The sequence below is a fragment of the Lissotriton helveticus genome, chromosome 2_1, assembly GCF_964261635.1.
Source record: "Lissotriton helveticus chromosome 2_1, aLisHel1.1, whole genome shotgun sequence".
Taxonomy (NCBI): domain Eukaryota; kingdom Metazoa; phylum Chordata; class Amphibia; order Caudata; family Salamandridae; genus Lissotriton; species Lissotriton helveticus.
In genome coordinates, this window is record NC_136059.1 from 52012036 (window position 1) to 52156214 (window position 144179).

At 43.0% G+C, this 144179-nt stretch overlaps 1 protein-coding gene across 4 annotated transcripts; it reads right to left on the bottom strand.

Annotated features, from left to right (window-relative positions):
- Positions 1-389: 389 nt before the first annotated feature.
- LOC144817702 (vomeronasal type-2 receptor 26-like) lies at positions 390-101240 on the bottom strand. Of its 4 annotated transcripts, none has more exons than XM_078674460.1 (4): positions 101113-101240; positions 94763-95020; positions 7736-7859; positions 390-1722 (listed from the first exon to the last, which is right to left on the bottom strand). In XM_078674460.1, the coding sequence occupies exons 3-4, from the start codon at positions 7803-7805 to the stop codon at positions 839-841; spliced, it is 954 nt and encodes a 317-aa protein (XP_078530586.1). In that variant the 5' UTR covers positions 7806-7859; positions 94763-95020; positions 101113-101240; the 3' UTR covers positions 390-838. The 4 variants fall into 4 exon arrangements, with proteins under 4 accessions (XP_078530586.1, XP_078530589.1, XP_078530587.1 ...); XM_078674463.1 differs by lacking the exon at positions 101113-101240 and adding an exon at positions 98721-98773 and having other exon boundaries at positions 504-1722; XM_078674461.1 differs by lacking the exon at positions 101113-101240 and having other exon boundaries at positions 599-1722; positions 7716-7859; positions 94763-94787.
- Between the last annotated feature and the right edge of the window lie 42939 nt (positions 101241-144179).

Consider the following 144179-nt stretch of genomic DNA (forward strand, 5'->3'; position numbering starts at 1 on the left):
TCCTTGTTTTTATTTTTTACTTGATTAAGTAAATTTGGGGCAGCATAAAAACACTTGGATGTTGAGTGGGAAACCCCACTGCAACACCCACGGAATGCCTCCATGGCACAGAATAAGGCAACACAGCGACGTGCACTGCCTTACCTTACTCCATATCCATTAGGCCATCCAAGGCCCTGCAAAGTAGCTTTGCGTGGCCTCATAAGTATGGTTGAGAGTTTTGTGCTGCCAGAGCGTCAGAAAAAGTGACGCTCCTGCTGCGGAAGCCTCTGATAAATAAGACCCACTATGTACACACCACCAGGGGTTGACGTGCACAGAATTGCAGTCTATTTGGTTCCTTTCAGTCTTATCGCCGACAAATAATAAGCCATTAGTAATGAACCATCTTCTCCTGGAATGATTTACTCAATAACACTCATCCGAAATTTAGGCAGATGAGCTATACCTGGGAAAATATTACACATTCCAGAAACAGAGATAAATGAAAATCACAGCTAATACATGTTTAACAGGTATTGTAAAGAAGGATACATGTACAGGAAGGGATTGTACTTAGCAAGTGTAGAAGCCACAGATGGACTGTAACAGATTTACACAGTAATTTCGTTTATTGGTACATAATTACTCGACAACGCTTGAAACCTTTGTTAATAACATTTACATTATGGGCCTTTGTGCTGACCCCTTTTCTATGCTTGGTATAGGACTGAATGATTCCTTTTAAAACACTTATACATTTTCTAATGGAAAAGATTAAAGAGCAGATGGTCTTCACCACATCCCATGTTGATCAGGGTTTACAGCTGATATTGTGACTATAAATGACTTCTGTCTTCTAAATGCATCTTTTGTTGATATCTGGCCTGAACAGAATGATGTAACACTTGGGAATGAATATACAGCCCAGCAGTCCAGCACTGGAAGCCAAGATGGCAAAGATCTCCACAGCCACCATGTACCTGCCCTTAGTACTGAGGTAGGCTGGGAGGAAGGAAACCCAAACGCTACAGAACACCAGCATGCTGAAAGTGATGAGCTTGGCCTCATTGAATCTATCAGGAAGGTTCCTGGCTAGGAAGGCAACTACAAAGCTAGTAAATGCCAGCAGACCCAGGTAAGCAAGCATCCCATAAAAAGCAGTAATAGAACCATTGTCACACTGTAGGATCACCTTTCCAGTTTCAGACTGAGTGTCAGTGGCTGGATGAGGAGGATAAGTGAGCAGCCAAGTGAGGCAAATTACTACTGCTCCCAGTGTACACATGAGGACCATAGCAGCAGACACCTGAGATCCCAGCCATCTGCTTAACCTGCTACCTGGTTTGATGGCCTTGAAGGCAATTACAACAGTGATGGTTTTCACTAATACACAAGACACGGCAACAGTGAAAATAATCCCAAATGCAGCTTGTTGAATCAAACATGTCAATAATGCAGGGCGTCCAATGAATAGAAGAGAGGTAAGGAAGGCCAGCAGCAGAGATACAAGGAGAGTGTAGCTGAGATCCTTGTTATTGGCCTTCACTATTGGGGTATCCCGATATCTGAGAAAGATTCCCAACACACCAGCTGTGGCCATGGATAGTACAATAGATACCAATGCCAACATTGCTCCCAGAAAATCACCATAAGAGAGATAAACAGTGGCTTTCTTGATACAGCCATCCTTTCTATCCATTGGCCACTGGCCCTCCGGGCATCTTAAACAATTTTCCATGTCTAAAATATAAAACATAAAAATAAAATGTTAAACATATAAATATTGCTAAATCGTTTATCATCAGAAAGCACACATGAAACTGAACCTGACATTTGACAAGAAATGCTCCAAAAGTTTCCCCTGAAACAGCTATAGCTACGGTATACAACGTTTACAACGCAACTTTTACAACGCACTACCATTACAACAAAACGTTTACAACGCAACATCCATTACAACGCATGCATTTACAACGCAGTCATTACAACGCATGACACTACAACGCACACCACTACAATGCATACCATTACAACGCAGTCATTACAACGCATACCATTACAACGCAAAACTTACCATCCAATACTTACCCTACTGTTGCACCCCCTGGAGTTAGAATAGTAATTTTAACCCCTACACTATCCAATATTTTCCCTACTGTTGCACCCCTTGGAGTTAGAATAGTAATTTTAACCCCCACACTATCCAACACTTACCTAATTTGCAATGTAATGTAATGCGTTGTAATGCTATGCGTTGTAAATGTGTATGCGTTGTAGTGGAATGCGTTCTAAAGGTATTTTTTAAGAATTTGTTGTAATGGTATGCGTTGTAAAGGTGTGCGTTGTAATGGATGTTGCGGTGTAAAAAATGCGTTGTAAAGGTATGCGTTGTAAAAGTGTGCGTTGTAACGTCATACATCCATAGCTACTCTTGGACTGTAAAGCATGTTAATACTATAATGATGGTTCGCCGTATAGGATGGGTGGGAAATCCAATAAACCATTCCGGGGACATTGCATCGTTCTGACTTTCAGATCTTCAGGTTTGGTAAAGACCATATTGGATAGAATGGAGAGCTGCTTTGAAGGTGCGAGGGGGAAGTCTGTTTTGCCCTTGGGGTTTTTCTATCAGCCTCCTAGAGCCAGTAGATATATCGAAGACGAGGACAGATTTGTAGGGCAAATACAGCCTCCCTCTCTCCCATCCTGGTTTCATTCTAATCGCTTTGAGGCACTAAGTAATCTTGCAGACGTAGATTGACTTAACCCAGCTCAAAACAATATTGAGGATACTGTTGTCCCGGTTAACGTCCCGGATATTAATATTGAGGAATTGGGTGGTATAGTGGCTACACTGCCTTTAAACAGCAATAATAATAGCCTACATTACCCTGGGCTTTCGAATCATGATCACAGAGAAGCTATAGGATCGGGTACAAATATTGAGATAGATGATCCAACTTTTAATGATAGTGTCGATGAGGCATGCGGGGCACAGAATGTTAATGTTGTTGTCCACGAAGTACTTAGGACTCAGCACACCAATGTACAGCCTTTTAGGTTTATATTTTGGAACATCGCAGGTATTTTTGCAAAATTAACAGATGAGGTTTAGCAACAATATATGAAGTCTTTTGATATTATTTGTCTCAAGGAGACGTGGAGCTGGGTTGACGTCACTTTAGATGCATACCGCTCATTAAATACACACACAAATCCATCATCTTCAGGGAGAGCCAAGGGAGGTCTAGTGACGTTTATTTCACTTATGTATGACTCAATTAAGACAGACATTTAATAGATTCCCATTGGTACCAGCTTATATTAATTTTTAATCTAACCAATTCCATTTATTTAATATTTAATTGGTACTACAACATCTTCGACCCAAATAATACTGCGCTTATTAATAAAATTAAAGAGGAGATCGATAATATTGCCGTGGAATTCCAACCACTGTGTATAAATGGGCAGGAGATTTTAATTGTACCATCTGCCCATATAGCTCACACAGAGTATGTGGGGTAGCTGAAACAGAAAATCATACTGTCCCTCATTTTAAGCATATACCCCAGGGTGATGCCCTTAATACTATTACACTGGTGAATGATCTCTGTATGGCGAACACCCTGATTAATAATCCCTCAGTACAGTTTCCAACTTTTCAGGGGGGAGCCAGTGTGAGCACAATTGATTTTATATTATTTACTAGTAAATATACATGGTTGGTTGATAGTTTTGCAGTTAAACCAAACCCTGTAAGTGACCATAATCCTCTGATTCTCTCTATGAATGTTATTGCACAGAAAGCTATGGGGGATGCATGCCCGATAAAATATAATCACAATCAAGGAGTTCAGCTTAAATGGAATCTAGTGGTCTCAAAGCAATTTGAGGAAGCCATTGTTAAAGAATATTTAGGTAAATTTATGACTTGCTTAACTGTCGACTCCCCACCGACATAGTAATACAGTCCCTTGAATTTATCTGTGTTGATGAGGCTAAAAAACGAAATAAGTCAATTAGGAAACAGGATATCCCCAAAATTAGGTGGTTTAATGCAGAGTGCTCTAGGGCGCAAAGAAATCTTAGGAAAGCTGCGCAAGTAGTCCCTCGAAAGAAGGCTGAGATAAAAATAGTGAGACAGTCTCATAAACAAGCTATTAACAGTAGGAAAAGTGAATTAAGAAGTATAGCATGGGAGTACTTTGAGAAAGCTAGCACCCTCAAGGACTCAAAGAGTTCTGGGAGATTATAAACCACCCGCTTTTTTCTAATGATGCAAGGGCCATTGATACAACCATAACAAGCGAGGTTTGGGAAGCCCATTTCTTAAAAATATTTTATCCACGGGGAATACCAATACAAGAGCAAAGGAATGAGACAGTTATTATTTTAAAACTCCTTATGAACTAAGCCAAAGTATTTCCGTGAGTGAGGTGGAAGATGCAATATATAAGGGTATATCTCTGAAAGCACCAGGTCCAGATGGGGTACCATTAGATCTGATCAAAAGTAATCTTCACCTGTGGGCACCCTTGCTGTCGAATGTTTTTGAGGCAGCAATACTCGGTCAAATTCCATCTTCATGGAAGGAAGCAGTTGTGGTGCCGATTTTTTAAAAAAGGAAATAGGAATGATCCCACATGTTTCCTGTCAATTTCCCTATTAGATGCAACATGTAAGGATGATTCTAGCACGTCTGGAGTCATGGGCTAATACGTATAGATTAATAGCTGAACCCCAATATGGTTTTAGAAAGGGGATGGGCACAAATGAACAGTGTCTTTACCTGTCCCTGATTATGGGCAAGTACACGAAGGCCAGGGGGGTCTCGATTCACCTGGCCTTCATGGACCTGTCCAGCGGTTTTGACACTGTCTGTAGGGGAAAGCTATGGACAATGATGGGGCAATGGGCTTTGAGGAGACCCTTATCACCCTGTTACGCAGGCTACATCAATCCACCACTGTGGCTGTGCGCTTTGGACGAGGAGGTGAGAAGACCAGGCCCCTTGCCTCTATGGAAGGGGTGCGCAAGGGTTGTATCCTGGCCCCCTTCCTATTTCTTGTATATACTAATGGTCTAGAGTCATTCTTGACTAAACAGCAACTGGATTTTCCAAGAGTAGGAGGTAGACTGGTCCCTCTATTAGCCTATATCGATGATACAGTATTAATGACCCTGATGGCCAATAGTTTACAAAAGACCCTGATCACCTTCACTGATTTTATGTTAGGACTGGACCTCAAAGTAAATTATGGCAAATCATTTATTATGGTTTGTGGTCCGTAAAAAACTAAGACTAGGAAGTTCATTGTGAACGGAAAAATCATTGAGAAGGTGCTCACTTTTACCTATTTAGGTAATGTTTTTAACAACAAATTGAGTTGGGACAAACTAATTATGATAAGGGCGCAACAGACCAGTAGAATAACGGAGGGGCTGTTTCATTATGCATGTAAATTGGGACATAAACCGGTTATAGAAATGATAATTTTATATAAATCCAAATATTTATCTGTAGCTACTTTTCGGGCCGGAGTATGGGGTTATCACAAGAGTTATGAGATTCAGGATTTAGAGAACACATTTTTAAAATGGTTTTAAATGATTCCGAGTAGTACTTCAACCTCATTTTTACACTCAGAGGTGGGTCTGGAATACATGAAAGATAGGATAAACATTGCACCCCTTATCCTATGGGCAAAAATCTGGGCTTCAGAGACTTTGACATTCACTAGGAGTATCCTTAAAGATTGTATGAACCTGGATAATGCAATGCCAATCCCTTGGCTGCGTTATGTTAAGGATACTTTTCATAATATTGGCCTAGAGGAATGTTATAATAACCCAGATACTATTGAGTCGAACATGAAAATGATTATAAAAAATGCATACCACACTGAATTAAGGATGTCGACCAGGACAGGGGAACGTTAGATGATGGGGCATTATGTCCCCAGCAATTTTATTTCTGTTTTACTTCGCATATACAAAAGCGTTTTCTGTTGACTAGATTTCGATTGGGAACACTGCATTTTTTAGTGGCATATCCCAAACAGGCTGGCTGGTGTGAGAGACTAGCCCACTGTCCTTGTAATAACCCGACCAAACAGAGTACAATGCATTTTATGTTGTTCTGTTCCCTATACAAATACCCTAGAGCACGTTTTATAAAACCCATATTGAACGTTATTAGGCCCTGCTCTTAACAAGAGGGCTATGCCTATTTAAGGACACTATCTACGGCTGTAATTTCTAGTGCAGTACTTAGTTTAATTAGAACTGCATTTATAAGCAGGAAACTTTATGAAGTGTGTAAATGAATCTAATTTTATTAATTTTATTCAGAATTGTCTATGTAGTCAATGGTACAAACTTAGGTTGGGATGGATATGATGATTTTAAAATTGATTAATTTTGCTGGTTTATTAAGATCTATGGTAGGGAACATGTGCGAATTTTTTACAATTGTTTTTAGATGTTTTATTGTGTAAACTTTTATGATTCCAATGAATCACATAAAGTTATTTGAATGAACGAACGAATACTATAGGATCAATACATCATAAATGTATGTTGCTGTGGACAAGGTAGCACTTTCACAACACAATCAATTACTGCAGTTCGCTTTCTCTAAATGTATACAATATGTAGGTCAGTTTAGACAGTCGAGTTTAAGGTACAATCCGATGTGCTAATGTTTAGCAATGTGTTGCTGTAAAAAAGGGATAAATCATTTAATGCTGTGGTGTTACCTCAAGTCGGAATGCACCATTACATTTTCAGTGAAGAACTAAGGGCAGGATGTACGAATCATCTTTGAGGTCACAAATTACCCAGATTGTAGAATCAGGCCATTTGTGACTATAAAATAGGTTTTTTATGTACAAACACCAAACTGGAATTCTACAGAATCACAATTTGGGTTTGTGATTCAGTATTTAGAAGGAGCTAATACTGATACTAAATGTCAGTGGTATGTGTTAAGGTTTTGCAACTGACTTACAGTCTCAAAACATGAATGTTTTACCACCTACTCAAAGGAGGTAATAACCTATTTAAAAATGCAAAGGGGGACAGAGTGTATACCATCCCCTTTGAGAAAGTTTAAAAATATATTTTTTAAGAGCAGCCAGTGGTCTTGTAGACCACTACTGACATTTAATAAATGAAAGGTAAATGTTTCATTATTTTCTTTTGAAACACATTCTACGTTTTTTTTAAAAAGGTTGTTTTATTTGAAATCAAACACCAATATGGTGAATGCTGGCCTCAGCAGACTAATTAAGCCTGTGATGGATATCATTTCTAATGAGTCTCAACGGCGACCGACCCTATAAATATTCATGAGGAAGGCCGATTTGTGACCCACTAAGAATTACTATTCTAAAAATACATTTTCAAACATTAGGAATGGCAATTTCCTAATGGCGGTTCTGGAAACAATCACTGCAGATATAGCACTCTTCTGCTCCCTCCTTTTTCTCCCACAATGCAGGGCAGTATTTTTGGCTGCTGCGCTGCGTTGCATGACAATTTGTTAAATAGACCCTACGTCTCTTAATTCTCAAATGTTTATAGGAAGGGTGTGCTGTAGAAAATAACAGTGATATTACACATTTTTACCAGGTATGCTACTTAAGTTATCATATTTGTCTTACACTCTTTAGCTTAATATAACATCAGTGCTATTTTAGGAATCAGACATAAAACAGAAAGTTGCATACATTTTAGTTGCTTCTTTCACCTGTGCTATTTGAATACTCCCCTTCTGCACATGGCACACAGTAAAAGCAACAGATGGGTCTCCCTTCCATAGGAGCTTTACGGTACCCTGGAAGGCAACTCTCACTGCAGACTGAGCGGGGAATCTGTAACAAAACAAGTGAAGGTAAAGAAACATACCTTTTAGAAAGAGAGTGCTCTGTAACCCAAATTACTCCAATGGAGAAAAGAGGGAAAAACATTCACCAACTGATCAAATAGATTGTTGTTACAATCATCAGCTCACAGAGTAGATCAAACAGGATATGCTCAGGACCTAAGACAGTATCGGTGCATCTACGTTCAAGAAGATGCTGTATGGTGGGTTTTAAATGAGGCTGGAGGTTCCTTTCACCCAGAGGAGCGAACACTAAACATAAAGTAGGCTACATGAGGGTAACGCACACAAACATAACTACTTACTTAAAAGAATACGTTTTGTATGAAACTCATGGGCAACATAACTTTGCATTAGTTTGGTTTTTTGCAGCATTGATTTTCCAACAGCAGGAGTGTTCCAAGACCTAGATGCTAAGTTATGCACTCAACAATTGTTTGGGAACTCATCAGATTTTTACTAGGGGTCAATTCTGATGGGAAACATCCTTCACAACGCAACTTTTACCACGCAGTGCCTTTATGACGCAACTATTACAACGCATGTCATTACAACGCATTGCGCTGGGGGTCGCTCTAGGATAGGGAATAGATTTAATTTACTATCCAACACCTTCCCTACTATCCACGGGGACTGGCGTTGGAATAGTAAATTAAACTATTCACTATCCAGCACCCCTAAGCGCTATGCGTTGTAACACCATGCGTTGTAAAAACTGTGTTGTAAAGGCATGCGTGGTAAAAGCATGCGTTGTAATGTCATACATCCAATTCCTGATGGTTGTTCTTAGGGTAAAGATAACTTTATTTGAAAAATAATTTGGCAAAGAAATAAAACTGATTCAACGTTGAGTCAACCATTAGATTAGCTGTGAGCAATCAACAGTATCTAACAGCTTCATGTTTATAGATTCCAAGCGAGAAATTGTAGATTGCGACAAATAATGGTTTGCAATTTATGATTTCTTATTGGTAATGTAGTAAAATGGATGCAGTAAAGGTGGTTGTAATTTGCGCTCGGACTTTTACTCGATACTTTGGTATTTTGAGAACCAGCGATATGTACCGATAGGTCAGTTCGCAAAATACAGAATCATAGTGGGTCATAATTTGACCTCCCTCATCAAAATTCATGAGTTAGATTGCATATTTTAGCCCACTAAAATGGCCACAATCTTAGAGATGGTGATCTGCTGGAGTCAGCAGACTACCAGGTCTGTGATTGGTTTTAAATAAAGCAATATTATTTTTTCAAATGTAATCCACTTTCATCAAATGAAAAGAGGATGCATTGAATTAAATGAAAAGTTACACATACATTTCTTGTAAAAAGGTTTTGTTCATATTCATAATCGAGTAGGAGGTTCACCCTGAATGGTTGAACAACTCCTTTGAGTTAGTCTCTCCGGGGCGTTTCCTCAAAAAAGACAAGATGTCTGCCTTCCATGACTATCCCATGTTCAACTGTTAGTGAAGATGTAAAGAAGTGAACCATAGGAAATGATGGACTTTTGCGTGGTGCACACCCATATTTTTGCCCCATATATTTTTGCTGGCTGCAGCTCTATGTGCAATTTACTTTCACTAACCAGCGATACGGTGCATGTGCTCCTCCTTTCAACATGATAAAATTGGTATACCCCTAATTGGTATACTTAACTTACATATAAATCAACATATATAATATATAGGACAAAAGGGTTTATAAGTTAAATGTCCGTAAAGGGTTGCAACACTCAATTTGTCATCTACTACAGTGACAGTGTAAAACATGGCTTTAGGCCTATCATTGTAGCCTGACCTAGGCAACTTTTAAACTGTAATTTAGCCTGTCAAAATAAACCCTCTGACAGGTCACAATATTCTTTTTAACTATTAATAAGTCACTCCTAGGAAAGTGTTACTGTTTTGTAAGGCAGGGTACAGAGTATTTAAAAGTATGACATGTAGAAATGTATTTTTACATATCTCCTTGGAGTGAAAAGGACCCAAGAGCTATTTTCACTGTAGGTCGACTGGCTGTCCCATAGGAAAACACTGAGATATAATTTGACATTTGATAATCTAATCTTCAGATAAGCAACAAATAGACATTTAATTCTTGGACTCTTTGGAATAATAATTAAAATCCCAATTCACTGGTGGAGTTGGATATTCAATAAATATTGAGGACAAAGCTACTTTAAGAACGTTAACTTTTCTCTGCCTAAGCCCCATATAAGCTAATTTGCATTAGCTTCCAGTCGCAGTCCTGTGAGAGCTTAGCCCTGAATGAGGTATGTTCTAGAGAAAGATTCAAAGGCTTTAGTGGGAGGATGTGTTTCTGATCCTCCAGCAGAATGGCCATTTGGGCAGTGCCAAGAAAATTAATTGTCTTCAAAGGGACATTCCCCATTCAAAGGCAGATGACAGATGACACCGTCACAGCCCCTTTCCTTGTTTGCGCAGTCAGCCAGACTACAATCATAGTCGACATGAAGCTGCCTTCAGAACTGGGTTGAGGAACCTACAGAGGAAGGATTGCTCATTTCTCTCACCCACATCTCTGAGGTCGACAGATAGGCTCTATATTAGGAGAGAAGGGTTTGACCATTTTGCATTTAGGCAAGGAGGAGCACTGTGGGATTGTTGGCAAAAAAGGCACACAAAAATGCTGCAAACATGGGTAGGGTAAAACCTGGGTATTTTTATCCCATTAATTGGGGAGGAACCAGGAGTACCCCCCACTTACAGGCTAATGGCAGGCATAAATGTAGCATGTCCATTTTCCTCCTCAGAATACTACTAGACCTATGGAAGATCAGAAGAAGACTGAACCTGCAGTCTGAAACCTAGGAAGAGCCCTAAAGGATTGGACCTGATCTCCCTCTTGTACTCATCATCCAGAAATTGACTCAATGATCATACGGCTAGACTCATGTTCAAGCTACAGGGACACAGCAAGCTACAAGAGGCCTTTGCTGCAGCTGTCTAGCTGAACAGTTCCAACTGGAAGTGGCCTGGACTCTGCTGGTGACTTCTGTTGATGAGGATCTTGACCCACAAGTTTTGTGTCTGAGGTCCTGGAACCCTGGGCTGTGTCAATATGTATGCCTCCTAACATCCTGAGAAACCTGGGTCTTAGAAATATTTTGGCACCAAAGACACCAAAGCCAATCCAAAGAAGATGGCTTGCTGCTGAGATGAGAATTCTGGGTTTCCTTCTCCCCCAGAACATTTTCTCTATTGAATCTAATTTTGCCTTGTGGATACGATATCTGTCCATGTGAAGCCCACACCAGTTACATCATTTCCCTGCTGGAGGAGTCTGAGCTCCAAAACGTGAGTAAGCATAAACATGGAAATCTCCATCATTTAACCTTGTGGTACCTTTTTGGCTGCTCCCTTGTCCAGCTGAAGTCTCTAGACCTCCATCGAAAAGACTATGACCAAAGGTAAAACTTCCCACCTGGTCGATCGACCTATGCTCTATCACAGTCTGCCTCAAAATGACCAGTTCATCACAGTTGTCACAGTTGCCTTTTGTTGCTATTTTCATTAGTTAACTTTTAGTGACTTTAGTGATTCAACCTAACAAGGACTGTGGTTATTGCTTAAGATGAGTCTCCATCCCGATAACCTTATTATCTCAAGTTCCTATAATGTCACTTCCATGGGGAAAAAAGAGCAGCATATATAGGTAGATGGACATTTCACTAGCCACAGGTAACTTGAATTGATGAATATCACATTATGATTTATGTGATAAATATGGTGGGCTTCGCTTAGATAAAAAATTTAGAAATTTGCATTCCACAAACTCTTGATTCTTCCCAAACATCTCTTTTTACCTAGACTAGCCACATGATGAAGTAGGGCCTATGCCTATCAACTTCTATGGGAAATTAGAGTACTCAAAGAGGCCTTCCCTTGTGGACTGGAAATGCAAAAGAGTAAGTTATTTTTTTAAATATTCACACCAATGGCTCCCATGTCAAAAAAGGTGGTTGTTATCTTGTGCTGGATTTGACTACGAAGGGCACAGTTAAGCTTTTTTATTGTTTGGGTAATCAATCATTCTGTGTATTAGCAGCTAAGTGTCAGGAATCAGTGCTACTAGATTGACCTTAAGTTATTAGTTTGCTTGCCTGTGCTCTGCACTCACACTTTATGTTTACCATGTTTACCGTGATTCTATAGTGTTGTTAATTTCTTGTCTCATTCTAGATATCTTCTCATCTTCAAAGAAATAGAACCACTATGGGGTCATACTATGATGCTCACCTCTGACCCCAAAATGGTCACTGGCATAAGAAGGCAGCAGCACCATTTGTGTTCAGTATAATTTTAAGATTGCACTGATATCGATATACAGGCTTATATGGAGTGAAGCATTACAGATGGTAAAAAGCTTGTAAATCAATGGATATAGTTGGGGAGGAAATACATATATATATATATATACAGAAAGTAATGGCACCCAAGATCGTGACCAAGGCTGTTGGCTGCAGCTGAAACGCACAGAGGTTCTTAATCTTCAGCCACTGCTCCAAGTGTCAATCTAATGGTAATTTCAACAAGGTTTTTGAAAATTTTTAACCATGTATATCATTGCCTTTTTGGACTTAAGCCTAGATAACCACAGCTAACTTGAGAGACTGTTGCCTGCTAAACACTGTGTAGGTTACCTTAGTGGTCTTCTCTCTTCTATGACAAATGTGCCATGTTCATGGGCTTGCTGAATGCTGTGTCTGATTCTCTAAAGTGTTATCTCATTCACCCACCCATCAAATAATCGATCGATACACTAACCCTCTTCCTCCGAGTTGCGCGATTCATTTGTCAACATTAACAGATCTCAAGCTTGGTTGAGAGAATATGGTGTGAGCAATGTTAAACTGTTACTGTGTTTTTTTTTAAATTTATCAAATTTGCCCATGCAACAAAAACATTTATTGCAATGGTGGTTTAGTGTGTACTTTTTTAGGCCTTGATGGGATTATTCACACCACTGGCAGAGTCAGAGGAATTTGGTAATTGCAGCTTACTGCTTTAATGCAGAACTACTCATACATTATGCCACTCTGATGGCAGAATCAATCTGCAGTAAATTGTTTCTAAAGAGGGTTGGAAGAGAGAACAGCCCCTCGCTGTTCAAAAATCACTATAGATTGAAGTTTAATCTTCAGACTATTTTGAAAACACTGTAGTTACATCTAATCCCCACAACAGGGTTCTTCTTCTTTCTTTAGTTGAAATGGAATGACTCTGCATGAGGAGCAAACAGCTAAGAAGAAAAATAAAACAAGATGAAGGGTCAGAAGCATAAAGTAGACAGCACAATGGTCCAAACATCTTCCAGGAGGATTTAACTAAGGTCTATAGCCAAAGTCATGGGAAATTGGACATAGGTGATGCCACTTTAAAATTGACAAACAATTCTAGGAGTAACTGTGGTGAGAAAAACGGGGAACAACCTTTACAACGAAGGTTTTACAACGCGATACTGTTACCACGCAACTTTTACAACGCAAGTCGTTACAACGACTTGCGCTGGGGGGCGCTCCGGAATAGTAAATAGTTTAATCTACTATCAATCTCCTTCCCTACTATCCACGGGGACTGGAGTTGGAATAGTAAATTAAAATATTTACTATCCAGCGCCTTGCGTTGTAAAAGTTGCGTAGTAACGGCACGCGTTGTAAAAGTACGCGTTGTAATGTCGTACATCCGACAAACCCTCATATGTCAAGGAGAAAACCGATCGATGATAAAACCAGGGTTATTGAATAGCCAGTGCAGGGATGGTGGCCCATCGAGGTCAGCAGAACACCACGTTTGCGATTGCTTCAAAGATTTTGTTTTTAATGGAGGCTGTATTCTTTAATGGAAATGGGATGTGTTTAAAACAAAAAAGAGAAACGCTCATCATAATATTTTTAACAGACTACAGCCTTCCCTGAAAAAAAATATTTTCTTTAACATTCTCAAAAGGGAAGGAGTCCCTGGGTGCCCCTTCTCATTAGAGAATACCTTACCACCACCGTTCAGTAGTGTGAAAAGAATGAATGGTTTGCAACTGTGATTCAATCACAAAACATTAATACATACTACTGTGAATCGGGATCTGGAAGGAATGCCAGAAAACACATCCTTTCTTAATACCGATTCGCAAACCCAAATTGTGATTTTTTCAAATTGTAATTAGGTGTTTGTATATACAAAATCATCATGAAGGTCGGAAACAGCCCGAGTTCCATGAGTCAGGCCGTTTGCAGCCTCAAAAAGGCTTTGTAGTGCTGGCTTCAGATATAATCAGTCTATATATAATGAAAACCAGCTGCAAACATCTGGAGAGAAGATGGCGCACAAGCAGAGAGGATACGGATGGAGCCACTTTCACGTCAGTGCTCAACAAATACCATCAATGACTCAAAGATGAGAAAAAAAGACACCCTTGCAGATCGCATTGAGACTAGCGCCAACCACACCAAGAAACACTCCACCATCATCAGAGAGTTCTCCTGCCTAACAGCCACAGAGGACATTATCCTTTCCTCACAGGAACTCTAGGAAAATCTAGCGAATCACTTCCACAACAAACTATCCACCATCTACAGTACCTTGGAGCCCCAACCCACTGACCTACTCAGCCTCCTCACTCCAACAGAAGCCTTCCCCAAACAACATCTAACTGCATGGGAACAGCTCACCACACCGTACACCACAGACATCATAAACATCATCCACTCAGGAGCAACCACAGACCACTGCTCACTGCCTCTTCAACATAGGAAGCAATGAGATTAGCCACCAAATCACCACCATCCTCAATGCATCCGCTGTAACAGCCACCTTTCCCGAGACATATAAACACGCAGAGGTCAGACATCTCCTAAAGAAACCCTAGGCAGCCCCAGTGATCCCCAGAACTATGAGCCATCTCGCTGCTCCTGTGTCCAGCCAAAGTCCTGGAGAAAGCCATCGACCAAAGGCACACCGAACACCTGGAGAGAAACAACCTGCTTGATGCCTCCCAATCACGTTTCTGGTCCAATCACAGCACAGAGACTGCCCTGATCGCTGACATGGACAACATCTGAACCCTACTCAACAGAGGAGAATCAGTGGCCCTGATCCTCCTCTACATCTCTGCAGCCTTGAACACTGTATCCCACCACACACTCATCAAGAGACTGCACTAGATTGGAATCAAGTGAGACACACTCTGAAGGATTGCATCATTCCTCACTGGACACACAGAGAGTCTCTGTCTACACCCTTCACTTTCAGCCCTACCCTCTTCACCACCTACATGAAGCCTCTAGCTGACATTGTTAGAACTCACAATATCAATATCATATCCTATGCTGGTTACACCCAGTTCATCCTCTCACTTTCTGCAGACTCCTCCAACACCAAGACCAACTTCCACAATTACATGAAGAATTAAGCAAGCTGTATGTAGGACAACTGTCTGAAGCTCAACACAGAAAAGACACAGGGCTAATACTTGGCATGCACACCTCCCTCTGGAATAACACCTGGTGGCCAGCAGAACTCTGACCCACATACACATCAAAGGTCCATGCCCACAACCTTGCTATCATCCTGGATAGCAAGCTTACCATAAAATGACAGATCAACACAGTTTCCTCTGCCTACCTCCTCACTCTTCACATGCTCTGAAGAACTTTCAATTGGCTCACAAAAAGAACAAAAAAACAGTTACGCGATCCCTAATCATCAGGCACATAGACTACGGCAACTTACTGAATGCTGGAACCACCACTGAACTCATCAAAAGCCGCCAGACGATCCATAACCCTTCAGTCAGATTGATCCTTAACCTGCTCAAATGGACCCAGATAATCCTGCACCTGAGGAACCTCCACTGACACCCTGTCCAGAACCGTTTACAATTAAAATTACTGACAGGCACCTAGAAAGCCCTCTAAATCCAAGGACCAGCATACGTGAACCACCGCCTAAACTTCCACCAACCATCCAGAAACCTTCGCGCTGCCTCCCCCACTCTTGCACAGACACCGTGCATCTGCTGTAGCCAATGCAGAATATGCTCCTTTTTCCACCTTAACGCCAAGTCCTAGAATGCCCTCCCTCTCGACCTCCGAACATCACCCTCGCTGATGACTTGAGGCAGGGAGTTCCAAAGTATTGCAGTCAATACTGTGAAGGATCTACCACCCTGTAGGACTTTTATAAAACCTGGGGATTTGTTGGTACCGGCAAGTCTATTTCTCAGGTATTGAGGGCCCTTGTCTGTCTGCCCTGAATGCCAAGTAAGCTTAGCCTATTCAACAAGGTGAAGTGGCCCACTGTGACGAATGCTGCCAATAGGTCTAACAAAACCACCGTAGCAGAGAAAACGCTGTCCACAGTTTCTCTGATGAACTTCAACACTTTCAGTGATTTTTCAACTTCTCCAGGATTTAAGCAACTTACAGATGAACCCCCAGCTATGAGGATGAACTCTACATTCTGGAACACAGAAAGTAACAAAACACATGAGAAATGTTTGCTTCAAAAAAGAAAAGAAAAACAATGTGTTTCATCGTATACTTGGTGGGGTAACTTGAATAAACTTAAATGTAATAAACTTAAATGGACCATAGTGAAGGGCACAGATGGCTAATCAAAGAGGGTGCATCCATTTTGACCTTGGAAGATGTGACAAAGAAAAGTAATTAATTAAACATTAGGGTCAACCAATAAACTTTGTCATTGAAAATGGTCTTTTTTTTTTTTTTGTGTCCTCATTTGCCTTGCCCTCAATATAGGAGATACTAGCCACCTAGCGAGTCCTTTACTTTGGAGCTAGGCCAAAGTGCTTTTCGTGCCCTCTCTCCTGTGCCAGGACTCGAGTTGTTTTAAGGGTGGCAGAGAAATCCCAAAAACTTGAGGACGATGAGCTGACTCCATCTAGGTATATTTCAACCTGTAGGACCAATATCGTGTCAAGGCCAGACCCAGTCCAAGGAGTATTTACGGCATAATCATAGGACCCGGGGAAAAAAAAAACCCCGGGAAAACAAATCCCAAAATGCCAGATTACGTTTACTACATGATCTGTTGAGGTCTGCTTTGGATGTTTCATATAGAGATGTGAGCCATCCAGAGTGTGAAGGGGCTGTTTTCTCTATCCAATGCAAGCAGATTTGCCTTCTTACCAACGAAATGGCATAGAAGAGGAATGACCTTGCTTTACCAGTAATGTCTTCCAACCCAAAGATAATAAGTGGTAGTGTTATTAAGAGTGATGTATTCAGGATGGAGTTTAGAGTGGCCTTCACCTCTTCCCAAAACCGACTTATTTCAGGACAGTCCATAAACATGTGGACGTCAGATGGTCCCATAAGATTACATTTGTTACATTTTTTGTCAGGGAGAAATTTGGATCGTTTTAGTGGCGTGATATATGCACGGTGTACTGAGAAGAGATGATTTCTTCTTAGCCATGATGGTTTTACAATCTTATGTAGAAGAGCAAAATAATTTAACCACCTCTCCTCACAGTGAAGGCCAGTTGCCGTCCCCCATAACTGATCTGGGAGGGTGAAGTCTCCATCAATTTCTTCAAGGATCTGCCAATACCATGAGGCTACCTCCTTTCTTCCTGCTGGTTTTTCCACTAGCTGTTGTTCCAAAGAGCTTGCTTTCCCAAGATGTTTGTCTTTACTGCGCTGGGCACTCGTCCAACTATCCAGTTGAATGTACTTAAATCTGGATAGTCCGGGACCGGTGTGATCGTATAACTCGTCCCATGTTATTAATGATCCCTCCTTCAGCAGTTGACCCCATCTTGAAATCCCAGCTTGTTCTAGTGTGGATGACAAACTATCTCTCATACATGGTGGAAGCCCAGGGGATTCCCAAATTGGGGCAAAATTTGAGTAGTAGGACAGCTCCAGTCTTTTTCTGATGATAAGCCAAGTCTTAGACCATGATTGTAGTATGTTAAGTTTGATTTTTAAAAAAAAATTCTGGCTTGCAAATTTAAACATAAACCCGTCCACTGGTAGGTTTGCCCCAATTAACATGGCTCTATACATTGACATTGACACATTAGAAAGGTTGGTTGGTGTTTTTAGAAGCATCCTAGAGTGTGTCATCTGGAGAAGTGTGGCTCACTGGTTAGAGGCGGCAGACCCGTGAGCAGAGAACGGCCCGGGACCAGGGTTTGATTCCCGACGCGGCAGGGTCGTGGACCAAGGTCAGCGGACTCGATAATTCTCGCCTCGGTGCCTACTCTAGTCAGAGACCACACGCGGCAACTCTGGGCATCAGCTTGCCTCATCTTCACAACGGCCCCCCCAGATCACCGGGGATGCTTGGTCGCACCTTAGAGATACCCATCTGGGACCATCTCTCAGGGTGAGCCAGGACGGGTTCCCCAGCGGTCGAAGCGTGGAGATACTCCTCCGGGAGTCGATTCCTAGCGCTATATAAACCCACAATTAAATTAAATTAAATGGAGAAGTGTGGCTCAATGGTTAGAGCGGCAGACCCTGATGCAGAGGTCTAGCCCGGAACCAGGGTTCAATTCCCCGCCTCGGCGGGTCTTGGGCTCAAAAATTCTACGGACCTGATAATTCTCGCCTCGGTGCCTATTCCAATCATGGAGTCCCACTCTGCAACTCTGGGCAATAGCTTGCTTAATCTCCACAACGGCCCCCACAACGCTAAGGATGCCTGGCCTCCACCTTGGGGGTGCCCAGGAGTGGACACCTCACAGGGAAAGCCAGGATGGGTTCCACAGCGGTATTCTTACAAGCGCCTTGAGACCCTTGCGGGTGAGTAGTGCGCTATACAAGTATCAATTTACAATTTACATCTGGAAGGCCCAGGCATAGTATAGTAGGTCAGGCAAAGCGAGACCTCCCTTCTCTCTTCTCCTCCTCAGCTTTTTCCACGCGAGTCTGGTGGATTTATAGTTCCAAATAAAGGAGTTAATTTCTCGTTGGCTTTTTTCAATCGTTTTAAGGTCAAATGCCTAGGGAATAGCGCTGAAGGCGAAGATAAATTTTGGGAGGATACACAAAACAATCTGGTTCATAGTATACTTGGTGGGGTAATTTGAATAAACTTAAATGTAATAAACTTAAATGGACCATAGTAAAGGGCACAGATGGATAATCAAAGAGGGTGCATCCATTTTGACCTTGGAAGATGTGACAAAGAAAAGTAATTAATTAAACAATAGGGTCAACCAATAAACTTTGTCATTGAAAATGGTCTTGCCATGTTGTCTTAAATGGATTGTCAGTAGGTCATGGAATGCAGCAATGTCATGAAAGTCTGCATTCCATGTTTGTCAGTTATCCTTGTGGCCCTGATGTATGGACGTATCTCAGTATCTTTAATAAACTACTATATCAGTCAGTCAGTCAAAATGACTTTATTCAGCTTCAAAGACCATAAAAGTTTAACAAACATACATTACAGTCTAAATAATTTCTACATGACATGTTTGTGCAATAGCAAGAAACAAATCAGTACAAACAATAATTTCCGGTGATTGCAGCAGTTAAAAAAAATATACATCTAATTAGTGGCAAATACTCAATATGACTTCCGACGGCATCGATCCTAAAATGTAATTTATACTTAAATATGAAGTCTAAAAGGTTGCAACATATGAGGCCATCTATTGTGATTCATAACATTTCTTACTGATCATTCCAACTTTAATAAAATTAGTCACAGCAGTGCAAATGGCAATAGTAGTCAAAGAGTGCAAAACATTAAAACCTTCAATATAGGTACAAGGTTGATTTTCCGTTAAGATGGGGGCCAGAAATGTACTCCTCGGCTCTGCATTAAGGGGACAAACAATATAAAGTGCAGGGTGCTCTGAGCTGCAATGTTATCACAAGGGCATGGTATACGTTTGTCAGCCCACCCTGACTGTTTAAGTTAATACTGGCAGGGTTGTCGTAGTAATGCCCAAACCTATCTTGTGAAGTCTATCTCTCACAAATCGAAGCCAGATGATCAACAAAGCAACATCTAAGTGAATACAATCCTTGATAACATCCCTCGTAAACATTAGTTCCTCAGGCAGCCAAATGTTAACCCACAAAAACAGAAAGGCAGTATCTATTCGATCCTGTAAAAATTCCAGCCCCAGCTTGCAATGACAGAAGAGTGTGGGGGCACTATTAGGGGTCATCAGTAACCTTTTAATACATGAATTTTCCACAACCTGTAGATGGTGGTTCTTGTGGTATCCCCAAACTGCTGCCCCATAAGAATCAATTGATATATGGTGACGGGCTCTGTCACCGGTTTGGGACCTAGTTTACAGGGGAAGCAAAATAGCCCCTCCATGACCTGGCTATTGTGTTGTACCCAAGAGGTGACTAGAGGACCCCAATTCATAGTATTGTTAAAATTATTCTCCAGGTTTGTAAAATGAGTCACCTTGTCAATTGACTTTCCACTTGCAGCAAACTTTCATGTTTTGGTCGATTTGGGGCCGCACACCATGGAAAAAGATTCATTAAAATTGACTTTTAAGTCAAGAGCCAACAGAAAATCTGTAAAGGTATTCAATGACTTTTGAAAGCTAGTTGCTGTCAAAGCCATTAGCACGGTATCATCTGCATATGATAATAGCGGGTCCGCATTGCCACCTATTCCTGGAAAGTTGGTTTCCTTGTCTGATAAAAATGCCTCTACACCGTTGGTATTAATTACAAAAAGGGATGGAGCTAAAATACACCCCTGCGGTACACCTTCTGTAGAGACAATAGGCCTAGTCTTTTCCCCCTGGGAACCATATCTTATAGCAACAGTGGGAGATGCATGAATCCGGCGGGGAAAGAGAGATGAGGGCATCCTCAATACCCATTGTCCCCATTAGTGCCCACAACTTCTCCCGATTAACAGTATCAAAAGTGCTGGACAAGTCCATGAAGGCCAGGTGGATAGAGCCACCCCTGGCCCTCAAGTACTTTCCAGGGACAGGTTGAGGCACTGCTCAGTGGTGCCCAACCCCCTCCTGAAGCCATATTGTGTCCTTGACATGAACTCGGTGTTGGTCGCCAGGTTTTGAGTCTTGCGAGGACGACCCTCCCCAAAACCTTAGCGATAGCGTCAATGAGGGAAATTGGCCTGTAACACTCCCATTACACTATTTAAACACAGGGACCACGATGGCCTACTTCCATATCACTATTGAGGCTCAGTGGAGAATTCACTTCAATATTTATTTGATGAGCGGAGAACAAGATGCACAGGAGGAACATAACAATGAAAATAGGGGCCAGAGTGTAACAAGCAAAGTTTCTTAAGTACTACATCTTTCAAGTCAAGTCAAGTCAAAAACCACTTTATTCGATTTAGTTAAAAATCTTAAAAGCATTCTACATTCACAGAAAAGGGGCAATACAAATTTCTGAGAAGTTGACATAATCAATAGGTCAATAAAATTTACATATTTTACAATATTAAGAACAGTTAAAAACATCATAAATAATTCATATATTCACAATATAAAAATAAAACTGAAAGGAAAAAAGGTTTTTTTTTTCTTTTTTTTTTTTTCCTAAAACCAAGGATTTTTTCCATTTTAACCTTCCATGCAGAACCCTTATGTTACATTTTAAGTCTTCTCCTCCTGATCCTAACAGCAGCAACAAGGAAATTGGCCACACTAAACATAGCAAACGCAGAGTCCAATAATTGAAGATACAGGAGGGCAGGTTTTGCCTGGTGGAAGGCTTTATCCTTCAGTAATGGAACCAAGTATTTCTGATGGGCTCATTAAAAAAATGACAAAACAGCATAAAGTGCATGTTATCTTGCTTTGAAGAGTTGTCGCAGTTACAAACAGGAGCGTCCTCCTCCTTATACCAGCCTTGGCTATCACAAAGAACCGTATAAATCTGGTTAAACCGAAGTTTAACCAGAAGCCACCTATGAAAAGGGATGTTAACAATGGAGAGGTACGGTTGTATAGAAAGGCTGGTGATGGTCAGGTAGTGGGCTCTGACCGTGGATTTAATCAATTGGCGTTCCTCCCTCTCCACATGTTTCAGTTTGATAAAATTAAGCTTGACCCAATCTAAATCAGATTTCTTCAGACCTTGAGGGACTGAAAAAATATCAGGACGACCCAGGTCCGAAGAACACTTGTAAATATATGATAGCCAAGCAATATTTTTCCAATTATCCAGTTTTAGACAGTCCACCAGTATTTTGTGATTCAGGCCTAGATTATTATTGGTCCAGGTCCTTATCCATAACAGGATGGGGGCCATTTGAAGGGTGTCAGAGATATACCCAAGGCCAAGTTCCTGGTGGACTGAGAACGTGGCTGTAGATTGGGGAAGCCCTAAGATGGAGCGCAGGAACTTGTTTTCTTCCCTTTGAACAGACTCACCATTTACATAGCCCCACAAACCTGAACCATACCTGGCTATCTTTAAAAATATAAATGGAGGTGCAAAGTTAGGCTGACTAGTTTCTGTGCGAAAAAAGGGTCATGCACAGACTAAACTCAAATTTTTCTATTATGTGGCATAATTGTAAAATGAACAGCTGCAGGCACACCGCATGTGCAAGCCACGTGTCTCCATAGTAGCCACAAGCAGAGGGAGCACATACTGAATTGCGGAGTGCAAGCGCATCTAATCGAGCCACAGCGGTCTGCTTTCAGAAAAAAATAAAGGCTATCGATTTTGGACACGGGTGCTTGCACTATTTTGTTTTGATATTTAACCTGTCAGTCAGGGGACTTTTTGGCTGCCTTCTTTTACCCTACTTTGCGTCCAGAAGAGAAACTGAAGTAAAACTATTTTGTATCACACGACAGGTAGGAATAGAAACAAGACTCAAACAAGGTTCAGTACGTACATATTTTTTCGACAGCATTTTCAACATTGTTATACAAATTGGCAATCAGAGATTCGCATGCTCAATCAATCAATCAATCAATACATTTATAGAGCGCACTACTCACCCGTAGGGTCTCAAGGCGCTAGGAGGGGGGGTGCCTTTACTGCTCGAACAGCCAGGTCTTAAGCTTCTTCCTGAAGGAGAGGTGGTTCTGGGTCAGGCGTAGGTCGGTCGGGAGGGAGTTCCAGGTCTTGGCAGCCAGGTAGGAGAAGGACCTTCCTCCTGTTGTCGCTCTTCGGATGCGGGGGACGGCGGCGAGGGCGTGGCTGGTTGATCTGAGGTGTCGCTTGGGGGTGTAGAAGTTGATTCGGTTGTTGAGGTAGCTCGGTCCTTGGTCGTGTAGGGCTTTGTGTGCGTGGGTGAGGAGGCGGAAGGTGATTCTTTTGTTGACGGGGAGCCAGTGCAGGTCTCTCAGGTGCCCGGAGATGTGGCTGTTTCGTGGGATGTCGAGGATGAGTCTGGCTGAGGCGTTCTGGATCCGCTGGAGTCTCTTCTGGAGCTTGGCAGTGGTTCCGGCGTAGAGGGCGTTGCCGTAGTCCAGTCGGCTGGTGACGAGGGCCTGGGTGACAGTCTTCCTGGTCTCGGTGGGGATCCACCAGAAGATCTTCCGTAGCATGCGCAGGATGTTGAAGCATGACGAGGAGACGGCGTTGACTTGTCTGGTCATGGAGAGGGAGGAGTCCAGGATGAAGCCCAGGTTGTGTGCGTGGTCCGTCGGTTTGGGTGCGGTGCCCAGGGCGGGGGGCCACCAGGAGTCGTCCCAGGCGGAGGGCGAGGAGCCCAGGATGAGGACCTCTTTCTTGTCTGAGTTCAGTTTCAGGCGGCTGGTCGTCATCCACTCGGCTACGTCCTTCATCCCTTCGTGCAGGTTGGCTCTGGCGGCGGCGGGGTCGTTGGTCAGGGAGAGGATCAGTTGGGTGTCGTCGGCGTAGGAGATTATGTTGAGGTTATGTTGGCGTGCGATGGCCGCGAGGGGGCTCATGTAGACGATGAAGAGGGTGGGACTCAACGAGGATCCTTGAGGGAGGCCGCAGATGACTTCGGTGGCCTCTGACTTGTACGGTGGTAGGCGGACTCTCTGTGGTCTTCCGTCGAGGAAGGAGGTGATCCATTCCAGTGCCTTCTCCTGGATTCCGATGTTGCCAAGGCGCTGTACTAGGGTGCGGTGGCAGACAGTGTCGAATGCCGCGGAGAGGTCCAGGAGGATGAGGGCCGCTGTTTCTCCGTTGTCCATCAGGGTTCGAATGTCATCGGTGGCGGCGATGAGGGCGGTCTCCGTGCTCTGGTTGGCTCGGAAGCCAGACTGTGAGGGGTCGAGGGATCCATTCGTCTCGAGGAAGGCGGCCAGCTGTTTGTTGACGGTCTTTTCGATGACTTTGGCCGGGAACGGGAGGAGCGAGATGGGACGGTAATTCTTGAGTTCGGTGGGGTCCGCTGTAGGTTTCTTGAGTAGAGCTCTGAGTTCGGCGTGCTTCCAGCTCTCCGGGAAGGTGGCGGTGTCGAAGGAGGTGTTGATAATGTCCCGCAGGTGGGGTGCGATGACGACGTCGGCCTTGTTGAAGACGTGGTGAGGGCAGGGGTCGGTTGGAGATCCGGAGTGGATGGAGTTCATCGTGCAGATGGTGTCTTCGGTGTTGATCGGGGTCCAGGCGCGGAGGGTGGTGGTGGGTGGCGTTGCTGCGGTTGTGACGTGCGTCGGTTGGATGCTGAAGCTGTTGTGTATGTCCGCGATCTTGTTGTGGAAGTAGGAGGCGAGGGAGTTGCAGAGGTCTTGCGATGGGGTGATGTCGTTGTTTCCGGCGTTGGGGTTGGAGAGCTCTTTCACGATGTTGAAGAGTTCCTTGCAGTTGTGTGCGTTGTTGTCCAGACGGTCCTTGTATGCAGTTTTCTTGGTGGCGCGGATCAGTTGGTGGTGTTTCCGGGTGGCGAGCTTGAGGGTGGACATGTTGTTCATTGTTGGTTCCCTTCTCCATACTTTCTCGAGGGCTCGGCAGTTCTTCTTGGAGCTCTTGAGTTCGTCGGTGAACCATGGGGTTTTTCTGCTGCCGGGTCTGCTGGGCGGGGTCCTCAGAGGGGCGAGTTCGTCCGCGCAGTTGCTGATCCACTTCGTGAGGTTGTCGGCGGCCCGGCTGGGGTTCGTTGAGCCGGCCGGAGGGTGCTGGCTCAGGGAGGCGGTGAGCTGGTCGGCTGTGATCTTGTTCCAGCTTCTTCGGGCAACCTGTTGCTGGTGGTGGTGGGTCGTCGTTCTTTTGAAGTTGAAGTGGATGCAGCTGTGGTCCGTCCAGTGGAGTCCTGTTGTGTGGCTGAAGGCGATGTCTTTGCTGGATGAGAAGACGGCGTCGAGTGTGTGTCCGGCGAGGTGGGTGGGGGTGGACACCAGCTGCTTGAGTCCGAGGTTGGCAAGGTTGTCGAGCAGGGTGATGGTGTTGCGGTCGCTGTTGTTCTCCAGGTGGAAGTTGAGGTCCCCGAGGAGGATGTAGTCGGCGGAGGGGAGGGCATGCGGGCTGATGAAGTCGGCGATGTCCTCGCTGAATCGTGTGCGTGGTCCCGGGGGTCGGTAGATCAGGGTGCCTCTGAGGGTGGTCTTCGGGTCGGTGTGGATCTGGAAGTGCAGGTGTTCGGCGGTGGTTAGGGTGTCGTCGGTGTTGGTCGTGATGCGGATGGTGTCCCTGTGGATGATGGCGATGCCTCCTCCCGTCTGGTTGGCGGTGCGGTCCCTCCGGATGATCTTGTAGCCTTCTGGGATGGCGATGGCGATGTCGGGCGCTGAGGAGGCGTTCATCCAGGTCTCCGTGAGGAAGGCGATGTCAGGGGCTGTGGTGTCGAGGAGGTTCCAGAGTTCGATGGCGTGTCTGTGGACGGAGCGGGTGTTGAGCAGGATGCACTTGAGGTGGTTGCTGCTGGTGTTCGGCCTGGCGGGTGCTGGTGCAGGGCAGGTCCGGACGCAGGAGAACTTGCAGGCATGGCAGCTGAAGGGTCCGTGGGTGTGCTTCGGGGTGGCTCGGTGGCATCCCGGGATGCCGCTGGTGTTGAGTGCGAAGAGTTCGGCGGCGTTGTAGGTTCGTCGGGTCGGTCTTCGTCGGTGGGGGACAGGGTTCCTGGCACTGGGCGCGGTCCAGGCGCAGACAGGCTTACCTTTGGCGCGCCTTCGGCGCACAATCGGCGCGCCCGCTGCGCGTCAACGCTGCGCGTTCGCACGGTCGCCATATATGGCGAAGTGCGCGGGGGGCGGAGCAGCTGGGAGGCGGGAGCGGGGAGGGTACAGAATGAAGAAAGGGGCGGGGTAAGCGGTGGAGGCGGGAAGCGGGGAGCGGGGAGGGATGAGACGGGGGCGGCTGAAGGAACAGGCAACCAGGCAACAATGGGGGAGAAAATCACAGAATAACAGCAAATATTACAAAACAAAGCACAATATTAACAGGCACAGAAACAGAGGGAAGGAAGCGAGCGGAGACCACCCCGCTCGATGTCAGGGGGCGTGGTCACGCGGCGGAGCCGGGGCAGCGAGGCAGAAGGCGGGAAAGGCACTCGCAGCAGCTGGTGGCCGTGCGGCGCGGGGGTGTCCTAGAATTAGGTCACCCCCGCGCGACAAAATACAGTAAGTGCGCAGATCAACATTCAGTGTTCCTTATAAAGACACTAAGCTTGATCAAAGACAGTAATGGTGTAAATATACAGCCAGCAATTTACACCCTTAAGACTCTGAAAGACAACATTGTGCACATTTTTTATCAGAGATTTAGATAAAAGCAGTGGTGCGGCAAACTTATATTCAGCGATGTGCATGCTTATTAAAAGACACAAAATTGTGCTATTTGTAAATTTTTGCCAGTTGTTTCTGTGATCGGCACGCCAGCTACACTTTGGTGCCACATTTTGTACTTTCTATACTTTTGGTCTATTATATTCCAACATTCTCAAGAGAAATGCAAAATGTACCTCCTTCATGCTTCTTTTCTGCAAGAACCCAGTGATCCACCATTAGAGTGGAATTTGTGGCTAAGGTCTTTTAAAGCATACTTAGGTGCAATTGATGCACACAGATTTAGACCAGAAAGTAAAAATATCTAATGTGCTACTATTTTGGAGTTGAGGATCAGAGCGTGTATGATGATTTACTTAAGTATAAACCCACGGGAGATGAGGATCTTGATGAGTTTGACAGTGTCTCAATTGGACAACTATTTTCTAAAACAAAAAATATAGTAGTAAACAGGTATATATTTTTCACTAGAGTGCAAAAACCCAATGTGCATTGATACTTATATTACATCGTTGAAAATTCTGGTGTCCAAATGCAAATGTTATACCTTCACTTCATAACTAATTAGAGATCAGTTGGTGGTGAAGTGTAGTTCAAAGAAGATACAGGAGCATTTATTAATGTGTCAAAGCCCTTCTTTAGATGAAGCTACAGACATAGCTGAAAACATCGCAGGATGCAAAACTGTTATGGGAATCTTTATCCAATACCACAATTTCAGGAGATATAGTTAAAAAAATCAGTATCCAATTTTCCATTAGAAAATAAAAGACATGGAAGGTTGATTAGGCCAAACGTATTAATACAACAATCACAAAAAATGTGTTGTTTTAGATGTGATTCTATAGCATGTTTCCTCATTCAAGAATTGCCCAGACCAGGGCCAACAGTGTGAGTATTGTAAAAACATTGCCCATTTCTTCAGAGTGTCATGTCTTTTAGGCTAGTCATGCATACCCCTTTTTACATGCATTTTCCAATCCACACGACAATAATGAGTAAAAACAGGTGACCTTTTACCTAGTAGCTTGCTCCTGTCTTTTTAACACCAGGCTCTTACTAGTCTATCATAATCCCTGTATCTGACATAGATAAACATGTCCCCAGGCACCGCAGAAATATTCTGTATATGGGTCACCACTTTTTTATCCTTTGCCAACCACCAGCTGTGCATGATTGCATTTGTTTAGAAAAACATTGGTGATTGTTTTCAAAACATTTATGAATGTTTTCAAAGCATCTTTACAAATCAGAGGAGAATTACTCCCAAGCTGAGTTGGGGTCCTGCATGCCAAATCTTCAACACACAGCGGTCTGACATCCCTTGCTCTCGAGACAGAGATGGGGTCCTTCATTCTCAACCACCAGGTGAGGGTGCTGGGTCATCCCATGGGATTTCTTGGCTATAGGTACCTACACATACGGATATACATGCTACATTCACAGGTCTAGGTGTTTTACATTTAGGCAAATTATTTTAAGTCGCACATTTTAGGAATATGCAAGTGCTACTGTTTTTATCTGACCTGCTCATGTTCATCTTATGAGCACTATTGGGGAAATGTATCTACTATTTACTATATTGGTACTCACAATCGTCCTAATTGACATCCTGTGTTTTTTCTGAGTAAGCAAGCACGAGTATCTGAGTGAAAAGTACTGTACTGTTTTCCATGATCCCTGAGGCATCAGGGTTGTCATGTTCAGTGGTTGCCAGAAACTACCTACACCACTGTAGAACACAGAGGGGTGGTAGTGGCACTATAGAGCTAGCTGGTCTAATGGCTGACATATCCAGTGGGGGTGTCCAGAGTCTGTTTATACACCAATCCCTCAGTTTAGGTCATCCAAAATGCGCAAGTCCTGGAGGGATTCCTAGGAACTACACGACAAGAGTGTTTTAGAGAAGGAAAGAACAGTAGTGTTCATTGCATACTCAGTTAGAAGTATGAGGACAATGAGGATAGCAAACGTGAAGAACATACAGGATTAGTTTTGGGATCTAGATAAATTTGGTAAGATATGGGCAGCTAAAAGAAATTCTCATCGGATAACCTAATGGTGGCATTTAGGGTAGCATAATGATTTAATTGGTTACTTTTAGGGCTACTATTGAAGTGTTGGAGGAGTCAATTGGCAAAATGTATGTGGCAAAAAAGATTTTAATGTGTTGGGATGGGTATATTAGGCTAAGTTTTAGATCATTATAAGGCCAGGTTTGAACAAACCCATTACAATTGAGAAAAGTACATTTGGGTCAGTGTGTGACACAAAAGAGTTTTGTGAATAAAAACGTGATTGAGGAAAAGTTAGGGAAGATAACAGATTTTACATATACTATTAGAATGAAGCAAGGTGTACCTCCAGTGAAACAAAGGTTACACAACATTCTCCTAAGTGTAAGGAAATACCTCTCTGAAATATTAAAAGATGTGTGCATTAGGTATTAACGAAAAAGTGAAAGCAGTCTTTTGGGTATCTCCAAGTGTATCGCAGTAAAGACAAAGTTGGGCAAATTCAGAATGTGCATGGATTTAAGAAGTGTTAATGAAGCCAAATGGCTGGACAATTTTCCGTTACCAAGAATCGAAGATTTAATCAAAAAGATAGGAAAATCTAGTTGGTTCACTAAGCTGGACTTAAGGGTACCATACCATCAAGTGCAACTTGATAAAGAGTCCCAGTATTTAACAGTTTCATTACACCAAAGAAGTATTTCAATTTTGTGGAATTTTGTTTGGCTTAGCATCTGCCGCAGCAGTATTTCACAGACTAATTTCAAGTATGTTTACTGATTTTCCATAAGTCATGTTTTTTCAGGATGACATTCTAATATTTTAAGATAGTGAGAATGAGCATGACCATGTGTTGAGGGACGTTAGAGCATTAGAGAAAAGAGGCGCTACACTTCAAAAGGATAATTAGTTTTCTTTTTAAGAAAAGAGTGATGGAGTGCTTAGGTTAGTTTTTGCTGGACAAGGAATGAAGCCCAACCCTAGTCTGATCAGAAGTATACTTGAGGCCCAGCACTTAAGAACAAGCCTCAATTGTTATCATTTCTAGGGCTTTGCAAGTTCTATGCTAAATTTATGAAAAACTTTGCAAATGTGACTGAATGCTTCAGAGTATTTTTTTTTTAAAGGCATTGAGTTTGTGTGGTCTGAGGAATGTGAAAATATTTTTAGGACAGTTAAGAAGGAAATCATTAAGGCACCTCCGTTAATATCATGTGTGGAAGGAAGAAGAACAAATGTCACAGAAGTAATGTTTGAGTATGCAGTTCATCCCAATTGGAGGGCAAACATGAAAACACTATATTTGTGCTTCTAGAACAAGGGCAGACAGAATGAAAATACTCAGTAACTGGCATGTGTGTGGAGTTTGGAGAAGTTATAGCCATATCTCTGGAAAAGGCCATTTGTATTACAGGCTGCTCATCAGACTTTAGTAGGCATTTTGTCAGTAAGGAAAATTGAAACGCTCGACTGCTAGAATCACCAGATAATCAGCTAGATTGTTAGAGTTCATGTTCACAGTAGAGTATATTCCAGGCGGAAAAAAACTCCAGGGCAGACTGACTTTTGAGGTTACCCATTGAAGACCTTGAGGATTATGAATGGGAGTCTGAAGTAGAGGAGTGTTTTTTAGCTCCTAATAGTAATATAAGCATTTGTAAGAAAGAAGATTGGATGAGGGCCATTAATGAAGATGAAATATTGAAAGAACAAGATCCAAAACTACAAGTTTTTTCTCTTGAGTTGCAAATGTTTTACAACATATCGAGTGAATTGCGTGTGGAAGATGGAAAATTAGGGGCATATGTACAAGCCCCTATCGCCAAGGGAATGCCACTTTTTCCCATGTTCCTGTGGTGATAGGGGCTTCATCTTATTTACAAGTCAGCGTTAAGCCACTAAATGTGGCTTAATGCTGCCTTATAAACACGGCCTCCGGGGTGGGCAGTGGGTGTTATGGTGGGCAGTCCACCGCAACACCCTTTGCTTTTGAGGCAGCCTCCTATTTACAAAGGTTGAGTAAATAGGAGGCAGTACCAAAATTAAGACCAGGGAAAACCTGGTCTTAAGTTGGTGATATGAGGAGAAATGCTTTATTTCTCCTTGTTTTTGCTTTTTACATGTGTGCTGCCTTGTGCTGCAAACATGGAAAAAGCAAAATGCCGTGGATTGTTTATGTGTAGGAAGGTGTCCCTTTCTGCTCCTAAACAATCTTTTTTTTAAAATGACATTTTATTACTTCTATGTGTACTGTATTAAGCAGCACACATAGAAATAACAAAACAGCATTTAAAGATTGTTTATGTGCAGGAAGGGACACCTTCCTACACATAAACAATCTTCCCTTGCACGCAGATACCCTTGCACCATGGTATCTAGGTATTTGAGTGCGTGTGTGGGCATGAGGTCCCTACAGGGTTATTCGAAGAGCTAGGTCTTCAGCTACTTCAGTGATGTGGAGATTCTGCTATGTTGTGGGACATCTTTGCATGTTTATTGTTCGATATAGGAGAACAAGCAGCCTCCTATTCTGCTTATGTAAATGTGTAAATATTAAACTTAAATGTGTGTGTGCCAGCTAACTCAGAGGTCACTAGAAATTTTCTTGAATGAACAAGAAGGGATTAGTCTCTGACAACCGCATAAACATGACAACTTTGTTCCCCTTAGAGTCGGAACAATATCTTCAGAGTCGTGGAAACAATAGATAACTATTTCACTCAGTCAATCGTGCATGCTTCGTTTCTACAGAGTTGCAGAGAAATCGATAGACGGGCGTTTCAATAAAAACGGGTTTATTGAACAGTCTTATTTCTCATGCAAGAGATATGAACTGCTACAATCGTTAGACAGAATGCGAAGTAAAATGCGTACAGCGCAAACAGTAATATAAAATAATACTGTAATAGCATGGTCAGTAGCTATGACATATATAAAAATACATACATAAATAACACAGGCTAAAAAACTCAACTGGTGCGTCTAAAATAATCCTACCCCAGTGTACCTAACCTAAGTCTAGTACGAGGGAAAAAGTAGGTGCTGTTTTAGAGTAAGTTTAGTTTAGTTTCGCCAAGAATTGCCAAAGGTTTCTCTAGGTTCTAATCAGCTCCATATCTCAGAATGAGAGAAGTTGGTATCTCTTTCCCGAGACTCGCTTTCCCAACACCCTGCAAGGGGAGTCAGAAACACTGGAGCTGGATTCTTGTCAGGGAGGATGACAGCGTCTAGTCAGTGTGTCTGTTGGGGAGATGACTTCCTTCGGGTCTTGCTATGGCGAGCCGTGTCGTGCAAGTATGTAGCCAAACCGCACCGTGCCTTGCCATAGCAAGTGAACATATATTTATACCTTGAAGGTGTTTAGGAATGCCAGTATGGATGTAAAAGTCAGGCACATGAACATCATGAATGAACCCCTAAGGAATAGATGTTCATGCATAATAAATGAGTTCTTGGAGAAATCAATATCTAAGCAAGGGGAAGTCCTGAAGGCTTAAGAGCCTGGTTTTCCAGGAACTCGTTGTGACGTAAATGAATGGATGTAAGTAACCATGCCTGTATTTAGGTAGCATGGACTATGCCTAAATAAGGACTGGATTTCTATGCATTTATAAGGGCAATGTGAATTGTACCTATATAAGGGCATGAATCGGGAAAATTCATATGGAATCTAAATCGATACACAACACTTTGTCATGTATGCACCATATGTATCATTTGTTAAATATATGTGAAACTTTGCTATATGAACACTTAAAATATAAAGCCACACTTACCAAACTTTCCTGCAATGCATGGCAGCAAGCAAAGTTATTGTGGTCAGTTGCGTGAGAAGGAGAGAGCAGAAATTATTCATATTTGCAAAGATATAGCTCATCTTTGATCTCTCCTTGCTGTGGTGCATTGTGTCCTGCCTAGTTGCAAATCTTGCATACTTCAAGCAAATTTGGAAGGATGTCTGCACTGCAGTGTGTCTGCAGGATAATGTTTTACCTTCCCAAAAGCCACATGTAGAAAAGAGACACAGAGCCCATGATACTAACATCTAATAGTTGGCTTGCCATAACCTCGCACTTGAAGCAAGGGTGCCTACGTTGCAGGTAGGATATCTTTTTGTTCAGGAAAGGACACAGTTCTGCACCTAAAAATTATTTACATGTGTTTTCCCCGTTCTAAGTGTCCTGCAGAATGCAGGACACATTAGAAAAAAGAAATGAAAAGGAGAAAAATAGATATTCCTTCTTGTTGGAGCTTTATTGGGAAGAGGTAACAATTTGATTAATGGTTAACATGTCTTGGTAAATCCAGGAATGCACTAAAAAGCATGAGTGAAACCTTGGAATACACATGCTCCACACATTTAATGAGTTCCTGGCAAAGAGTCACACAAACCGGCAACTTGTGCTGGCTTGTGTTACTCAGGATTTTCCAAGCTGTGCAAGCCCACGCAAGGTGGGCTTGCACATTTGCAAGGCTTGGCTTGATGCATGGCTTGATAAATGTGACTAAAGTATTACTGTGCCCTTGTATCACCAAGCGTGAAGCAAGGGCAACACAATAATTTGGTAAACCTGGACCCTAGTTTGAATAAAAATAGATCTCTATGAATTTGGGATTAGAGTGTTGTTCATTCCAGAACCTATCCTTGACCCTTTCCATGTTACAAAACCCATGAATGAAGATTCCTCCAATCAACTCTTGGACACTTTTGACACTGCTCCAAGTTTGCAAAAAAAGAATACGTTGTTGTGGCTCTAATTGAACCAACCCAGACTGTTCACGAAACATCTATTTGCCATATTGACAGTGAGGACTCTGACAACCCCCAAGTCACATATCATCGGATAGTGGTAGGGGTCCAGCAGCGTATGTTAGAAGAAGACAAGTTGGGGATGATCACCATAGTGGGCTTTCTTGAAGGAGTATGGAGGTATTGCCTCCATGGACTACATACTCATCGGAGACCTCAAATTCCACCTCGACAACATCAGCAACCCAGACTCTGCCACCCTCCTGGACAACCTCGCCTACCTCAGAGTGAAATAACTAGTCACCACTCCCACCCACAAGGCAGGACACACCCTCAACCCCACCTGAGCAGGAGGTAATAACATGCACTTCAGCCATACCACGCAACCCCGCTGGACAGACCACCACTGCGTACACTTCCAAGTCGACAAACCCAGCGCTCTCAAACCTGCACCCAGCCCTCCACAAAGGAACTGGAGCAAGGTCACTGGGGAGCAGCCCAATATCACCCTCAACCACGATACCCCCCTACCGTGATGGACTCCAACCTCACAGCCAAAGAACTTCACAGATGGATCACCAACTGCACAGATGAGCTCGCACCCCTACATAACCCTGACAGACTGCGCCTCAGAAAGGCCACCTGGTTCACCACCAACATCCAAGAATACAGATGCACCAGCAGAAGTCTCGTGAAGAACAGGATAAACAGCAAATCCTCAGAAGACTGTACCACCTACAAGAACGCCATGACAGAATACCACCAACGCTTCAGATGCCCCAAAAGGACCTTCATCTAGAAAAAGAACCTCACCAAATCCAGCAACTCAAAGGAACTCTTCAGCATCATCCAATATTTCATCAAACCCCCCCCCCCCCCAGCAAAACCATGGACATCACCCCCTCTCAGGACCCCAGCAACAAGCTAGGCTCCTACTTTCGTCTGAAAATCAAGTGCCCCTACGACAACTTCATTGACCAGACACCTGACCCCGGAACCAATCCAATTCAATCTTTATTTCGACGCTTAAGCATCATAAAAGAAACATAACAATTCATTAACATTACAACTGCTGCACATACAAGAGAATATTTTTAAAAAATCAGAAGGACAAGTTTCACAACATATTTCAGGGCTCATTATCTCAAAATTCAAGGCTGTTGTTTATGTACACTTTCATGTCAAACAATATTCTAGGAGCGGAGATTATACGCACAAGTTAAAATAATAAATAAATACGGATTAAAACAACAGAACTAAAAAATGTAATTAAACAGATAACCGCTAGTTCATAATTTAAAAATGAATCCCTTTTTTAAAAAACAAATCAATTTAATGTCAATTGATTTGTTCACATGGATGGGCGAATCAGCGTGCAATATAAATACGTACCCTACAACTTATTTTAACATGTTAATTTTTGCGTATCCACCTTGTATTCGATATAATAGTTTTTCATTAAAAATGGAGACCCAATTTGAACCTAATAAAGTTAACAGCAAGGAGAAATCTACTAACGCCAAAGACTACAACCTGACTCGTGTCAGACTTTAGGATTCTTCCTGCCTCCTTATAGGATCTTGAGCCAATCCTATGACAGAGTGGCAATATCCACTTTCTCCGTGGTGTCGCATAACTAGGGCAAAACAGTAATACATGTAGATCATCTTCCCTCACCTGATTAGTACATACAGTGCAAAGATTACATCTCGATTTTGACCAGCTCTTTTCGTTCACATTGGTCCTAAGTGTGCCATATCTAAATTTCATATACAGAGTTTTTGCCAATGGCGGGTTGATCTCATCTAGGAACAATTCAAAAAATGCGATATCTTTGAACATTATGAAATTTGTTGTTAGAGGGCCCTGGGCTTTTACATACACAGACTCATAGCTCACAAATGTCCATAAGGAAACATTAACAATTTTCTTTGCGCTAGAGTTCATGGCCACTGGGTCCTTCCAAAAATGGGATAAGCCAATCTTGGCCATCCAGGTTCTAATGTGTTTGAGCCAGTAGACTTTGTTGCAACAATCAAAAGCCATTACTTCTTGCAAGTCTTCCTTATAGTTAGAGAGTCGTCCACAGTCTAACCCACAACATTTGGGGTCTCAGTATTGCGTAGTGATCTATACGCTTCATATTAAGATCCAGAATGAGCGGGGTTAGAGGGGTATTTACAGGTAGTTTTAACAACCCCCTGAAGAACTTGTTCTCTGCTGTTTCAAATGTACTTCTACATGAGGGACCCCACAATTCCGCCCCATACAATGATGCTGATTAAACCTTATATTTAAAGATCTCTAGGGCTGGGGTTACTGCTTTGCTCAGGCATTTAGCATGTCTTTTAAGGATTGGAAGACAGTTTTGTTTAAAAACTATCTTACGCTTTTCTAGCTGTGATCTCCATGATAAGGTAGAATCAAGGGATACGCCTAAGTAGGTAAAATTCTGCACGTAATCAAGCTTCTGTTCATTTAATGTAAGAATCTTCCTAAAGTTTTTATGCGGGTTCAGCGCCATGTATTTGTTTTTTTTACCATTAATTTCTAGGCCTTTGGAATTACAGTAGGACTGGAACCTATGCAACAAGTTCTGGAGACCCCGGGGAAATAAGAATAGTGTCGTCCGCAAAAAGGAGGGACGAAACCCGTTCACCCCCCAATCTTGGGGAATCATTGTCACACTCATCCATGTAGGACGGGATATCGTTTACAAACAAGGAGAATAGGATCGGGCCAATACACACCCCTGACGTACTCCCCTCTGTATTGGAATTGGTTTCGTTAGCTCCCCAGTTGGACCCCATCTGACCCTTGCATAAGTATCCATGTGCAATCTTATAACTAATTTCAGTAAGTCTACCTGAAGGCCCTGGCGTTTGAGAGATTCCCACAGAAGTTTACGTGGGATTAAATCAAACGCCGCCCGTAGGTTGACAAATGCCACATACAAGTGGCCTTTGCGAAGAGTGACATATTTCCAATATAAACAACAAAACCTTAATACTTGGTCAATAGTTCCTGTTTTTGTTCTGAACCCAGCTTGATATTTAGTAAGAACTGACTCATCTTCCATCCATGTATTAATACGATTTAGTATATGCCTAGCGAACAAATTTTGTGTTATAGGGCGATAGTTAGCCGGATTGCTTCTATCACCCTTTTTAAAAATGGTAATAATTTCCGCTCCCTTCCATGTGTCTGGAATTTTCCCCCCAGCCGCGATAACATTGCATAGGTGATTTAGGTATGGTACCCAGACATCCACTTCTTGTTTAAATAAATCACCTGGGATTTTGTCAAGCCCTGGAGCCTTCCCATGTTTAACTAAATTTATAGCTAGTTCTGTTTCCTGCAGATCAAAGGCTAATTGTATGCCTTCATCATCTGTAGGCGACAGAGCATGCTCTTCGTGGACAACACCTTCAAGCTCTGGTGCAGCATACAATTTTGTGAAGTGGACAATCCAGGTTACCTCATCTAGAAAAACCTCTCGTGACCCCTTCTCCTTTTTGTTGCCCTTTGCTACTACTTCCCAAAATACCCTTTGGTCCTTCATTTTAGCCGCCGACAGCATAGATGACCATAATTCATCATCCCATGATGATTGAGCATTGGCCAACACTTTCTTAAAAGCTTTCCTAGATTCTTTAACTGCCACGGCGTTTTTAGTTTTGACTGTCTCAATCAGTGGCGTAACGAAACTTGAGGGGGCCCCCCTGCAAGGCACTTGGAGGGGGCCCCTGCTCCGTATTTAATCAGGAGCTCTCGGGCCAGAGTACTGTGCTGAGGGGGACCCCTAGAGCTTGGGCCCCCCACGAACCGCAAGGGTTGCGGGGGCCTGTGTTACATCACTGGTTAACTGCATCAGTGGCCCAACTGGACTAGCTGTCACTCTGCCACTTTTACAAAATGACAGCAAATTAACTAGAAAGTTTCAATACACTGCCTCAGCACTGTTTGCTGGAGAATCATCAGAAGCACCCATTGTACAATGTTACTCTCTTCTTTGCCCCTCAATGGTGTCTAGTACTGCCACTCTCGCTGCCAAACCCTGCCTGTGTCCTATATGTCTGTTCTGCCTCTGACTGTGAAGGTCCTTGCTCTAAGCTTCTTGCTCTTGTCTCTCACCCCTGCCTGTCTCCTGTTCTGCCCCTGCTTCCTCTGATGTTGCTCAATTTTGTTTGTACCACCTAATTTTGCCTCACAAATGGCTACAGTTGTGGAGTTTTATGACCTCAACATGATCAAAATGCGTGAAAGCAGTTATTAATCTCAAGATACAACTATCAAATTCACAGTAAGAGATAGCAGTTGAAATGCAATCTGGCTACCTCTCTTTGGACCGTTCACCTGATAAGCCCATCAGTATTCATCTATTAGTACTGCCAGCGCATTCCTGTCTTCCTCCCCAACCTCAGAGGTTCCTGTTGAAGCATCCTCAGAACCGTTCATTAAAAGTGCCAGCAAAACTGCTTTGGGAGCAATGCATGGGGAGCATTAGTACATTTAATCTACACATACTGTTCAAGCAGCTGGCACTCCTAATCCATCTAAGAGAATAACTACGCCCACAGGTGTTAGGAAACTGGCAGCCCTAGATACCTCCCAAAAATCTGTAGTGTCACAAGCAAATACAAGAATTTTTGGTTTTCCATTTCCATCTGGAACCTGTAAAGATCTAACTCTCAAATTGTCCTTGATCCAGTGCAGAACATCGCCCTTACCTAGAGCAACACCAGTCCGGTTACAGTGATCAGGCTCGTAAAGGGCCACCCCGTGTATAGGAAATAACAGTTCTCTTTACCCAGTCCTGCATGTCTAAAAGTAACCAAGAATAGGCATCTCAGAATGTACTTTTGTTTGATGATGTCTGTTTGGGTATTTAGACCTATTATGGCATCATTCACAGGATGGCCTCTTTAACATTCTGCCTCTTCAGCCACATTCTATTACCACCTTCAAGGACTGGGCCACTCAAATGACTGCACCAACTCTCAAATATATAAGATCGTTTGGAAGTGATTGAGAACAACCAGTAAATCATGCCTAGATAAAGGTATAATTGTACAACCTTTTACTGAAACATTTGCTTGGATAATTAAGTTGTCCTTGAATCCTGACAGTCACAACATCTGAAACCCGAAACTGAGATAGGGTCAGCAATCTCAAAAAAACAAATATCGCAGAAAAACAAATATTGTGCCATAAGCACTGTAAAACAAATACCATCAATAGCGTTGGGGTGTACAGACATTTTGCTCACTATTTACTTAATACTTGGACTATAAACAGCTGACTGACTACAAGTGAAATGTAAAAGTATTTCTATTCATGTAGTTTGCGAAGTCCGTGGATCAGAATGGGCTGAGGTTGTCACCTACATAGCAGTTGTGAAGAGGACTTCTTGTGATTTCTTGGTGTGGCTGGTCCAAGTGGACATCAAGGTGCCACCTCTATATTATTTTTTAACAGGCAATTAGAGGGCCAGGTGTAGTGCTGACTCAACAGCACAGCCCAGACAATCAGAATTACAGCGAAAAATATGTGTAGTGGTGTCTCCTCTTGGATCTGAGAGCACTAAACAAGTCCTAAAGAAGCAAGGCTTCGAGATGAGCTCTAGCCTGGACATTCTTCTGTCAATTGTTCGTCTGGAATATTTACATCACCAGATCTAGAGGATGCTTTTTTTCTCCTGGCCATACACACATGGCATCAAAAGTACCTGCGATTTATGGTGGGTGGTCGGCACTGCCAATTCAAAGTAGTTGCTTTTGGCTGTGGACAGTAGCAGATACATGAGATGGGACTGCACAGTAAAATTCTCTAACAAGTTGTGAACATTTAACTAGCCCTATCCGAGGTCTGTGAGTCGAGTATATAGAGACAGACACTTGCATAAAGGTGGTGAGCAGCATACAGAGAAGAGGCCTTCGCTGACCAGAATGAGAAGAACCATATTGTTACAAACATTCATGAACGGGATTTGGGAGAGGGGTTTTCATGCACCAATCATGGTTTGTTGATTTCATATTACACCAGGTCAAACTCTCAGATCAAAATGGGTCTGAATGTGAATATAATAATAATTATAATAATAATAATTTTATTATTATTATTAATAATAATAATAATAATAATAATAATAATATATTTGACAGTTTATTAGGGAGAGATTTTGGATGATGTAGGCAAAAGGAGGAGAGGTGAGTGCAGTGTTCCTTGTGGTCCTGCACACCATACATTCAGGGTAACAAGCTATGGTCAGTGCTTTAAATGTGCCAGTACTCACCAGTACTGAGTACTGGCCCTTTTCAATATCCTCTCTTATTGTACAGGAAATACTCCTTGGCCAAAGAGAGTACCGTTACCAATGATGTTTAAGCAAGGGCTTGGCCAGGTTCAAGTGACGGTGTGATGCAATTCTGATGATGAAGATGTCACAGCCGGAGAGTCAGTGAGCTACGCCCCGGCTGAACTATCTAGCAATGGCTCATTTCATATGGTGACAGGATGGGCCTTTCATCACAGTGTGGTCAACGGCCCAGGGACCAATCAAACCCCACGGTGTTAATCACCCAATATAAGTGATGTAGGGTGTGCCGTCTTCTTTGCTCCTGGGCACACAGGATATACTACAAAGGAATGTAAGCTGGCTGAGAGCTTTTGTGCCTCTGTGCTGAATGCTGTGAGCGTGTGGGAGTGTGTGTCTGCCTCTGTGCATGTGGGAGTGCCAGTGTTGGTGTGCAAGTGTGCAAGAGTGTTGTGCTTGCTTTCCACCCCTGGTAATAGTCTGAGAAAGGTCGAGAATATCACAGCACTGAGTACCTGCCTCAGAATACAGAAGCACAGCATCCCAGAGTGCATACACTCACCAAGGTCTGCTGTTAGCATAAGGACTTCATCTGTGGGATCTTGCCATTGACAGCCATTCATAGTGTTAAGGAGTAGGTTAAATATTCCAGTGCCTCCTCCACTCATCAAACCACCATATCAAGGAGGCAGTGGAGGGGAAGGAGAGGGGATGAATGTAGGTGACAAAATCACAGGGGTTTGAGAGTAGAAGCAGAACAGTCATTTCAAACTATCGGGCAGTGGACTCCCTGGGCAGATCGAGAAAAAAACTGCTCAGGGGCCCATCAGCATCCAAGCAGGCTTCATACACTGGACACATCAGCAGGAGCATCGACCCAGGGGAGGGTGAAGTCTACCACTGACGCTAACTGATCTAACAAAGGCTTCACAACCTCATGTATCCACCCCCTGACAATAGCTATCTTACTCCTTGTCAGTGCCTGACTCAGCCACTGCCTCTAGGGGTTACCTGAGCAGTGCACATTCACTGCTGTGATTTAATTCCTAACTGAGTCACTTACTCAGGGTGACCTGAGGAAAGACAGCTCACTATCCTGTGTCAAGCTCTTGGCTCTGACACTGAGACTGTGTTTAACTGTTGAAGATCATTCACCTTCCTGAGTATCCAAATCTTGACTCAAACGCAGACTCCCTGTGTGACCCTATGATTACCTACTCACCACCAATGTGCGCCTGACTCAGCCACTGACTCCTAACGGGTATTACACCCTACCGCTTTCAAAGATCACCAGGCGCTGTGGATGTATACCTAGTAAATCTCAATCCCACTCAATGCCATCATCTTGGCCATGCTCTAAGCCCTGCCCCCAAACCTTGCCTGTGCGCTTCCCCCACATCCTCTCTGTGATGCCCTTGTGTGCTCATACCACTCCATGTTGCCTTTTCACCAATATGCTGCTCCCTACCACCCCGTTGTGTTCTCTCTCATGATGTGCTCCCACATGTTCCTCTTTCTCTCTATTTGCTTCCCCTGCCACTGGTGCTCCTTCTCCACGCTTCAAGCCACCAAGTTGCTTTGCACACCCCTTCCTGTTGCTCCCCCTCAGTGTTGCTCTGTCCTTGTTCCTCCCTGCACCCAGTTAATTCCCTTTTCCCTGTGTAGCTTCCCCTACTCATGCTACTTTTTTTTTGTTTACAGATCCAACTCGGACTGGCAAACAAAAAAAACAAGCATTGGAAATGCAATAGGGCTCGCATTAGGAAAGTTTGAGCTATTGGTCTTATAAATAAAATTCTTTTTATTTATGTGTTATTTTTTAAAATAGCTAAATTAATAGCTTTGTCATTTACAACGCCAATAGTTATAACTTTCGCAAACACCTATAGCATTTGTAATGCAACATGTTTTGTATTTACGTGAATTAGATGTATTGATATTACAAATAACAATGGCTTTTAATTTTTTTAAATAATTAATACTTATATAAAAGTTATTGTAATGTATAAAGGCAATAGCTTAAACATTTGTAAATAACTTTTGTGAAGATTATGTTCAGTGTATTTTATGGTGACGAAAATCCAAGAACAGAAGTGAAATATTAACATCTTTTTGTGACATTTGTAATAAAGTTTGAAACACTGAGAGAACATATTTGAACCAGTTGTTGAATGGCTGCACAGATTGATTCTGTGGTGGCGCTGCGTGATGTGGTTGCGGCGAGTGATGCTGTGGTGTTCAGTGATGCTGTGGTAGTGCATAGTGATGTTGTGATGCCCCTGAGTGATGCTGTGGTGATGCGATAGATAGATAGAAGGAGGGCGATAGATAGATAGAAGGAGGGCGATAGATAGGTAGAAGGAGGGCGATAGATAGATAGAAGGAGGGCGATAGATAGATAGGAGGGCGATAGATAGATAGAAGGAGGGCGATAGATAGATAGAAGGAGGGCGATAGATAGATAGGAGGGCGATAGATAGAGGGAGGGAGGGCGATAGAGGGAGGGAGGGCGATAGATAGAGGGAGGGAGGGCGATAGAGGGAGGGAGGGCGATAGATAGAGGGAGGGAGGGAGGGCGATAGATAGAGGGAGGGAGGGCGATAGATAGATAGACGGAGGGAGGGCGATAGATAGATAGACGGAGGGAGGGTGATAGATAGACGGAGGGAGGGCGATAGATAGAGGGAGGGAGGGAGATAGATAGATAGATAGTGAGGGCGATAGATAGCTAGACAGATAGAGTGAGGGCAATTGATAGATAGATAGAGTGAGGGCAATTGATAGATAGATAGATAGATAGATAGATAGATAGAGATACGGAGATAGATAAAGGGCGATAGATAGAGTGAGGGCGATAGATAGAGTGAAGGCGGTAGATAAAAGGAGGGAGGGCGATAGCTAGATAGAGTGAGGGCGATAGATAGATAGCTAGATAGAGTGATGGCGATAGAGTGAGTGAAATAGATAGACAGATAGAGTGAGTTATAGATTTTCTGCTGTGGGTAGTATTCTCTTTCATTCAATAATACCACTAGAAGAATGATTAAGTGGTAGCTTTAATCAAAGAAGAAAAGCACAACCTAGTACTTCAGTGTCAGGTGGTAGAATGGGCCTAGGTACATTCCAGCATTCTAACAGTGCATTGTAGAACACAGAACACCAGCATTTAAAAGGATACACAGGAAATGCAATAATGCAAGAACGAAACATTTAAAGGGAAACACAGTATACTACAGCAGCGTGCTCCTCAGAAGCATTCCCCAGGTAAAGGGAGGCTTTGTGCGAGCCACATTCCAGGCAATATACAGTGACGGGATGACGAGAGAGGCAGATAATGTGATGAGAATTGGCCGACCGCAGGCCTCCGTTTTTACTGATGCGCATTAATCTCAGTAATTAGTCTGCACACAAAGTGATATATTTATCCCCCCTCAGCCGGAGCCGTTGAACCACTGGCTCTATGTGTTGCATGCATTCGTTAACGTGGCAGTCTATTTTGGCCAGAGCCGCACTTACAACACAATTAAAAGGAACTTCTATTACCCAATGTAACAGTACTCAATTCATCCACCTTAGAAGCTGGAAGTGTGAGTTGGTCCTGCCAGGATGTGAATTGATCACTTTTATTACATAACTGCAGATGTCAGCAGCGAGCATTTAAAAAGCAGAAAAATCTTGCTGTGAATGTATGTGTGCGTGCGTGGGAAAGAGGTAGCAGTAACAAACAATACCAGATGTGGACAAGGCTCGGGTGGGCGCTGACTGCCAGAGAATTATGGATGGTGATGAACACGCACAGGACCATGAGCCTGACGTCACTGGCTCTTCCCAGCTCTAACAACCTGAGATAGTCCTTGGCTAAACTTAACCTGGCCGTTGACTGACCTTACTCCTCCATGCCAGCACTCAGCTCTTCAGTGTAAACTCAAAGCAACCCTAGCAGCAATTAAAACCGAACATAAATATAAACAAGCAACAGTTGCTGCTTATTTATTTTATGCAACTAACAATCACTGACAAAGCCAATAGACCGGACTTGTAGGAATGATGTGACGCACAGGCTCTTCCCCACTGAGCTAACTTACCCAGTTTGAAACTAATGAGCTGCGGGTTACTCGTAAATCACCTTTAGAAACACGTGAGAGCGTGGAGCTTTGTTGCTGGCATTCACACCTGACCGAGCAACAAGCGGCAGTGCTGCGCAACAGACACGATGACCATTAATGCCATCACATACAAACTCCAGCTTGAACCTGCAGATTACAGCACGGGGCTCCGCAGTATTAGAGGGTCCCTCCTACACCTCCCATAATGATGCGCACGGCCTGGGGGCAGACACGGGAGTGTGCAGACAAACACAAGGAAATGTGCACTCCACGCCGCCCCATTGTGAACCTCACACTCCCGCAGGGCGGCAAGCACAGCAGGAAATCCTGCGTCGTGAAATGTGTGGCAGAGCACCCACACCCATTGACGTTTTTTATTGTAACTTTTACTGCGCTCATTTCTTACTTAAGCTATCTTATTTTCCTCCAACCCTGAAACAAAGTTGGAGAAAAGAGCAAAAAGGATTCTATTTACAGATTCATTACAGAAACCTAGCAAGCACGCCTGGTAAATAAAACAAGCAGTGAATAATACACATCCATGCAATAGAAATCATTAAATAACAACAGTGGCACATATCAGAAGGCTGCTGGAGCAGCAAAGAAAGAAAGGGCATAGAGAGGAACACTGGATTATAAGGACATTGGTGGACTGTGATTGGTTTAATTTTTCCGGTTTCCTCTCCTTTAGGTTCATAGGAAAGGTGGTACTTAATGTTGGTTTGCAAGCTGCTGTAATGAATACAGTGAAGAAAGATGAGCATAATTCTCGCTTCCGAGCAGGACACGGAATCACATTTTCTGTTTACCAGGATGTTGCGGGAGAGGATGTGGCCTAACGGCCACAGCAGCAGACGTTGAAGCTAGGGAGCCGGGTTTGATTCTGAGCGTGAGGCTCTGCATCCTCGGATTCCTGGCAAATCTCCATGCCAAAAAATGTACGTGTCCATCTGTAATGCTACTGGCGCTCATGTAAAGCGCTCTGATACCGTAGAGTCGAATTTGCACTATATAAAACTGCAAAAACAAGCCAATTAAAAACGGGATCCCAGACTGATGTTGAGGCTGATAAAAAACCTGACCATGCTTCTCCAGCACCCGCAATCGCTGCATCAAAAGAAAGAATGCACTTGAAAAAAAATACCCTTGTTCTTTTCTAGAATTCTCATGAACAGTGTGTCCAGTGGATTGTGAGATTCATACATGGCCAGCACAGCCCTAAAAGGATCTCCTTTCTCTATGACTGCTTGGCAATGGCCGTTGAGACAGGCCTTTTGCCACCAAGGTATTGTTTATTTCTCATTTATATAGAGAACCATGACAGTACCTGGAATATTTAGGTGTGCATAATTTGGGAGTGCTCGCTGTATGTTTACCGTTCTACCTGTATGCATACCGTGTAATTAGGATTCAAAGACATTCACGCAGATGGTCAAATCTGTTTGGGTCTACTAGTGATCTGCAGTGTCGCATAAAGAATATTTTTGTTATGGCTGCCCTAAATTATCCACTCATCGAGCTTCCGTGTGAGACAAATTAATGCATTTACATACTTTCCCTGGACGTTGGGTTAGCATGTCTGGCCTGAAATGCATATTCATGCGAGTGAAATGAAGACGGAGGGAGGCTGAGATTCCTTTTATAATGAAGGGACGTGGAACGTGACTGCAGAGTTCAGGCAGTCAGTAAATACATTTGGGTCGAAGATCTGTTCCTTGATGAAGGGCAAAGGCATTTGCAAACGAGCATTGGCAGCGCGGCCGGGCCGAAAATAAATAATTAAAACAAGAAAAGGAAGGGGCTGCAGCCTCGTCTCCTGGGCTCCGGGCTGGAGCGCTGGAGTGCCCTGTCTGCTGTTTTGCCCGTGGACTGAAGGATAGGACGGGGATGGGGGGCAGGCGTTGGGGGAAGGTCCTGTAAAACAAGTTTAACAAGTTTTAAAAGGAGACACCAGGCCGTGAAACTGAAAGTACGGCCGGGCGGCCGTGAATAATTAGGGGGTGAGAAATGCGCTGGGGGGGCTGCCTTTGAAGTGGTAATGCGAGGCAGGCAGGCAGGCGGCTGGTGGCATTGTGCACGCGCTTTTTAGGGCTTGCGCTTGCGCAATGACCTAAAAAGCACATGCATGGCAAGGAATCGCCAGTGTTGTTAAATACTGGATAAGCCATAATAGAGCTTCGCCAGCTGTGCGCAGAAGCGCATCAGCAGGCGAGCCCTAAAAAGCAAAAGCAATATTTTGTCGATATGTGCCTACACAACAACATGACTGGGCTGGGAGTTGCTTTTTTTCTCTTTTTAAAAAGACATGCTGCATAACTTCAGGTATTATGTACATCATGGCTAGAACCATTGATGAAGGTTCTCATAGGCAATTCCTATTGGATTTGCTAATGTTTGTTTAGATATTGCCTTTACTGTGCTTCTTGCTGATCACTCACTAATTTCTGCTGTAGGCAAACAAGTCCTGAATGGTCCAGGAAGGCAAGGTCACCCTGGCAGGCTGGCTGAAGGCGTGGTTGGAGTGATGAGCAGGGAATAGTGACAATGATGGCAGGGGAGTGGTTCTGCTCTCCTAAGGCAACTTTCATGGTAGTATACCCAGTGTGAGACCCACTCATCTACATTCATCTGCACATCTGGGTGGGAATCTATATACCTATGCCTGCTCAGTACCACAAACTTTAAATAAAATATCTCAGAATGGACAATCAAGTAAAGTAACCAGCTAAGCGGACTATGATCCTAACAAAATACAATAAAAGGACCTACAGAACTGCCAGATTACTGAAAACCATAAACTGTTTGCCTCTGTCTCACAATTCTTCATCCATCACACTGGTAAGGGCTGCGTCCCATAACACGATAACCGTACCTCATGCACGAGAGGACAACACTTCCTACATAGGATCAAAACAAAGACAACATACGTCCAGCCACACACCCACATGGTGTATCATGCTACTCTTTTAGACAAGTGCTTTAGCACCCGACATAAGGGTAGTAAGCGCTATATAAACATTGCAATACAATACCAAACTCTTCGGAGTGCGCTAATGCAAGTTTCTTCCTATGAAGACTGAATTCAGGTTGCCAGCTGTCATTTGGCCACCCAGGAACCACCAACCACCTGCACCATAAGCAAACATTGACATAATAAAATTCTGCTTTCATGGAACAAGGTTTCTTTTTCTCAAGTCTGAAGAGAAATCAGTAAAAGAGGTGAGAGCAGATTGGCGAAGAGACTTGTGTGTGCCACTGTTGCTATGATGTACCTAGCCTTGCCTACTAGGACTGGTAGATCTACTGGGGATACAGCATTACCTAGCAGTAATAGCCAGGGTGGGTTTAGTGGCAGCCTCCATTTTCTTTGTAAGAATGGGAAATATTATGCCATTTCTGCCCTCCTGGCTGAAAGAAGCACACAGTATGCCACGGTATGCTTTGCTTTTCTGGAACAAATCCCTCAGAGTGCTACCTGAGGGGATTTTTTGCAGAAACCCAAGCACAATCTCTTCTAACTTCAGAAAGTAGAATCAAGTGCCACAAACACCGATTCTGCTCACCTTCCCCTTTGTCGCAGTACTTGGAATGAGACGGCTGGAGTGGGATGATTTTGAGTGAAAGACTTTAGAACTAGCTCTTATGATACATGTTGGAGTGAGTAAAAATGTTAAGTAAAATCAGTATTTATTTATTTTTCTAATAAAAAGGATAGTGAATACACAGCCCACGTGCCGATGACAATCGAGACATGGACTGGACAAGAGCAAGACAGAAAGGTGCAGTTGCGGAAATAAACCTGTGGAATTTTAAACGAGAATTTTATGGCTGTAAGCCTTCAAATATGTGCAAGTGTGTACGTTTAATAAAGTGCCTCAGTCTAATAATCTCTCCACACTTTAAACTTGGAGTTTGCAATTGTGTGTGCAAATGTCTCTGCTCCTGTTTTACATCTAGAACTTAATTGGTCTCTTTCCCCTCCTTTTTACTTGGGCTCTTCTACAATTACTTGCCAGGTCCTGGCCTGTGGCGCTCCTTCCGGAGTCCCAATGTATTCAATGTCTGCCTTCACTGTGACTGTAATGCATATATATTTCGGGCAACTGCAGCATTTAAACAGATATTGCAGATTTAAAAAGTCCACGTTCAGCACGGTGCTACCAGGGAGCCGAATCCCCACTTTATTGTAAGTCCTGAACAGAGCTTCAATAGTGAACTCTGAACTGACTTAATATTTCTGGGAATAAACTTTCAAAAAACTACACTGTTCTACAATAAACGCCTACACACCCTGATAAAGTCATCCAATTGCATGTAACTTTTCTTACGGAAGATAAGTTATCTCTACAAGTTAAGGCGAGCCTTAACATAAACAGTTTCAGAGGCCTGGCAGGGCCGTGCACCATTTAATTAATGAAGAGGCTCTCTGGCCCGGCCGGGGCCCAGGCATGCGTGCTGTCAGCCTGCACACCATTTAATTTATTAATAAGAGTCCGGGCATGCGTGCGCACTGCGCACCATTTAATTCATGATGAGGGGCCCCAGGAGCAGGGGGACTGCGGGGGGGGCCTGTGTTATGCCCCTGGATGAGGGGCCCCTGGAGCAGGGGGGCCCCCCGCAACGCAGGGGCTGCGGGGGGGCCTGCGTTACACCCCTGGTCTCAATCAAGGTAAGTTTTGCTTTGCGACATTCTTTGTTGAACCAGGGTTTGCCTACAGAATGTAGCTTGACAGTTCCTGCACCTTTTTTTAATCTTTTTGTCATGAGTTCTATTAATTCATTAAAAAGAGTTTGATGCAATTTAAGAAATAGGCTGGGTTCACTTTGGGAGGGGTTGTATGCTTCAAATATATTTGAGAGGCAACTATGTGTGTATAGGCATTTATATAGCGCACTACTTACCCGTAGGGTCCCAAGGCGTTTCGACCGCTGCGAAACCCTTCCTGGCTTCCCTGAGAGATGGTCCCTTAATGGGTATCTCCAGGGTGAGACCAGGCATCCCCGGCGGTCTGGTGGGGCCGTTAGTGAAGATGAGGCAAGCTAATGCCCAGAGTTGCCGAGTGTGATCGCTGATCAGAGTGGGCACCGAGGCGAGAGAATTATCGAGTCCGCTGACCCTGGTCCAGAAACCTGCCGCGCCGGGAATCGAACCCTGGTCCCAGGCCGTCCTCTGCTCTCGGGTCTGCCGCCTCTAACCAGTGAGCCACACTACTTCACTATACACAACTATAGATGTTGGCCACAATCTCCTCTTGTTCTAAAATGTAAGTTGTACCAGCAACTACCCCACTACTAGATAAGCATGGTGTGACATTTGCATGGTCCTCATCCTCGTACAGTTTATTCATCCCTGTAATGGGCTCAAAATTACAGTTCATATCCCCACATATGATCTTGCTTGATGCTGGGTCCAGAGCATCTAATATTGATTCTAGTTTATCAATGCAGGGTGACTCCATGTAAGATGGACAAGGCCTATTGTACACATTAAGTAAGTATATCACCCGTTTGTCGTTGGTAACCATTTTCAATCCAAGTATGTCTAAGGAGTCAATACTTAGTTTGCTAATGGTTATGTTAGTGACCACCTTGACCCATATTATCAACCCTCCAGAGGGTTGGCCTCTTACCGATGGAACTGCGTCCAGCTGGAAAGTTTTGTTTCCTACCCTGTGGACAGATTTTGTCGCCCATGATTCCTGCAGGGCGCAGATGTCACTGGTATTTATGTAATCATTCCAGTCGGAATCGCTTGTTTTTGAACCCACTCCTGCCACGTTCCAGGAAACAAGCTTAATCCCAGAGGGACCGGAGATTAGATTGCCTCCAACAGGTGGTGACAAATTGCATATTGTACTATCTACTCCTACATTGTTATGATTACATACACCATTCCCTGTTGAGTTTGGTAGGCCCACTCTTGCCATCAATCCCTTGACGTGCTCCGAATCTAAGATAATCGAGTTATTATCCCTCTGTAAACGGGGCGATAGCGACCATCGAGCAGGGCTATCATGGTGATCTGACAGCCTAGGTGAACTACTGTCAAGGGGAGCCAATGGAACAGAAGGGGAGAGTGTGGGTTGGGAAACCTCCTCGGGTACTCTAAGTCAATCGACTGCCTCTAATTCACTGAACCTATTATAACATGGTATGAAGGGTGGTACAAACTGTGGGCCCATCCATCCTCCATAGTGCTGTGGACCACCATCTGGAAATCTCCTGGCCCTGCGTTGTATTAGGGTCCAGCCATCATCCCTCTCCTCTCCCCAGTTGTTATAGTTCAAGTCCCTGTACATCTCACGCCCCCTCCCGCCCCTAACATGATTACTGCCCCTGGTCCAACTCCATCTATTTATACAAATAACAATCCTAGGCAACTATGGGGTCCTTAAAGATATTAGGTACAATGGCACAAAAAAATGTAGGCACAACACAAAAGGACTAATGCAGTGTACTGGAGAATTTGACAAAAACAGCTTGGAAATAAGTATTATTCATTTATTTTAAAAAGTACATAACATAAAACAGGGAATTTAAAAATCACAAGAATATCACAGTTAAAAAATTTTTTTTTAACATATACATTCATATTCTACGTCGATAATCATGTGCGAGAAAACACAAATACAATCATAAAAAACAACCAAGTGGGTTAATTAATAGTCTCAAACTAACTCAAGCCAACTCCATCTATTGTCAGGCTGTTCCGCTGGCGTGTAAAAATACGCCAAGGGTCTTGCCACAATCGTAGATCCATCGTTTCTGGAGGTTCCCAAGAGAATGTGGTCCACAGATCTACGATCTTCAAAGGTTATGACCACACAGTCCCCCTGCACTCTTTTTCTGTTGTAGCCTACCCAGGGAGCTCTCTCGACCATTAGGATGTTACTACTTCTTGTTGGTGGTAGAGGGTGATTAAAATTTAACCAATAAAACACCTTGGTTTTAAGCGCCCCATGTGGTTCAGAAATTGAGGGGTCCAATTCTGGGACCCCCGTCAAAATCACCACATAATCACATGCCTCTGGTGGTAAATTAATGTTCCTGCGCTTTTCTATCTTATCTGGTTGAGTTTTGTCAGCATTGTGAGTCGGTGTATTGAGGCAGGCTGTTTTTTTTACAATTGACTCAGTTACCATGGGAGGCTTTGGACTGGCTTTGCTTGCTTCAAGGCAGATTAGGCTTGGCACAGGGGGTATGGGTGCTACCTTTTTACTTTCTGCTTCATTTTTTTTTTGTATCTGCAGTGCGATGTTGGGAGCAGGTGCATGGGTTTGTAGTGTGTTTATCTAGGGACCTGTATCGATACTCCTATTTCTGACCCTTGCCCAGTTATAAATCACTAATATCCATACAACGGCACAGAAACCTGTCTCATAAATTAGTCATAGCGCATGCTGTCACATTAAGCAAGCACTATTCCTCCAGCCCCCTAGAAAGCACATTGAGTTCTTAAACAAATCCAAGCCTCGAGCAAACCTGGAAAATCCCCGCCTGCCATGTTTTGATTTAGTCCAAGAACTCCTGTAAAGCACTGCAAGAACGCTCAGTTCTTAGTGACATCCTTATTGACGTCTTAGGTCCATCCTTACGTCAAACCCAGCACCTCTCAGGTATAAATATACCAACGCTGTCCTAAGCAGACACACAGTGGTGATGAACCTGGAGCAGTGACTACTTGCCGGAGAGCCCAGCTGATGCGAGAGCCCACAGACGCTGCCCCTCCCCTTTTGACGCGCTAAGGAAGATGCTGTCTTTTCTCTTGCCAAGAAATCCAGCCTCCAGCGTTTCCAGCCCACCTTCGCGGGTGACTGGGATACCGAGTCCTGAGAAAGAGATACCAGACCTCCAGCCTTCTAAATCCCAGGTACTGAACTGACTAAACCCTTATAGAGAATTCTTGAGTCAGATTCTTGGCAAAACAAACTTAACTTAAACTGCTACTTACTTACTCCCTCCCATGTATTAGGCTTAGGTCAGGTACACCGGGGTAGGCGTAGTTAGAAGCACCAGTTGAGTACGATTAGTCAATGTATATATGTATGTATATCTTTTATCCATTTTAAAGTATCATATGGCTAAGAAACGATATCAATGCTTTTACAGTATTATTTTATACTTCTGCTTTTACTATATGCATTCTACTTAACCCTAAGTATTGCAATTGTAGCGATTCATTTCTCTTGTATGAGAACAGAGACTGATCAATAAATAACACCTTTTATTGAACACGCCCGTCTCTTCTTTTCTCTACAAATCTGGTGAAACTAAGTATGCACGTGTTGACTGAGTAAAATAGCTGTGTTTTGTTTTCACAAGACTCTAGAGATATACTCTTGATCAGGGAGAGCAAAGTTGTCATGTTCTATGGTTGTCAGAAACTAAATCCCTTCTTGTCTATCCAGGGAGGTTAAACTCCTCCTCGCTTATTCGAGAAAGTTTCTAGTGAACTCTGAGCTAGCTGGCACATAAAACTTAAGTCTAATATCGTCAGTAAAAGACCTAGATAACCTCAGTCCTACGTCTACACTACTGAAGATATTATTCCAATGCGCAGAGCCTATTAGGAATATAGGAACTACACTACAGGTTACCTTTTTTACCTGACTGGTGTAATGGGTTTTTATATCTTTCTGTTGCTTAAGCAGTTGGTTTTCCATCCCTCTTAGCCTTTCTTCTAAAGGAAGAAGTAGGGTTTTGAGTAGTGATGTTAGGGATGACATGAAAAGGTCTTCTTTATCCGTTCTTGTACCTATACTATCAGCTATCGAGTTGTCGAATATTATGTCAGCTATGGAGTCATCAAGGGTTGTATCATCTTGGATGCTTAATGGTAGGGTTTTGAGTCCTGCCCCTTCTGTCTTTGACTCCTGCCCGTGGGTATTCGAGGTCACCCCTATAGTACCTACATCATTTCTATCAGTGTTCTGTCACTTTCCCTTTTTTAACAGAGCGATTGTTTTTGTAAGTTTGCTTGCTTTTGTTTTTTGGGATAGCTCCTCCCTTTTTCCTCTTATTTGATGGTTGCTGCTGTCCATCTGCATATCTAATAGTGGAGCAGTTGTAATATTTCCTTAGATTACCAGCACCTGCGGTTCATTGAGGCTCAGATCCTGGAAATCAGGTTGTCTTCTAATGGTCTTATGGACCTCAGCAGTTGTCTGTAGGAGGTTGGAATTGTTGGAATTATTTAAAATACTTTCTGGCGTGCGCGCTGCAGCGATATGTCCCATGGAAGACCTCTTTGCTAACGCGAGGTCCTGTGAAACTCTTCTCTCCACAAGGACGATTCCCTGGTCTATCAGAGTGTTGGTGCGTACGATAAAATCATCAAGTGTCCCTGTCAATTTTGTGCCACCTGCTGCTGCCTTACTCCTGGTTTCACGGGGAACCATTTCTGTATACTATGTATATCCCCTAAACAAGAGCTATGGGATGGTAGAACAAAATTAAAAGAAGAATAAGTAGCTATTATCTATACACCATCCAAGGTGTTTGTTAAGAATGGGCAAAAGTGCATTCAGTTTGTAATGGGGCTATATATATGTACAGGTTGCAATTATTGGTAGTTCAAAACAAATAACAAACGTAAGGATCCTTTCTGCAAAGCTAGAAACCATGTAATTAATAGCTCTATGTGCTTAGCATTGTGTCCAGAAATAAACAAATTACATTTGGCAAGATCAATAGCTTACTCTTTCCGAAGTTTGTTATTTAAATAGAAATGGGCAGAGCCTCTGGCCCAGTCCAGTCTCTTCAGGCCTCGGAGGGTCACAGAGGGCCCGCCCTTTGCCCGGGATTAGCCCCGGCACGACCCGCGCGCGATCCCGCTACGCGGGGAGGATGCGGGATTTAAGACGCCTCCGGGCGCTGATGATGGCGTGGGCGGCCCCTGCCGCTAGGCACCCTGGGAGGTGCAGTCCTCCACACAGCGGCTGCGGTAGCTGTAAGTGCGGCAGCGGGAGGACTTCAAGGCTGGAACCCAGGTTACACGCAGTGTCTCCTCAATTAAAAAAATATGCCCCAATCTGTCCTGTCAGCAAGGGGAAAATGGGAACACCCCGGAACCACTCCCTCCTCCAGCAATGCCAGGCAACCCACCATATCCTCCTAGACCCCAGTCACCACCAAAGATACTGCATACACCATGGAAGGCATTCACTCAGGACCCCCCATGGACCCCTGCCCTCTGCACATCTTCCACAGAGCCGCCATCCCACCGGAACCATGATGCACCATTAACACAATCTTTGAACCCGGCACTTTCCCCGGTGACCGAAGTCAGGCCCCTACTCAAGAAGCCCTCATCAGGTACTATGGACATCAAGAACTACCGACCCATCTACCTCCTCCCCTTTGCAGCCAAAGTCACTGAGAAGACCTTCAACGTCCAACTAATGAAATTCATCCCTGACCCCTCCCAATCCGGATCCTGCAGCAACCACAGCACTGAGACCACTCTACTTGCTGCTACAGATGACATCCACACACTCCTCCACCAAGGACACACCTCGGCCCTGAACCTACTCGACCTCTCTGCAGCCTTCAACACTGTCTCCCACCGCACACTTACCACCAGACTACACGACGCCAGCATACTGGCTCTGCTCCTTTCTAGCCGGCAGAACCCAAAGAATGAGACTTCCACCCTTCTTCTCCAAACCCATGGAAATCAACTGCGGGGTACCCCAAAGAACATTGTTCAGCCCCACGCTCTTCAACATCTATATGGCCCCTCTTGCTGCCATCGTCAGACATCACATGCTCAGCAAAGTATCCTACTCTGATGACACTGAGCTCATCCCCTCCCTCACCAAGGACTCCATCACCACCAGATTCAACTTCCAGGAAGCAATGAAGGATGTCGCATCATGGATGAACAGTTGCTGCCTGAAGGTCAACTCGGAGAAGACAGAAGTCCTCATCCTTTCACCCTCCACCTTTGCGTGGGATAACACCTAGTGGCCCACTGCCCTCGGCAGCCACCCACCCCCACGGACCATGCCTGCAACCTCGGCATCGTACTCAACTCTTCCCTCTCCATGACCCAACAGGTCAAAGCCTTTCCCTCTACCTGTTTCTACAGCCACTGCATTCTTCGAAAGACCGTCAAATGGATCCCCCTGAATGAAATAGGACAGCCACACTTGCACTCATAACCAGCAGACTGGACTAAGGAAACACCCTCTTTGCCGGGATCAACAAGTCTCTGCCCTGCAAACTCCAGACCATACAGAACACCGCAGCCAGGCTCGTCCTCGGCATCCCTCGACATGAACACTTCACCGAACACCTGTGAAACCTCCACTAGATCTCTGTTGAGAAGAGAGTAACTTTCAAGATACTCACCCATGCCTACAAATGCTTCCACAACACTGGAACTGGATATCTCAATGATAAAATCCCCTTTCACGTAGCTAAGAGAAACCTCTGATCCGCCGACCTCGCCGAATCCCCGTGCATCTGCAGAGCAAGAATGGGTGGAAGAAACTTATCCTACATTGTTGGCAAGACCTGGAATGAGCTCTCGATCGACATCAGATGCATCACCACCCTGCACATCTTCAGGAAGACCCTCAAGACCTGGATGTTCGACTGAACGGAACTGCCCACCAGTGCCTTGAGACCCTCACGGGTGAGTAGCGTGCTTCAAAATTCCCTGATTTATTTATTGATTGAGGTATCTCAGCCCCAACAAGTTAAGGGTTGGCTAAGGCAATATGAGACGCTCATTCTTGCCTCCTTTGAATTGACAGCTCCTCAGCTGATTTTTCTTGTGCACTGATGTCGAGGGGCAAGAAGATGAGCCTTCAACATCTAAACCGAGTGATGTGGTCACCCAGTTTGGAATCATAAATTCCTTTATCCAGTCCTTGGGGACTGGTGTCCTTAGGCAATTGATTGGAGTCCTAGATGAACAGCATTGTCATAGCTGTGTTGCAGAACCAGCAAGTGATGGATGGAATGCAGGCTTTACTATCAACTAATGGTAAATAATTGGGCTGCATCCAAGTCTATCCTTATTTTGCACATCATATCACCTCAGTTTGGGCCCAGATATATGCAAATCAGTCTTGACTCTGATCTAATGGGAACAGTAGAGCCTAAACTGCCATGCCAGGGCCTCGCTGAAAAGGAACACAAGCAGCCCAGGACCAGCTTCACCCTTGTTATGAGCTTATCAGCCAGATATACCTTGGTTTGACTTGTGCTGCATTGCACTGCTTTAGTATCTGTGAGGCATTCCATGGGTGGAGCGTGGTTGTTTCCTATGCATTCACACATGAACTTCACACAGGCCCAGATTACATATGATGTGCACAACTGATATTGTGTTAGAGGCCTGCCTTTCCTAGAGTATTGACTAAAGTTTAATAAATGTTTTTCTCTTTTACCTTTTAACTAATGTATGTGTGTGCAGCATTCTACAGTGCACATAGAAAGGAGAAAATGCAATGGCCATTTTTGTAACCAATAAGGATCCATGACCTGTACAAATGCAGGTATCCCTGGCAAACAGACAAACTTGGTTGAAGGGTGAGTGATTGCACACTAGGGTGAATTAAGTGCAACAGTTCTATGACAGTAGTATTGACCCTTACATGTGTACATATGGGGCATTTATACACTCTCCCTTTCAAGAAACACACCCTCAGAAGTTTCCTTGTAGCACTGTGTTGCCGAAAAGCAGTGTATATGGGTGCAGCATTGCAGTGCCCTTGCCTTACACAGGGAGTTGCCATGTCAGTGATATACTTCAGTCAGATTTCATAAGCAATACAAGGTCACCTTGCGAGGCCCTGCGTAGCTTGCTAAATCTGGAGTAGTGCAAGGCAGGGCAAGCCACTGCCTTGCATAACTCTGTCCTGGAAAGGTGTTCCATGGGCATAGCATGGGTGTTCCCACACATCCACCCATGGATTTTGGCTCATTTCCAGATTTACCAAGACTGGTAACCCTGGGAATGCATCAAAATGCTATGCCTTTCTAGTTGAGGGGCAAAAAGGAGAAATATCCAAATGTATTCTTGCTGTTTCTTCTTTATAATTGTCCTGCATTCTGAAGCACACTTAAAATTGGGAAAATACTTCTACAGAAGGTATCTCTTCGTGCAAAAAAACAATCCTGTCTGCAATGCAGGCATCCTTCTACCATAGCTAAAGGGTGCTTGCGTTGTCGCTAGGCATCCACAGGTGCACCAGCACATGGTGGGACCAGAAAAAGGTGCATATCTTGTTAGATATAGGTAATTTCTAACTGGCAAACAGCATTTACTATGTGGTCTTTACCATGCATAACCTTTACAATGCATCCATTACAAAGTTGTAAAGCCATGTGTGATAAAGGAATATGCATGCATTTTTTGTTAATCCTTAATAGATAACTGCCACACACATCTGTTGTCAGCTTCAAATGGTACAGGATTATTGAGCCTTACCCTCAGCATTTGTATCTGGACATTTTTGATTTCTGTTGCATCATATGGTTTAAGTCCATATGGTATTAGATGTCTTGCTACTTGTGGGCACAAAACACATCCCAACACATTGATAAGTTACACAGCAAACACCATTATAATGTAAATGTGCTGTTGTAGAACAATTAGCCTCACTGAGAAACTAGATATTAATTTACCTGACACATATGAAATTGACATACGATGTACATTCCTCAGAGTGAGTTATTGATCTATTCTTTTATATCTAGGAACCATGGCAGCAACCATGGTCAATGTTAGGCAATAGATGATTGCACAGTACTTGTAATGTTTTTGAATATCAGAGTATGTGCTGGGCATTAAGTCATAACTTAAACCCTTTTACAGGTTAAGATGCAGATTTTGTGTTGTATTTGCCTTATAGAAAGTGTTATTGATAGTAGTATTTACACTGTGGTAAATAAATAATTAATTACCGGTACTATTTTTCTATGCATTAAATAAAACAGATAGCTCAATAAATAAGAGGCAGGATCCGGGGTATCTGAGTTGAACAGGCTTTAATCAGGCACAAGGGAAGGGACAGGATCGGAACAGCCTGAAATAGAATGGCATGGAATGGCAGCTGCAACGTCTCATTAACAGTACATGATATATATAGTAAAACAGTACAATTACATTGCATACAGTAGGCGTAACAAGTGACAAACGTAAGATAAGAACACATGGGCATACAAAGAAGGCGTGCATGGAGACATGTGATGAAAACGTCACAGAAGTGTCATAAATGGGTGGATACATGGAGGGGGCTACCTGGGCAGCTGGAACCTTTAACCTAGTGGTGCGCGCAAACGGACCATGACGTGTAACTGGGGAGAGCTGGGGGCTCTGACTTCTGCACTAGAAGAGGAGACTAAAGTCTGCGATGTCAGGACGACATGTACCTATAGCATATCTGGTATCTGGTGTTTGGAGTACATGTTGATAGAATCTAGAAGCTATCAGGGCAAAGGCTACTTGACACTAAGGCTGGTGCATGCATATATTCTACGTGTATTGCGTGTGCTATGAATCTTCTATGGATATTAATTCAGTAATTCTCTTACATGGAGACAGGAAGGCTAGACTATAGCTGAAGATGTTTATGCGGTTCGTTAGCTTAGGAATGTGAAGACGGAGAGCTGGACTGATAACTAGAGGCATAACATATTCTTGGCAGACAGGCAGGCAGGCCAGGCCGGGCACCGCGCTGCTTGGCAGAAAGTAAGCGAAGGGTCAGGGATGCGGGAGGGGCTGCATCGCTCCTCGGAGTGGTTTCAGGAGACTGGAGCTTGAATCTGGTGTTCAGGCCCTTTGAGGCCTAGAAACGGGGACAATTCGACGTATTAACGTGCATAATGTAAAACGTTGGCAACATAGGCCTAATACTCGTTGCTTTCACGAGGACTGGAGACTGGCATACTAACTGCCATACGTTGGACACAACTATAATTGCGTCTTTAATCGATCATAGGGGGATATATGCATATTAATCATGCACATATTACATAGGATGGGGAACACGTAGGCACACATGACAAGGCAAAATTAAATTTTCCTCATTCCCTCCTTGTGCCCTACGTTTCCATCAGGAAACATCAATATTCATGATACCATCTATCTGTTCATAGAGCATCATTTGCTCGTCTCGAATCTTCTTGGAACGGGACTTTGGACTTGGAATACAAGAAGTAGCGCACAAGCCGCAAATCGCAGGGCCACATTGTAAACATAGGCAACAACTGAATATGATCATTACTACTATACCCAGGAAAGACAATACTTTCCATCCCCAGGCAGATATTATACTCCAGAGCCAACCGGACCATGTCCAGGTGCCTGGATTCTGGTGTAACTGATGGGCTATTTTATGAAGTCTGGTTATAGCTGAATAAACAGACGGTGCGTTATTAGGAATGAAAATGCAGCAACTAGATCCGATGACTCTACAAGCTCCGCCCCTATCGGCCAGTATGACGTCAAGGACGAGACGATTTTGAAGTACGACAAATCTCATAGCAGATTGTTCTTCAGTTAAGTTACCTAGAGCGGAAGTAGTCTCACTCACTACTGCTTCAAGGGTTCTGGTTAGCCTACGTATTAGCTTACTATTCTGGACAGGACCTATGAAGAAAAAGAAACCTTTATTGAAGTCTTGATACTGTTCTAAGGCAGTTTCAGTTTGATCGACAATTGGGGACTCGATCTCCCTTCTATGTCTGACGTGTACTAGATGTGTGTTTCTGTGATAATCGGATGGGGCTAGGAAAACTGGTGGCAGTAGGAAGGCAATGTAACATGTTCCATCCCAATCTAGGGGCAGACGAACATATGCGGTCTGACCACACACAAAATATGAATGACGTGAGGCTTTGAAATTAGATTTCCCACTGTCACTATACTCGACCACAGTAGTACAATCACTATGTCCTAGATGTACTGAACCATTCTTTCTGACACATAATTCGCCTTTCACTGGTAGGACTGTAATAGCAGGCAAATCTGGAGTAGTCTCGGACTGAACATTCAAAACCATGAAATTTGAGGAATAATTACCTAGATCATATACTTCATTTTCTAGATCTAACCCTGTTCTATGGGAAAGACCTTCCTTGTCTGGGAAACATGTTTTATTCAGAAGGGACATATCGTTTGAGGATGACGTTAACGTGGACCATGCTCCACATGAACCATTGTGTGAAAACGGATAGGGAAAGAGTGGCAGAACTCCCTTCGGTGTCTGGAAAGGGGGGAGTCGACCACACACCCAACAATTTGTGGCATTGCTAGTCTGGTGTGAATAGTGTAACATACGGATAAAAGTATTATTGCGCATGGCAAGACGATAGGATAACTCGTGAGGAGGTAGTTCACTAAAGGTGTGCTCTACTGTAACATTAGAGGAAAAATGTACATGTGAAACGATAGGAGGAAAAAATATATGTAAAACATAACTTATGCCTGTAATCGTAAGACTCAGAAATAACATAATTAATAGAGTAACAATACATCGATTTCGAAGATTCTTTCGATAACGTATTCTCTTGGAGTTTCGACTAACTCCCTCACTATGTGGGTCTATCTCATACATGTCAGGAACCTGTCTAACCGTTTCACCCGAGAGGGACTTAGACAATTAAACTGGCTGACTTACTAGACCTTAATTTTTCTTTATACCCCTGCTGCGGAGTTTTCTCTAACAGGGGAAGTTTAGAGTCAGTATCTGGGCAGTCCTTGAGAACGGGGCAGTCCTTGAAAAAAGTCTTTGGACGGAGTCCATGAAATCGTTTCACGTGACTGGAATGCAACCAGCCTTTGCGGCCCTCCACCTTGATCGCAGTCCTTGTTGTCATCAGAACGAGCTTTGGTTCTTTCCAGCGGGGCTCCAGCGGGCTTGAAGGATCAAAATTCCGGATCAACACTAAATCACCTGGAACGACCTCGTGCGGTTTCACTTGCGTGTTGTCTGGAAAGGCAGCAGCGACCTGTGAACGACAAGAGAGTAGTGCAGACATCAAGGAAGCCAGGTAATCTGTCAGCATATTACTGTCAACATCGGTAATTGTACGTGGCCTAGGTGTACCCCACATGTTCGGGGGACGACCGAAAACTACCTCGTAAGGGGACAGACCTGAACGGGAGTGAGCGACCATTCTCATGTAAAAAAGGGCGACTGGCAGTGCTACCATCCAATCTACGCCTTTTTATGCGCAAACCTTGGCAATGCGGATTTTCAGAGTCTGGTTATGTCTCTCGACGAGACCAGCTGCCTCGGGGTGTCGTACACAGTGGAACTTCCACTGGTACCCTAACAGAAGAGATACTTGTTTCATGAGTTCGGATGAGAATGGGTGGCCGTTATCTGAATACACGACCCTGGGCAAACCATAGCGGGGAAAAAACTCACGAACCAACTGCCTGGCAGTGGTCGCGGCAGTGTAATCTGGGACTGGATATGCTTCTGTCCATCTGGACAAAGCGCATACAACTACGAGGACATACTTGAAACCTCGACATCGGTCCATCTGAATATAATCCATCTGGAGGACTTCAAAAGGGTGGTCAGGAGGATGGAATCCACCTTGTTCCACCGGGACACCTTTACCTGGTTTGAACTGACAACATATCATGCAGGTACGTACTTTCTGTTTGGCTGCTGCTCGTAAATGCTTGTTAAACCAAATGTTCTGGATGCTGTCTATCATGGCTTTTTCTCCTAAATGTGCTGGACTATGTGCGGTGTTAATAATGACTTGAACCATAGAGTCGGGGAGAAACCATGTGGCTTTTCCCTTCGTCAACCATCCCTGATCTGTCTGGACCCCTCCTTGTTCAGACCATTTCTTGATTTCGTCTGGGGTAGCATGTGACTGTATATCTAGTACGTCTTGTGTAGGGTCCTTAACTGTCATGCAAGTCGTCTGGACTGGAATGTCTGTCTGTGTCGTGTTAACTGGAAGGTCTAGAGTCTGAGCTGTAAGCTTGGCTGTTCGATCTGCCAGGTCGTTACCCTGGGAAATGATGTCAGTGGCTTTCGTATGTGCTTTGCACTTCATAACAGCGATGGCTTTCGGTAAATGTATTGCTTCTAACAGAGCTTGAATGAGGGGGCCATGTTGAATCTTGGCTCCATGGGAGGTCATGAAACCCCTTTCTTGCCAGAGTACTCCAAAGCCGTGTACGACTCCGAATGCATAACGTGAATCTGTATATATGTTTACTTTCAGGTTCTTGGCTCGTATGCAGGCTTGGGTCAGAGCGATTAGCTCTGCTGCTTGAGCAGACAGGGTGTCGATACGATGTGTTTCTATAACTTCAGTTTCAGTAGTCACTGCATACGCGGCTACTAATTCTCCTGTACTTGTTCTCATACATGAACCATCCACATAAAGTGTCAGGTCAGGATCAGGTAATGCAATGTCAGTCAAGTCTTGTCTTGGCTTGGTCATGATGTTAATAACTTCCACGCAGTCATGTGTGGCAGGATTTGAAGTAACTGAGGGTAACAGTGTAGCAGGATTTAAAATGTTGCAGCGTCTGATTTCTATGTGTGGCTGAAACAGTGTCAGTTCATAACCTGTTAATCGTGCAATTGTCAAGTGCTGAGTCTGTGTTCGGTTTAAAAGAACTTCCACGGAGTGTGGGACTTGTACTGTCAGGGAGTGTCCTAACACTATGGAATCACTTTGTCTGATAGCTAGAGCTGTGGCTGCAACTGACTTGAGGCACGCAGGCAGAGCCTGGGCTACGGGATCTAATGTGCTAGAAAAATAAGCACAAGGCTTGTGTTGTCCTGCTTGATCTTGTGTGAGGACAGATAATGCTGTACCATCACGTTCAGTGACAAAAAGTGTAAAAGGCTTACTATAGTTCGGTGTCGCTAATACAGGTGCGTTACATAAAGCTTTCTTTAACTCATTGAAAACAAGTGTATGTTCCTGGGTCCAAGGGAGGACAGTCAATGTGGCTGCCTCCTGTGTCGTTAACTGTATCAGTGGCTTGGCTAGATATGCGTACTGAGGAATCCATTGTCTGCAGTAAGAAGTGAGGCCGATAAAAGCTCGCACCTCCTTCTGAGTCTTGGGCTGTGGAAGATGTGCTATTAACTGGATACGGTCTGGTGTCAACTGCCTACCCCTCTTGGACAGTAAGTGTCCAAGATATACCACTTGCTGGACACAGAATTGCAGTTTTGAAGGGGACACCTTGTGCCCTATCTCGGCCAGGAAATACAAGACTGTAAGTGACGCACGTTCGCAGTCACGTTCAGAACGGGCTGTGATCAATAGATCATCGACATACTGGAGCAGGGCAGTGTCAGTTGGCATGTGAATATTGTCTATTTGTCTTTTAAGTGCTTGACTGTAAATGCTAGGACTTTCTGTGAAACCTTGAGGTGCTCGTGTGAATTTATAGCTCCTTCCATTTAAACAGAATCCGAAAAGGAACTGGCTGTCTGGATGAATGGGGACACTAAAGAATGCGTTCTTGAGATCAATAACAGTAAAGAACGTAGCTTCGGAATCAATGGCAGTCAATAGGGAAGAAATATCTGGAACCACAGGGTACTGGGGTATAATACATTTTTAAGTTCTCGAAGATCAATCACTAATCGATAAACTGGAGGTGCATTTGGATCAGTACGTTTAAGAATCGGAATAGGAGAATTACATACATTGGAGTCAGTTTCTACAACTACTCCTTGAGCAATGAGCTCGTCAATAATTTTTGATAAGGCTGCTACAGCCTCGGGTGGCAATTTGTACTGTCGGATTCGTGGTAATACAACACCTTGCTTCAGAGTGACACGATAGGGTGTAATGTGCATACAACCTACATCAGTTGGACCTTGCGCCCATAAATGCTGAGGTACATTCAATAATCTTGGATCAAAATCACGTAATACATAATGACCTTTAAAATCACGTAAAAACAATCTCACTCCTTCTGGGGAGCAGCATATGACTGCTCCTAATTCTTTCAGTGTCTTAATACCTAGTAAATTTTCTGGACATGATTTCGTAAGTAACAAGTCTGTAGTTCGGGACAATGGACCGACTTCTAGGGAAACTGGTTTTCATTTCATTAACAATAGGCTTTCCTGAAAATCCAAGGGAAACATTTCTAGAGCCTGAGAGCGGAGCCCCTGGAACCTCGTCATGACTGATGGTAGTCCTACTTGCCCCTGTATCAATCAGAAACTTTCTGTCTTTCCCTAATACTTGACTGTGTACATAGGGACCATCTTGATCTACAGGAATTTCGATGAGAGGCAAGCCAACCTCCCTCTCTAGGCTGTTTCATGAATACTGCTGATATTCTGGATATTCCGACTGTGCGTACTGGTACATCTGCTGTGTAACGTGTTGTGTGGCAGCTATAGGCTGCGGTACTGTAACTGTCTGTTGTGCGTTCTGCGGTACTTGTTCTTGTCTAGGAGGACGTGGTCTCTCTTTCGTTTTACCTGTAGCTATGTTATGTTTCAGAACTGCACATTCGTTTATATAATGACCTGGCTGTTTACAGTAATTGCATGTCCCTTTAACGGGAGTTGTAGGATGACTAGTTTGATTCGGACCCCTCTTCTGGCTGTCTTGTGGAACAGACTGTGCAACTAGTACTTTCATTATCGTGTCTTTCATACGTCTCCTTTCATGTTCCTGCTCCTCCCTGATTCTATTCTGGTGATACTGTAGCATCTGGAGCATTTGTGACGGAGTATTAGCTTGCCAGGTACTTTCGACTTTCAGTACTCGATTTGTAACTTGTGGTAAAGAATTCTCAACTAGTTTGGTAACGAAAAGATGTGGATACGATTCACTACTTGTTTTCAGACCACTATTTATAATGAAACATTTCTCAAATCTGGAATAAAAATCACTAGTGTCTTCGTCTTGTTTCTGTTTACAGGCTGAGATGGCATCCCAGTCTTCCTTTTTCGTGGCTAGTAATCTTGGCAAGACTTGTATTAACAGTTCGGGCAATTCTTTGGCTTTATCCCCAAGACCAGTACCTGGGACTCGTGTGTTATCTTCGTTCTCTAATGCGGTCCAATCTATCTTTTTCTCTCCCACCTCCCATTCTTTTTCTTTAAGTTTTTCATATATGCCCGCAGGCAGCAGGACCTTTAACATTTTTATGATATCAGGATACGTGTATTCTCCCATACGGAGCATGTCTTTTAATTCACGGTGGAACCCTGCTGGATCTTTATTGTGACAGGGCACTAACTTTTTCATTTCTAGTAATTCTATTTTCGTTATAGGGGTGTAAACAAATACTCGTTCGAGATTACCCCCCTCTCCCTTAACAGGATGCACTTCTCGCAACGGATTCTGTCTATCTATGTAGAAAGGGGGTGAAATTGGAGCAAAATGCGGAGTCAGGAACGTTCTGTATCTGTGACGCTGTTCTAGAATGACGTTAATTAAATCGGTACCTAGACCTTTCCATCTGTTTAGGAGTAACTCGTTCAGTACATTATATAAGGGACCTGGATCAGAATGCTGACTCTCGTACAGTGTAATGAGGTGCTGGATCATGTACGTACCCACCAGTCGCTGCTCGGCTGGGGGCAGCTTCAGAAACGTTTGGGCCACTATTTCATCTGAAAACGTGGTAGAATCACTAGTCCATCGGACTGCTGATTGGGCTAGTTCTTGTTCATGCATGGTACTAAGCTCACTATAACCTATTCGTAATTTCAGAACTTTATCTGTAGCCTGGAATACCTGTTCAAGAGAACACTGTTCTGGTACGGGACGAGGAAAAACTTTCTTGTAATCTAGGCGTGAATGTCTATCGGGAAGTCTCGTTCTACCTACATACGCTATTCTGCTGGGATTTTCGGTGTCTACATCTTCGTCTAAAGAATCATTCTCTTTGTCTGCTACTATTCTTGCTTTCTCTCTCTCGTGTATACCTATAATTTCTTTCCGGATCTTTCTGTACATGGTCTCTATACTATTCTGGGTCTTGTGTTTTCCGTCTGCTATATTTTTACCTTCATCTTGTCAGGGCTTTCATCTCATCTTTGTCTTTATCAGGATAATCCTGTTCTCTTATTAAACAGTTAATCAAGAACTGTAACATCATACTTTGAATCTCGACCTTTCTGTGTGCCATAGCTTCGTGAATACTTCCTGGGTTCTCCCCTGTTCGGATAAAATGATATATTCTGTCTAAATGTTCTTTCATATCTGGCAGGGTGGCCAAAAAGTTGGCAACTCGTCTTAAACGTACTGAATATAATATCATGTGATCTTCGCCTGGTACTGAATCATATATGCAGTCTGTAAGGAACTTCCTGAGGGCTTCATACGTAGCCACTTTTGGCGTACGCTGTAACGCTGCTTCTCTCAGCGTCAGTCGCTTTGTTTGAGGCGGGGTGGTAGGAGCACGTCCCCCTGCCCTTCCTGAACTGGAATCGTCAACTAATACTGGATGTGCGGCTGCTGGTAACGTGACTGGTAAAACGGGCACACGTAATGTGGGCTGGTCCGGGGGTACTGGCGCATGGACAGGACCAACGACTGGAGGCACAGGAATTACATTATTAACAGGAGGCTGGACTTGGACTTGGACTGGCGGGATAGGATTAGTATTAGCATATTCGGGAACAGTGTCGTCTAAATAGGAAGAAAGAAAAATTTCGGCTGCAGTCGGTTTATGACGCAGCTTAGTCGGAACCAAGGGTGGTGGTAAATTATGGAGTGCTTCCGGGGTCGCCTTCGGCAAACCCTCGGCAAGAAGAGGATACATACCTTTAATAAGGGCATTTCTCTGTCTGTCTGACTGTTCTGCTCCAACTCGTTCACCTTCTTCTATTAATTCCCTTTCTTGGGCTTTTTCTGAGGATTCTCTACTTAATTCTGCTTTTCTGAATTCTTTCTCTGTTCTTTTATGAGATTCTTTACGCCATAACTCTATGGCATCTTTCTGGGACTGTCTGGCTTTCTTTTTCCATAATGCTTCTTCTACTCGCATGATGCACTCGGCATCCCATGTACCTGATACTGGCCATCTATATTTCTCTTCAAGATGCTGAGTAAAATCAGCCCATAAATCTAGATACAGTATGGCATCTAAGCCATGCTTGTGATACATGAAATGTCCAGGACTGTCCCTAGGAGGGACAGGAACTGATTCTTCGAGTAACCCTTTTCTGGTTTTATCTGACGTAATTTCAAAAACAGCGGCATATTTGAGCCGTACTTGAACTTAAACTTAAACACAATACACGATAATCACAGTAATGAAATGGCAAACAAATCACTCATACCACGACATAGAAATACATTAATAACAGTTCGAACAGAATACTACCTAATACACTGAAAACATAACGCTTGAATTTCTCGAGAACAGACTTACTAGAATTACTGGATGCACTGCTAAAACAGTACAGAACATACCGGTCTCATAAAGAGACACGTCATACCGTATCCACCTAGATGGACACGTCGGACTGGATCTGCGTACCCAAAGCCATCGGACCGGAGACAAACTAATGACCCCGTCTAGATACTCCCCCAGCAACGGTACTCACCGGGAAGCAGAACTGAAGGCCTCGGACTGGACTGGACTGCTACGACGTCTGGTTACTACTACGCACTACGCATGCGCTTCGGGCTTCGGGCTTCGGTTACAGGTGGGCCTCCGGATACCTCGGACCTTGCTCTCTCGGCTCTGGTCGGGACGAACCGCCTTCCTCACCGTCTCGTCTGGATGCCGGACCGCAGTCTCCGTCTCCTCCGTGGGCCTGAGGGAGACTTGAAGCAGAAATATCTGCACGTGCACGGTAGAGGTTCCGTCACGGCTGTAGAAGGGTCAGGGGGCCTGCGTTACATCGCCGGCGCGTGGGGAAGAGGTAAGTCCCTGTTCGGGCGCCATTTCTGTGGTAAATAAATAATTAATTACCGGTACTATTTTTCTATGCATTAAATAAAACAGATAGCTCAATAAATAAGAGGCAGGATCCGGGGTATCTGAGTTGAACAGGCTTTAATCAGGCACAAGGGAAGGGACAGGATCGGAACAGCCTGAAATAGAATGGCATGGAATGGCAGCTGCAACGTCTCATTAACAGTACATGATATATATAGTAAAACAGTACAATTACATTGCATACAGTAGGCGTAACAAGTGACAAACGTAAGATAAGAACACATGGGCGTACAAAGAAGGTGTGCATGGAGACGTGATGAAAACGTCACAGAAGTGTCATAAATGGGTGGATACATGGAGGGGGCTACCTGGGCAGCTGGAACCTTTAACCTAGTGGTGCGCGCAAACGGACCATGACGTGTAACTGGGGAGAGCTGGGGGCTCTGACTTCTGCACTAGAAGAGGAGACTAAAGTCTGCGATGTCAGGACGACATGTACCTATAGCATATCTGGTATCTGGTGTTTGGAGTACATGTTGATAGAATCTAGAAGCTATCAGGGCAAAGGCTACTTGACACTAAGGCTGGTGCATGCATATATTCTACGTGTATTGCGTGTGCTATGAATCTTCTATGGATATTAATTCAGTAATTCTCTTACATGGAGGCAGGAAGGCTAGACTATAGCTGAAGATGTTTATGCGGTTCGTTAGCTTAGGAATGTGAAGACGGAGAGCTGGACTGATAACTAGAGGCATAACATATTCTTGGCAGACAGGCAGGCAGGCCAGGCCGGGCACCGCGCTGCTTGGCAGAAAGTAAGCGAAGGGTCAGGGATGCGGGAGGGGCTGCATCGCTCCTCGGAGTGGTTTCAGGAGACTGGAGCTTGAATCTGGTGTTCAGGCCCTTTGAGGCCTAGAAACGGGGACAATTCGATGTAATAACGTGCATAATGTAAAACGTTGGCAACATAGGCCTAATACTCGTTGCTTTCACGAGGACTGGAAACTGGCATACTAACGTTGGACACAACTATAATTGCGTCTTTAATCGATCATAGGGGGATATATGCATATTAATCATGCACATATTACATAGGATGGGGAACACGTAGGCACACATGACAAGGCAAAATTCAATTTTCCTCAACACCCTTCCACGCAAATGTGGGTTGGTATGCCTTGTCAAATTTTTGACAGCGGTTACATTTCTATTACCAATTCATTTGACATCTTATAGAACATTACAAGTGGCCACATGATCAAACGTCTGTTGCTTGATTGCACGTTCCCCATGACAGAATACGTTTAAATAGAGGTGTAGGACAAACATACTGCACTGTCTATGTTATCACTGAGGAGCTATAAGTATCCTTTCTTATTCATTAGTAATGCACATATCGAAATGTGTTCAGTTACTATTCTCTGTACTTCATAAAGTGATGATGTCACAAAATGCAGACGTACCAACTGGCCCATCAATCTTTAGCCTCTCTGGAGACAACATCAGCCCAACAATGTTGGGCTTGGTAGATGGTACGGACTACCCTTGTGACTTGGAGCAGGCCTTTTCTGACCTGCTCCCAGTGAACACAGTGCTCTTTGTTGCCATAACCTTGGCTGACTCTCCGTCCTCCCCCAAACATCTTCAGGAGGTAGTGTACAATGAGCAATATTGATGACCTGTACCACCTCTCCTCAAAGTTCCTCTCTCTCACCTTACTAGACATGTCCCAGACACAAACAATAATGAAAAACCCAGAAAAAAAATACCCAAATATGGCACAGGGTCTGTAGTCCAATGAAGTGGGAATTCCAGGTTGATGGGGCAAAACACTGGTGTAAGTGGAAAGACTGTGGATTTGGTCCAGTTGATACGAAGGCCAGAGAACACTGCATATCACACCACCACCCTCAATACCGGCGACAGGTTAGTCTCGGGATCTCTAATATAGAGGAGGGTGTCGTCAGCGTAAGTGGAAATGATTAAGTTACATTCGGGGAATTTAATCCCCCTGTGACTATGGTACTCCCTTAGAGCCCACGCCAGAAGTTATGCCATGATAACATAAAGAAGTGGTGATAGCAGACATTCCTGCTGTGCACCCATGGAGATTCTGAAGGGTGAGGTGAACAGGTTGCCCACCCTGACTCTGACCGTCATTATATAGCAGTGACACTAATTGAAGGAGAAGATCGCCGACACCCATCCTCTGCAAAACCAGCTGCATGAAGTCCCACTCAACTGAGTCAAAAGCCTTCTCGCAATCTTATAACATTGCGGCGGCCTTGACTTCGGGGTTTGTATACTGGGTGGCTCCAAACACTTACAGAGATTGTAAGTAAGGGTGCGTCCTGGCACAAACCCTGACTGTTCTGGCCCGACCAGCGTCGGGACAAAAGGGGCTAATCAGTTACCTAGCACCTTGCCAAATATCTTGGTGTTGACATTTAAAAATGGGAGCGGTCTGTACGATGAGTATACATCTGGGGGCTTACTTGGCTTCGGGAGAGTGACCAGAAGAGCCTCCCACATTGACGGGGGCATTGTTCTGCTTTCACCCATTTCTTCAAATAAGGAAATCAAATGAGGAACCAGAAGCTCCCTAAACTACTTGTAAAACGCCACCGCTAGACCGTTTTGGCTGGGCGTGCTCCCTGCACGCATAGATTTTAGTGCCTCATAGATTTTCCAGGCCTCAAGGTGCCTCATCAGGTATTCCCTGTGCTCATCTAACAGCCAAGGGAGATTTATGTGCTCCAAGTATTCCCAGGTCATACGGCTGTTTCCTGTCATCCTTTATTGGTATAATTCAGGGTAGTAATCCCTAAACCTGTCTGCTATGGAATCTGGGTCACGCAATATCTCACCGCTGGCTGCATGGAGTTCCCTGACTCCTGCTCCTTCATGTCTGCCCTTTAGTACCGCCACCAGTGTGGCTGCCGGGGGCTCACCCTTTCCATAAGACTTAGTGACTGCATAAGTTCCAAGGAATTTGAATTCCCTGTTGGCTGTCTTTCGGCACTTCTCCAAAGTGGTCTTTATTTCTGCTTCCACCCTGTCTGCACCAGCTTCCAGGGCTTCCCGCTCAAGTGCGGCAAGCTTCTTTTCCAGAACTAACACATATTCTCTGATAGAGCGGAGCACCCCTGCATGTTTGGTCATAGCAATTCATCTTATATAAACCTTAAAAGCTTCCTATGTACTGGCAAATAAGTGAACTGAACCAATATTAGTATAGAAAAAGACCTCTATGGCTTTGGCCATTTCAGTCTTAAACACGGTATCAAGTAGGGCATTGGGCGGGAATCTCCATTTGAAAGGTGCAGGCCTCTTCGACGGGGTATTCAGGTGCAACAGTATGGGAGACTGATCTGAGTATGAGCGTGGGTGTACCTCGCAGTTGGTAATCACAGTGGAGAATAAACTAGAGACGAACCTGTAATCTATCCTGGTGTACAGGTTGTGTAGGGGTGAGTAATGCATGAAACCCCCGGGTCTCTGTTCCTGATTCGCCATACATCTATCATGTTTAATTCTACAATGAAGTAGGACTACTTGTGCCGCGGATGATATCCTGCGTATGGGCCCCCAGATCTGTCCTTATTAGGATTGTAGATACAAATAAAATCCTCTCCCCAAACCAAGGGAAATGCCACCCATCTCCTCATAGGCTCTAATAAGTCCCTGAAAAATAGCGGGTTGTCAAAATTGGGACCACACATTAAATATAATAAATTCCATCCCCTTCCCTTTTATCTTGAAGATGATGAATCTACCCTCCCTATCGGTCTCTAATGCCTCCAAGGTTATGCTGCTCTTAGGGTTAACCATTGTATCACAGGCCCCTTGGGCATGTGAAGCCTGAAGCATGATAGGTGTTTATGGGTGAGCATCTGGAAGTCTACGGGAAAATGAGTTTCCTCTGATGCATTGTATATACGTGAATTGCTCTCTGACACCAAACAAACATTCTGTGTCAGCCCCCACCCACCACCTACGCCATGCAAACTCCAACTCAGCATTGACGACGCCCATCCACCCCTCTGCCCACCCAAATTACGCACTTAGTTCAGCAAAAAAACAAAGCAGTGCCTAACAAGTGGGGCAGATGTTACCTGGTTACCACAAAGAAAATACTACAAATTAGAAAACAGAGCCCCGCTTTCCATTGCAAATATATAGAATCAATGTTGATCTGGAATTAAACTAGTCATTTAGTGGAAATAGCTTGATTCACTCCACTCTCATTGTTGAACATCCCCAAAGACATCTAGGCCTGAAATTCAGCAGGCCAACAGGATCCCCGCCCTGCCCCCCATCATTCAAAGTACAATGATACTTGTGATTCGATGTCTTCTAACAGAATGAGGAGCCGGTATCTTGAGTCCAGCACCTTGCAACTCATCAATGAAGCATGAAACAAGGAAGGGGCAGCAACAGGGAGAGAACAGGAGCAAACAGGGGGGGGCAGGTTTGTGATATCTCAGAAAAAGAACTGTGCAAAAATTTGCAGAGTGTGCTTCACTATTCCTCGCCACCAGATGCCTCACCCATCCCCTCAGTCTCATGGCTCTGCCCCGGTGTCCTGGGGAGGTCCTTCAAGGCTTTCTGGAGATACTTCGGGTCGGAGCCCACGGAGGAGGTTTGGGGCCAAGTGATCAATATGCTCTCTCCACCATGAAAATGTCTGAGAAGACATCCCGCCCTAGGAGGCTGACCAGCATCCTTTCTATGAAGACCTCCATATTGCCAATTGCGCTGGATTTCAGCAGCCCCGTGATGCGCAAATTAATTCTCCGAGATCTCGTATCCAAATCTTCGGCCTTATCCTGTAGTGCAGCTAATGTTTTGGCAAACTGCTTCTGGGCTGCGACTACTTATGAATGTGCCTCCTCCACCTCTGTGATTCTACGCTCGGTCATGTCAATACGCTCTGCATGCTTATCTAGCAGTTCTGACATTCTATCCATCCGATAAGCTAGTGAGTCAATCTTACCGTTGATGATCGTGGAGCTTTTCTGTAGACTTTTCTGCGTAGTCATGAGTATATGTTTCAGATCTCCTGTGGCCTCCTCCGACATGTCATCCCAGTCTTCAGGGGGGACCTCCTCAGCATCCATGGATCTTGACTTATGCTGCTAGAATTGCAGCTTCAATTGGGTTTTTGTCAACCTTCCCCATAGTGTATCACCGGGACAGGGTGGAAGCCAAGCAGTGGGCAGAGATCCAACTCGACCCCTCCTCCCCGTCAAGTAGTTCTCTCTTGATCACCAGAATCACAGGCCAGCCAGGCACCCCTGGTTCACAGAGCAGGCAATGAAGCGAGGGGGGTCCTCCCGTGCAGCAACAACAATGGACTTCAACGTCTCCTCACCTTCAGTCGGTCCAGAGGCTCACCACTGGCTAGCTAGTCGCAGCATTCTCCCCAGTCCGGAGGCCTGCTCACAGGGAGCCTTCTCACTGAGATCCCCCGCAAGTGGGGAGACGATTTGGCCTAACGGCTAGGGCACTTGACCTCGGACCTGGGGATCTGGGTCTGAGTCTCGGTAACGACGCCAAAACCTCCTGTGATTCTGGGCAAATCACTTAATCTCTCCATGCCTAAAATGAATGTGTGTCCTCATGTAACGTAACTGGTACTATGTAAAGCGCTCTGATACCCGATTCAGGTCTAGTTCGCCCTATATAAACCTCTGCAAAATAAAAAATAAAATAAAAATAAAAGTGCGCAGTCCTCAAGCAGGCCTTCCTTCTATTTGGTTGTGTGACGCTCAACAAGGCACCAGGGTCATTGTATCTTAAAGCTTGCAATCACTATCTACACCACTAGTCAGTTATCTCAGAGCAGCATCGGGGCATCCAGTGCCACATCAGTCATATTTCCCTGTAAGGCGCCAGCCAGCAGGCGCTTTCATCAGGCAGGACCAGGGAAAACAAGTAGGAGTAGCCGCACGCTGGCTATTGTAAGAGCAGCCCGTCACCCTTGGGCCATGCAGTACGTGTGTTGGTATTTTCTGCCCTGTTCACGGCAGTCCATGAACTAGTTGTCTCACAGGGCCTCCGCACCACGGCGCCAGACAAAGAATCCAGTACGGCTGTCCCGGGTCATTGTCCTCAGGCGCACTATTCTTCCGACCACAATCTCGGTTCCACATGGCAGCTGCTATGTGGCTAGAGGCCCCCGGTTCCAGCAATTGGGCCAGTTGTCCCAGCAAGGCCGCTCAGGGGCTTTATGTGCCGGTCCGCCCTTCCCCAGGGCTCAGCTGTCTATCTACACAGCAGCCGTAGTCTGCGGTGGTCCACTAAGCGGTAGGATGGGTGCAGCAGGGGCTGCCCTCAGCCACAGAGAAGACTGCCCCAGGCAGTGATGTCAATCGGGCCAGCCCCTGCCTCCGCCTGTCTGCCGCAACCTCGGGCCTGCTCTTTATGCACCACGCACTCTCTATTCGGCCCCATTCAAGCAGGAATGGGCAGGAAACACAGCCCAAGCAAAGCTTGTACAGGTCGCGAGCGGAACCCCCAGTCCTTATCAGCGGTCCCGGCTGTTGTTTCTGACCCAAACTTCACCGCTGGCAGCAGTGGTGATTCCGATGTCTGTGGCAGTCTGGTAAGGGTCGCAGAGAGTATTCTGATGCAGGATAATGAGTGGATTGTTCTGGTTGCTCATGGAGCTTGCTCAAGAAGAAGTCATCTTAGGCTCTCACAAGCTCTGCCCCCCACCCATTGCCTATTTTTTATTGCACTGTCAGCAATGCTTGGTAAACAAATCCTTCTGCTGCTTGTGAATGCCTGTGCGTTTATGGTAAATGTAATTTAAGTGAAGTGTATGCTTTCAGCATTGTTCAACTAAGACTTCTGTGTGCTCTTAACAAATTTATTTTCCTGCATCCAATGTCCAATTAGGCACCTTAGATCGCGATATGCTCTGGGCTAATTTGATTTCCTGCACCCCTTGTCTAATCAAACCTCATTCTGTTTGGTAGCACGAAGTGCATTCCGTTGGACTTGTGTGTCAACTAGTAACACTGAACCACATCGACCATGATGCATGAGGTAATTCAGCTGTGACGTGTCAGCAGGGTGCTCCAAATCCCTTTGACTGTTTAAGATGGCTCCCGTGGGCCGTGAGCTGACGAGCTCTGTGAGCACCTGCGCGCTGAGAGTGGCACTAACCCTGAGGAAACTGCGGCAGCACGTCCAGCGACTTATGAACATTTTCCCCACTGATGAAAGAGGAATCTAGAAACACGTGTCTGGGGATACACTTGAAAAGAATACTGGTTCTGGCACTGGCCAACAAACTGTGAGAACTGTGTGTGAAGCTAGTAACACTGAACCACATCGACCATGATGCATGAGGTAATTCAGCTGTGACGTGTCAGCAGGGTGCTCCAAATCCCTTTGACTGTCAACACCATAAAGGCTTTCAGCTTGCCCTTGAGTTGCACTTTAACCAAAACCCTTTCAAGCATCCTATTTAATTGTTTACTCAAGTTAACTTTTCACCTTGCTCATGTCAGTGCACAGGTGTGAGTTTTCTGCTCTGGTATGTTGCTGTGTCCTATTCTTGTGAGTATATTTTTTAAGCTGGGTTATATATTGTATATTTCCTACAACATTCCCCCATCTAGTTGATATTTCAACTACTTTATATAGACCTTAAACTGTACTTGTCACTAGGTGGCACAAGTTGCCCTTGGAATCCACTACTTGCATTGGTGTCTTAACTCTGCACAAATTATCTTAAGGATGTGATTATTCAGCTTGGAGACTTCAATCACAAATGTTCTAGGAAGGCATGGACGGTGCCGTACATGTCATGCCTGAACTGTGAGGGAATAGAGACAGGGGGGTCATGTTGTGCCCCCTGAATGTATCCCCATGGCATTCGGTCATGGGGGCCCAGTAGGACACCTTTTGTTCTTGCGTTGCCATCCTTTTCATTTCGGGGTTCCAGCCATGAAATGGCTGGGGGTGCAGGAACTTGTAATATGCTCAGCGGGACTGGCGCAGTCCAGCTGAACTTTTTACATTGTTACCCAGCTCCACCAGGGAATGGCTGTTTCCTGGTGCAGCTGGTGGTCCATTGCCTTTATGTCAGTGAGTGTCTTAATCTAGCAGACGGTGGCTCATCACTGGAGCTCCACCACAAGTGCGGCAGTCAGAAGGCAGCCGTAATCATAATCAGGCCCTTAGTTTCAAGGAAATCTGGACCTCTGTTTGAAGAGATATTGATCTCATTTAATATAAATGTGCCAGCTTCTCAGCGGCCACACTTGTAATGCATGGTATTACAGATGGGATGTTCTTGGGTTGTAACAGCTTATTCTGTGTAAATCGGCAGAGGAAACCCAGATAGGTCGGGTCACCGGACATTTAAAACTCAATCACAATTAAGCCCTATTGTATACATCTTTTTTGTTTGCCTGGTTCTTTGACGAAATTAGAAGTTTCCAGGTAATGCAAGCAGAGGTAGTGACCATTATACCATAAAAATACAATAAATCGCAGGAGAAAGTAGGCCAAGGGGAACGATCATTCCTCTATTGATTAACTATCCAAGGCATCTCACCACTAGTAATTAGGAGGAAAGCCTAGTAAAACAAGCCAGTTACCAACAGGGCCAATTGCTGACTTTGGATCCTTTAAACTGTATTAAGTGGTATGAAAGCATCATTAGTCACGTCGTACATTGCTTAAGGGTAGAATTAAAACCCACACAAAGCGGAAGAAAAACCTCCAGGTCAGTACAGGGATTATTCAGATAAAATATCGAAACTAAAATAATCCTGCTAAAATATTGTGTACAAAATATTGTGATATGTAAATATCGTCTGCAAGAATATTGTTAAGATTATCAATTTTAAAGTAAGTAAAATCAATTTTGAAAGTAGTTGTTACATTTTTAGCAGTAATTAAAATATTTGTAATTATATTTAGTGATTTTTAGTACTGTAGCAGGTTGTGAGTTTATTGGGGTACATGGTGGGAAGTAATTTAATTATAATTAATTAATAATTCACTTGTAATTAATAATAAAGATTTAATTTATAATTAAGTATGATAATTGTAAAAAAAAAGATTTCAGTTGATGAGGGGGTTGTGGCGTTTATAAAGGTATAGGGTGAATAAATGAATGAATGAATGAAAAGCATCTTGTAACGCGCAACTTAACCCAAGGGCATCAAGGCGCCTAAATGAAGGTGTTACTGGTCGTACGAGCCGAAGAAATGATTACAGATAAGCCTCAGTGAAGAATAATGTTTTTAATGCTTTACGAAAAAGCAGAATGGAAGATTGTCCTTTTAATTCTGGGGGAAGACCATTCCACAGCCTTGGAGCAAGGGAGGAAAAGGCTCTCCCACCCCACCTGGCTTTAAAAACTCGGGGAACAGACAAAAGTTTTTTAATAGAGGAGCGAAGAGCTTTGGAGGGGGAATAAGAGGACAAAAGGTACCTTATACCTTCTGGGCTTGAGCCATACAGAGCCCCATGAGTAAGGCATGGGATCTTAAAAGAGATCCTAGCCTGGATAGGTAGCCAGTGTAAGTTCTTCCTGGCTAGAGAGGCTGAGGAGAATCTAGGGGCGTCAAGGACAAGCCTAGCACCCGCATTCTGTACTATCTGAAGGCGCTCAGTAAGCTTTTTATTAATGCCTGAGTAGAGGGCGTTACAGTAATCTAGTCTCGAAGAGACAAGGGACATGGTAACCTGCTTTCGAGCTTTTGGGGAGAGTTAGTGTGCAATCTTTCTCAGAATCCTGATGACACCACAGCAGGTGGAAACCATCCTGCTGACCTGAAGGTCAAAGGAGAGCGTGGAGTCTATCAGCACCCCTAGATTACGGGCGTATTGCGAGGGCTGAGGTCAAACCCCAAGGGACGAAGGCCACCAGTCGCTTGACCAAATGTCCTGATTGCCCCGGTGGTGGGAAGTAAATTAATTAATAACTACTTGTTAGTTAATGTTAATCATGTAATTGATAATTAATGATGCTAATGTGTAGGTATTTTTTTATTTTAGATGTGTGTTGTGGAGTTTATAGAGTACAGGGTGGCAAGTGAATTAATCATAATTAATGAATAATTATTTGTTAATCAATATTAATTAAGTCATTGATAATTAATTATTTTAATTGTGTACTTCATATTTTTTTATTTTAATTTTAGGTGTCAGTTGTGGGGCTCATAGGGGGTACAGGATGGGAAGTAAATTTATAATAAGTCATTAATATTTAGTTTGTAACTAATAATAATTATTTAATTATAATTAATTATCTTAATTGTGCAATAGAAAATGTTAACTTGAATTTGAAGTATGGGTTGTGAGTTTTGTGGGAGTTTAGGGTGTTGATGTGCGTTGTGAGGTTTGTAGTGGTGTAGGGAGTAAAGTAAGTACATTCGCATTATTTAATAAATATAGTTTTTGATCATTAAGAATTTTTCAATAATATGTATTTAAATGAAAACTACTTATGTAAGTTGTGTAATATATTAATTGTTTTTGTTTCGGATATGTGTTGTAGTTTTTTTTTAAATTGAAATCAGACATATTACAGAACAGTATATGAGAAATGAAGAGAAAACAACAAAACACAAAAAACAAAAAGCCCAAAAAACATAGCACAACTATATAGCTCATCATAGTCAATCTTATATCCTGGTATTACATTGCACTTGATCATTCCCTCCCCCTTTTTCCCCATGGTTGTCACCACATTTCAGCATTTATTCTGATGTTACTCATTAACAGCAAATTGCAGTCCATTCCATTAGCCAACACCTTGTCTGTGTTGTTCCTCCATCCAGACCATTAAAGGCTCCCAAATATTCATGCCTTTTTTCATAGCTTTTAGCCCTTTACACTTATAGAGGGCAATTTCCTGCCGCCCAATATATATTAGCCTATACAGCCATTGATGAAATGTAGGGGGTTCCTGATCCTTCCATGCTGTGGCAATCAAAAGGCATGCAATTGATACAATTACAAACACAAAATCCCTCTGTACCGAATCTAGCTTCAGCCTGCAATCATATCCAAATAACATCAGAATAGAGGAGATTTTTATGTTTTTCCCAATGTCTGGAGTATAAAGGACTCAATCCCTTCTTTTAACTTATCTCGCTTTCCACATAGGTAGAACATATGTATCATATCTGTGGGATCGGTTTGACACCTTGGACATTTGTTAGATTGTCTTTTTCCCCACTTAAAAAGATTGGAAGGTGTATAGTAAAGATTATAAACTGTTTTGTATTGTTGAGCTTTTAAGATCGCTGACATAAAAACTTTGTTCCCAATCTCCAGCACCTTGTGTATATCAACCTCCCCATCACTTAGTTTATTCATCCAGCTTAGCTCTATCTTTTCAACATCGTCCAGTATGCACTTTAGCAGCTCTTGATAAAAATCTTTGATTCTACTCTTAGAGTTACCCATACTCTGTAGAATTGTTGTCGGCCCCGGATTGTTACTACCCTTAGAGATTCCTTTTATACAATTACGTATTTGTAAATATTTAAAACACGAGTCCCGCTGTAGGCCCAACCTTTAAACTAACTCAATAAACGCCATCAATTCCTGATTTGAATAAACCTCTGCTAGTGTAGCGATCCCTGCTTGTTCCCATTTTCTAGTCATACCATTGTATAAAGTCGGAATAAAAAGTCAGATTGCCAGAGTGATGAATACTTAGTATACCTTCTTGTTTTGCACATGTTCTCAATCCTTTTCCAAATTTTCACTGCACACTCTATACATGTATAACCTTTCTTTTGATATTTTTCATGTCATCTTGAGGCTTAAAGATTCCTCCTGCAGCTTCCCCTATCGCCAGATGATAAATAGTTGGTCATTTTAGCATATCACTTTGCTTGATTTAAAAATAATAGAGAGTACCTAATTGTTGAAGAGCAATAGCCCAAAAGAGCAATAGCCCAAAAGTATAACTGAATATTGGGGGCATTCCAGCCCCCCCCGTCAACTGGGTGGGTCAGATATTTGTATGCGTGGCAGATTTTTTGATAGCTCCAAATAAAATTAGAAAACAGCCCCTCAATTTTGTGTATTTTACTTGCTGCTAACTCTAATGGGATAGCCCGGATTAGGTATAAAATCTTAGCAAATATTTTAATTTTAATTACGTTAATCCTTCCAATTATTGTAAGACGTAAATGATCAATACGTCTCAACCCCCTATTGATTGAACCCATTACTGGGTCTATATTTAGTGCCCATAGATTAGTTATTTTAGAAGTTAATATAACTCCTAAATATGTTGCTGACTCGGTTACCCGAGAATCTTGTAGCAAGCAATGAGAGGAACAGATAATTTGAGTCTTTATTTAGAAGATATCCCGACCGCCTCCCAAATTTTTCTGCCATTTTAATACTTCTGTAATTGCCTCCTGTGGAGCTGATGTTATTAAGGCAATGTCGTCAGCATACTCCAGAATTTTTGGCTCATACCTATGAGTAACTACCGGTTTAATTAATTCATTATTCAAAATTTGGGAAATAAATGGATCTAAATAAAATGCAAACAGGATTGGGGAACAGGGGCAACCTTGGCGAGTACCCCTTTCTACCTCCAACCTCCTGGATGTGTGCCTCATTATTTGTATCCTTGCATGGGGTTTATAATACATGGCCTGTATTGCCCTAAGAAATCCTGTGCCAAAACCTCTCTCAGCCAATTTAGCCCACAAATATTGCCAGGACCCCCGATCAAAGGCTTTCTCTGCGTCTAGGAGTACCACAGCCACCTCTCTTTTCTCTACCTCCACGATGTCCAATATTGATATTACTCGTCTAGTGCGGTCTGTGGTCCCCAGGCCGGGAACAAAGCCATGTTGCCATGGTGAAATGAGTGCAACGATATTCTTTTGTAATTGGGTGGCCATAATTTTGGAGTATAATTTGCCGCCCGCATTCATAAGAGAAATTGGACGATATGACGAGGGCAGTTCAGGGGGTTTCCCTTTCTTTAGAAAACTATAATATCTGTATCCTGCCATGACGATGTTGGATATCCATAAATAGATCTTGCAGAGGAGTAAGCATTTTATACACTTCAATAGGGATTTTAACTTGACCAGCTGCTTTACCCAGTGAAAGAGACCCCACTGCCTACTGTACTTCTTCTAAAGTAATTTCCAGTTTGAGTTCTTGAGAAATTTCATCATTTACCCTAGGAATTGGGGCAGCACTATTGCCAGTATCTGCTTGGTCCCCTTGGTCCTCTGTAAAAGCATCTGATTGATATAATCTAGTGTAGAATTCCTCAAAGACTTCAATATCTTTTCCTGGTTTGATACCAATACACCATTTTTATCTTGCATTTTTAATATGTTATTCCTGACATTTTTTTGTCTAGTTCTTAGAGCCAATAATCTCCCTATTGTCTCTCTGTATTCATAAAGTTCTTTGCGATACGTCTGAAACTTTTGGGCCACCTTCTCTTGAAAATACTGATTGATTTCAGATTTAATGAGTGCTATTTTGCACAAATGATGTGCCAGTACATTTCCTAAAGTTCCATTATTAATTATTTGGATATGTTCCATTTCAAGTTTGGCAAGCTTATTAATCAGTTTATCCGTCTGTATTTTACGATTTTTCGATGTATGGGCTACAAACCCTATCACTTCATCCCTCAAGGCAGCCTTAAATGTATCCCATACCACTGCTCGGGATGCACTATATCTATTAGAATCAAAAAATGTCTGAGTCCAATATTTGATGTGGGTACAAAACTCTTTATCCAATAGTAATTTTTTAATCAGAAGTCAAAGGAGTTTGTCTGTTCAAACCCGGAACCTCCTTAATTTCCAAAACTAACGGATTGTGATCCGAGTACAGCTGTGGGAGTTTTTTTATATCCAAATTATCCAGCATTTGACTAGGGGCAAAGAAATAATCTAGGCGAACAATTTTTTTAAGGGGGTGCGAAAAATATGTAAAGCCTGGATCATTTTGTTGTTTTTCTAACCAGACATCGGCTAGCCCATGGCTATTTTTCAGAGCAAAAAGTGCTCTATATACTTTAGGCTTCCTTCCTACATAGGAGCTTAAAGCGCCATCTCCATCCTTATGTAAATTAAAGTCACCACATATAATCAGTGAGCGCGGCCAGTGGGCTAACTCAATCTCTAGCTCTTCCCAAATATATGGATCATCCAAATTTGATCCGTACATATTTACCATAGTTAAGCCCATGGATAGCTCCATTATCGCCCATCGGCCATCGACCCTATCTATCAGACTTTGTTCGAAGGGCCGTACCACTACTTTGCTTGATATATATGGCCACTCCTCTCGTCGTAGACGTTTGGGAGGAGCATACAGCTCGTTTATACCCTCGGAACTCAAGAGAAGATATATTACCCCATGCAATGTGCACCTCTTGTAAGCATAGGACATCTGGGTTCAGCAAAGTAATTATCTCAAAAACTCTTGCCAGTTTTACTTTGTCATTTAAACCACCAACATTTGATGAGCAAATCGTATATTTAACCATATTTTACAAGTATAAATAACTTAGAAAGCCATTGGCAATAATTCTTAAACCCCCTTATAGTACTGTGAATTTCATTATATATACCTATGCATACATCTGATTTCTGTTTTTTGTTTTTGCCAACCTCCCTCCCCCTACCCCAACGTCCCCTAAAAGATGGCGTCCGAGACGGATGTATGAGAGGTGAGCCCCGCTGAGGTGCTGCGGGCGCACCAGCTGGAGCGAGTCGCAAGACTCGAAGGAGGACGCCAAGGAAGGTTGCTCTCCGGTGTATTGTAGCTGTGGTGCTGGGAGGTGCATCAGCTGCTGTGAAGAACTGGAAACTGACGGAGGATGCTACAGGGCCAAAACGGAGGACGCGTCAGGTGGTGTGAATCATTGGAGCTGGAGGAGGATGCCGCAGCGGGCTGCTCTTCCTTTTCTCCCCTGACGTATTGGAGACTGCCATACGTACAGGAAGGGTATGGTGAGCAGAGAAATTGAGCGACTCTGTGGAGAGGGGAAGGAGGGGTGAGTGTACAGAGGGGTACGCTGATGGTTCCCCTTGTGAACTGAAATTGACAGAGCCATTGAACGATTTGTTGCATTACTGCACTGCTTCAAATCTAAATCGGTACACATAATAAAGTTTAAATAACACATTAATGGCATTATATAAGGAAGTTATCAAAGTGGGTAAAAACTTCAAGATGCCACTAAAAACAGCATTGAGGCGGTAAAAGCAGAGGGATGTTGGATACTCCGCTGGGCAATTGACTTCAGGACTCTCAGATAGGAGGAAGTATTAAGAAAAAGGCTCTGGAGGGAGCAGTAGGAAAGCTAAATTGCCCCAACTATGAGGATGAATATATGAGCAAAAAAGTACCACAAATGTTTCCAAAATCTAGGAAAGGAAAAAACAAAGTAATACAAAATACTGTGCTTCAACAAAAGCTCCCAGCGGAAACAGCAAGTCAATTAAACACTTTACACCCAGCAGGTTTGTCTTGTGAGCAATCTGAAATGGGGTCCAATCGATAGTGCCAACAGTACAAAACCTGGAGGGAACTACTGAAGATCAGGTTCTTGATTCTCTTACTAATCAAGTCACAGAGCCAGGACTGAATATAACGAAAGCAATCTTACCTAGTGGCGAGAGTGACTCAAGTGAACCTTTCTTTTCACTATCAGACCCATCAGACATTTCAGATGAAGAGCAGGATGAAGGTCTGAAATAGAAGTCTTTAGAAGGGTCTATAATGAGTCTAAGAAGAGAGCATAATGACTCAACAATGGACTCTATATTGGAGGAGAAAAATCTAGATGCTACTATGGTGTGTAACAAACCCGTGGAGCAAAAGACTGCAAATACAGATACATCTCAAGCCAGTGCAGGCAAGAGTGTAATGCGGGAAATATCTCTCTCCCCGCAACCCGCACCAGAATTACAAGGTGATGAGGAACATCCTCCAGGAGCTACAGCACCACCCAATAATACCGTTGAGGTATAACTGATGTCAATTCATCATTCAATAGTGGAACATAGAGAGGAGACCCGTTCAGAAAATCAGAAGACACACACTGCCTGTTGTAAACTTCAAAATACGGTTAGGAGAATTGCAAAGACTTGCAGTGAATTCACCGAAAGAATTAATGCAGCAGAAGGGCTGATATCCACTCTAGAGGACGAAGTGGTGGTACTAAGAGCTAATATGGATATGATAATATCCCATCATGAGGATATGCAATTAAAGATATTTGATTTAGAAAACCGTCTTCGACGAAATAACCTCAGGATACTGGGAATACCAGAAGGAGTGGAAGGGACAGATGTCCGCAAGTTTGTACCGGTGCTTTTTATTGAGGCTTTCCCGGAGTTAACAATGTGGAACTGGGCTAATGAGATTCAGAGAGCCCATAGATTTTCATTTAAACAGCCTGTTGGAAAAAAGGGCCAAATAGAAAAACGCCCTAGAGAAATCCTGATCAATCTGAATAATTTTTTGGCTCGGAAAGTTCTGTATGACTTGGCTCGACCTGCTATGAAACGACAAGGCAAAGGGATTCAATTTTTCGTGAGGCCGGATTATTGTCACCACACAGTGGAGAGAACATGGCACCTAAGACAATTAATAAGTCCCTTTCAGAATAAAGGTTCACAGGCTTTTCTGCTGAACCCAGCAACACTGAAAGTGCTGAATAAGATTGAAATACACCTCTTTGTATCGGAAATACAAGCCCAAGAATATTTGAACACTCTTTGAAACTGTATGGAAATTCAGGGTGTAACAACATAGTAAAAAGTATGAGTTTAGAACAAATTTTAGATTAGGGTTTTATATGTATGTTAGTATAGTTAAAGCAATGTGCAAATGCAGACGGTGTAACACTAATATGTAGTCATCCAAACAGATAGTAAAGTATGAAACGTGGGAAAACGAACAGGGAGGATACTGGGGCGAAGTCTCTCCCCATCGCAAGGGCCATAAGCTCTTTTTCCATAAGTATTGGGTGTAGGGTAGGTGGGAGAGAGGCAGGAAGTCACCGGAGGTGGAGGGGGTGGTGAGTGCTGGGATGTGTTGTAGTTTTTGTATGTAGGAAATTGTTTAGACTCCAGTAAAAATAAAGTTAATTTATAATAATTATAGAATTGTAACATATTTCTGTAAAATATGTAGATACAACATTTTTTATTTTATATATTAGTTGTGAGTTGCAGTAGTTGTAGGAGTAATGGTGGGAAGTTAATTAAATATTAATAATGCATATTTGTTTTTCGAAATGTGTAATTAAGATGTAATTATTAGAATGTTGACAATAATAATTGTTTAATTTATATGTTTAGTATGTGTTATTTGTGTAAGGATAATTGGTGGGGTGGCAATAACTATAATTATTTTTGGAATTAATGTATATTATTATTCTTTTAAGCAATATTTAAATACGGAACATGTGTAAATAATAATAGTTTTTTAAATTAAAAATGAGCTACATATTTTGTTGACATTTATAGTAGAATGTAATTTAAGTTATAACAAATTTAAATGTAAGTAATTATTTTATGAAAAATATGCTATTTATTACTGTATGTTTTAATTGGGTTGTATTTTTTTTAAATGTAAATAATATTTTACTGGTTAGTTGTTGAGAATATATATTTTTGTATTTTATTTTAACAATATTTTTATTTATCACAAGTTTTTAACATTGTAATATGTTATTTTATTAATGTATACAAAATATAATTGTATTTGTTTTATATATTAATATTTTTGATTATTATGCTTTTGAAATTATTTTAATATGTTAAAGAAAATGTGTTTGTTTCTAATATTGCACTGAGCGGAGTGGGAATAGTTATTTTACCCCTCCACAATCCAACATTTTGCCTACTGTTGAACTCATTGGAGTGGGAATAGTAAATTGTACCCCTCCGCAATGCAACACCTTCCCTACTACTGCACTTATTGGAGTTTGAATGATACATTTTACCCTTCACAATGCAATATTTTCCCTACTGTTGCCCTCATTGGAGTGGGAATAGTAAATTTCATCTCTCCCCAATCCAACACTTTCCCTACTGTTGTACTTATTGGAGTTGGAATAGTACATTTTAGCCCTCCGCAATCCAACACTTTCCCTACTAGTGCACTGACTGGAGAGGGAGTAATAAATGTTACCTCTCCACAATCCAACACAACCTCCCTACTGTTGCCCTGACTAGAGTGGGAATAGTAAATTTGACCTCTCCACAAAGTAACACTTTCCCTACTGTTGGATTGTTCTAGAAGAGAAAAGTACATTTTACCCCTCCGCAAAACAACAGTGTCCCTACTGTTGCTGTTAATGGTGTGGGAATAGTTAAGTTTACCTGTCCGCCATCTAAGACTTTCTCTACTATTAAACTGACCATAGTGGGAATAGTCAATATTACCCCGTAAAATGTAACATTTTTTCTACTGTTGTGCTGTGGGAATTGTACGGAATGAGTTTTTTATATCCTTAGTCTTAATTGATTAAATGTATTAAATGTAAAATGATATCATTTATTTTATATTTTCACAATTTATTTTATTATGTTATTTATTTAAAATTGTAATATTTATCATTCATAATGTTTTAAAAGTCTAAAATATTAAATTGTAAGATTTTTATGTTGTTCACTTTTTTATTTAAATTTAAATGGCCAGTTTTCTGTGAATGTATATATATATTTAACAAATGATATTTAATACACATTCATTATTCATTTTCCATTATTAGAATAGGAAGACAATATTTTTTACAACAATATTTTGGCCACAATATTTTGGTAGGTTGATATTTTTTGTCAGTGAATCAATGCGGGGAAATTTAGTGAATGGTTTGATGACAACTATAGTAAGCTAAAGGCCTACTTCAGGCACTGGACAACAAATCTTAAGAAGAAGTTCGATTATGCATCTTATAACAGCCTACTTAATATTAAAAAAAGTATATAAAAAATTATCAGGCGATCAGAAGCGAAAATACAAGGAGGGATGCTGGGAACATCTGTTGGAATCAATTGAAATGAAAAACGTAAGAAAGTTCTAGATGCTCATAAAGATGGATACAGGCAAGGAAATAGGGGCTATGAACTGGTTTGTGTCAGAAGATGAATGGGCTGTCCGGGGTGGATCATCCTGGATGAGCATTGCCCCACTGCGTTAAAGCAGTGCAAAGGAAAAATAAAATAATAACAGAACGTTATTATAATTTTATTTGAGTGTTGCTGTTGGAATGCAGCCTGGGTGTTGGGGCGAGGTGGGGCCAGGCTCCCCTGACATAGAGGGATAAGGAGGGGTGGCTGCACCTCAAGTGCACTTGACAGTTTGACAAGCCATCTCAGGCTGGTCAAAAATCATGCGCATTTTGCATGTTCTACACAGACTGCATTGTACAGCCCAGACGGAGAACATGTTCAGCCTTCCAGTCCCTCTCAGAGTGCTGAAATACGGTGCTCAGACCAATCAGCATGCTGCTTTAAGGCAGCGTTGTGATCGTGAGGGGATTCTTGTAGGCTGTGTGCTTCCTGGTTTCTGCTGGATACGAGGCAGTGGCTGGCAACTGCAACCACCAGGTAAGTTTTCTTTCATTTATTTTTTCCCTTACCCCTAACCTTTCCCCACCCTTGCCACCATTACCTACTACCCACCACTGGAGCTAATTACCTAAAATAAATATATGGAGGAAAGGCAGAACCTGAGAATCTGAGGGTCATCCAATAGAGGGCAGTTCTCATCGGCCAGTATTGAAAACATCATACCACCTCTAGCTCTAACTAGAGGAGCAGGCCTGTATAATCTTGCGGCTGCTATAGTTAAGACTAGACCTGATTAGTGGGCCAAATTCTTCCACCTGGAGTTTGCAAGAGTGCTAGCCACGGGCACTTCACACACAATTGTCATATGACATTAGAGGGGGTAAACGTTTTGCAAAAATTATTCTAGGATGTCTCAAGGTATGAACCGAGCTAAATCATACTATTCCCCTGGAACTAGAGGGTTTTAAAGAAAGCTATTCCACAACAGATCATTGTTTCTGTTTATGGTCCCTAACACAGATTTCAGTGGAGCAATGGGAAAATGTATTTTACTGCTTTGTTGATTTCCCTGCAGCCTTTGATCTAGTGGACATGATTTGTCTCTGGGAAACTTTGGGGATACAGGATATCTACTCTCACATAAATGGGTAATTACAGACATTGAGGGTACACTGACCCAGTTTTTTCTCCTGTTAAACTTAACCTTTTGCCTCCTTTCTGCCTCCATAAGCAGCATCCCTGAAATGTCCAGCACAGAAGAGAGAAAAGTCAGTTATTTTCAGCTTTACTTCCTCGTCAATGATTTCAGCTTCACTTTCCCCAAATTAGATTAAAAAGGGTCACTGTCTCTTAAAAAAAGCAAGCGGTGCGGCGATCTCACCCAGCGACGACAGGCTCTGCGACGACACTCGCAGCGATGTTAGTCTTCCCGCACCGGTCTGGTGCGTCCCGCAAATGAAGGATGCGACGCCTCTGGCAGCAGCAACAGGCGCTGCGACGATCTCGGCCTTCGTAGCGGCAGGAATTTCCTCACACTGTCGGGGATGCGCTCTGCAGCGAGCGATGCAATAACTTTTCAGTAGCAAAGTCTTTGAATCTTGGTTTCCAGCTTCCCAGCACAGGTACAACTACCAGAGGCACTACACATGGGCCACGCACTCCAGGAAGGACAGAACTTTTTCAGTAGAGCTCAGGGGAAGCTGGGGGTGAAGTCCTTTTGTTCCTGGGACTTCAAAAACTGGGAGCCAGCTCTTTTCAGGCCCTTGGAGATTCCTTCAAGCAAGGGGACACACCACAAAGCAAAGTCCTTCCCCTCTCCTTGGCAGCAAAGCAAAAGCAGGGCAATCCACCAGGGCAACAGCTGGACAATCATCCTTCTTCAGTTTCAGCTTTCTCCTTGGCAGAGGTTCCTTCTTGATTCCAGGATGATCTAATTTTCTGTTGTCAGGGGTCCTGTACTTATACCCCTAAAAGTCTTTGTTCTCTTTGTGCAAGTGGGCCCTGAGCCCGGTCTGAACCAGTTCTGGGTGTTTCTGGAGCACTTTGTTTTCCTGGCTTCTCCTTTCCTTTCAGATTGAGGGGCAGGGTTGTCAGCCTCCCAGCAGGAGGTGGAGCCAGCATTGTGGAAGGCAGGCACAGCCCTATTCAGGCCCAGGTGCTATCTCCTCCCACCACTCAAGTTGCAAATGCAGTCATTCAGCCTAGGGCTGACTCAGCCAGCCTCCTGGGGAATCCCCAGCCTGTGTCACTCTCAAACCAGACAGTAAATACACAAACAGGCCAAGGCACACAGGAAGGTCAGACAAGAGAACAGCAACTTTCAAAAAGTGCTGTTCTCAAACACAGGATTCAAAAACAACATTTCCTAAAAGATGTGTTATTAAATTCTGAGTTCAGGGATACTAGACTCTTATGTCCTATCTTGTTCCTATGGTAAGATATGCTGGTAGCCACTTTAGCCAGCATCCTCCATGTTAACCTCTGGAGCAAGATAGCCTTACAATAGTGAAAAATGAAAATGGCTGTAATTCACTACCAAAGCATGTCACATGCACCAGTACGTGCTCTACCTTTCACATACACTGCACCCTGCCCAGGGGGGTACCTTGGGCCTTACATAGGGGTGACCAATGTGCACAAAAAGGGAAGGGTTAAGCCTGGTCAGTGGGGACACTGACCAGGAGGACATGGCAGTTCACAAACTGCACAAAGGTACTGCAGTGGCAGGCCTGAGACACCATTTTGGGGCTACTCATGTGGGTGGAACAACAGTGCTGCAGGCCCACTAGTAGCATTTGTCATCGCCAGCCCTGGCACACCCAGTGCCCTTTACTAAGGACTTCTTGGTGATACAAATATGCCAATCATGTATATCCAATCATCATAACAATTTACACAGGGATCACTTACACTCTGGCACTGATCAGCAGTGGCAGAGTGGCCAAAGCATCTAAACCAGCAAAACGAAATCCAGCACAGCATCACAAAATACAGGAGGAAGAGGCCAAAAAGACAGGGGAAATCACGCCAAAGATGCCAGGTCTAACACTGTGGGAAAGTTATAAGCAAACCATCTACATTACAAGCAAACAATATATATTACAAGCAAACCATAGATATTACTCAGTGGCCGTCGCCACCGACTAGTTATAGTTCGGACCACTGTTCCATAATTTTTTGTTTTGCTTATAAGTTTGGAACCATTTGATGAATCTTCAGGAAACATATTTTCCCCTTTCATTTTGAACAGCAATACCAAAATACCCGGCAAACAGAGTTACACCAGATTTGAAGTAAATTTGTTCAGTAGTTTTAGAGAAATTAAGTTTAAAATGTATACATATTTTACACCACGTAGGATCTGTGGAGTCCCCAAATCTAATCTTATTGACTGCCACCACATCAGCAAAGATGTGGCATCCATTTTGGAACTCAGAGACTTCGTCCCCTGTCCTAAAAATAAACCTTTACGGGAGCAGGGTAGGGATACCCTTCCCTCCTAGGCCTGCTGAGGGGTGTCCAAAGAGACCCACCTGGGAGCCAAAAAGTATTTTTTTATCGGCACCACAATCTGTGGCACCGATAAAAAAAGCACAATCCTGTCTGTTTAAATCCTAGTTTCCTGGGTTGGGCCAGGGCCCAACAGAACAGCTAATTTCTTCATATTTCTTTTTTTTCTAGAGAGGGGAATGTGGCCACCCTCTCTGAATCTTTTAGACCCTGAGCAACTCGTCACAGGGACTAATCAGAAGAAGGGAAAATAACCCCTTCCTGAGATGTTTTAAGCCTTGGGGACCCTATGCCCCATAGCTGATTTGTTTTTAGGGCGGTGTTGAGCTACACTCCATGAGATGTAAATCAGCCCGGGACCTAATGTCCTTACACCTCAGGACACTGGTGTTCCCTGCTTTAGAAAGTGCAGGCACAGAATATACTCTTTATTCCCTGCCCGCACTCTCCAGCGCAGTTAACACATCTTTCCTCCCATCCTTGTGGGAGCAGAGAAAGATACTGCTCCTACCCAGTAGTGGGTGAAAAGTTATATAGCCATCTCCTGTTATCACCACAAAGGGCACTGGCTCGGCACCCATCTTGGGCTGGGGGAGCCTTGGGGCTCTTCCCATAGCCCACCAATGTATTGTGTATGCTCCGGGTGCTGGCAGTACTAGGTCCTGCCAGCAGCACATTGAGTGCTGGCTGTGGAGCTGGAAGGAGCTGTGGAAGCCCCGGGGATCCCCTTAGAGCCCCTGACAATGGTCTATATTGTGGCTGTCCTGGATGGGAACTGGGCATCCACTTATTAGAAAATGCCAGATACTAGAAGCACCTCAAGGGAAAGGGCTGGGGAGCTGTATACGGCCACAGCCCCCAACATCTAGCAATGTTGTGGGTGCCCCGGATAGATACCAGGGCATCTAAAAAATAAAAAAGACAATATTTAAAAAGAATAAGAAATGAATGGCAGGAGCCATTCATTCATTATTCGCTCATTATTCGCTACTCCATGAAAGAAGCACCCATAATGCCTTATGACAACTTTTTAGTTATGTATCTGGATCCTGGTGGTCACCTTAAAAGTGGCTGGGACACCATCAAGCAATTTTTTTAATGTGTTGGAAGGCTGCTGGGAGCAAAGTGGCACCCCAGCAACCTAAAATAAATGTAGTAAGTCTTCTTGGTCATTGAATCCATGACCCCATGTGTGTTTACCAGATTTGTCTTAAGGCACTCTGAGCTGGGCACCTTGTGTTTGGTTCTGTGGCTGTAATTTGTGTCTGAAAAGTGTTAAGAAAGACTGAAAGACATGTTTTATGTTTTTCAATGTTTCACTGAACATATTTTGTGACAATCACTATTATTTAATATTGCAGTGTATGAATTTATGGAATATAAATTTGCTATTTGTGAATTTTCATCAAAGCAAATTGATCTGCTTTACATAGTTTGATGTGTTGACTCCATGGTAAAGCCAACAGGCCCACAGCATATTATATTTGGATGTTCTGAGTCTTTGGCAAAGCCAGTATGTCTGCCCAACCTTATTTAGTTACATGACATAGTCAGGCATGCACAGTGGTGGGTAGGTGCCCAAACGCATGCTGCACACTTCAATAGACATCTTACTTCACAGAAAAAAAGGTTAAACTGAGATTATAGTTAGGAATTGTAATAATATCTTACTTTACAATCATGGCAGAAACATGCAGATTGGAATATACCAGGCGGCCTAACTCAGGAATGGCTCTTGGATGTCCAGGTGCATACATACAACACAGGGTTTAAAAGAAGGATGTGTGCCTGCCAAACCCTCTTCAACTTGATTATTTTGGATTTGCCATCTTTATAGACAAAGTAAACAGTCATGCCCCAAAATTGGGAGGTTTCACAATATCAATCTTCTTAGACAATATAGTCCTGATAAGTAGGACAAAAGTGGGAATGCAGCAGCTCCTAAACGCAACTCTGGAATATTCCAATAATAATGAGCTAACTGTTAACATGGAAAAGTACCAAACCCTTATGTTTCAAAGAAAAGAGCAGAGAAACCGCAAATTGGATTTGGGCACTTAAAAGGTGGAACAAATCAAAGTGTATAAATATCTGGGAGTTCTCTTTGGTCCTAATGGAAAATCAAAGGAATATGATGGAAAGGCAAAGCACCGAGAGCCGGCCTGGGACTGTTCCATAGACAAATGAAGGGTTCCTCCTTCTGTCCAATTTTGTAGGTGGCACAAGCCAGAATCCAACACTAGCTTATGGAAGTGAGGCTTTGAGGAGCCGGGTCAATGTTACTTTAAAAGCCACAGTTACAAAAATGTACAAAGCAGTCTTTAATCTCCCTGCATATGTGTCTCCAGCGTGAAACATGCTGGGGTTCGGATTGGTCTAATAAACCTTGGGGATGGCTTTTGCAAGATGATGTAAAACCCTTGAACTTGTGAAGGATGTCTCCTTGGGTCAACATCTTTGGCTGGAAATACAGGGTGCTTTTATCCAAAGGTCACTTACCCTCTTTGACCTTTCATCCGCCTGGGCCTAACATTTAAGCCGCAGTGAGTTGAAAACATTGTATAATCAAATACAAAAGTAAAGTTGCTTCTGGACGACAAACAGACTTTGGCAAGATGAAGCCACAGATGGCTAACTCTCTGCAACTACAAGAAGCTATCCCCCAAGACTACTTAGCATTACCCTACAGCATCCATATAAAAGAATAGTATTAAGATAAAGACTAGGGATAATCCCAATATTGGTGTATTACCTGCCCTTGAAAACAAAGGAGTATGGAAACAAATGCAGGCTTTGGAGCTGAGGACATCATATATGTGCTGTGCCTCTGTAAAGCCACCTTAGATGAATGTTTGAAATTGTTGTTTAGGGAGTTCATCAAGAGAGGGATCAGGTCCTGCAAAGAAGCTGCAGTTGCTTGCTTCAACCGTGTGGATCCTACACTCAGCTGTGCACTGGTAAAATTCCTCAAGTCTGTGGAGAAAGAGATGACTGCCACTGAGTAGCGGCAAGGTTTGAAAATCAACCGGCAAGGTGTTTTAGAGGCACTAAAGGCACTTTGGTAAATATCTCCATTTCAGTAGGGCACTGCAGTGATATAGTATGGTATAATGTTTTACTATTAAAAAAAAAATCTTCAGACAGGACTCATACAGGTCGTTTTGTGTATGAGGTGTATGAGGTTGATTATATTTTAAAATTACAAGTGCTGGAATTTTATTCCAAATTTAGCTGATTCTTTTATATAGGAAAAAAAAACTTAGAAACTCACTGAAAAAGTTAAAGTGTAAAGGGTCATATTTAGGTGAAAATGTCAGCTAAAACATACCATTTTAAACTTGTGCCCTAGAGTAACTATAACTCTCTCCCTAGTCATGCACACCTAGTAATCTCACTTTTTACATCACTCATTACATTATGAGACCTTTGATAACATTAATTGTGCATCTGAAATTACATAAATGATGACAACGCTGTGCATGGGTGGGAGCTTAATATAGTTACTTTACAATACAATTTATGGTTTCTTGACATAACTATAACTGGTTAATTTCAGTGGTTTTATTAGGGTAAAATCGTATGATTTCACTGACATTTTCATTTAACTATGATGTCCCGTTAGCCTTTGGTGTTTTCAATACACACATGTCCCCTCCCATCCTCTATCCCTCTATCAATCATCTAGTCAGCATTCCATAGCTCCCTAGACAAGTTCATACTATGAAAACACCCATGCCTGCAGACATGCACTTCATGCAAGAAGTTGGCCTTTTCTGCAGCACAATATATAAATAAATGACTAAACCACTTCCTATTATGTATTCAGAAATCAATATATTTTATTTACGCAAGATCCTCTACTGTTCACCTTCATGAGGTTGGTTAACATTGTTGATCATTGGAGTTTTTTTATCTGAATTGTTAATGTGAGTGAGAGGGTAGGTTAGTGGGTGAGCAGCTGAGTTTCAAGTAACCAATTAACACACTCAAGTATTATTTATGTGCCTAAACAGTCACCCATAGGACAAATTATCACACATACATTCTGACCATGTACCAGTCTAACATGTATTCCATCTCTAATTTGTGAGAATGCTCATTGGAAAGAATCTCTAGTGTCTGACGGGAACAAAACTTGGATTTTGAACTACTAACATTAACTAAATGTGTCAAGCTTTTCATAAACCTTTAGCTGATTGTCACCCACAAGAAAACCCAAGTATATATATTGGCGCACAGGGAAAAGAGGAATAATTTGCCTGAGGAGAAAAATGAATAACAAAAAATATATATTTTTTGTTAATTTCACTATGCCTTCTTCAGCAATGTGACATCCATAGAAATAATGTGGTGAAGTACATGCATGAGCAAGGCACGCCGACCAACATGGTCATCTATTATTTCCAAATAATCTTGTTCCTCAGAATCTGGTAATGCAAATCGAATGAAAGAGTTCTGCGAATATGCATATATTTATGCAGTAATTAAAAACAAAACTCTTCACAATTTTTTCTTCCTGGTAATTGCAACAACTGAAGATAGAACAAGTTAAGCATACTCACTGTATTCAACTGCAGAGAGGGCATATCTTAGAAGGGTTACCTGAGGCAGACTTGCAATGACAGATCCACTTTGGGGCCCAGTGTGATGCCAGACTAAGGAGCTCTTGTTGATGGAAAGCTGATGACCTGGTGGAGCCGAGGGGTCAAAAGTTCCAACTTGGACGGTTGATAAGGTTCCACCGGGAAAGGAATCCCAAGACAAAACATCATAAAGGGCTGCCACTTCACCATTTTCATCAAAACCAAACTCAGCTGCAGCTGGAGTCTTGAAATGAATCTTCTGGAGGAATTCATTTACCTAAAAATAGGATAAAATATATTTGATAAGGGTGAGAGTTAACATATTGATACAAAAGGGAATGATGGATAATATATACTTCAGAGAGAAACAGAAATTATGTAGCTCCTATTGAAAATAACCTATTTGTTAATGTATGAGATACTTTTTGACTCATTAGTATTAAACAAAATGTAAAGTTCCTACTTACTGCTTTTGTATGAATTAAAAGAAATTGAGTGGGTCGGAACCCATTATGAAAATTTGCAGTGGGGCGGGAAGAATCCGAAGATGAAGCATGCCTCCATGGTTAATCTTGGTAGGTGAGGGTTATTTTAAGAAAACTTTTGTTTTTTTAGATACTGGGAAGGTAGCTAATTCCAATTCAGTGGGACTCTTCTTGGTTGGAGATTTTAAAATGACACGGCACAGCACTGCAAAATTCCTTGCATCGCTGTGCTGCGCTGCATTATTTCCAAGTACATATACCCCTTAGTTTTGTCCTTCTTATATTCTCTGCAGGTTTACAGTATGTCCATGATGTTATGACTGATGTGTAATTAAATCACATTACCCTCTAACATATTACTTATTTCAAAATCATCCTTCCTCCATTTTTATTTTCTATATATTGTAACTCTCCAGGGATCTGGTTCGGGATGACTTTTGATTTTATGCTCTAACTCCTTCAGCTTTTTCTATGCCTTTCATTTTGACACCAACAATCATGGCTAAAGTCTATCAGCTTTTGTCATCTTTTCTCTGCTAATAACGGGGAGTTTCTGTACCTCCCTACTTTCTCTTTTCTCTCTCAGCTTCCTAATTATCTCTATACTCATTACTTTCCTCTCTCCTTACCCTCATTCCATACTACAATGTTTCTTTCCGATGCAGTTTTCTTTTGCTAGTGTTTTATCTGTTCATATTTTCTGTATTTATTAAAGGATATTGTACTTCACAATATTGTTATATTTAATGATCATTGTTCTTTGTCGATGTCTCTTATGAGTAATGTACGTTCTGTTTGTTGGACTTTTAAGCCACATCCATTTACCCATATTTAAATTTCAAAATCTATTATCAAAGGAATCTCATCTTAAAGAACAGAAAATTGTTTCTCTATGAAAAAACAGGATTAAACATGCTTTGTGCTCCCCTACCCTTAATTACAAAAATGGTGTGGTCATCCTCATTCATAAAAAGGTACATTTTCAGATTGATAATGACACTAAGGACGATAAAGGTAGATGGATGTTTTTGACTCTTTGGATGAAAAACACTAATCTCTCTAAGTGTAATGTCTATGGCCTTACTGGTGTCGAGCCACAATTCTGGGACCACTTTTCAACCAAAATATTGTCGTGGCCCATCAGATATTCCTATTGTGGGGGTCTGTAATCAGCTAATGAACCAATTATTGATCAAAGTTCTCAGGCTCGCTATGTACCCACTAAAAGCAGAAAGCTGTTAAATAGGAGGGTTGACTGATGCCTAGAGATTTTCCTAGATTAATGAACAGGAATTTCCATTTTATTCTCTTATACACCATTCCAAATCTAGGCTAGATTACATATTATTTTTTAAACAAATTTGTTTATTGAAAAGAAAAAGAAAATCTAAAAAGGCATACGAAACATACAAAAGAAACAACATGCCTACTATCAGCGGTCAGCTTATTACATAAGGAAACAAAGAGTACTACAATAGCCATTGGCCACAGGTGATGGTCCAGGGTAAGCAACATAATATCAATAGAAAACAAACCAATACACAGCTCCAACACATTTTCTATATGGCCCCTCCAGCTATCCGACCACATGAAAAAGAGACAACCCCAACCAAGTACAGTGCAAACCCAATGAGGGAGCCCCTCCAAGCATTCCAAAGGAACCGGCACTCTCCCAATCATCCGTCATTCAATGTCGCCTCCTATATGGCCCACTAGGCCCACAGTAGCCATCATGCTATAGGGGCTGGTCAGTGATAGCCGCAAGGATCTATCCTTTACATATGTCAAGAAAGGGATCCACACTTTGTCAAAACAAATCCTTGTGGTATGCACTATGGCAGTGAGACCTTCCATGGCCCTTCTACTGGAAAACAACCACTAACCTAGTGACAAGGAAACTGTATGTGCTTAATTTGCCTGAAGGAGGGTTAAGCGGGTAGAAGTTTTTCTTGTCAAGTGCTCCTAAAAAAGCTTGGAATGGATGGAGATCAAGTGTAATATTCAGTATCGCAGACATTTGGCAGAACATCTGTTTCCAGAAATTGGCTGCTACGGGTCACGTACAACACAGATGTCTCTGACCACTGCTGTATGTGACAATTTGCAAACAAAAAATTAACAATAATGATACCCATTCGGGCTCAACAGTAATACGAAACTCCAGATGACCTTAACACTCTGGTTGGAAAAAGTTGCATTTTATTTTTATTTTTCAAGTATTTTTTTCTTTCTTATTTATTCTCTTTGTGTTGATGAACAATTACTTTTTAGAATTCAATAATACAAATGAAATGCAATTATAGAAATACACTGAAGACACAACAACGCTTAACACAGAAAGACACACAAATATGGTACGAATAAAATACAAATCTATATACAATTGACTAGTTATCTATACAGCTCTTGTTCCAAATAGATTTTAACCTTCACGTTTCGAAATAAACAGTGCCTCTGATTCTTTTGATTATATACATAACATTTTTAATTTATAATTCAGAGGCCAACTCCAAATGATGGACCTACTAGGCTCACCTAATATTTTCAAACTTTTTATACACCTAATCATTGGTGAGCACCATGTGGTCTACCCTTCTTAGTAGGCACCTATTTGGCTTGAAAACCAAACAGCTGACACGTTTCGAACCCATGTGACATTAATGTCGGGTTCTCCTCAAGACGTAGAAAATCAGGCCAAAAAACAAAAAATCATACTGTCAGAAACATTCAGACATTCCAATTCTTTTACTCCATTGACTCAAAATAGTTCCATTCTCTTTACCTCAGCTTGTCTTAATCGAACATCAGTCTCCTTAGTCACCAGCCGGTGAAACAAGTCACCATGAGCAACCTTCAAAAAGACCATATTCAAAGGTGTATTATCACGAGGCCATCTAGTCAATAAAGGTTCAGTCAAACAAATCTGATGACTTGAATGCTTATTTGTGTGTCTTGAAAGTAGTACTCCTTCCTACATTCTCTTGTTCTTCTTGGATGTTGTTATTTTTCTAATTATCTATTGATAAAAACACTGTGTATCAATATGTTGCCTTCCGTCAATTAAGTGGAATCCAAACTTAGCAAAACAACTTGGTTTTCCAGTAAATATAGGAGAACCCGTCGCAAGAATGACCCCCATTCTTACCTGATCCCACTGAGATCTTCTCCTCGGTCACCTGAAAAAATCGAGCGATGCAACCTTCCCACTCACAGCGATGTAAACATGTGTGGCTCAGAAAAAGTTTCCCACATGCTGCAAGCCCAAGTAGTGCCGTGAGTCGATGTCACTACAGCCATGTTTAAGTACATGCCCCATCCGCCATCGGACAGCCCGCGGCCGCTGGATCACCTCAATCAAGTCCGTCCCCTAGTCCAAACAACCGCCCCAAAGCCAGATACAACACGGCATGACAAATACATCCAATTTGGTTTCCGGGTGGCCTCCGTGACTTCATCCGAAAACGATAACTGATGCTTGTGCTTTAAACGTACTTGTTTGTTCTTCTTTGAGTCCTCAACGTGTGGAATGTAACAGCGCCCCAGTCCACGAAATCACTTCCAGGTCATTAATGGAACATGCCTTTCAGGGTCAAATTTAAACAAATTTTTGTTTAATCAAAAAACTTTATTGAAGACTGGAAACAACTCATAATGAATTCCTACTTCTGAACTAAAGGAATTTTATATCTATAAGGGCAAAAAGGATGATAACGCTCATGGAGGTAGTATACCTAGCCCTTGACGTGAACAAAAGTATGATTTTTGAAATACAATGAGAGACTTCAAACCTTGTCATTGCAAAGTGCCCTTAATTCGCAAATCTAACTAAAAGTTTTTATTGACTATTAAATCTATTTGGCATTGGGGGTTTATGGTTAATGATAAAATGCATATGCCCTCCACTCGGACCGGGAGTATTATTTTAGACAAATATGGAACCACTTTAGGTGCTAGAGGGATATTGAACCCATGTCTATGTTCTGTAGTAGTCATTCGAAATCAGTAAATGAGGCATATATCCTATGAATGTTCATCGAAGTTGCACAGATGTTAATATGAGTCAGCAAAAGCAGCATGGATGGCGAGATCTTCACAGGTTCTGTACTTCTGTTTGTTCATTTAGCCCATTTTTGGGATGTATTAAATTTAACGATAAGGAATGCATCTTGTTGGTTCAGTTTATGCTCTAGATCACCTCCCTGTTCTCCCACTTCAATCGAGGACATCACTATCCATCGAAAATCTGTTTCAAGGTGTTTCTGTTCTAGCCAATGAGTGACCAGAGGTGCTGTAACTATATGTTTCCATATTCTTGATTAGTGAACAACAGGTACTGTGCACACGCATGATAAAACAGTATCAGGTGATACGGTAGTTCTAGACAAAGAGAAGCATGAATAACATTAATGAATTCAGAATAGTCTGTTGATAAGTTCAGTGTTGATCTTTATTTCTTTATCTTGTTTTAACAAACGCCAGCCGACACGTGTTTCATCAACAGGGTAAAACCTGTGACTCATCAGGGCTGTAAGACATATTGCGATAAAGAAAAAAACGGACTTGTAGCAGCAGTCCAAAATTATAAGCAAAAGGACAAAAGAACATCAAATCGGTCAAAAGTTCAAAACCAGAGGACCTCTCACAATTTGTGATAACGGTGATTGGTGTGACAAAAAGTGGATGGTTTGTCAGGTTGAAAATCCATGCACATCGGTATAAGGTGAGTGTTGAGTGATGATAAGATATAATATGAAGACTGAGTGAAAGATAAATAATCAGGCAGTGCAGGAATATCTACCGATGAACAGGAACACGAATAGTGAGGGCGAGAGTGCGATATCGAGGGAAGAAAAAGTGACCGGGAGAGACTCTGTAATGACATGCGTGAAAAATGCTGCAGGTAGGTGGAAAGACCGCGGATGTGAACATGCAGAGACGAGAACTATGGTGACGCGTGCGTGTGTGTCCAAAGATAATAACATGAATGGACGTTTTTGTGAGGGCAGCGAGTAATAAACATTGTAATGACAGGGATCTGTGTGATCAGTCGCACATGGACGTGATGTGATCGAATAATAAATAAAAAAGGATAAAAAACGGCCGAAGTGAAAAAGCGACCATGCGTGATCAACAACCGACGGTGTGCTTACATCAAGGTGCGCGTGACTTGGCACAGCAATAATCAGAAGCATGATGAAATACATACGGGAAAAATGCGTTACACTCAATGAGCACCTTGAAAAATACAGCTGAATAATAACCGTGATATCATGACTGTTATGTCAAATAACTATCTCAAATGGTAAAGGAAAGGAAAATGCCTAGCCTGATATACGTTGTGGGTAAACAAAATGGATACAGTTTAGTGCAGAGACAGGCATACATGATTTGAACACACAATGGTGAATAAGGTAAAACAATGCTCAAAACACCCGGATGTCTGGAAGGAAAGCAATATTCACATGTATCATTAACAAACAAAGGTTGGGCCTATGACTAAAATATGATCCCCAAGCGTAAAAAGCAAGTGAGGGTTACCTGAATGTGGCGCAATGAATATCTGTAGGTAAAGGAAATAAAAAAGGGGATATGTTGGGACCATGAGGGATGGTAACAAAAGGCCACATAACATGGGGCAAATGACGGATTCGTATGTGGTGGGCAAAAAAACTCACCAGAGATTGGTGATCGATAATAACTGGAAAAAGGATCGACGTCAGCTAGTGTACTTGCTGAACGTCACGCCGCCAAGCAGTGGAGTATTGCTGCTGCGGGTGGTTCTGTGGGGAAAAAAGGAATAAAAGGCGTCGCTAACAGGAAAACTGGTTAAGTACGGCACCAGCTCACGAACGCTGAGTGGATAAGCCTAAGAATAGAGAAATACCTTGGGAATTGTGGAAGATGCTCACAGCCAAGGTCTGGCGGTGGATAATGGAGAGCGCGTCCCCCCGTATGGCAGAGTTTAAATACAGTGGAAAGTGAAAATACACTAGCGCGAGCTAAGGTGGAAACCGGAAATGGGAGGGGTTGTAATCAAGAACTAGAACGATGCCTACAATGGGGATGCCATGGTGTATGGAACGTGTATGACAGGCAATGACAAGTAGGTCATGGGGAAAGAAAGACTATGACACGGAAGTAAAAGAGAGAAGGGGATCATATTTTCACAAACCGGGTCACATGTAAATAGCAATATGCAAATGCATTTATATATCAGCACATTGAGAAGGCGTTTGAAAGATAACATGTAGCATTGAAAAAGTTAAGCTCTCGTGCATCTGGTGATTAGACTGCCAAAATTGCAAAATGTTACATAATATCGTAAATAATGTTTATAGCCAAGTAAACAATGGTATGCCACAATATGACTGATAAGGAGTTGAAAAACATGAGGGAGTGAATGTACACTTGCCATGAAAAGTAAAGTACAATAACGGGGGTGTTACATGGTCGGACAGAATCAATAACTATATTGAAAGCTAAGCATCCATGGGTATTGGATGTATGATGTGCATAAGGCAGAAAAGCGCTAGGGAGGGAAGGGATGTAAGAACATCTCTAAAGGAAACGAGAGAGAAGAAAGTACAGCTTGCAAACAAACTCTTCAGGCAGTGTTTATGTGTCCAGGAAGTTTTCTAGTTCAGAATCCATATTTTGGCCATATTTGACCGTGTGCAAACACATCATCCAGATGGCTTCCAATCTGCGTAGACGGAGTTCACAGTTACCTCCGCGTATGTTGGGTTGAGCAATGTCTATTCCATAGAATTCAAATTTCTTGTGTGTGGATTGGCTCGCACATTTGGCTATGTGTAGGGCCTTGGGGTAGCGAGGGTCTTGTTGATGCATAGCTCTGGCATGTTCGCTGATGCAATATTTTAATGGCCTGATTGTGCTGCCAACGTACTGGCTGCAACAAAGACATTCCACAATGTATACTACAAATTTCGTGTTGCAGTTTATGTTAGTTTGAATTTCATATTTCTTTTTGTGGTGGCCCTGAAAATGTTTAGTGTTATTTTTCGCCCACTTGCACACACCACAGCAGCCACATTTATGTAATCCTTTCATGTGTGGAGTTAGCCAGTTGTTGGTGTTGTGTGTGGGAGGCATGGAGGGGCTTAGTCTAGTGCATAGGGTTTTGCCACGTCTGTATGTGATCTGTGGTTTGGTTCTGATACAAGATGCAAGAGTTTTGTCAGCCAAAAGTACATTCCAATGTCTATTAATGCTTTTTCTGACAACAGGGCTGATTTTGTTGTAATCCATAATCATCCTGGTATTGTCATCTTTGTGGGTGGTTTTAGTCTTTGGTAGTAGCGTGCTGCTCCTGTCTAGTGATTTGGCTTTCTTGATAGCTTTGTTGACCACTTTGTGGTTGTAGCCACGTTTAAGGAAACAATTCCGCATGTCATCTGTACAGGCCTTGAATTCACAGTCGTCACTGCAATTCCTGCGTGCTCGGACGAGTTCACCATATGGTATTGTTTCTATCTGGTGTTTAGGGTGTGAGCTGTCAGCTCTGAGGATAGCATTGCATGAGGTCTCCTTCCTTGTTTGAAGTTTGTTGTTCAGAATGTAAATTTCCAAGTCGAGGAAGGTAACTTTGGTGGTACTATAGTTGCAGGTAAATTTCATGTCCATATCATTGGAGTTAAGATGATCAAAGAAAGATTCAAGCTGGGGTTGGGTGCCTGACCAGATCAGAAGGCAATCATCAATGTACCGCCCCCAGTACACTATATGATCAACCCATGCCATACCTTCGATGCTCCAAATCCAAGTGGTTTCTAGTGTGCCCATATAGAGATTAGCAAATGAAGGGGAAAACCTTGAGCCCATGGCCACTTCGTTTGTCTATACCATTTCTGGTTAAACATAAAGAAGTTGTTCTTTAGAATGATGTTCATCATGGTGGTTAACATGTTGGTGTGTTGCCAAAGATTAGCTGGTCTGGAATTGAGATATTTGGATACTGCCACCAATCCTTTGTCTGGATCTATAGATGTGTACAAAGAGACGACATCTAAGGTCGCCATTGTCATCCCAGATTGCCATTGGATGTCACTCAAAATGCTAAGGATATGTTTGGTATCCTGGATATATGATGGGAGGTTCTTGACCAAGGGATTGAGAAAAATATCAACGTACTCTGCCATTCGCTCACTGGGTCCACCTATGCCGGATACTATCGGTCTCCCAGGAGGAAAAGGGGCCAGTTTGTGAATCTTGGGTAGTGTATATAGCCAAGGGGCCATAGGTTTGTTCACTCTAAGATAGGATGTTACTGCGTCACTCAACAGACCCGCTCCGTGCCATGCTTTAAGTTGGTCGTTTATCATGATGGTTACAGCCTCTGTTGGATTGTTTTTAATGACCGTGCAGCATGAGACATCGTTGAGTTGGGAGAGTATTTCTTGCTCATAATCGGTTCTATTCATGACAACGACGTTGCCGTCTTTGTCTGCTTCTTTTATCACTAGTTCTTTGTCCAATGATAATGTCTTCAGAGCTATCCGCTCATCTCTTGTGAGATTGTCCATGCTATTGTGTATCCGTGCTCTTTGATTTCTATTTTCAAATCTTTCCAGGTCGTCTAAAACCAGTGTGTGAAATGTATCGATAGGATTTCCAGCTGGTAAGTTTGGAGTCCACTTAGATTTGCATCTCAGGTTGCTGGTAATTGTGTTGTCATCCTCTATATCCAGTTCTTGTAATAGATGTTCAGGTGTGAACAGTACATCAGTGCCTTCCTCGAGGGTCAGGAGAAGGTGTGTATCTATACTTTCTTGTATAGTTTACATACCTTCCATCGAAATCACCGCTCTCATCTCCGGCTCCTCTTTGGGGTTGTGTGCAAAATGTTTTTTAAGTTTTAGTCGGCGTATAAATTTGAACAGGTCTATTTTGATTTTGCACGGATCACCGTTGACATGAGGAATGAAATTGAGTTCTTTACTGAGTACGTTTGTCATTCCTTGGGAAAGAGTCTTATTGGAGAGGTTGACTACTTGAACCTCTTGTGATTCGGTATTTATCTGCGATTGTCTCCTGATCTCAACTTCTTTTTGTAATCGTCCTTGCCCGTAATGTTTGCTTCTTCTGTTTTTTTGTTGTGGTAGGGTTGTGACGCTGTTGGGTCCTTATCTCGCGTCTGATGGTTAAGATTTAGCCCAAAAAAATTGACGCGTTGGTATTCCTTTCTGCTTCCATTTCGTTCTCACTAGGAATAGTGTTGAGTGAGGATGAACTGGATGCATTAGAAACTGTGCCGGATTCCGGTGTCTTCTCCGGTGTCTTTTGCTTTCTAACCAATTGGTCGTATTTTTTAGCGAACGGGAAGACTCTACCCTCCCTGTAGTCCGCTTCGTCACGTTTGAGTTGTCTGCTTTTACGTTCCTTGATCTCTTTCTGGTGAATATTGAGGATGTCTTTGAGTATTGCGTAGTTTTTATCTGTGACTTCCTTGAGGTTTAGATTCTTCATTTCTTCTTCCAATGTCTGAATTTCAGCCTGCAGCTTGCATACCTTCCTCTCCCCGCTTTCAATGAGAATATTGATGAGTGTATTTGAGTTGATAGTAAGTGCTTCTTCCCATCTGCCCAGTAGATCGTCATCGAGGTCATCGAATGTAGGGAAGATTTGTGAACGAAGTCCACGAGGGACCCTATTCAATCTGAGATATTGCTTAAGGGTGGCACAGTCCCAACACCTGGAATTTTCTGTTTTCTTGAGTCTTTCTAGTCTGATGAACTTTTCCTTTAGTGTGTCTTGTCTTGGTGGATTGCTGCTAGTCGAAGGACCTGTAGTTGGTCTGCCTTTTTCAAGATTATCAAAAAGATCCGATGCCTCTTTGTCTCTATCCATCACCCAGAAGTAGAGTGTCTAGTGAGTAAAGTGCTATGGAGCTGCCAAACTGTAATAAACAAGTGGGATTTCAGCTGCAGGTTTCAGTTGTACAGTGTAAGGCGCTCACACAGTGCTGGCCGGAGTAGTGATGATGGACGGATTAGGAAAGGTTTGGACGGTGCAAACAGTATAAAGGGAAACCTTAAAGCCTCTCAAAGGTGAGCAGGCGTAGAGATGCCTGGACACTTGGACAAAATGAACAACAGGTACTGTGCACACGTATGATAAAACAGTATCAGGTGATACGGTAGGGATATCGAAGATCTTTTAGTTTACAAATCAGATTCTCTGCATGTTGTTGGAATTCCTCTTTATCTGTGCAATTCACTTGAATCCTTAAAAACTGGGCTTATGGTAGGTTGTTCCTTAAACTCTGAGGATGCTGACTTTTAAAATGTAAGGTCTTATTGCTATCTGTTGGTTTTACAAACAATGTAGTTTTCATTTTTACTCCTGATGCGTAAACTTTCACATCAAAAAATGTGATACATTTGTTAACTTGGTGGATACTAAACTGAATATTCGGTGAACGATCATTCAGCCAATTGTAAAAAATTAGTAACATCTATGTGACGATTGGGCAGGGGTAAGATACTATCGATAAAGCAATTTATATGCATTTTCTCTTTATTGAGTTCAAATGGAGGTCTTTGTCACTCTCTGCCATATAGCACACAAATCTCCCTCTTCTATGTCCATGCCCATGTCTTTTGGCCTCTATTCAGCTGTGTTCACATAATATTTTAGATTCGCTTGTACTTGCTGTTTAACATGAGCACTTTATACAGACACCCCGCATCATCATGCGTTTTGTTTGTAAAAAGGCACTTGCGGTTTTACTACTTAGGCACATTAACGCTTGTCTGCTGTTCAATGCACACCGTTACCTCACAGAATATTTACACATTGTGGTACAGTCTTGACGCTGTAAGTCGCGATTGAGTAATATACATTCACCTCGATTTTGCATATATCTGGTTCTCACTATTTTCACACCAATAGGTTAACGCATGCTCCTTACGTTTTATTCAAGTTGGTATCACAATACTGAGACTAACGCCACCTGGTGTATTGGTGCAGGGATATGTTATTTTATCCCTATTTTTGTTGGTGACCATTAAGGCATGACACACTATTTGTTTTCACAGGTATTTCCCCTGACAAAGAGCGACCCGCCAGAAATGCATGGGGAAACATGTATATATGGATGTATAAATGCAACATGGAAAAAATTGATTTAACCTGAGAAACACTTCAGGAGCTCATGAGAATGAATTAAACATTCTGAAAATGATCCATTGAATAACCGCATGGGATAATCTTTGTTTGAACGACCACTATCCCACATTAGCAGGCTTCCTGCTGTGCCTAGCGGGCTGTCGCTGAGTTAAGCGCCGCTGCCAGATATAATTTTCTTCAACATCCCTGTCAGAAGTGATACCCTAGGAGCACGCAACAATTGCTCAGATTTTCCGGAGTGCGTGTTCGCACCTATTGAGCTTTATATATATATATATATATATATATATATATATATACATATATATATTACCTACTGGCGGTCGCCAGTAGGTATATATAGTTAGGATTTTTTCTCTATGGGATTTTTGAAAATTCTATGTCTAATAACTTTGGCGTTTGTGGACGGAATTGGCTGAAATTTTCTGGAAAATGGAACATTTTGTTTCTGAGCAACCCCTGAAAATTTTGGGGGGTTCGTCAAGGGGGGGCCGAGAAAAAAGGGGGGTCCCAAAACGCGTTTTTCCCATGTTAGTTTCCATAGGGCGGTTGGCCTCACTTTTAGCCCGAACGGCTGAATGGATTTGCACGAAACTTGGCAAAATTGTAGGGACTGGTAGCCCGATGTGCCTTTGCTAGGTCTTAATATATGTGCTCCAGTGGATTTTGAGAAATTAACGTTCCAAAAAAGATATATATCTGTAACAGCGCTCCGGGCAGCGCTCCGCTTCGCGTACTTTTCGCGTTACGGAGCTTTGCGAAGCGAAGCTGATTGGTTCTCCGGCGTCTGTAAACATTCCAAACAGTCCGTAGCGGCCGCCATCTTGTCTCTCGGTAGGATCGAGAGACAAGAGGAGGCCAAAGCGAAGGGGCAAATGACCATAAGGGGGCATAGTAGATCCTCCCTGACCCCCTAGGTTTGATGTGGAGGTTTTAAAAGCGCCCCGCGGGGCAAAAAAAATAAAAAAATAAAATCGAACGGCTGAATGGATTTGCATGAAACTTGGCAAAATTGTAGGGACCGGTAGCCCGATGTGCCTTTGCTGGGTCTCAATATATGTGCTGCAGTGGATTTTGAGAAATTAACGTTCAAAAAAAGATATATATCTGTGACAGCGTCCCGGGTAGCGCTCCGTTTCACGTACTTTTCGCGTTACGGAGCTTTGCGAAGCGAAGCTGATTGGCTCTCCGGTGTCTGTAAACATTCCAAACAGTACGGAGCGGCCGCCATCTTGTCTCTCGGTAGGATCGAGAGACAAGAGGAGGCCAAAGCGAAGGGGCAAATGACCATAAGGGGGCATAGTAGATCCTCCCTGACCCCCTAGGTTTGATGTTGAGGCTTTAAAAGGGCTCGGCGGGGCAAAAAAAAAAATATATCGTTTTTTTTTGGTGGGGTGCGCCCGGTTCGCGTAACGGGAAGCGGACTGGGGAGCGTACTACAAGGAAACAAGAATGATTGACTTTTAACTTATTGTATGTTTATAGACTTTTTTTTTCTTTTTTTTCTGCTGGGTGACGTCTCGGCCTATGTCCACGGGATGCAGTCCCTACCATCTCGGCGTTTAGGCCCAGGGGGACCGGTAGTGTGGGAGAGATAACGTCTGTTAACGTTCGATTCGAAGGAAATCAGGAAGTGTTGATAAACATTGTCTGCGCCATCTTGCCTTTTTTCAAATGCCACACTTTTGTCATGCACGGCAGCCATTTTAGATGCCTTGACCAGACCCACTCTCTGCACGCTGTCGATCCTTAGCATGGCTCCCCACCCTCGCAAGCATCTCCCCCAGGCACTGGTCACCCCCGCTCTCTGTCTTATGCATGGGCAATAAACCTCCCGCCATCTGCGCTGCTCTTCCCTGAGAATCACACCCTGTGCCCGCCCGACACCTCCCTTTCGCCCTATTCACTACCGCACCCTCTGACACTCCTCTTCCTCTGTGTCCGATTGTCCAGGCCAGTCCCAGGCTATCAGGTAGCCCTGCAGATGTAGTTTATGGCCCCAGCTGTAAAGAATCACCCCTCTTCTAAGGAGTTACAGTAGATCAAGGCCCCCACCCGATGAGATCCGTCACCCCACACGCGTTCCTACTATCTGAAAACCATCCTGTATTGTGATTGGGGAGGGGACCGAGCCTGAAGCGGAAGATTCCAGGGATGCCTCTTTGTACATCAAAGTTTTTACAATTATGTGTCACATTAAAAATATATAGCACTCCAACAAAGTAGTAGGATTATAAAACTTTAATAACTTATAAATATATACAACGCAACAAAAACAGTAAAAACATTTAAACATTTTTAGGAAAAAAGAAGCAACAATGGTCAGTAGCTGTGTTTTGTGCGAATAGTTCCAAGGCAGCACAACGTGCTGAGTTCTGGATGGCACCCAGGTGATGTTGCCTGGGTGCCGCACTGGTTTTGGGTATCCTACAATGCTGCTCCGAATAACGGCGTGGGGCATCCCGGGGGGTGGCTCGTCAGTAGCGGTCTGTTGTGCGAATAGTCCCAAGGCAGCAGAACGCGCTGAGATGTGGATGGCACCCAGGTGATGTCAAGTAAGTTGCCGCACTGGTTTTGGTATCCTACAATGCTGCTCCGAATAACGGCGTGGGTGGGGGGTGAGGCGGCGTGAACGGGCCTCCCCAGGTGGAGGCTCGTCTGCTGTAGTGGGGCGCCCCTTTACCGTTTCAGTTGCCATTCCGCCCGCTTTTGGTACACTGTGCCAAAATCCGCCATTCAGCTGAGTTGCGCCCACTCTTGCGGTGCAGCGATAGGCGGCTGCCACAGGACTCTCAAAATGGCGGCAGGCTCTTTCCTTTTTGGGCACGGCGTGGGGCGCCCCGGGGGGGGGGGTGAGGCGGCGTGAACGGGCCTCCCCAGGTGGAGGCTCGTCTGCTGTAGTGGGGCGCCCCTTTACCGTTTCAGTTGCCATTCCGCCCGCTTTTGGTACACTGTGCCAAAATCCGCCATTCAGCTGAGTTGCGCCCACTCTTGCGGTGCAGCGATAGGCGGCTGCCACAGGACTCTCAAAATGGCGGCAGGCTCTTTCCTTTTTGGGCCTGGTCCACTGAAATGGCCCTGGGACACCTTGGAAATCGGACGCTTGTCTGCTAGGTCTTGGACCCCATTCTCGAAAGCGTCCCCTCAGCCTTGAGGATTCTATAAAAGTCTTGGGGGCCCCCGACTCCTGCAGGCTTCCGGTGGGGAGCGGCTGCCATGATTGCTCGTGGAATGACCACGACGGAGCCACGAGATGGTGGTGCTTTCATGCTGACACCAGCTTCAGTCTGAAACATCCAGAAACAAGGTGGGGCTTTCATCGTTTGGGAAAAAAAAAAAGTTTTCATCCAATGAAAAGTGTTATTTTTAGGTCATATGATCAAGCCTTCCATCATTAGGAAACCAAAAGTAAAATGAACCAATGAAAAGTTTTATAAACAAGTCACATGACCTGTTATGCGGCATAGGGTATAAAAAGCATAGAAAATCCATTGGCACGTGAGGCGGCGTCAGTAGCGGACCGATGTGCGAATAGGCTGAAGGCAGCACAACGCGCCAAGATCCGGATGGCACCGAGGTGGTGTCCAGCAAGTTGCCGCACTGGTGTGGCCATCCTACAATGCTGCGCCGAAAGTCGGCGTGGGGCGCCCCGTTGGCCTGTGAGTTCGTGTCAGTAGCGGACCGATGTGCGAATAGGCCGAAGGCAGCACAACGCGCCAAGATCCGGATGGCACCGAGGTGGGGTCCAGCAAGTTGCCGCACTGGTGTGGCCATCCTACAATGCTGCGCCGAAAGTCGGCGTGGGGTACCCCGTTGGCCTGTGAGGCGGCGTCAGTAGCGGACCGATGTGCGAATAGGCCAAAGGCAGCGCAACGCGCCAAGATCCGGATGGCACCGAGGTGGGGTCCAGCAAGTTGCTGCACTGGTGTGGCCATCCTACAATGCTGCGCCGAAAGTCGGCGTGGGGCGCTCCATTGGCCTGTGAGTTCACGTCAGTCAGTGGGGGTTGTTTGAGGATCTGACTGCATTGGAAAGCAATGTGATGCTGTGCGTCGCCCCCAAGATGAAGGTTCCTCGGCTGCAGTGGGGCGCCCCTTGGTGTTTCACTCGCTATGCAGCTGAGTTGCGTGCGCACTTGCGGCGAATAGGCCGAAGGCAGCACAACAATGTTTTCGGAATGGAAGACACCACAAGGCGCTGAGATTCGGTTGGCACCGAGGTGGTGTCTAGCCATCCTACAATGCTGCTCCGAATAACGGCGTGGGGTGCCCGAAGGGGGGGGGGAGGCGGCGTGAACGGGCCTCCCCAGGTGGAGGCTCGTCTGCTGTAGTGGGGCGCCCCTTTACCGTTTAAGTTGCCATTCAGCTGAGTTTCAGCCGCTCTTGATGCTACAGCAACAGGCGGCTGCAACACGACTCTCAAAATGGCGGCCTGTTCTTTGGATTTGGGCCTGGTCCACTAAAATGGCCCTGGGACACCTTAGAACTCGGACGCTCGAATTTTTTTTCCTTTCCTCTACATGCAAAAAAGGTAAATGCCCGGTACGTTACCTGCCTCATCTGCCACGATGTACTCTCCAGAGGAACCGAAAAAAAATATAGTTATGGTAACTATACCATGCATCGTCATATGGAGAGGTGGCACCGATTAATTATAGTGCTGCACAAAAGAGAGATTTGGAGGAGAACCCCCGACCTGCCAGTACATTCACCAAAGAAGTGGCACTGACAGCATCAGAGGCAAGGGAAACGGTCCCAAATATTTAGAAGAACTTTGGAAAGATTAAAATGACATGTTTAGATTGTGGCAAATTAATTTCATGTGGACAGATGAGTGTTACTCTAATAAATACAGCATATGAACATCATCATAGTCGATGGTTGGTGGAGACATTTTGACTATATCCTGGACCTGCCCGTCCTCGCCCAAAATGGCGCCGGAATAAATGGGACTCGTAACTCCTTGTTGTGTACTGGTTGCAGAACCTTGATATCACGAGATACGTATGCAGTTTTGAAGCACATGGCGGGCGGGGACGAGAATTGATTGAATATTTCGACATTCCTATTGATATTAAGTTCTGATGTGTTATTGATTACTGTACTATTGAAAGTTCGAATTAACGTCACCCATGGTACTTGCCCGCAAATGTATATCTAGATAATTTTATTGTAACTGGCCCTGTCATATTTTAATTATAAAATGTACGTCCACCGATTCCGCAACTGTTAGACACCTTAGTTCTTGCAACCTAATGGCCCGCCCGTTACCTTCCTCTACAGTGTAAATGTCTACTCATCATATACGATTACAGTTTGCTCCGTGGCCGGCCCACGTGGTTATAGGCCCGTATTTGTATACTGACATTTTCACAATAAAGGTTTTTAAAAGAAAACATGGTAGTAGTATTTACATTGGTAAAGTTTTTAATAATAGTCACTGTTTTAGAATCAGTAAAAGGCAAGTGAAATAAAGCAGTCCAATTACATAAAGGGTAAAAGGTATAATACGCAGGAACGCAGTAAAGATAAATGGTCAAGGGCTGTTGTGTTTTCTACTCCTGCAACATAAAGTGATCGATAAGAATCTGATATTCAGGCGTATCGGCGACTAAGACAGCAGGCCGAGCCTCTTTTGCTCAACGGCTCCGTCATGGGACGAAGAAACGCCCTTTTTCTCGAAAAAGGAATATATTTTACTTGCAGGACAGTTGTAAATTTTCCGGGAAAGTACATTAGCCTGGAACATTATAACATATGTTTAAGAAAAAATAATGTTCAAAAGTAATAAAAAGCGTAATTTTTAGGTCATATGACCAAGCCTTTCATCATTAGAATAAGAAAAGTAAAATGAACCAGTGAAAAGTTTTATTAACAAGTCACATGACCTGTTATGCTTACGTTACGCGCTGCGCGCCGCGCCCCGGATCGCTTCCGGGAAGCTGCGCTTCGCGCACCGGAGCACTTCCGGATGCGCTAACGCGGCGCGTCATATGACGCATTACGCGACAACGCAGGTCCAGAATATATTCAAAATGTCTCCACCAACCAGCGGTTGGAACACAACCCCTTTCAGCAGGCTAAATAGTTCTGTTAAATGACAACAGAAGGGACAGGCAACAAGAACCATCAGCCAAAGAGGGGAGGGCAAGTTCTTCTCTACCGGGTCACGTTGGGCGCTACCGGAACTGATCGAATTGGTAGTCTACAGTGTTTCTGGATGTTTCAGACTGAAGCTGGCGTCAGCATGAGAGCACCACCATCTCGTAGCTCCGTCGTGGCCATTCCACGAGCAATCATGGCAGCCGCTCCCCACCAGAAGCCTGCGGGAGTCGGGGGCCCCCAAGACTTTTGTAGAATCTTCAAGGCTGAGGGGACGCTTTCGAGAATGGAGCCCAAGCTCTAGCAGACAAGCGTCCGAGTTCCAAGGTGTCGCAGGGCCATTTTAGTGGACCACGCCCAAATCTGAAGAGCCGGCCGCCATTTTGAGAGTCCTGTGGCAGCCGCCTATCGCTGCACCGCAAGAGCGGGAGCAACTCAAGTACATGGTGAGCGAGACGAAAGAGCGGGCGGTAAACAGCTGAATAGCGGAAGAGGCACAGTGTAGCAAAAGTGGGCGGAATGGCAACTGAAACGGTAAAGGGGCGCCCCACTACAGCGTGTCTTTAGGTGAAACGGATTGTGGGACAAGGTCAAGAATGGAAGAGTCACCAAAAGGCAAAAAGTTCCGCTTGACCCCGGGAGCCGGCCACCTATGTCGGGGGCGATCTCAGGCCACACCAGGGCAACACGACTTGGGGAGGGGGCCGGAGCCAAGCGCCCCCTCCGAGTCCGCGCCATCACACCGTCCCTCGGGGGCCTCCGTCAAGCGGTTCAGGGTGGCACCACATCACATTGTTTTCAAATGCAGTCACGTCCTCAAACAGCCCCCACTTACATTGAGAATAGTGAAGCTGTAGCAAGTGCAAATAGGCTTCAGACAGTGTTACAAGCACTCCTCAAAACTTTGAACTATCAGAGTGCATGAGTTTCATGCTCGATCGATTGAGCTAGCCGGATCGGGCAACAAAAAGTATAAAATAGTTATGTAAATAGTTATTTAATAAAATGTTTTACCCTGTTACTTTGCTGGTGTGTTGTATATATTTGTAATATTTGCATAGAGTTTATCGTTATTTTGGGCGGGGTGGGTGGCGGAGCCGAGCTGTCTTGCAGCCATCATGGTGTGGAGCTCAGTTCATCTCACTAGTTTCGTATTTCTCATGAGGGGTTGCTCCTAATGTTTCTATTTTTGCGAGGTCAAAAAGAGATCCCATTAGTGGCCTACTGATTTTGCTCGATTCCTTTTGTTTTTTTACACGATTGTTCACTATCTGCAAAGACTAAACAGAGTATTGCGACTCTGTGCTTGTTTGTAAATAGAGAATGAACCAAAGAGAACCAATTCTAAAACAGTAAATGCTTGGATAACAATCAATCAAATGGAGAGAGAAGCAGGCACGATGGATTACAACGGGGGCAAAGGCCTGCGTTAACTAACCTTCAGTATCTGCAAAGAGAGAGTACTCCTAATAGAAATGAGGGGGAGGGGGGCGCAGCATTCAAAGCAGATCAGTGTGCATAAACACGAAAATGTTTTTACTTACCATGTACTTGACATTCGACAGCTTATGATATTTGCTATTAAAAAACCATTGAAATTCACTGAAAAAAACATAGGTTAGAGACCATATATAGTTAGGAATTAGCATTTAAAAAACCTTGAAAATTCACTGAAAAAACCATAGGTTATAGACCATATATAGTTAGGAATTAGCATTTAAAAAAACCTTATTTTACTCACACAAAACCATTGAAATTCCATATATAGTTAGTTGCACTAACTATATATCGCGCACCCGCAATCCACTGCTGATGATGTCACATATTACATCATTCATGACATGGTCAGTGACATCACTGATGACATCTCAAATGACATCACTGATGACAGCTTTTTAAATGCTAATTCCTAACTATATATGGTCTATAACCTATGGTTTTTTCAGTGAATATATATATATATATATATATATATATATATATATATATATTACCAAAGCTTCTTCTTTCCATGATTAGTAGACAAAGACACGGCACAGCAGCAGCAGATGATTTCTTCGCGTTTTTTATTTATTTACACACCAGTGCAAAAAAGAAAGTGCATCAATTGGACGGTCTACGCGTTTCGGCTCCTGCCTTCAACTGGACCATAGAGTCCACAGGTCTAGACCTTACTTAAATACAGTGATAAGTGAAAGTACCCTCTACTATTTCCATGGTCATCTAGACCACCAACCCTGCATAGTGGACATGTGGCCAGTACATGTTTGTGGTTGTTATATATAATTATGTACAATTAACGTGAAGTACAAAAGTAATCCTGAACCAATAATTATAATTAAAGTATAATAAGGTATTTACAATCAGATCCAATTCCGTCTATATACAGTAATTCAATGTTGAATTGTAATTATTTCTGTGAAGTACTCTCACTAATCTGTATAGGGAAGACGGGGTGAGGGTAGGGATGGATTACCCTGAACCAACAATCTTAAATGAAGTATTTACAGTCCGATCCTATTCCGTCTATATACAGTAATTCAATGTTGAATTGTAATTATTTCTGTAAAGTACTCTCAATGGTCTGTATAGAGAAGGCGGGGTGAAGATTGGGATGGGGAGGAGTAGTTCCTAGAGCACATTGATATTCATGGATGTTCCATTATCTATAACCATTGATCAATTAACAGCAAGGGAAAAAGAGGGGGGAAAATATGAGAAACTGATGCCCGCTGCACTCTGTAAACTATAAAGTATAAATTACTACGTGGATCTGTTCTAGACAATGCATAATGTAGTGATTAAGGTCTATATACAACCTATTATTTACAATTATATACATTTTCATCATCATCCATCACCCTTTGCGGCAGAGCATGATATAAGTGAAGTACTCCCTCTGACTATATTCCCTTATTGTTATATTTTCTCAAATGTTTGTTCTTGGATTCTCATCTCCCCCATCATTCTATGACTTCCATTCGATTTCCACATAAATGTTCCGATTGAGTTTTTTGGTTCCTAATTACATAATAATTCCAAACATGTACATAGTCAACCATCATTCATTTTAACCATGTGTAAGTTCTCATATAGTTCTAAATTATAGGATTCCACTCTTATAATGTCATTCATTATTCTTATACCAATTATTATAAATGTACATGTAATTCGGTGTCCAAGTTATGGCCGAACGGTACCTCTGTTCCCATGCTCAGTATCATTCTGGATTCCAGACGTCTCAGTTGTAGCAACTGATCTCCACCTCGTTCTGGGGTTTTACACATCTTAATCCCCGAGTATTTAAAAAGGGTGGGATCACTTTGATGATATTGAGCAAAATGTGTGGCCATTGGGTAGCAAGGGTCCTTGTTTTTTATCGCCCTTAGATGTTGCAGTATTCTCAGTTTTAATTTGTTCACTGTGCTCCCAATGTAGTACTTTCCACAAGGGCATTGTAGCCTATAAACCACACATTTTGAGTCACAGGTAATGTGGTCTCGTATAGTTTCCTTTTGACCATTTTGTAATTGATAATGTTTGATGTTTACTCCATGCTCACAGGCTTTACATTTGTGGCATTTCCAGAAGCCTGGTGTTGTTAGCCATGTCTGTTTTTTCTCCTCACGCAGTACTAAGTGACTCTGCGTTAAAATGTCTCTTAAAGAGGAGGTCTTTCGATATGTTATGCTTGGATTTCTTGTCAGGGTTTTTCTCAAAGTTTTATCCAGAAGGAGGACTTGCCAATGTTTTTTGTAAGCTTTCTTCATACTTACACTTTGGTTGTCATAGTCCACTATCAATCTGGTTGTTTCATTTCCCTGATCTGGATCTTGTTCCGGGTTTGTTTTTGATCTTTTTATTTTTATTTTTGGAGTTAGAAGCTCCTCTCTCTCTTTCAAATGCATCCGATTTTGTGCAATAGATACCACTTCCATTGGGTATCCTCTTTCAAGGAATCTAGTACTCATTTTTTCTATCTCCTCAATTAGATCTTCTTCCTCAGAGCAGTTCCTTTTCGCCCTCAGCATTTGACCATAGGGGATACTCCATTTCAGTTTTATTGGGTGTCCACTGTTCGCATGTAGAATGCTGTTACATGCAGTCGGTTTTCTGTCGATTTTTGAACAAAGTTTGTTGTTTTTGACGAAAATTTCCACATCTAGGAATATCAAAGAGTGGGAACTGATTGTAGACGTGAATTTTAAGTCATATCTGTTGTTGTTGAGAGGCCAATAAAATCCTTCAATGAGTTTTCATTTCCGTCCCATATGACAAACAAGTCGTCAATGAAACGACACCATAGTTTGATTTTTGGCCCCTCAAAGTTATCTAGATCTTTCTGTATCACGTCACTTTCCCATGCCCCCATGAGAAGATTTGCATAAGTGGGCGCAAATGAAGTCCCCATAGCGGTCCCCTGTTTCTGGAGATATATTCCCCCCAAAAACAGGAAAGCGTTGTGGGTCAAACAATATCGGAGCATGTCCAGTAACATATTCGAATGTTCCAGAAAGTTACAGATCGTGCTTTGAGTACTTCTTTCACAGCCTCAATACCGTCCTCATGGCGGATTGAGGTATAAAGTGATGTAACATCAATTGTTGCCATTTGGTAAGATGGTTTCCATTCACATGTGGTAATTTTATGCAAAAAGTCCATTGTGTCTCTCAAGAAGGATGGTAAGCTTGTCACATAGTTCATAAGAAAAATGTCTATAAATCTTGATGTAGACTCTAAAAGGGAACCCATTGAGCTTACAATTGGTCTCCCTGGTGGATGATCTAGTGACTTGTGAATTTTCGGTAGAAAATATATGGTTGCCATGATTGGGTTGCTTGTCTTTAAATAACTGTATTCGTCAAAATCTAATAGACCTCTATCTTTCCAGGTTAGCAACATAGAGTGGTATTCATTTGTCCATTCTTCCATCGGATTCGTAGTTAGTTTTTCATAATGTTCCTGGATGTTTAACTGTCTGTTTGCTTCCTCGATGTAGTTAGAAACATTTTGTATAACGAGGTTGCCCCCCTTATCTGAGGATTTTATGAATATGGACGTATCATTTTTCAAATCCATCATCGCCTTTTGTTCTTCCAAAGGAAGGTTTTGTTTTCTCATTCGTCCATTCTTTATTGATTTATCAGAAATTTTTGTTATTTCCTCGACCATAAGTTCTTGAAATAGGTCCACTTTGTTGCCCGGTGGGAGTTGTGGACAGAATTTTGAACTTCTTTTCAATCCACTATTTCCTCCTAGGTTTGTGGACAGACCAATGTTTTTACAGAAGTTTATTTCCATCTCTGGAGTAATTGTATTATCCTCCTGGCTGGTAGAGGGGGTCTCTTTAATTGATGCTAGAGTTATCATCGCGGTTAGGTCTTTCTGTGCGACAGTTGAAGTGATTACATTCGTCTTTGAGACATATGTTTTTTTATTGTTCTGATTTCTCTCAGCGAAATGTTTTTTGAGTTTCACCTTCCTGCAGAATATATATATAGGAAGACACATAAAGAAGAACAGCAGCACAATCGCTGTTTGCAAGAGAGCCAGGGATTAATATTAAAACACCAGTTGTCATAAGTCAAGACAGAAGTAATGAAGAGAAAATTAAGAATTTAGAAAATCTACACAAATCAGAAGTCTCTAAATGGTGGGAGGCCATATCCTTGCAAGATTATATTGACAGGATATGGTCCCCAGAGGACTGTGGATATACACCATCCCATCTTAGGAGAAGCCCAACCCGAAAATGCTCTAGGAGTGGGCAGAGAATTTGGCATCAAGTATCAGGAAAATGCTTGAAATTCTTGCTAAATATGCTTGGCTATACATAGAGACACATTTGCTGGACATTGGGAAACTTAGAGATGATCATGAGAAATCCTTGGCCCAAGCAATGTTCAATAAAGAAATGGAAAACATGAAAACAAGAATAATGAAGCATGAGGGGGAAATTAAAGAATGCAAACAATGCAAATCAATAACTCCACTTGTTTGATCTTTTTACTTGTTTTTTAAATATGTGTACAAATTGAAATCATTGTCATTTGTAATATTGCTATTTGTAACATTCATGAGAAAGTAATTGTATGATTTTTTTTAACTGTGTCAGTGATTTGATTAAATATTTTTTGTATTTTTAATAAATTAATCATGAATAACACCTTTTTCTATTGTTAATATATTTTTTTGATGTGCACTACATCAGGTGATCTATTGTTTGGCTACAAGAATTGATGTTCCACAGTACCTGCTATTCCCTCAGGACATATTAGTTGCCTAGGATAAGTTATTTATATAATATTTGTGCCCTGACCTAGGAACTATCTAGCAGTATCAGGGGGTCCCTTTTGTTACATATCACAACAATGGAAGCTTCACAGGGATTGTGAGGATTACAAACATGGCTGGATACTAACATTTAGTAGAAAATATGATCATATATATAAAAAAAACAAATGCCAGGTACAGGACTGTCTTTAAAAACATCAGAGAGCTCAATATCAGAGGATGCACTGATTAGTGGCAATAAAACTAACTAGTCAGCCACCTCAAGCAATATTTCATCTGAAAGGGAACCGGGTAATAAACCTGGTCCTTTTTTAGATGAGTTCAGGCTCCACCGATGGGGCCACCAAACACCAAGAGGGAAAGAGGGACACTAACGACAAAGCCCAGGGGCAAAAGAGGCATAACAAGGAAATACGAAAAAGAATCAAACAGAGGTGGAAGAGGAGGCAGAGAAAGGGGGCACATGGGACAACAGGCAAAAAGCTCTACAGCAAAAAAATGATGGACATTGAAATGGTGAATAAAATAATAATGAACTTATCAGAGGGGCATATCAACGAAGTAGAGAAACAAACACTTTTAACTATCCAGAAACACTTATTGACCGTTTCAAATTTGTTCATAAGCTTAAACTAAAAAAGTGGCAGCTTGTTAGACCCAGAGGGACCCAAGACAAATTAGATGGCAATCTTTTTAATAGAGACCTTGATCGTAATATCAGTGATATTGATACCCTAGTGACTCTCCAACAACTAGAGACTGAAATTGAAGGATATGTGAATAACACCATTATTGAAAATATATTAGATTATTTAAATACATCTTATGACCACTCTACTAAAACACAGTTCAGACCACGTTCCACCTTCTTTTTCCCCCGGGACATTACAACATAGACACCTTTTATGATGTTGTTAATACCATTCTGGTCAAATTTCGACAAAAGAAATGGTTTAGAGAGCAACAAGCCCATAACCTCACTTTTACACACAGACAAGTGCTAATATCCTTGGCTGAGGATAACAGTATTGTTATCCGTCCAGTGGCCAAGGGAGGGAATGTGGTGATCCTCAGTAGAGAGAAATATGTCACTAAGGCTCTACACCAACTGAACAATGCAGACTTTTACACTGTCATCAACAGGGAGATTCATTCCCAAAGTGTGGAAGAAATATGGGACACATTTATGAACTGGAAAAATCTGGGAATACTAGAGTGGCAGGACTACTGTTATCTGAAATGAGATTATCCCACTCTCCCTGCTCTTTACCTTTTCCCAAAGGTACATAAAGATAAGATCAATCCACCAGGGAGACCTATTGTCTCCTCCAAGGGGAGTGCTATGGAGAACATTTCTAAATATGTGGATCATTTCCTACGTGATTTCGTGAGCCATCTCCCATCCCATGTAAAAGACAAGAAAGAATTTCTCAGCAAAGTAGAGGGTCTGCATTGGGAAAAAAGGACTTTCTATTAGTCACCCTGGATTTGCTCTACACTATCATCAAACATAATCAGGGCATAGAGGCATGTAGACAATACTTGCTGACCAGATATATCAGATTCAAAGCACATACCACCATGGTTTTGGAGATGATGGTATTCTGTCTCACTAATAACATCTTTATTTTTGACGGAACCCTTTAGAAACAGATGAGCGTTTATCAAATCTCTTTCTATTTTTTTATATTTTATTTTCCTATTCAATTCTTACATCACTTTTTTCACGAGGTTAACATTTACACTTATTTCCACCTGTGCCGTGACAACAAAGTTACGCCACATGTTTTATTTATTTATTTATTTATTGAAGTTTTGTACAGCGCTGGCTGGACCCGAGGGTATCAGAGAGCTTCACAACAAATACAAATATGCAACAAGGAAAATGAGGAACAAAACAAAACCAGGAGCAAGAGCGGGAAAATTAAGACAGAACAACAACATCTTGAGCGTAGTATGGGACGGAGATCAGGAGCGAAACATCCGGCTCTGGGTTCAAAGAGAAAGCGGTCTTTGACAGTCAGGCGTGGGGGTTCTCGTTACGGACCGGAGCATTCAAGGAAGAGGGTTTTGAATAGCGACTTGAATTGCGGGAAGGAGGCGGTCATTCTGATATGGGGGGATGGAGTTTCAGATCCTGGGGGCATTACCCGCAAAGTATTTATTCGCGGTTTTGTGTTTCTGTGATTTCAGAGGGATGAGTTGGAGTGTGTTGGAGCTTCTGAGGTTCGTGGATTGACCGTCCTTTTTGAGTTTGGAGGCCTGGTATTATGGTTTGCCTGTATGCAGGGCTTTATGTGTGAGGCAAGCTGTACGGAAGTTGGCTCGTTGGTCTATCGGGAGCCACTTCAGTTTCTTGAGTGCAAGAGACATGTGCTCATATTTCTTTGTTCCTGTGACCATTCTTGCTGCTGCGTTTAGAATGGAGGTGAGAGGTCCCAGGTGCGATTTGGCTGTTCCAGTCAGCACTGCGATGCCATAGTCAATTCTGAGTAGCCTGTTTTAGGTCTTTAGGGGGGAGGAAGGGTTTGATTTTATGGAGAAGTTTCAAGTTCAGGAATGCGCTTTTTGCGGTTTTTGAGATGTGTTTTTTCATGTCCAGTTTGGAATCTAGAGTGATCCCTAGGGATTTTGCGGAGTCCGTTGGTGCTAGAGAGACATTAAGGGCATTTAGGGCTTTGAGCCATTCCACTATTTGGGGGTTTTCCTCTTTACTCGAGATGAGATTGTTGCACTTCCTTTCATCTTTCCTGTCGTCTCCTCCCGCATCCTCCCTCTATTTATGTCTCTCCTTCCCTCCTCTCTCAATGTATTGAGACCGAACTATTTTGTCTGATGCCCGATGGAGCTACCTGGTTTAGCTATGAAGGAGATGGGCCGTGTATTCCCTCCTTGGTCGTCACCTACCCAGTCGGTCTTTAGACTGACTTCCTCTCGTCTCTACGGTTGTCTCTTCCCTTATCCTCACTTTCCCTCCTCCTCTACCCCCACTACTTTCTCTCTCCTTTCTCTCCTCCCCTAATTGTATTGCTGATTGTTTGATATAATGTTTACTTGTTGATCTTTTCTGGTTTATTGTTGTACCACATCGTTACACTTACTTTCGTCTCTCCTGTCGTCTCCTACTGCATCCTCCCTCTATTTATGTCTCTCCTTCCCTCCTCTCTCAATGTATTGAGACTGAACTATTTTGTCTGACGCCCGATAGAGCTACTTGGTTTAGCTATAGGGGAGATGGGCCGTGGATTCCCTCCTTGGTCGTCACCTACCCAATCGGTCTTTAGGCAGACTTCTTTTCGTCTCTCCTTATTGTCTCTTCCCTAGCTCCTATCCTCTCTCCCCTGAATCTCTCCCCTTGTCTGCCCTAGGATCACAGCTTACTGGACTTTGGACGTTGCCTTGACTATGTGGTAAATAAAATATTATCCTGGCATAATTTCTAGGCATTAACAATTAGCATGTATCAAATGAGAGGCAGAGAGTCCGTGGTGTCCAAGTTAAAAGGGCTTTATTCCAGTAACTCGAGTTAGGGAGAATCTGTTCCATCACCACTGAGGTTCAGGAAGTGTCTTCTAACATTTAATAACAAAGAACAGTATATATACTTTTTACTCCTTGTACATAGGGAGCTCGAGGCAGAGCAAGACAGAAAATGAGATAAGAGCATGTAGGCGTACATGAGGGTGTACACTTTATGAGTCATAGGTAGGTGATAGGTAGGTGTCATAGGTGGGTGGTACACAGAGGAGGAGTTTGCATGACCAGCTGGAACTTTGCCCTACTTGTGTGCAACTTGTCATGACGTGCAATTGACGTGCAACTGGGAGGAGAGCTGACTTTAAGTCTAGTAGAGAGATCTTTAGTGTCAAGGCGACCAGTACATCTGGTACTATCTGATATCTTGAGTCCAGGATGTATTATCTGAAACAAAGGGTAATGCATCACTAAGAATCATAAAGGGCATATATTTCTTCGTCATTACATGGGGCTGTGAGCTTTCTGGAAATGCAAGCACTGTGATTTATTTTAATGGAGACAGAGAGGCTAGGCCCTATCTTCGCTGACGGGTTCTGTTTATTCTTGTTAACCGGGCATGCAGATAACTGTTAAGCAAAATATACTGTCTTGGCAACCCTTACTGGGCTTCTTTCGGCTGAGCTAGAAGCAAGCGAGGTCAGAGATACGTAACTGCAGCCTTCAGTGTGTCAGGAGTCATGAAAACATTAATTCAGGGACTGGTGGTTCAATCTGAACCACAAAAAGGGTTCAGTACGATATTTATTTAAAAGTGCACAATGCAAAATACATTGGCCTTCATGCTAACTGAATGTTTGGTAAACTTGATGACTGGCATTCTAATGCAGGACATGAATGCAGAGGCCTAGTGATTCAGGCCACTACAAGGAAATATGCATGGGTGACATGCACATACGTATGTAACATAGGGTATACGTAGGGGACATCTTGGTCAGGCAAAATTTCATTTTCCTCAACTCGTGTACCCGTTTGTGTCCCTATCACCCTTCCCCTCCTCTTCCCATGCTGTGTCTCTCACCCGCCCCTCCCCTTTCCCGCCCTCATTATCTATCTACTTCCCGTGCTCCAACCCCCCCTCCCCGGAATCTCTCACCTTGCCTGCTTTTCCCCTTACGTATTTGTGCTTATTGTTTATCTCGACCTTACATGTAACCATGTTGCCATGCTCTAAGAACTGTTTAACCTTTGTAATGATGTAACCTGTAACTATGATCTGATGCTCATGTAAAGCGCTCTGATACCTCTGGGTCTAGACAGCGCTATATAAAACTTTAAATAAAATAAAATAAAATAAATAAAATGAGTAGTACTTCCGTTTTCTCTACATTAAATTTGAGGTGGTTGGCTGAGAGCCAGTGTTGGACCTCCATGAGTGTGTTGTTTAGTCTGTGAATGTCTGCGATTGATGTGGTTTCCAAATAAAGTTGTGTGTCATCCGCGTAGAGGTGGAAGGGAATGTTGGAGTTCCTTTGAAGTGAGGTGAGGGGTTCCATGTAGATGTTGAAGAGTTGCGGGGAGAGTACTGACCCTTGAGGAACTCCTCTGGTGATGGGGAGGGGATCTGATTCGAAGCTGTTGATCTTTATTCTTTGAGTGCGGTTGTTGAGAAAAGAGGAGAACCATTTTAAGACTGTCTTTTCAATGCCCGCTCTCTCCTGGAGGACATTGAGTAGCAGGGTCTGATCCACTGTGTCGAACGCAGCCGATAGGTCAAGGAGGATGAGGAGGCTACATTGGTTGGAGTCGAGTGACATGTGCAGATCATCTAGGACATTTAGGATTGTGGTTTCAGTGCTGCAGCCCTTTCTGAACCCTGATTGGTGTGGGTCAAGTAGATTAGTGTTCTCTAGATGTTGGAATAATTGTGCGAGCACACATCTTTCCAGAATTTTGGATAGGAGCGAAAGGTTCGAGACCGGTCTGAAGTTGTTCATGTCCATGGCGTCAAGGCCCGTTTTTTTTAGAAGTGGTGTGACTTGTCCTAGTTTAAGGCAGTCTGGAATGTAGCCCTCGTTCTAGGAGCTGTTGATGATCTTGCCCCTCGTTGGAGCTAGAGTGAGCTTCAGCGAGACGCTGGAAGTTGATCGAGTGAGTGAGATGAGGGTTTAGCAGAGGCGATAAGATTGCTTATCATTTCATCCTGGACAGGCCGGAAGGATGACCAACGGATGGACGAGGTTACTGGTGGGTTGTGATTAGTTGTAGGACTCCGGCTTTCTTTGCCGGAGTAGGGCTTCGAGCTGAATGAGCGATCAATTTTGGCGATTTTTTCATTGAAAAAGCTGGCAAAGTTGTCGCAATGGGTTTTGGACGCAGCCAGGGTGGCTGCCGCTGGGATGGAGGTTTGGTTCTTGATGATGTTGAAGAGTTCTTTGGGGCGGTTTTTGGCATTGTCTAACTCAGTATGGAAGAAGGATGACTTTTTGCTCTTGATATGAATGTAGTAGGTTTTGCGTGCTGCCTTGAGTTGATCCCGATGGATGCAGGTGGGGTTGTTCCTCCAAGTTCTTTCCAGGGATCTGAGGTGTCTTCTTTCGTCATTAATGTCAGTAGAGAACCACAACCTCGAGGGAATGCTTCTGGGTGTTTTTAGTTTCAGAGGTGCCAGTTGTTCCAGGGTGAGTTCCAGGTTGGAGTGATAGAGCGAGGTGAGTTCCGAGGTTGAGAGGGACTCCGTCGTGTTCGGAAGGAGTGAGCTGAGTTCATTTTCTAGTTTGTCTCGGGGGACTCTGGATGTGTTCCTGACCCACTTAGGGGAGGCTTGAGTGGGAGGGAGGGACAGGGTGGACTGGTTGATATGAAAGAGAATGATGTGGTGGTCAGACCAGTCCACCGGGATGATGTGATCAATCGAGACTCCTCTATAATGCGTTTCCTGTGAGCAGTGTTGGATCTCATCATTGTCTTGTAGAAGGGTGTTGAGAGATTGAATGAGCGGGTTTTTGGTTTTGGTTTTGTTCCACCTTAGGTTGAGGTCACTCAGAATTAAGCTGTGGTCGCTGTTGAGTGCGGATTGGGTGATCAGATCCGATAGCTGAGCTCCAAATTCGTTTGAGTTGCCTGGGGGATGGTAAAGGAGATGGCATTGACGTGAACTATGAACTATTTGATGTTGACCGACAGGCATTCAAAGGAATTGTACAGGCAGGAGGGAATTTCAGAGATGGAGAGGTCACTTTTGTGGATAATTGCTATGCCACCACCTTTGTGTATGGGCCTGTCTTTACGGATAATTGAGAAACCGGGCGGTACCAGCATGCGGAGGGATAGGGTGTTTAATTAAACAACAACAATAACTGTGGGTCAAAAAATGAAGAGGCTGTGTCTTATCAGTGATGTGTCTGGGTGGATGAATGTGCGTTGAACAAAACGTTTGAACAGCACACAACAATGTATCGCACTAGATGGGAAAGATATCCATCAGTTTATCGTCCTTTGCCGCCCTATCATCATTTGAAACCCTTCCCAAAATGTGGAAGCAAAGTTGTTGCCACTTCAATAAGGAAAGGGTAGTGCGTGGCAACTGGGATGTTATTAGATAAACTGAGGAGCAGTGTAAGAAAAAGAGTTTGTGGGAATCAAGAGGAAGGGAGAAAACAGTGCTCTATGTTTAAAATTGGATAATGAACGCTAAGGAACTTTATTCTGGTGCCGTTAACCTCCAAGGTTAAAATAATTCAGTGCAAAACAATCAGTGAGTAACCCTAATAGTCACTGATTCATATCATTGTGGTCGACATGTTTCTGCGGTCTATAGATCAATAAGTATCATCCGCTTCATCAGGACCTAAAGTATATGCTATTGCTCAAAGTGCATTAAAACGAATTTGATACAGATATCACCTGATCAAACCTGGTGTTCCTCCTAAATGTGTGGGGGGAAAGTCCAGGAAAGACGTCATCGAGACACAGACAACACAGATAAAAAGACACATACAAAGATAAAAACGACAATCACAAGGTTAGTGTAAGTCATTCTACATTGTACATTTTAATGATCTGGCTTAACTGTTAAACTAGTTGCCAACCTCCTATTAGGCTTGTATACCAATCATATATATTCCTCTCGCTCACCTTTAGGGTTGGAGGAACGTGCCACTCCTCGCCTGGCTACAGCTCAGGAAGATAGTGCACCGCTCTAAAAAATAGAGGAAATGAGACCTGTAAAGGTACGAGACCACTGCGAAAGCCAGACAAAACCGACACCACACAGAGTCTGCTGTAGATGTCCATCATAGTTACACTTCAAGAACACAGAAGCCCCCTCCTATATTATTGGGGTTAGGTCTTCTTCCATTCTGTGTAGTAAATATCAGATACCTCTGTATTGATTTTTTTGTGAAAAACAGCAAAAAACTGTAATATTGAGGGGTAGTATTTTTGGCCTAAGACCTAGCTTCTTCAAGTACTAGTGTCATCACCATAGGCCACACATTCTGCCACACCTGTTGTTTTCACTCGTAATTAATAGGGTTATACCATCTGACGTTCTCAAATTTATATCCAAATATCAAGAGATCTATCAAAACCGGCTGTGTTCAATGGTTGCATCACGGTTTTCTAGCCCAGTGCTAATTTAGACAGACAAACACGAACAAATCCGCTAAGGTCTATTGTGCTCATGTGTCAACTATGTTTAGGCTGCTCGTAGTGCAAACCTGCTTATAACCGGGAATAGGCAACCCTCTACTGATCGCCACCGAATTTATTTGCCGGTCCTTTCAAACCCCACGCGTCAGCTCATCAGCCGCGAGCAGGGCCCGTAGGCGGGCTCGTTTACCAGCTATACGCGGTGCTTCTTCTTGCACGGGACCACACTGATAATCTAGGCCAAGTATGCATTCAAGGGCTTACCTGCCCGTCGGTACACTCGGCAGCCGTCTGTGCTGCTGGGGAGGTCCCGACACGGGTCAGTTGCTGTTACTTGTTTTTTCCGGGTAGCGACTCATGCATCATAATTACCCGACCAAGCATGCCGGGACCTGTAGTTCCGCTTGATCTTTACCGCTGCCTGGCGAGGACATAGTGTGTGTAAACTCAAAACACGGGTAACACATGTCAAAGGATCTTATGAGATAAAATGATAAACTAAAAGAGTTATCATACTGTGTGGGTTATAAACATTTTCAAGAATGAAATACCTTTTCATAACCCAACACGGAGGACCCAAAGATTGGTCACCACCTGACTGAATGAGTATTAATAACCCCAATCATGAAACCCTAATAAATCAATTTAATCTGAGAATGAAAAATACGGGTACCTGGCATGGATACCCAATGGGTGTAAAACAGATCACCAGATAACTGAGTGAACATTCATTACCCCAATCTGGACCTGCTGATAAATCACTTTCATCAGAGATTGCTAAATGTGGGTGCTTGGCGACGGCATGTGCTGAAAATAGCTCACGAACCCCAGTAAATGTAATTAGAGAGACATCCAAGGGATGTCCTCATTCAGGCCAGCCTTGTCCGAGTTTAATTTATAGACCCATTTCTGCTCAATCTTAAAGAGGTGTTTAGAGACATCTGCGATATGAGAAGGAATGTAAGGTTGTTCTAATACTGTCCAGTGAAAATCTGTGGGTTTATGGTTCACTTCCAGAAAGTGATTGGTAAGCCGAGTTGCCTGCTTTCTACACCGGATGGTACTCTTATGCTCAGAAATCCTTGTTCGCACTTTTCTCGTTGTCATTCCTACGTATTTTAAGGAACAAGGGCAGGTGATTAAGTATATTAGGTTGCTGCTATTGCAATTCGTGAACCGCCTTTGTTCCCATGCTCTGCTTGTACCAATGTCAATGCTGGTTGATTTACTGGTTTGTGGACATGCAGCGCAATTACCGCATGGGTGGTGTCCCGTCACTGCGGGCATATCCCAGAGTGTCCCAATTTGGCGAATACTGTCTGTCCTTGGCCTCGTATGTATCAGCTGATTTTTAATGCTGGTTCCTCTCTTGAAGGCAAACAAAGGTTGTTCCAAGTTGTCGCGGCCTGTATTCAGGATCTTCCAATGCTTGCAAATGATTTGTTGTATGGCATTGGATCTTGTGCTGAATGTATTCACACATGTTATCCTGTCGCTCTGTGCTTTCGGGGGGGCCGGCTCTAGTAAGGCCTCACGGTTATTACTGGCAGCCCTCTTTTTCGAGGTTCGAACCAGTTTTTTGGGATATTTCCTTTCCAGCAACTTCTCTTCAAGATCTTTTGCATGTTTCTCAAAAGACTCCTTAGTTGAACAGTTACGTTGGACACGTAAAAATTGTCCAAAAGGGAGATTGTCCCAAAGAGATTTGGGATGACAACTCCCATATTCTAAAAGAGAGTTGTGGGCCATGGGTTTCTTATACAACTCGGATCTTAATCCTTCTGGGCATGCAGTTATTAGTAAGTCCAGGAAGGCCAACGACTGATGGTCGTACTCAATAGTGAACTTCAAGTAGTTGTTACAGTTGTTTAACCACCTATGGAAATCCATCAAGTCCTGTACATTGCCACGCCATATCACTAGGATGTTGTCTATGTATCTTTTCCAAACCCGTACCGATGATAGATACGGGTTTGTGTTATTGAGTGCGTGGTCCTGTTCGAAATTATGCATATAAAGGTTCGCCAGGCTTGGCGCAAAAACGCTGCCCATACTGGTGCCAGACGTTTGCAGATAGTAGTTGTCCTCGTATTGAAAGAAATTTTCTTTCATTGCTATACTCGCCAGGTCCATGATAAAGGAGATTGGCGTGATAGACACATGGTCGCTCGCATTCAAAAGCTGTTCAACCACCTCCAGGGTCTCGTCCTGTGGAATCGAGGTGTACAACGATTCCACATCGAAGGACACCAAAATATCTGATCCAGAATTGAATTCGATCTCTGGAGGGAGCCTCAGCACGTCTTTGGTATCTTGCAAAAAAGACGGCATAGCCCGTACTAGCGGTCTCAAGAAAATATCCACAAAGGATGAAAGAGGTTCCATAAGAGAACCGATGCCTGATATTATCGGCCGGCCTGGTGGGGGCCTCTGCTTCTTATGTATCTTAGGTAAGATATAAAAATACGGCATCATCGGGTGTGCTCTGCGTAGATAGTTTCCTTCGTTGGCGGTTATCCATCCTTCCGAGAGGGCTTCTTCTACCAGATGACCAATCATGGTAGTCAATCTGGGAGTGGGATCCTCCTCTAAACGACGGTAAGACCTGTTATCACTCAAATGTTTGTGACACTCAGCTTTGTAGGTTGCAGTGTCAAGAATGACTGTCGCTCCCCCTTTATCAGCTGGTTTTACGATGATAAGGGGATCTTTTGACAAATCTTGTAGTGCCTGCTGTTCCACTTTGGTGATATTAACAAACGGTTTCTGTCTTTCCTTGAACAACCTTTGTACATCATGTGTGACTGCTTCTTCAAAGGTAATGACCTTAGCTGGAACCGTAGAGCTCAGAGGAGTAAATGTTGACGCGTTCCTCAAGCCTGTATTCTGCCCCTCCGGGGTGGTCACTGTATTGTCTTCCTTCGTGTTTTTTTCAAAAAAGAAGTGAAGCCGTATCTTCCGGAAGAATTTGGAAATCTCTACCTGGGTTTGAAAAGCATCTCCAGGGGTGGTTGATACAAAACCAAGACCGCGGTTAAGCACTTTCTCTTCTATGGGGGTCAGTGCTCGTGAGCTAAGATTAACTACGAGCCCTTCTCCATGTTTGTGCTCGCTTGGTCCTGTGGAACTTTCTTTCCACTCCGCAGATCCATTGACTGTGGGGGCAGATTCCACTGTACTTGGTTCTGTGCGGCTCGTCTCCTGCCACGGGGTCTCCCTTGGCCAAACCCTAAAAAAGGATTCATATTCCCACCCTGTGGAAATTGGGCTGGGCCATATTGCCCTACTTGATGCATAAATGGGAATTGGCCTGGTGCCCATGGATTTGGGGTCCACCACGGATTGAATTGTCCTTGGTTGAAATTGTTCCCCCTTCTCTGTCTTCTATTTCCCCTTCCCCGGTACGTATTCATATTAGGGCTCTGGTTAGAAGAGTCAGAGTCACTAGAGAGGTCTTCCGATGTGGAAGTTCCATAGGTAGAGCCGCCTCTCCTCCCATTCTTATTTTATGGTGCTGGTGTGTATGTTGCACTTGTATAGGGATAGATTTTTTACATTTCTCTAATTTACCGAAAAGAACAGAGTCTTTAAATTCTTTGTTTGCCTTATTATTTTCATCCTGTTGCTTTGTAAACACTTTGGTTGAAAGTGTTGTTTTGATCTGGCCTTCTAAGAGCTGAATCTCAATCATTATCTTGTCAGCAGCTTTTTTGGCAGTCTTAATAATTAAAACCAGCCAGTCTCTCGTACACTTCCAAGCAATCAGATACCAATCTCTGATGAAATCCCTATCATCTAGAAATAATCTTGGGGCATTGTTGACTATTAGGCCCGTTGGAGCACCATTACCTCTCAAGTATTCGGCCATCGTAATACCGTGGATACAGGTCCGAGAATGACTCTTTTTTAAGATCAGAATCTTAGACCAGCCTTCATCCCCAGTGTCTAATGGTTTGGGCATGAGGTCCAACATACTTGGATTATCATCCAAGATTGACTGAATTTCTGCCTCGTCATAGGCTAGGCCCAGATTGGTTGCCATTTGTGGAATTACTAGAAGTGATACCTAATCACTAAGTTGTTAAAACAAATCAGACGGAATGTCTCTGTAGTGGTGCCAGCTATGAAAGGCTCTCAAACGAGGTCCCAAGTACTCGGCAAGGTCTCACTTATTCACAAAGAGGAACCTCATTTGTGAGAGCGGAGTTCATATTAGAACCCACTCATAATCAGACCCGCAGCCAGAAGCTGCTCTAAAACAAGAAAAACAAAGAGATGGGTGGAGGGTCCCAGGGAATCTTTAGTGACCACACAGTTATAGTCCCCAGAGCAAGGTACAATTAAACAACAAGAATAACTGTGGGTCAAAAAATGAAGAGGCTGTGTCTTATCAGTGATGTGTCTGGGTGGATGAATGTGCGTTGAACAAAACGTTTGAACAGCACACAACAATGTATCGCACTAGATGGGAAAGATATCCATCAGTTTATCGTCCTTTGCCGCCCTATCATCATTTGAAACCCTTCCCAAAATGTGGAAGCAAAGTTGTTGCCACTTCAATAAGGAAAGGGTAGTGCGTGGTAACTGGGATGTTATTAGATAAACTGAGGAGCAGTGCGAGAAAAAGAGTTTGTGGGAATCAAGAGGAAGGGAGAAAACAGTGCTCTATGTTTAAAATTGGATAATGAACGCTAAGGAACTTTATTCTGGTGCCGTTCACCTCCAAGGTTAAAATAATTCAGTGCAAAACAATCAGTGAGTAACTCTAATAGTCACTGATTCATATCATTGTGGTCGACATGTTTCTGCAGTCTATAGATCAATAAGTATCATCCGCTTCATCAGGACCTAAAGTATATGCTACTGCTCAAAGTGCGTTAAAACGAATTTGATACAGATATCACCTAATCAAACCTGGTGTTCCTCCTAAATGTGTGGGGGGAAAGTCCAGGAAAGACGTCATCGAGACACAGACAACACAGATAAAAAGACACATACAAAGATAAAAACGACAATCACAAGGTTAGTGTGAGTCATTTTACATTGTACATTTTAATGATTTGGCTTAACTGTTAAACTAGTTGCCAACCTCCTATTAGGCTTGTATACCAATCATATATATTCCTCTCGCTCACCTTTAGGGTTGGAGGAACGTGCCACTCCTCTCCTAGCTACAGCTCAGGAAGATAGTGCACCGCTCTAAAAAATAGAGGAAATGAGACCTGTAAAGGTACGAGACCACTGCGAAAGCCAGACAAAACCGACACCACACAGAGTCTGCTGTAGATGTCCATCATAGTTACACTTCAAGAACACAGAAGCCCCCTCCTATATTATTGGGGTTAGGTCTTCTTCCATTCTGTGTAGTAAATATCAGATACCTCTGTATTGATTTTTTTGTGAAAAACAGCAAAAAACTGTAATATTGAGGGGTAGTATTTTTGGCCTAAGACCTAGCTTCTTCAAGTACTAGTGTCATCACTAGTGGTGTTTAGCCATGTTTCCGTGATGAAGGCTACATCTAGGTCATGCGAGAGGATGGATTCAGCTATTTCCGTTGCATGTTTAACTGCGGACCGGCTGTTGATAAGCATGCAGTTAGTGGGGGGATCTTTTTTAAATTTCCCATTGTCAGGCTTGGCTCTGGGTATGGAGGAAAGATACATAGGGGGTCTGAAGGCTCTGCTGAGGGGCGGGTCCCTACCCACTCCGGTGATGTCGTGGATCGAGAAGGTGAGAGTAGAGTTCAGGGGTGGGGCCTGGGCTGGCTTGTTTGGGGGGAGTTCGTAAGATGCGACGAGTGCGCTCACTTCCTGGGTGGTGAGGGAAGATAACGTTCTTCTGGGATTGGCTGCTCGCGACTCAATCATGACTTTAGTGAGAGGAGGCAGGGAACCTGGGGGCGGAAGGGACCGGATGAAGTATACACAGTGTCATTACCAGTTGGTTTGATCTGCACTTAGGCTTGGGTATAACGTCAACTACGGGTTCGACGTTCTCTGTATCTACAGTCACTATTCTATAAAGGCCACCAAAACTTTCACGTGCAGACTGTAATCGTAGGTTCATGTACATTGACACATGTCAGAATTGATTTCTCCATTGTGAACCTTGTAGATATTACACATTGTTTTGTTAATATATAGAATTGATTGTGATTTCTATCTCACATGTGATCCACTTATAACAATGTATATATCTCATTTATATCAACGGATGGTTTATTCACTTCAAAATGGCCGCCATACTCCATGGTTACCTTTCCTGTACTTTGGGTCCTTTGCTTATTGTCATGGCTTTATTGTGTTTTTGGTGTGGGCTGAATTATGACTTCTTACGTGTGAAAAAGGCTTCATATCCGAAACGCGTAATGTAGAAGTTGATTAGATTGTAGTGTAGTTCCTATTTTCTCAATAGGCTCTGCGCATTGGAATAATATAAACAGCAGTGTAGACGTAGGATTGAGGTCGAATAGGTCTCTACTGACTATATTAGACTTAATTAGTTTTGCCAGCTAGCTCAGAGGTCACTAGAAACTTTCTCGAATGTTCAGGAAAGAGTTAACTCTCTTGATTTAGACAAGAAGGGATTAGTTTCTGACAACCGCATAAACATGACAACTTTGCTCCCTCAGAATAAAGAGTGTATCTCTAGAGTCGTGTGAAAAGAATAAACCGCTATTTCACTCAGTCAATCGTGCGTACTTAGTTTCACCAGAGTGCAGAGAAATAGAGAGACGGGCGTTTTCAATAAAATGTGTTATTTTATTTATTTATTTATTTAGGAGATTTATAGAGCGCATGGTTACACGCACCGGCGTGTCCCCGCGCTGAGAGTATACAGATGAGAAGACTAGGGTTTACATCAGTGCTTGGCGGAAGAGATGGGTCTTGAGGGCCTTACGGAATTTGGTCTCGGAGGGTTCAAGCCGTAGTTCGGAGGGTAGCATATTCCAATTCTTGGCTGCAAGGAGCCTGAATGATCTGCCCCCCATTCGGGCTTTGTGTATTTTGGGGACAACAGCCAAACCCGTGCCAGAGGATCTGAGCTATTTTATTTGTTGAGCAGTCTTCTTTCTCATGCAAGAGAAATGAATTGCCACAATTGCAATACTTATCATGAAGTAAAGTACGTACAGTAAAAGTAGTATTATCAAATAATACTGTAAAAGCATTGATATGGTTTCTTAGCCATATGATACTTTAAAACGGATAAAATCTATACATACATGAAAACATTGACTAACGTACTCAACTGGTGCTTCTAAGCTACGCCTACCCCGGTGTACCTGACCTAAGTCTAATACGTGGGAAGGAGTAAATAAGTTGCAGTTTAAGTTAAGTTGGTTTTTGCCAAGGTATCTGAATCAAGAATTCTCTCAAGGGTTTAGTCAGCTACGTACCTTGGTAAAAGAATGTAGGAGGTCTTGTATCTCTCTCTCAGGACTCGATCTCCCAGGAAACCGGCAAGGGTGACTGGAAACACTGGAGCTGGATTTTCTCGGCTGGAGAAAAAGACAGCGTCTTTCTCAGGTGCGTCAAAAGGGAGGGGCGGCTTCCTTTGGCTCTCGCATCAGCTGGGCTTCCGGCAAGTAGATAGCTGCTCAGCTCCAAACCACTGTGTGTTTGCTTAAGGCAACCTTGGTATATTTATACCTGAAAGGTGCCGGGTTTGACGTAAGGTTGGACATAAGACGTCACTAAGAACTAACAGTTCTTTCTGGACTCCAGGAGTTCTTGTGCAAATCAAAACAAGAGCAGGGGGATTTCCCGGGCTGCTGGAGGCTTGGTTTGTTTAAAGAACGCATTGTACTTTCTAGGAGTCTAGGGGAGTGAGGTTCCGTGAATTCTGAACCTGGGCCATAAAGGTCGTGGTTCTGTTACGATTTTGGTAACAGCGAACCGTAAACAGTGAGCTCAGCAAGTATGAGTGTTTTTGTTGTGTTACACCGATGGATTCACTGTGTATTTGAAGATTTTGTTCTGAACCCTTGGGTTCCATTTTGTGCATGGTAGCCATTTTGTGGTTGCCCTCACATAGGCCGATGACTTTAGCTGACTCCTGTTTGACCTGAAGTGAACTGACCCTGCAGCCTGAAGCTGACCTTGCCAAACCAGTTTTTGCCCTTTAGCTGATCAAGATACAGATCAAAGAGCAGGACATTGCTGAGTTTATGGTACATGCACACACCCTTCTATCTTGTTTCTCATCTGTTTCTGTTCCTTCTCTTTATGACCTGTTTACGATATGAGTTGTGGTCTTTTATTATGGGTTTGTTCAGCTTGTGTAAGAAGGAATGTTGGATTTTTTGCATGCTTGCAAAAGCTAGGACTGCCCCTTACTTTTGTGCTGAGTCATGTAACCCTAAAACATATAAAAGGCCTCTGTCCTCTGTATTCCTCAGACTGCCTCATTCAGTTGCTACGGCTTCTGTGTGACGTGGCCACACTTATTAAAATTTAATAAAGATGTCTTTTTATATTTTCAGCATCTGTGCCAAGTTCTTTGTTATATTAGTAAGTATTCCCTGAGAATGAAGATTACAGTTCTTCAAATGGCGCAGCCAACGCGGGGCTCATCAGAGAAGTGGCTTTCTGTGGGAGTGATGTTGTCAGGAAACTGAAATCTACTGAGGAGGACAGAACAGAATTGTACTAAGAAGGTACTCTGTGCACAGGGATTCTGGAGATTCTTTGATTCTGCAGCCCAGTATATTTCTGATCTTCCTGATTTTGATCCTCCACATGATGTCACTCCTGACTGAGAATCTTTTTGGCGTGAGTATTCTAAAAAGCCCGTTAGGTCATGTAGAACTTGACAGTTAGAATTTGGATATCCTTTTGATTAGTAAAAGTAAGAGTTAAGTATAAGTGGGTCGCTCCCAGTCCTTTGTTCTTTGGTTCTTTAGTTTTGATTGGTTCTTAGTTTTGCTTGGTCCTTAGTTTGGTTCTTAGTTTGTTTGGTCCTTAGTTTGGTCCTTAGAAGACTGCAATTTTCAAAAACCGAGGGTCTTGTATATTTACGAGTGTATCGATAGAGATAGCCCCTTGAAGTTTGAAGCTAGATTAGTGAGCTATAAGATGCCTGATCTTAGCAAATTTGGAGCTTTTTGTTGGCCAACTTTGTATACGTTTGGATTAGACGGCTTCCCCTAAAGGGAATATTTAAATAGGTTTAGATTTAAAAACATATTTCTTCCTTGGTGATTTTGTATCCCCGGGGAATTAAAATATGACATAATAAAAAAAAAAAGAATCTTTGTTCTGCGCATTTTTATGAACAAAGATATGCAGAAAGATTTTGTTTGATGTTGTGCTAACCAAAGCTAGTGAATTGAGTGTATTTTTGCTTCTTGGACATACATCAGTCTGTTGGGCTGTGTTTGCAGTTTTTTAAAACACAATGCGAAGCGTTTCTTGTAAATATGACTTACAACTAATATTTACAAATGCTTCGGTTTAAGTACAGTCTGTGGGCTGTCCTTTATTTTTGTTCTGAGTATTGGTTTGTGGGTTAAATGTGTGTTTAAATGTCTGTGTGGGTTTCCCATTAGTGCAATTTCTGTAAGTGAATAGCGTTGGCGCTATTCATGAAATGCATGGCTAAAAGCGCGCCGTATTGTGTGTCCTGAGTGTTTCACCCCTTTCTGTTTATGTCTGAAAGGAGGTCAATGTCTGTTTGTGGTTTTTCTTGATGTTTTCAGGCTATTAAGCAACATTTTGTAAGCATATTCTTGGGTCTGTTGCTAAATAAAATTGTCCTTTTTAGGAAGAAAAAAATGGCGCAAACATTTGTCATGTTTCAAGTTAGGCGTCTGTGCTTGGGCTTATAAATGAATGCATCTTAAAATGATAGGCAAGGGATGCAGCTTGCTCTTATAGGTGGAATTATCAAAAATAATTGGGTTTAAATTCTTTTTTTTAATTAATTATGAAAAATAATTATTAAAAATAGGTGCTACAAAATTCGTTATTTACTATTCATGAATCTTAATGCTCATACTATGACATCCTAGAATTAAAATTTAATTTAAGTTGTGCTATACCGCATGATGAGAACATTAGCATATAGAATTTCACTTAGCGCAGGCATAAAAAACTCATTTTTCTAAACATTTACATGGGATATGTCTGATTAAAAATCTCTGTAATTTGTAAAAAACATTCTTAGGATGATTAATATGTAACAATTATAGGATATTTATTTTTAAGTGTCCCTAATATCAAACTCGAATTTGGGTAAAACAGACCATTTAAAACAGCATTCTTGCCATTTTTAATAGCTTTAAAGTGCTTTAGGCTTCAGTAAATGCATACATTTAGGTATAATACAAATTTGCAGGTTGTCCCCATTTGGGTTTACTTTTAAATGGCCCAGTGAAATCCAATTAAGGTTGCTGAAATGAGTACCATTGCAACAAGCATTTGTTCTAAAAACTGGTATGTGTGTTATTCTGAGAATCATTCACAGTGAATGTAGTAGGCCTTCTGTCTTTGTCAGCCTCACAATGAGCAGAAGCTGTGGGCTAGGAGAACAGGCTGCTCAAGTTGCGCTAAGATGCCATCTTTGGTTTCCCTGTAAACAATGGAAGGAGGCTGTCATGTTGACATTTGTGACCTTTTACGTTAGGACTTGTCTCTGTGAAATGCAGAATGACCTTGCTAAACAGGCCTCTAAAAGGAAGGGTTTCTGGTTTCTCCACAAAATTAAAGAACTTAATTCCAAAGGGAAAAATATGAAAAAGGTTTCTTAAACAGGCCCAACACATGCTAAATGCTCTGCAGAAATGATACATTTGTATTTCTGCTCTAAAAAATGATGTCCGCTAGTTGCTTTTATTTTTGACAGAAAATGAGTCATTGCATTAAGTCTTAGACAGAAAATAAGAGGAAGCTCTTTATTCGACTGTTGAAGGCTACATGCCCAAGTGAGAACGAATTGTGGGGCAAGGCTAACATGGAGTGTCAGTGAAAGAATTGTACTTTTGAAAAGTTAAAAGGGCTTCATGTTGCAAGGTGACTGACTAGATGGTAACAGTTAAGTAATGGAAATTTATTTTTGTGTCTGTTAATGTGTATTATGTTTTGACTTCTGATTAAAAATTATAATTGATATTTGTTTGCTATGAAAAATGTCTCTCTTTTGTGTGTTGTGTTTTTTCCTTTCCCGCTTCTGCTCACAGATCATCCATGGATTGCTCTGGAGGATTTTAAGGCTGACAAGACACGTGAGTTTGGTTGGTTGAAATAAGATGTGTTTTTTGCGTAACTCCTTTGGAAAGAAATGTCCATGCGTTTTTCATATTTGTATATTTGGTTCTATCATGAATTGCTCTTGCTGGTTCTGTGTGTCTGAAAGTTGTATTTGACAGCAGATATCCACTAATTGGTGATCTACTGTCAAAAAGGAGGGTAAGGATTTTAAACCTGACACGGTATTATGCGTCACCGCTCATTTATATATTCTATTGTTTTACAGCGAGTATATCTGATGGCCTGACATGTCCGTTTTGTGCGTTTTTTGCATGTTTTATGTTTTATGTTGCTGCTTATGATACTATTACAAGTTTACCTGTGTTGTCAAGGGATATACATGACGATGTGTATCCTGCAAACAGTTGGGTAGATTTGCGTTCACACTAAATTTCACAGAAAGACAGACAACACTTCATCAGTGTATGTCAAATTTGGCTTTAAATGGTATTTGAAGGAAAATAAAAAAAGATATACAGGAAACAAGGTTTCACCTACAGTCACATTACTGCCCACTTTCCTGTAAGGAACAGGCAGCCCTAAAATGATGTATCCTGATTGGACGTAAGGATAAATTATAGATTTGTGACTCTTGTACATGGTGACCTAATTTCTATATTACATTAGTCAGTTTTATTCTGCTTCCTAAGTAGTATATGGCTTTGTACCGTAAAGGGAGCCATGTTTCATTTTTCCTGAAGAAGGAACTGGAACATTAGCTGAGATTACCGTCTATGGTGTAGCGGCCAGCGGTAGAGTTAAATTTGTAAACTATTGTGATTTTTTTGTGTATCACCCATACTCTTGGTATTGTGTCACATGCCTGACTATCACCCAAGCGCATCGTGCCTAGTTATTGGGGATTTTAGCTGTGTCCTAGTCCCATTTCTCTTTTCCGTATTCCTTTCACCAGTCAGCTTTTATTATTATTAGTGTATTGTTCAGGTTCACACTTTCAGATTGCAGTAATGTACCATAGACCCCCATCTTATGTATAATTCCCTTTTGCATAACCAGACTGTTTTCCCTGATAATCTGCATTATGCAATTTTTCTTTTGAGATTTTCTAGATGAGGAATTTAGGAACACCTATATGTAATCATTGAGATAAAATGTGTTTGCCCCATTAGACGATGCCACTATGTATGAGGACATCCATTCAGATAGAACTCCCATCTCGCTATCTACCCTTAGATGGTGAAGGATATGCTCTCACACGGAAACCCAATTGAAGAGCCTAGAGGCACTGTTTTGCCTACTGCCTTTGTTTTTGTATTGCCTTTGAGAATGACAGTGTATTTCAACGCAGAATTGTCCCATGGCGTGTGGCCACTCCTTCGAAGATCGCAGGCCACCTGTTTGCAGTCCCCTTGTTATACAATGAACTGTTTAAAGCATTGGACTTGCTTCATCAGAAGGCGTTCAACATCAGAAAAGAAGGAGGAGCTGGTTTTGCCACGCAACCAGAATTTCAGTGCAAAAGAGCGCCTGTCATGTGCTGGTTAACCTCTGACAGTGTGCAGTCCCTTGAGCCCCTTGGCCTCAGTTTTGGCCACACACCCCCCTTTTTCCTTTGCTCCAACGGAAGTGCAGTGCACCGGAGGATCCAAGATTGGCAAAAGGCACTACATTCTGGTGCCCATGAAAGAGCAGCCTGAGCGTCCTCTGACACTGAATGATGAGTGTTGGAGCCTGAGAATGGTGCCGGGTCTGCACGAGATGATCTGTGCCCATGACCAATGAAAAGCACAATATCTGTAGTGTCTGCCGCAGAGGAGAGACACTGGTGCACTGCCTTGAGACATTGAGACTTTTTGAATGAGCTATGAGTGTTTGCCAGGAGGGCACTCCAACAGATACTGAGAAGCATTTTTTTTGTGGGAGGCCTGAATCCAAAGGCCCATGCAACAACGGGAGCAGACTTGATGGACAATAGAAGCCTGCCAGAGAGGCTTTTTGAACGGACTCTGGGCATAGTTGGTTTCACAAGAGGTTTCCGTGTGATTGTATAGACTAAGTGTTAGGAGACTGATTCTTATTGTTCTGCTGGCATTATTTTAAAGTAGTATTCTGTTTAGTAAAAGCAGAATGAAGTCCATTTTCTGTGGAAGAGTATCCCCTTTTCACCTCAGAGCATTAATGAGGGTCACCACTGTTTCACTTGAACATATAATAAATTACTGAAATGCATAGGAAGCCCTAAAAATGTTACTAGATAATTTTAGGATTTACTTTTTGCTTAGGGTTGTGAAAAATTATGATTTCGTTTGTAATAGCGGTCACTACTTTCTCCTGTTGTCTATATGTTCTTAACAACGTGTTTTTTTTAGTGTTTTTAAACATGGCATTGCCTTCTATGGGTGGGATTGTTTTTTGCTACCCAATTCACATCTGTACCCACATCCCAACCTATGTCTTTTCCTACTACTACTTCTTTGCATTCTTTCCATACTTTACCTGAACATGAACTGGTTAGGAGGTCAGAGTTTATTAATAATTCCTTTGTACAGCTTTTGCATCAACACCAGTTAATAGTGAACATCACTAATTGTTGGGTGTGTGGTCTTATGCCACATACTACAGATAGAGGTATTCCCTATTTTGTCCTGCCATATGCAGCCTTTGTGCTACTACGTGTGTAAGGAGACCTGTCCCGAAGAGAGTTGCTAAGTAATAGGATTATGCTCCAGCAACATCTTGATGATCTGATGAATATAGACCTGGATTCAGATTGACGTGAGTTTAGGTTATTGCCTATGTAAGGGCAAAAGGTGGGTCTGAGGTTCCGTGAATTCTGAACCTGGGCCATAAAGGTCGTGGTTCTGTTACGATTTTGGTAACAGCGAACCGTAAACAGTGAGCTCCGCAAGTATGAGTGTTTTTGTCATGTTACACCGATGGATTCACTGTGTATTTGAAGATTTCGTTCTGAACCCTTGGGTTCCATTTTGTGCAAGGCAGCCATTTTGTGGTTGCCCTCACATAGGCCGATGACTTTAGCTGACTCCTGTTTGACCTGAAGTGAACTGACCCTGCCGCCTGAAGCTGACCTTGCCAAACCAGTTTTTGCCCTTTAGCTGATCAAGATAGAGATCAAAGAGCAGGACATTGCTGAGTTTATGGTACATGCACACACCCTTCTTTCTTGTTTCTCATCTGTTTCTGTTCCTTCTCTTTATGACCTGTTCACGATATGGGTTGTGGTCATTTATTATGGGTTTGTTCAGCTTGTGTAAGAAGGAATGTTGGATTTTTTGCATGCTTTCAAAAGCTAGGACTGCCCCTTACTTTTGTGCTGAGTCATGTAACCCTAAAACATATAAAAGGCCTCTGTCCTCTGTATTCCTCAGACTGCCTCATTCAGTTGCTACGGCTTCTGTGTGACGTGGCCTCACTTATTAAAATTTTATAAAGAAGTCTTTTCATATTTTCAGCTTCTGTGCCAAGTTCTTTGTTATATTAGTAAGTATTCCCTGAGAATGAAGATTACAGTTCTTCAGGAGCAGCCTTGCCGTATTCGGACTGCATGGGCTGTTACTAAATATGGATATGATTCTTATGCCTTTATAAGGATATTATTTATTATAACCATACAAGGGCATAAATCGGGAATATCGAATTAGGGTCCTAGATAGAAACACAACAAGATCTTTTCTGATCTTCATATTGAAAGCATGTCCTGAGAGTGCATTATTTTCACAACCACAAAAGGAACTTTATTGACATTACGAACCAGGTGCTCTACCGGTACATGCACCACTTTCCTAGGGTCCAAGGTCTGGATTGGAGCGATTGGCACCACACATCAGCGCTATTCAAACTTTTATTCACTTGGGTGGCAGGGAAAAACGGCATCTCGAGGCAACAATTTTCAAACACCATACGCGTTTCGGGCTTACTCAGCCCTTGGTCACTGGTTGCATCAGGAGGAAAGCTGCGTGATTTTGTGCCGTATTTGCAGCGCTTTTTGTTCATTTCCGCCTTAGTGGGCATGGCTGTGTTGCACACTGGCCATGGTAGTTAAAACTTTAGTAGTGTGCCTCAATGCCTCCTCTAAACTATTCAAGTCCTTTATAGTAGGTTATCCGGCTATGGAGACCATTGTGTCCCAGCCAGTACTGCCCAAGGGTTCAGTCATGCTGTTCCTTCTCATGCCGCTTTGTAATCTCCTACGACATTCAGGAGCCGCTCTTCAGCAGTGGGGCACCTCGCGACGTGAGCAAGGCCGCCAACATACTCCATATGACGCTGCCCTACAATTGAGGCACCACTCATCAGCCTTATTACAGAGTGCAACACTACCATGCCCACTAAGGCGGAAATGAACAAAAAGCACTGCAAATATGGTGCGAAACAACGCAGCTTTCCTCCTGATGCAACCAAAGACAATGGGCTCTAATGCTGTTGGCCCGTGAACAAGGATGTAAGATTTGAAACGCGTTGGGCCGTATAATTAAAAGGAACTGACAGGCTGAATTTGGTGCGCTGCAAATGATTTTTTCTGGTGCGAGTGAGTCTCATTTTTGGACAGTGTGGAAAGGCAAAATATGCACAGCAGTCCAAGCTGTGGAGACGTACCGCTGCCAACAATTAAAAGGCGGTCCTGGGGCCCTTTGAACATGGAGCCTGGCAGGGCACCTGATTGCGATATTTAGCGCACCTTGAACTTAGTGCATTTCCCAACTTATTATGGTTGTCAATATGATATGTGAAAATTTGTGGCAGTTGAGAATTATTGCTAAGTGACTACCAATCCCACAATGCATGACATCTTATTTCACTCACCTGAGGAGAATTACTCTTTGTGTGGCTATTTATGATGAGTCCCTCATTATGAACTTGCACTCTAATGCTGTTGGCCCGTGAACAAGGATGTAAGATTTGAAACGCGTTGGGCTCTATTATTAAAATTAACTGATACGCTGAATTTAGGTGTGCTGCAAATGATTTTTTCTGGGGCGAGTGAGTCTTGTTTTTGGACAGTGTGGAAAGATAAAATATGCAAGGCAGTCTAAGCCATGGAGACGCACCACTGCCAACAACTTCGTGCATTTCCCAACTTTTTTTTTTTTTTTGAATTTTCAAAAACCTTTATTGATCTCCACAGAACATACACTGCTATTCAGCCAACAACCCGGAGGCAGGCAGCCATTCTGCACTGTATAGGCTATGAGTTTTATGTTCCTTGAAATGACAATACAAAAGAAAAAGAAAAGACAAGGTACATTTTCAGCAATAGTGCGGCACATATTCGGACTGTCGGCTAATCGTACAGTTCTTTGCTATGAACCTTCTCTGCTACTAAGAGGAATCATACATTTCTGCGACTGTAGCCAACTAACCAAGAAACGGGCTAACAGTACGTACCATAACACAAAAATCCACCATAAGCACATACATAAAGGAAGAAAACGTAAATTATACCCAAAACGCATTGTGCATTAACAGTCAGAATGTAGCGTCCACTGCAGACCACTGCCGAGTACTATTCGCCTGTCCAGCTGCAGTCTCCAGATCTTTCCGGCACTTACAGACTCTCGTTAACCCTGGGTATCCTCACTTTGCCATCGCCTACTCAGTTGTGCTTAACAGATATAGTCTCAATGGTTCCCATATATCCCGTGGTCTTGATCTAAGTGGTAGTTCTTCCGCATACACATTTAAATTATCCCTACAGTGCACCAGGTCAGTAAGCCAGTCTTTGATGCCGGGCCAGCATCCCCTTCCCCAAGTGACCGCCACCCTGCGCACAGCCATCAGCAACGCCAATCGCACAAAGTTGCCATTTGTTCCCCTCACATGCGGCACACAACACAGGAGGCACACCTGCGGAGTGCAAGGTAGGTCCACAGCGACCATCTTCCGCAGGCTATCCACCACCGTTGTCCAGAACCACGCCACCGCCCTGCAGCCCCACGCAAGGTGCATGAAGTCGGCTACGTCCTGACCACACCTGTCGCAACATGCAGACTCACACAGACCGTACCCATGTAGTCGTGCGAGCATGTAGTATACTTGGTGTATGTACT

Bases quoted from the DNA above. Each gene is read 5' to 3' on its own strand.
- LOC144817702 (XM_078674460.1), bottom strand. From the start codon at position 7,805: ATGGAAGGGAGACCCATCTGTTGCTTTTACTGTGTGCCATGTGCAGAA. The intron at 1,723-7,735 runs GTGAAAGAAGCA...TTTATATTTTAG, and splicing joins GGAGTATTCAAATAGCACAG to ACATGGAAAATTGTTTAAGA.